At 48.5% G+C, this 142,385-nt stretch overlaps 2 protein-coding genes, 1 long non-coding RNA gene and 1 other non-coding gene across 16 annotated transcripts; 2 read left to right on the top strand and 2 right to left on the bottom strand.

Annotated features, from left to right (window-relative positions):
- Window positions 1–33,628: 33,628 nt before the first annotated feature.
- On the bottom strand, window positions 33,629–38,465 carry ACKR1 (atypical chemokine receptor 1 (Duffy blood group)). The gene is made up of 2 exons (XM_045876692.3): window positions 35,053–38,465; window positions 33,629–34,650 (listed from the first exon to the last, which is right to left on the bottom strand). Exons 1-2 carry the CDS (start codon window positions 35,074–35,076, stop codon window positions 33,679–33,681), a joined length of 996 nt encoding a protein of 331 aa, XP_045732648.1. The 5' UTR covers window positions 35,077–38,465; the 3' UTR covers window positions 33,629–33,678.
- Window positions 38,466–38,616: 151 nt separating this feature from the next.
- Window positions 38,617–67,770, bottom strand: CADM3 (cell adhesion molecule 3). 2 transcript variants are annotated; one of them, XM_045876690.3, is made up of 10 exons: window positions 67,532–67,770; window positions 50,376–50,477; window positions 48,184–48,324; window positions 47,527–47,679; window positions 46,727–46,864; window positions 46,280–46,450; window positions 44,039–44,129; window positions 43,449–43,618; window positions 40,430–40,555; window positions 38,617–38,876 (listed from the first exon to the last, which is right to left on the bottom strand). In XM_045876690.3, exons 1-10 carry the CDS (start codon window positions 67,611–67,613, stop codon window positions 38,758–38,760), a joined length of 1,293 nt encoding a protein of 430 aa, XP_045732646.1. In that variant the 5' UTR covers window positions 67,614–67,770; the 3' UTR covers window positions 38,617–38,757. The 2 variants fall into 2 exon arrangements, with proteins under 2 accessions (XP_045732646.1, XP_045732647.1); XM_045876691.3 differs by lacking the exon at window positions 50,376–50,477 and having other exon boundaries at window positions 67,532–67,769.
- LOC123845838 (uncharacterized) lies at window positions 51,648–130,008 on the top strand. 12 transcript variants are annotated; one of them, XR_010412152.1, is made up of 8 exons: window positions 51,651–52,086; window positions 91,476–91,606; window positions 91,992–92,137; window positions 111,363–111,623; window positions 113,941–114,245; window positions 115,375–116,443; window positions 120,256–120,415; window positions 121,147–126,165. It is a non-coding gene; the product is annotated as an uncharacterized LOC123845838 (long non-coding RNA). The 12 variants fall into 12 exon arrangements; XR_010412150.1 differs by lacking the exons at window positions 120,256–120,415; window positions 121,147–126,165 and adding an exon at window positions 93,668–93,956 and having other exon boundaries at window positions 51,648–52,086; window positions 115,375–120,245; XR_010412151.1 differs by lacking the exons at window positions 120,256–120,415; window positions 121,147–126,165 and adding an exon at window positions 110,166–110,272 and having other exon boundaries at window positions 51,649–52,086; window positions 115,375–120,245.
- On the top strand, window positions 91,653–91,726 carry TRNAR-UCU (transfer RNA arginine (anticodon UCU)). The gene has a single exon. It is a non-coding gene; the product is annotated as a tRNA-Arg (tRNA).
- Window positions 130,009–142,385: the final 12,377 nt, after the last annotated feature.

The following is a 142,385-nucleotide window of genomic DNA, read 5'->3' as shown; positions in this document are numbered from 1 at the left end:
GAATGAGATTCATCCTGCATTAAGACAGGCTCTAAATCTAAAGACAAATGTCCTTACAAGAGACAGAAAAGGAAAAGATGTAGGCATAGAAGAAGGCCATATGAAAACAAAAGTGAGACTAGATTTATGCTGCCACAAATCAAGGAATACCCAGAGCCATGAAGCAGAGCTAAAGGAGTCTCCTCCAGAGCCTTCTGTGGGAGTGTGGTATTGAAGGCACCTTGATTTCGGACTCCTAGCCCCCACAACTGTAAGAGGTTCATCTCTGTTGCTTTAAGCCACCAAGATTGTGGTAATTTATTACAACAGATTTAGAAAACTAATATAATTACCTTGCTGGAATATTCTAGCAAGAGCTTTGGAAGGTAGGGAATGGGCAAAGAAAAATGACTAAAGGATCCAGAACTTCATGGATGAGTTGAGGTTGGCTGGGAGTGATTCTAAACATAAAGGATCAGGAGAGGGTTTCTTCTTGGATTGGGATGCATGGGGTGGGGTGCGGGGGAGTTGGGTGAGACCATTCTTTTCTGGTCATGACTCTCCCCATACTTGGCTCAGCACAGCTGAGAGACACCAGCCAAACTTAAAGGGTCCCCTGCAGAGATTTCTGAGAAAATTAGGACCAAAATAGTAACAATCATGAGATTTCAGTAAGATAGGTATTTCCAGAGAGAGTTGTCCAAGATGAGCCTCAAATGGGGCGTGATCTTATCCAAAGGTTTGGCTGCTTAGGCTATTGATGTTCCCACTTCTCAACAAGAATGCCAGGCCCTGAGCCCTGGTGCAACCCAGAAACTTCCCTGTGATAGGCACACCATGAAGTTAATTCTATGGAATTAGTGCTATGGTGAATTTCACCCTAATGAAATCCCAGCCTCAATGCCACTCTGGTTTTTCTGGGGTTTTTTTGTTTGTTTGTTTTGTTTTTTTCTATTTTTTCCCCAGTAACTTAAAATTTGGGGGACAGTTTTATATTTACAAAAAAATTGGAAAGATAGTGCAAAGTGTTTCCATATACCCTGAATCCAGTTTGCCCTATTATTAACATCATACATTGGTATGGTATATTTGTCACAATTGATGGGCCAATATCAATACAGTGTTATTAACGAAGGCCATAGTTCACTCATATTTCCTTGGATTTTACCTACTGTCCTTTTTCTTTTCCAGGATCCCATACAGCACACCTCATGGTATTTAGTTGTCATGCCTGCTTAGGTTCCTCTTGGCTATGACATTTTCTCAGATTCTTCTTTTTGGTGACCTTGACAGTTGTGAGAACCATTGGTCATGAATTTTGCAAACTGTCTCTCAATTTGGCTTTGTCTGATGTTTTTCTCATGTTTAGACTGGGGTTGTGAATTGTAGAGAGGAAGACCTCAGAGGAAAAGTGCCCTTCACATCCCATTATATCAAGGGTAAACACTGTTACTGCTGATGTTGACCTTCACCATGGGGATGAAGTAGTGTTTGTCAGATTGCTCCACTGCAAAGTTCCCCTTCTCCCTGTCATGACATATACCAGTCTTTGGAAGGAAGTCACCATGCATCGCCCATATTTAACAAGTGGGGAATTATGTTCCACCTGTTTTGGTGAAGAGTATGTTCAGATATTTTGTCCATTTTGTAACTGGGTTTTTTTTTTTTTTTTATTGTTGAGTTTTAAGGATTCTTTGTGTATTTTGCATACAATTTCTTTATCAGATATGTGCTTCACAAATATTTTCTCCCAGTCTATGACTTTCCCCCCAGTCTCTTAATAAAGGCTTTCAAAGAACAGTTTTTTTAAAAAAAAATTAATAAAGTCCAATTTATTTTTTTCTTTCAATAATCGTGCTTTTGGTGTTGTATCTATAAACCCATCACCAAACCCAAGGTCATGTCAGTTTTCCCCTGTGTTTTCTTCTAGAATTTTTATAGTTTTGCATTTTACATTGGAGTCATGATCCCCTTTGAATTACTTTTGATGAAAGATGCAACATCTTGGCCTAGGTTCATTTTGTCATTATGGACATCCAAGATTCCCAGCACCATTTGTTGAAAAGACTATCCTCTCTCTTTGATTTACCTTTCCTCCTTGTCAAAAGTCAGTTTGCTACAAAATACCTTGCTGGAACTTTGACTGGGATTGAAATGAATCTGTAGAGTAAGGTGGGAAGAATTAATATCTTATCAATATTGAAAGACAATCTTTGTCTTTTCATTGATGTATTTAGACCATTCACAATTAAAGTGATGAATGATAAAGTTAAGTTCACTACTACCATGTTTGTATCTGTTTTCTACTCACTGCATTTGTTTTGTTTCTATTTTTCCCCCATATTTCTAGCTTCTCTTGTTTAACTGAACATTTTATGTGATTCTATTTTATCTCCTCTCTTAGCATATCAATTATGTTTCTTTTAAAAAATATTAAAAAGAAGGGCAACTGGATGCCTCAGTCAGTTAAGTGTCCAACTCTTGATTTCAGCTCAGTGCTGATCTCAGGGTGGTGAGATCAAACCCCACTTCAGGCTCCCTCTGCCCCTCCCCCCATGTGCACACACACTCTCTCTCTCAAATAAGTAAATAAGTAAATAAAATATAAAAAGAGAGTTTGCCAATAAAGTTTGCATCATACATTTTTACCCAATCGAAGTCCACCAGCAAATAACATTATACCGCTTCACGTGTAGTACAGTACCCCATAACTGAGTGTTCTTAATTTCCCTTTCCCATCTCTTATGATCTTGAGTCATTTATTTCAGTTTTTTATATACTAGAATCACCCAATGCATTGTGACTATTATTACTTTAAACAGCTATTTTTAGATCACTTAATAAAATAAAGGTGTTTGTTTTTTTTTTAAGATTTTATTTATTTATTTGACAGAGAGAGAGACAGCGAAGAGAGGGAACACAAGCAGGGGGAGTGGGAGAGGGAGAAGCAGGCTTCCCGCCAAGCAGGGAGCCCGACCTGGGGCTCGATCTCAGGACCCTGGGATCATGACCTGAGCCGAAGGCAGACGCTCAACGACTGAGCCACCCAGGCGCCCCTAAAATAAAGATTTTATTTTAGCTTTATTTACTCCTTCTCTGATGCTCTTCCTTTCTTTATGTAGATTCCAATTCTGACCTATACCATTTTTCTTATGCCTGAAAAACATCTTTTAAAATTACTTGCAAGGCCAATCTCTTGGCAATGAATTCCTTCAGTTATCATTTGTTTGAAAAAGTAGTTCGTCTTCATCTTTGAAGAGAATTTTCTGACTACAGAATTCTAAGTAGGTAGCTTTTTTTCTTTCAAAGCTTTAAATATTTCACTTTATTCTTGCTTGCATGGTTTCTGATGAGAAGTTCTGATCAGTGTTCCTCTATAGATGAGGTGCTTTTTCTCCCCTCTATATTTTTTTCAAGATTTTGTCTTTGTCTTTGGTTTTCTCCAGTTCAAATGATATGCCTGGTTATAGACTTTTTTGATATTTGTTTTTTTGGTGTTCACTGATCTTAATGAATCTGTCTGTGGTTTGTGGTCTATCATGAAATTTGGAAAATTCTCTCTATTCTAATTTCAAATATTTCTTCTGTCTCTGTCGTCTTCTTCTTCTGGTGTTCCAATTAAACTTTTTGAAATTGTCCCACAGTTCTTGGATGTTCTGTTCTGTTTGTTTCTTCATTCTTTGTCTTTTCAGATTGTACTTTTTTCTTGCCGTATAGTGTATTTTGTAAGTTTTGTTAAAAGTTGGGCATCATGTATTAGAATAAAAACTGAGGCAAATGGGCATTTAAGGTGAGGCTTTATGTTAATCTGGCTAGGAGTTGGGCTGTGTTTAATATTTGCTGTAGCTGCAGCTACCAGAGACTTCAAATTCCTCTTGGGTCCTTGTTTCTGTCTTCTCTATTGACTTGGGGATTCCCTCCTCTTACAAGTCCTCTAACTGTGAATCATGGTTATTATGCTGGAGTCCTATTGATGTGGTGGTAAGGTACGGAGCAGGGGTTCACTCTATAATTTTATGATTAATTCTCAGTCTTTTAATGGGCTGGTGTCCATGGGAAGTGACCTTCATGAGTGTATCTTATCCTCCCTCCCCACTTCTGGGTGAGAGAGCCATGCCAGAATGGTGGGAGTGAGAGAAATATTCTTCCCCAGATGGGATAAAGCTCTTGGTAAATCTTTACCCTGTGAGAAGAGGTCTTTTTATGGAGGATATTCACACTGTACTTCATTACAGCAATTCTTCCCTGCCTCGGCCAGAGCCCTGCTGTTCTTTCTTAGTTCTTCCCCATGAGAGTCCTGCGGGGCATCTGGAGGCAAGACTCATGAAGGTATGGGGGGTCCCTTAAGACAATATCCCCCAGGTATTTCTCACTCTCAGGACACTCCATGCTCAGCCTAAAGCAATTCATCAAAGTCATCTTGTAAGGGCTCCAGTTTATGGCTCCAGCAGCTTCTCTAGGAATAAGCAGATCTCCCTGTGGCTCTCTGGATTCACCTGTGTGTCCAGTTTGGCAGGGACAGTTCGCTCCGCAACTTCAATTTCTGAGGTTGATTTTGTTTGTCTCTTGTTTTGTTGTTATTGTAAGAATGGGAGTGACTTCCACGTTCTTTACATGTTGGAACTGAGAAGCATCTAATCTAATTTTAAAGACCAGATTTTTTTTTTCTTTTTTTTTTTTTTAAGGGAACCCTCTGTAGGTCAGTACAGCCTGGCTTATTCTCAGGCTGAACACCAGGTGGAAATATTAGGTCTACACAAATAATACAATTATTTTGGAGTTTCCTCTTAATATCACCTCTTCCTTGAAGCATTCTGTGAAGCCTTCATCTTGCACTGAACTCACCTTCATCTGAGCTTACATCCCTTTCTTTGTTGTCTTTTTATCTTGATTTGCACTGAATTAAATACTACTTAGTAACACTTAATTTTAGATGATGAACTGCCTCTTCAACTACAAGCTCTCTTATGGGAGGAACAATCTTTCATGCAACTATTATACTCCTCGTTGTGCTGCCAGAAGCATACATTAGGCATATAGGAAATACTGAATTAAGTGTTTAGGGCAGTATAGCTGTTGCTCACTTTTCTTTGATTTTGGTGTTAGTGAGGCTTCCTCAGACTTTCAGAACAGAAATATGCTCAGGTTGCTCCAGCTAATAGCGGCTTATTGTCAGGATAGATGGGAAGGTAAGGAGGAGAGGACAAAACAGCCAAACAACAAGACCCCACAAGTGACTAGCACATCGTTCATTACTAGTTCAAGATACAACAATAAATCCTTTCATTTCAGGGCAGGGGCAATGACCCCAGAGCAGTCATCCGTGTGGGGACAGCTCCTGCACCTCTACTTCCCTGACTGCCTACGTCGTGGGTGACAGCCCTTTCTCTTAACTCTATCCATATGTGTCACTGATTGATTTAAGGAAGACCTGCTGAGCACTCTCTGTGTGCCAGGCACTCTGCAAGGCTTTGGAAATAATAAGGAGAAGAAAGATACAGTTCATGTGCACAGAACCTGCAGCCCAGAAAGAAAGACAAGTAAGCTGGTCATTGTCGCACATGAAGACTATGATGGGGAACCTGGGTGTGTAATGGGAGCACATAGAAGGAGTGTTTCATCCAGGCAAGGGGATCAAGAAGAGCTTCTTGTAGCAAGTGTCACCCAAAGTGAGAAGTGAATGAAGAGGGGGAGTTTATCAGCCAGATGATTGTGATGAGTGTTTATTACAGGCAAAGGGGACAGTGTGTATGAAGGCCTAGGGAAATTGCAATGTGTTTGGGAAACCAAAAGCGGTTTAGCATGACTGCAGTGTAGAGGATGGGATGAGGAGCAGGGGAGGATGTGGTGGAAATATAAAAAGATAGTGTCTTAAAGATAAGCAGAGTCAGATTATTTAGACATTTTAATCATGTCAATAAGGATGAACCTTATCCTTCATGCCCCTGAAGGGAAGACACTGGTGACTTTCATACAAGAAAATGACATAGTCCAACTGGCATTTTGGAAATACCATTCTGTTAACTGTTGGAAAAAGCCAAGCAAGACTTGACACAAAGAGACTAGTTACGGAGCTTTTCCAATAATCTGAGGAAGAGATGATGGGTGTGATGAGAAAGAAGTGAACAGAAGGGAGGGAGAAATATTTAGGAAATAGAAAGGCGAGGCTCAGGACTTTGTACATGAATCCTGAGAGGGGGGCCAGCATTTTGATGCTGTGTTCACTTCAACACACCCACTTCTGGGGTCCTGTCAGCCGTACTCAGGGTGGTAGAGTCGGGGCCCACAACCCAGTGCCATTCTGAGCTCCTGCATGCACTACTGAATAGGCCCTGACTTCAGGTTCGTGAGGGGGGGAAGTAATCAGGATATTTTAGGAACAAAAAGTTTGTAGAAGCTTCTCTGCACCAAGAATAAAGGAAGACTTTAATACGAGGCCAAGTAAGAGTCTTATTGGTGATGGAAGGGGTAGCAGGAAGCCAAAGTATCTAATTCTTGCCTTTTCTAAAGATGGTATGGATGAAGGGGGAAGATCTAATGTTCCCCAAGATGCTCTTGTCCACCAGTAGGCAGGTGTTCCTTCATGGAGAACCCCTTGGTAAATTGGGGCCGTTGGCTTCCCCCGTCCCAAGTCCTAACCTCTAGCAGTTCCCTGGGAGGAAATGAGAGTCACATGGCTCTCTCCAGACCAGGCATCCTGACACATAAGTAAGGGCCCTCGTCCTGGGGCAACCCCTCATTTGGACTGACCCCTGAAAGCTCCACAGTCGCACCTACATTTTGACTTTATTCATTCTTCTGTGCAAGGGGGTTTCGCTCAAAATAAAGTTGTGCTATCCGTCTAATTATTCTGTGATTCTGAATGAATTCAATACCCACCTGCAGCAGCCATGCTGTTGTGTTTATGTCCTGATGGTTTACAGGCATATATTCTTGTGCTATTATGAAACTATTTCTGGTGAACTAAAAAAAATGGGGGGGGGGGAGAAAAGAAAGAAAGGAAAGGAAAAGAAAGAATATTCCTATTTTAAACAACGGGTGCCTTTGGGAGGGTGATAGATTTTGTTAAAAAATAATCTCAGAACTGCTGGTCTTTGTGCCCCTGATGCAGGACATGGTCCCTTTGCCAAGGACCTTCATGGGTTTTGGTACAACAAATGTGAGCCTGGAACTAAGTTTTAGAGTGAAGGTTAGAGAGAGCTTTGTTCTGCATTCTGTAGGAAAATAATTCAGAGTTCCTAGCAGGGGGGATGTGGCTGTGGGAGAAATGGCTGAGGAAAAGATGGGAAGGAAGGTGGGAGGGAGAGAGTCAGTCCTTGGTAAGAAACATGTAGATCCACACTGGAGCACTGTTTGTGGGAGTGTGGCTAATGTAAACTTCAGGGCAGGGATGACCAACGTTCACTTGTAAGTGTGCATTCTGCAGTGACTTCTGTGCCCTAGGGTCTTCCCCATCATCCTGACCTTCATCAGTAAAGCCCGATACACATCACACGTGAGATCTGTAAGCAGAAGTAAAGGGGATTCCACAGGAAGGTGAGCACATGCGTGGGGCAGGATGCTGTAGACACGAAGCCCCCTAGAGACTGAACGAATGCACTGGGGACCAGAGGTAAATGTGAGAATAGAAACCTCTGAGAAGTCAGAGAAATGATGGGGCAGGCATTGTACCTTCCATAAATGATGAAATGGCTGTTGAGAAAACGTTGAAAGCAAGGATCACCCCAGCTCAAAACTTTGTTATCCTGTCCGTGAATGAGTGCCTAATATGGGTGAACTGTGGAAAAGCACAAATGGAGGGAGGCCCACGTAATCTAACTAGGTATTTTATAAATCAAGTAGGAAAAAGGGTAAATAAAACGTTCTAAACTTTTTTCTAGACTGGCATATCTCTATAATATCAAAACTAAAAATATGGATAAAGCTGATAAGAAATAGATACAGAATTCATAAAATATATGTTTCAAGAAACTTATTTTTCTTGCCTTTATTTCAGAAAAGTCAGTAATTATGTTCTTTTATCAGTATTTCCATGTTATAGTTGTCTGGTTTTTAAAGATTTTATTTATTTGACAGAGAGAGAGATAGCAAGAGCAGAAACACAAGCAAGGGGAATGGGAGAGGGAGAAGCAGGCTTCCTGCTGATCAGGGAGCCTGATGCAGGGCTCAATCCAAGGACCCTGGGAGCATGACCTGAGCCAAAGGCAGACAGACACTTAACGCCTGAGCCACCTAGGTGCCCCTATAGTTGTCTTGTTAAAAACAATGCCAAACTAGATAATTTTCCTTGAGTTGTTCATAGATAGTTTTTATTAATTTCCATTTGCAGAAAATTTGCTTTTCTGAGGCAGTAGCAACTGGAACAAACAATAAAAAATGTGTAAAGCAATATTTCACTGGAAATGAACTATACATTTTATGTATTACGCTCAAACGTTGTGATGGGGTCAAATATAATAAATTACTACAGCGTATGTTACCAAATGTTTAGATTTCATCCTTTAAATTACCATCACTTGCATCATTTTTTTTTTTTTTGCTCTTTTAGAGCAATATCTTGAGCCATACAGTATTACTTAGTTCTTTCAAAAATGTCAACGCTAGAGGGGCGCCTGCGTGGCTCAGTCAGTTAAGCATCAGGTCATGATCCTGGGGTCCTGGGATAGAGCCCCACATTGGTCTCCCTGCTCGCTGGGGAGTCTGCTTCTCCCTCTCCCATGCCATCTGTGTGCTTACTGCCTCCCTCTCTCTCTCTCTCACAAATAAATAAATAAATAAATCTTTTTTAAAAAATGGTAATATGTAATGATTTCTCTTTAGTTGAAACTACAGCATTATCACTAACAGACTTAAAGTAGTCTGTATAGAAACTAATACTAGAATTTTTTATATATGCATCTTTTCCTTCAGAGTTATGGAAATGCTTTTATTTTCTTTTTCTGATTTCTTTTGTGTTGTTGGAAGATCACTTTTGGAACCTATTTCACATATGCAGTTTCTTTTGACTTAGAAAACCTTTTTCTCTAAAATGTTAACTATTTCTTTACTCTTTAAAAATCACTTGTTATTACTTTTTATTAAGTAATTAGTCTGTTATTTTTATTTCTTAGTTGATGTTGTTCATAAGCTTCTGGTAACATTATTGACAGCAAGCAATATTTCTTAACAAATAACTGTAGAACAGAAATTAAACTTTTTTGCGGAAGATCAAGATTTACTATTTTTTTAAAAATTCTTTTTTTAATGTTTCATTTTTCTTAAGGTTTTATTTATTAGAGGGAGAGAGAGAGAACACATAAGCAGGAGGAGTGACAGAGGGAGAGGGAGAAGTAGGCTCCCCACTGAGCAGGGAGTCTGACGCAGGGCTTGATCCCAGGACCCCAGCATCATGACTTGAGCCAAAGGCAGCTGCTTAACTGACTGAGCCACCCAGGCACCTCAAAAAATTCTTTATTTAAATTCAATTTAGTTAACATATACTGTATTATTAGTTTCAAGGGTAGAATTTAGTGATTCATCAGTTGCACATAACACCTAGTGCTCATTACATCAAATGCCCTCCTTAATGCCCATCACCCAGTTACCTCATCCCCCACCCACATCCCCTCCAGCAACCCTCAGTTTGTTTCCTAGAGTTCAGCATCTCTTACGGTTTGCCTCCCTCTCTATTTTCAACTTATTTTATTTTTCCTTCCCTTCCCATATGTTCATCTGTTTTGTTTCCTAAATTCCACATATGAGTGAAATCATATGGTATTTGCCTTTCTCTGAATGAGTTATTTTGCTTAGCATAATACCCTCTAGTTCCATCCTCATCATTGCAAATGGCAAGATTTCATTCTTTTTGATGGCTGAGTAATATTCCATTGTATATGTATATACCACATCTTTATCCATTCATCTGTCGATGGACAGCTGGGCTCTTTCCATATTTTGGCTATTGTGGACATTGCTGCTATAAACATTGGGGTGCACGTGCCCCTTCGAATCACTATGTTTGTATCCTTTGGATAAGTCTCTAGTAGTGCAATTGCTGGGTCGTAGGGTAGTTCTACTGTTAACTTTTTGAGGAACCTCCATATTGTTTTCCAGAGTGGCTGCACCAGTTTATATTTCCACCAACAGTGTAGAAGGGTTCCCCTTTCTTTGCATCCTTGCCAACATTTGTTGTTTCCAGAGTTGTTAATTTTAGCCATTCTGACTGGTGTGAGGTGGTATCTCATTGTGGTTTTGATGTACTATTTATTTTAGGATCTTCTGTTGTTTCCCTTAATTCTTCCAGTGCTTTACCTTGTTTAACCTAATGTGATTATTCTAACAGTGATTAGCAACATTCTTATCATGTATCCAACAGCAGTTTTAAGGTCAATTTATTAGGTGTTTCATCAAGATATTTCATCTGATCCAGAAAATATTGTATGTAATCTTTGATTTGTTCCAAAGAATGTCATTTCTTTTGGCACAATTGGGTACGTGTCTTCTAGTGACAATTTAAATTATGCAATTTGTATGTCACCAAAGAAAGCTTCTGAATTTTCACCTAAATTTCTGTCATAGGCACATTAACTTGAATTGGATTCTGTTTTGCTCAAAATATTCATATCATGTCAAAATAATGCAATGGCCATTTTCTAAGATTTTCATCCAATAAAGTGCAAGAGGGTTAGTCTTCCTCAGCTATGAAATTTGCCAATTTCACTAATGTGATTTTCTTCATCTTCAGATGGGCAGGTGAAAATTATATTTGCTGTTCCCAAATTGTTTGAGTAACTCTCTTTTTCATTATCATTGTGTGTATTAGTAATTCAGTTTTCATTTGGTAAGGGATAGAAAGTTGTAGGCATTTCATTTCACCTGTTCAAGTTGCAGATTTGATGAGAATAGTTTTCTTACTCACGTATATTGTTTTTGTAAATAATTAAATCTTTCACTAGAGATTGTAATATCATCATCACAAATCTTATGTTGGTCATGCACATCAGAAAGTATTCACCTTCATTGTTTACAGTTCTAAATAGTTCAGACTCTTTTTTTAGCTTTTCAAAAATTTATTACCTCAAAATTTCCTTTTTTCCTCTAGGTTTATTAAGATATAATTGACATATAACATTGTATAAATTTCAGGTGTACAACATGTTGATTTGATACACTGACATGTCACAAAATGATCACCACCATAACTTTAGCTACCAGCTCCATTATGTCAGGTAATTACCATTTCTTTTTTGTGGTGAGAACACTTAAGATCTACTCTCTAAGCAACTTGCAAATATATAATACAGTATTATTAGCTATAATCTCATGCTGTATATTAGATCCCCAGAATTTATTCACCTTATAACCAGAAGTTTGTACTGTTTGACCAATATTTCCCCATTTCCCCCACCTCTAGCCCCTGGCAACCAATAAACTGTTCTGAGTTTTTATTTTTATTCCATATATAAGTAATATCACACAGTATTTGTCTTTCTCTGTCTGACTTATTTCACTTAGCTTAATTCTCTCAAATTTCATCCATGTTGTTGCAAATAGCTGGATTCCCTTCTTTCTCATGGCTGAATAATATTCCATTATGTGTGTGTATACACAAACATCGCACATCTTTATCCATTCATCCATTGACAGATACTTGCAAATTTCTTAATTTTTATTTCTGTCATATTCTTGACTTATTCTTACTGACCTAAGAATTTTTAAAATGTCTTCCTTTAAACTGTGTAAAATTTGAACATATTTTCATTAAAAATTCAAATTAAAGTGAATGTGAGTTTACAAAATAATGTTTTCAAGAGTTATTTTTCTTCTAAAATATTTGTGTGTTAAAAAGTAAATATGAATTATAATTAAAAAATTAAAAATTATTTCAAGCTGAAAGTTTTAGTCAATATTTGAAACTTTATTAGAATCGTATTGAGTAACAGGGTGCCTGGGAGGTTCAGTTGGTTAAGTGTCTGCCTTCAGCTCAGGTCATGATCCCAGGGTCCTGGGATCAAGTCCCACGTTGGGCTTCCTGCTCAGCAGGGAGTTTCCTTGTCCCTCTCCCTCTGTCCCTCTCCCTGCTAGTGCTCTCTCTCTCTCCCAGATAGATAGATAGATAGATAGATAGATAGATAGATAGATAGATCTATCTTTAGAATTATATTGAATATCTTTATAAAAATAAAGATATTCTGGGGTGCCTGGGTGGCTCAGTCAGATGAGCGTCCAACTCTTGATGTTGGCTCAGGTTGTGATCTCAGGGTCCTGGGATTGAGTCCCGTTGTCTGGCTCGGCACTAAGCACAGAGTCTGACTGAGATTCTCTCTCTCTCCCTCTCCCTCTGCCCCTTCCCCTCCACCTGTATGCATGCTCTCTCTCTCTCAGTGAATAAATAAAATATTCAAAAAAATAAAATAAATAAAAATAATAAAGGTATTCATAATTTTAGAGTTCAATGTCTGTTTACTTGCAAATGTAAAGAATCAGTGCCGGCTTTTTGTATATTGTGTTGGCTATAAAGATCTAAACGTAAGAGGAACGTGAATTGTTTAACATTGCAAAACATTTTTCATCTGCCATGTGTAACCTGTGCTGGTTAGTGAGTCTCTGTGGAAACTTCAAATTGGAATGCAAAGAGAAGCAAGAAAATGGACAATTGGCTCTATGGGGAATGATCATCTTTTATACAAGAACTCACTGCATTCATGTTATCGAGAGCACAAATGTGACAAGTTAATTAATTTGTTTTGTTCTGTCCTAAGAGCTTCTGCCATTCAAACCTCTTTTCATGCTAGACAGTATTCATTTCATAGTGCTGCAACCTACCAACTTAACAGTATTTAGACACAATTGCTTTTTATTTTGAAGACAAAGGACAAGAGATGTGGAGAAGTGCTTCTCTGGGGGAGGTAAAGGTATTAGTTATAAAAGCAGATGTCAGGATTATCTGTCCTTTGGCCATTGCTGGACACTGGATCCCCAGGGCAGAAGCACTATTATGTTTTTTTAATAAATTTACTCTTGACTATGTTTATAATATGAATCCCTCTAGAACGTGGGACCTAGAGCAGGATCCCTTTGCCAGAATCAAAAAGTGTTACTGACACTAGCAGTTGTCTTATATAATTAGTTTAGCTTCTTTACAGGGTACTGGAGGTGAGAAACCATACTCTCCTTTTGGCTTCATGTCCACTTTCAGCTGTAACATCAACAGCCTTATATATCTTGAATTTCAATCTCCTTTACAGTTGTTTACATTGGTTGTAATTTCTTTCCCTTCATCTTTTTATTCTCCTTTGGTAATAAAATTCTGTTTTTCTAGCAACTGCATCTTCTCAACTCTGGGCTGTGTTCAGGGGGATGGAATTTTTCTGATCAGCCAACCTGGGTTATCTGCTCAGGACAGTCTTGGGGGAAGTGGGATCCCACAGTCATGCTGAACGTGTGATCCACATTGGTCCATCAGAGTTGCTTTCCATACCCCAGACATGGTGAGTAGTTCAGAGATGGGCACATGACCCCAGCAGCGACATGGATTTTCAGAAGTTGATATGATTTCTCTGCTTCAAAATTATAAGCATTAATGGCCATGTAAGCCTAGAGATGCCACCAGCTATTTTTGCTACAAACTAGAAAATGCCTACCTGGCGAAAAAAACCAACCTGGAAGAATAAGAGCCAAGAGTTTAAGAGAAAGACACCTGGTGATGTCATTTGAGCCCCTGGATCCTGCCCCACCTACTGGGGATTTTGGGCTATATGATCAATTACATTCTTTTATTCTTGTCCTTTTCCTTATCTAATTCAGGTTAAATTTTTGCATTTATAACCGAAGTGTTCCAAATAATACACAACTGTCCTCCCACCTGGCTTCTGGATTTTTTTTTCTTTTATGTACTTCACTGTAGCATTTTCTGTATGACTTCCCCATTCAAATCTCTGACATCGAATAAAAGAGTGAATGAAGCTAACGAAGACTTACTGTTTTTTCCCATATATGGAAGCACTTTTCAGATCCTACACTGTTTAATTAATTTCTTTGAGATGTGTGTTATTCTCATGGTTATGAAATATCAGCTCACAAAGTTTAAGCCTTTTGCCCAAGATCATATAGCTAGTGGGCAACAGAAGCAAGATTCAAAACCTAGAAACACTGTCTGCAAAACCTAAACTTTCCATCCTCCTCTCAGTCTCCAAACAAACATTAAAACAGAAACAAACAAACAAAAAAACGTTTGTTTGTTTCAGATGCCTTGGATCCAGTGATTTCTCAGTGGCCTTTCTCTTCATGGTTCCAGGACCTGGTTCACCATGTCTCCCCACTTACTTCTCTCAAAGAGATCATTGATCTTTTCCTAGTTGGTTTAATAACGAACAGCTCTTACATTTGCCTTTCATACCTCTTAGTGTTTTTAGATCAAATTAGATAATCCATAGAAAGTGTTAGGTGTAATGACTAGTATACACTAAACACTCAAAAATGCCTCTTGCTGTTGTTATTAATATAGAAGTACTCAGTACGTATTTTTAAATGAATTAGTTATGTGGCCCCAGACCCTCACTAATCCTGTCCCAAACCTCTCCCTACACACCAGGTCCCGGCAATTAACATTGTAGGTGTGATGTGACCAGTGAAATGTTGTGAAGATTGGCCACCTCCCTTTTGCATGGTTATCTCTCTTGTCTAGGCAGGAGTTGACTGATAACCGTGCTTGTCAGACAGCTTAAGCTTTCTCAAACACGTGCCATTTATCAGCATCTCCAGGGAAATCTGGGGGTAGAAATGATGGACTCGCCATGTTGGAATCTAACAGGGTGATGGCTTGGGCTTCAGAATGAGGTGTGGACCTGAGGACAAGAGAGGAGAGACATCACCTCAGTGACCCAGGGAAGCAAAGAAAATAGCTCTGGATTTGGAGCTGTGGGGTGGGAGGGAGAACAAAAGTTAACACTAGGAAGCAGGATGGAGATGACTGTAGAGACCAGCTCTTTGTGTCAGCAAATGCCAAACTGAAGGAACAAAACTGTGTTTAAAAATTATTCACCTAGATACAGTTTGTATCCTGAGAGCTTTGCATATTGTGGTAAAACGTCCTTGTCCTCTGAAACAGCTGTGGGGGAGAGGCGGAGCAGAAGTGAAGGGGAAAGGATGTGGGTTCTGGGGCATGATCTTTGGAGGAGCGATCCCTTTCCCCTCATGTGGTGGCGGCGGAAACTGGCTCAGTGGCAAACGTGGCCACAGAGCCTGCTGTTTGGGGCCTGCTCTGGGCACCTGCTTTATCACATGTTCATGAAAGATCATGTGCTCTCTCCAGCCCAGTTTCTGTGCCAACATCCTGAACTTGTGGGCACTGAGCAGTAGCCAAAGGGTTATGTCCTGACTAAATCGGAGCTGTGGGCCTGAACCCTGCCATTGTACTGACAGCATTTCTCCGTGGCCTCCATTCTACTGTCTGTGTGGAAAGCCACCACCCTCCCCCCCTTGCCCGAGCCCAGACACTCGAGCAAAACCAGTGCTCCCTGATCTGCAGCGTTCCCGGGAGGGAGTCAGGAAGGGTGCAGAAAGGGGCTCCGTCTGTCTCTGAATAAATCCTTCTCAGGGCATGGTATCTTGAAAATGTGCAGTAATTCCTTGTATAAAGAGTTGGTTCTTTCATTAATTAATTAACTAAAACATGGCTTCTAAACTTAACTTCTGGCTTCTGTAAGAGAGATTTAGGACTGTGTTTACCCTGGCCCACCCAAAGATAAAATTCTCCTTTCTCCCAAACTCAAGCTCCTTGAGAAAATAGAATATAATATACAGAAAACTCAGAGCCTTATGTCATTCAGTCCTGTCTCCAGGTTGTATCTAAGGATGCCCTAAAAACAGTAAATGAAGTCAAAAAAAAAAAAAAAAATCATCGGATCTTTAACTGATTCTCTCAAAGTACATTGAAGGAAATCGCATTCAGAATCCACAGATCAAGCACTCCATAAAGAACAGTTTTGCTTATGTTTTTATTACTAGTTTTCATTTATTGTTTTTTTTTTTTTTATTTTACAGCCCCCATCCCACACTCCCACCTCTACTGGGGCACTGTCCTGGGACCCTAAAGTCCTTTTGTGGGACTGTCTGTTGAGGTACACATCAGAATTGCACAGAAAGCAGTTATCAGCCAGGAACACAGCTTAAATTAGTTCCTCAGATTGGCTTCAATCACTTAACAGAAACCTAAGTCAGAGAGCCTTGGAACCCCGTCACGAAAGATGGTTTCCCTCGCCTCCAAAGTGAAGAGCACTCAAAGCAAAAGCTTGGAAGACGCTCCGACTCCCTAATCCAAGACAGAAGACAAATCCCTTGAATGATGGTAACCGGAAAACAGCAATCCACCCACAGTGGATGAAGCTTCTTCTATACTTGGAGGACGTAGCCAACTTTAAATTCTGTCAATGCCAAAGGTCAATTCATAGACTCTCAATGCCATAATCAAGTAATCTAATACAAAGAGAGCAATCAGCCTCTACTTTAAGTTATCTTTTACAAGAAGGATTACACATGAAGAATGTATGCCTTCAGCATTGACTTAGAGAAGCAGTTCAGTAATTCAGTTATTGAGAAATACACCTTGACGAAAGGATGTCAGTTCACCAATCCACAGACACTTGATAGCATTAATTCTGGGAAGCATCTCACTGTTTTATTTCTGAATTCTACAATCACCAAATAGTTTTGTGTTCTCTGTTTTGCCAACTGTGTGGCCTTAGTCAAGTCACTTAAATTCCTGGGTCTAACTTTAAATAATCAATGAAAAGCCTGGGTTAGATCATCCCTGGGTGATTTTCAAGTGTTAAGAGTTTGAATTCATATCATTTGTAATTTTACCTCCTGAGGAAAGCAACCCACCAAAAAGCTAGTATAAGAGGACTTGTTGTAATGCCTAAGATTTACGTAATGTGCATCTTTTCCTATTTAACTATGTTGCTACCTCTATTTACTTTAGTCAGGACTGGTTAGCCTACTGCATTAGGACAGTATGATGGCTCCCATTGATATCATCTACAGCTTGCAAAGTGCCTTTACGCTGGAAGAGAAGTTAATAGGGCATAAGGATCAAACGGTGTGAGCTCAGGAGGCAAATTGCCTGGATTTGATACATTCACCACATCTTAGTTGCATGATCTGGGGACAGTTGGCGTGCCCCTGTGGTGTCACTTACATAAAAGGGAATACCAGAGGACCTCCTTGGTGTGTCACTGTGAGGATTAAATAAATTAATACACTGAAGTGCTCTGGACATCCATACAGCACACGGCAAACATTCAGTGGCCATCAGCTACAATGTTAATTGTGACCATTGTGTCCATCGATCTTCACGAGACTGAAGAGGCATTCCCGGGGACCCTTCAGATGCCGCAACTGGAGGAGAAGACAAGTCGGACTAATTGCCAAACATCACCCAACTCAGAAGTGTCTACTGGTGAGTGTGGACCCCAGGCATGCTAGTTTCCAGTGGTGATCTCTCTACACCCGGGGCTTCCCCTGTGAAACCCACACCTGGACTTCGGCCGTTGACTCTTCTGATGAGCTTCACTCCAGCAGAATCTGCCCCCAGGTGAGCCGGGGCACCCCGGTGTCCCATCAATTATCTTGTTCACCTGTATCACAGCTATCTTGTGAACCTGCCAGCAGGGCTAATAGCTCTATGGCTGTGGGGCAAGGGGAGGGGGGCACAAACCAAGACAGCCGCCTGTATCCCTTTTCACCGGAAGTAATGATTCTCTTACTGTAAATGCCACAGCACTTCATCGGTATTCTTCCACAGGGCATCACGCACTTCCCAGCACACGGTGCGGAACCCCGCACTCCAATCCAGCCTGCCCTGCCACACTGCTCACTCCCTGAATGAACTGTTGCTGTCTTACTCCCTTTGTACCTCGTCATGTACTGTAAGATATTTGTTGATTGGGTGGACGGATGGATGAATGCCATACTTGAAGTGCTGATGTATTTAAGGTCAGAATCAGGCCCCTGCAGAGAGACCTAATTTAGTTCAGCTCAAGTAAATTTGGAGTGGTGGAAATATACCTGGCACTCTGCCAGATATTATAAGGGATCCAAAGCATATGTCATCGTCTCTGAAGATTTTTTTGGACAGGCAAGACTTCTATTCATGAAGAAACTATACCTGAGGGGGAAAAAGGAAATGATATAAGGGAATGCTGGCAGTCTTTGAATTAGAAGCCTCTTCCAAAAATTCATTTTAAGTTAGTTGTTTGAAATTTGGAGAACATTTACCTATGGAAACATTGTCATAAATTATGCTCTGTTCCCAATATTCACCCACGGTATTTTGCCAGAGAAGTCAAAGATGAAAAGGACTTCAGAATTTATCTGGTCAAACCCTCTCATTTTATGGAAGATACGGTGCGACTTTCTCAAGCTCACACAGCGAGTGACCTGAAGCTAGAATCTGAATCTCTCGACTTCCTATGAAGTGTTCACTTTAGTAATAGTACTAATGACAGAAAAGTCAATCATTACGACAGTGAACTGTGTTTACATAAATGTTGATCCAACACCCATCACAAGGCAGATTCTTGTGAAAACGCCTTTTCGTGCAAGCTACAGACCCAGGCATCCTCCTTGACTGGCCCATCTCCTCCACTGCCCCCTGTTCCCATCATGTCCTGCTGGTTTCCCTGCCTAGGTGGTCCTCAGATCTGCTCCTCTTCCCCGCCCCTGCCCATTCAGGCTGTCTCTTCCTCATCTGGCCCATGGAGCAGCTTCCTATACAGCCTCCAAAGTGATTTATCTACAACTTCTAAAAAACAAGCCAGATCATCTCACTTTTCTGCTTAAAATCTTCCCATGAGTCTATCCGGTCACCTCCTGGATAAAATGCATGCTCCCTAACTTATTCTGCAGACCTCCCCAGGGTCTAACTCCTCCCCTCATCCACGTCATTTCCCGCCTGCCCCTCTGTGTTACCAGGGGTGCACCCGCTTCTCACACGGCGCTCAGACTATGATGCCTCACGTCCTCCCCTCTGCCCAGAGCGCCTCCCCTTGCCTGGCTAGTCCGCGTCTGCCCTTCATAACAGAGGTATCCATTTTGCTCTGCCTCCAGCTTGCTTCAGTCCATCCCCTGAGTGCGGGTTCCTGAGCCCCTTACCCCCGGGGTGGTGATAGAAGAAAATTCAAAGCAATCCCTCCATCACCTTATTAGGTGACCAGGAGCATTTGCTGGGTGAGTTGAATTAGGGAATCTGCCATGTTGCTGGATCCATTGCACTGACTGAAAAATTGCGGGTGGTGTCTCTGAGGCAGAGGCCAGATTGCACACGGTGACTCTGAGTCCCCAGATAACAAGAATGGTCAGGGTTGCGGGTGTGGTCTGGCTTGCTGGCCTTTGGGAGGATTGTCCCAAGCAGGCACTGCTGGAATGACCCTCCTACACAGATCCTACTTGCAGGCAGCCTACACTCTTGTTCCTCAGCCCTGGCCTTTCCCAGCCCCGTACCCTGGCTCTGCTTTCCCAGGAACTCAGGGTCCTGACACTCTTCCCTCTCTCTCGTGTCTCCCTTGGGCCCTCGCCTTTCTCCACATCTCCTCCAGCAAGGACTGATTCCATCCTCCTTACACAGTAGGGGTGTTGGCCCCTCAGGGATTCACCTAAAAGCCTATTAAGGAGGTTCTGGTCTGGGCCATCCGCAGCTACTGGGCAATTTCTCCTGTCCAGCCTTTAAACCCAAAGATCGATCATTTTCCCAGTGAGGGGAAGAAGTGGTTAGTTTTGTGCCACAAGGTATCTCTCTAATTAAAAAGGAGTTGATGATACTTATTTACGATAGGGCATTGTGCTGAGCTTGAGGACTCGGTTGGGCATCACCACTGACCAGAAGCCACTCTGACCAGGCCACTCCGGGCCGGGCGCCACTCCTCTGTGCCCTGTAACAAGTGGGGAGACCACTCTGACCCTGCACTCACTGCACTGAACTGCAAGGTCTGTTCATAGGCCTATCTCCAACATGCCTGAGTCTTGGAGAGCAGGGGCTAGGCCTCATTCACCTTTGTGATCTTTATCCCAAGAACAGTGCCCGACACATAGTAGGTGCTCAAGAAATGATGGTTGTGGTTTTGCTGCATTTCACTGACCTCCTTTGATATCTGGAATTCGTGAGAGCGCTGACCCATGCCCTCAAGGATCTTACAACCAATTTAACATTAATTATTACTACTATAAATAATGATCCTTTCCTGATATGAGACACCAAGAATTACTATGCAGATGGGAGACACATAGAAATATATTTAGCTAACCAACAACTAATAGCTCAGATCAGCTGAATGGCCAGCTGTGATGATTCAGCATCAGTCGGGGTTTATAATAAGTCCAGCAGGAGCCCAGGTGATCTCCCTTCTCTCCAGGGTTCTGGATGAGGTCCACACTTTGTGGAGGGGTGGTAAGTACTCTGACCCACAGAGCAGAGTCAGATACCAAAGTGATATCTAACAGATGCTCCTTTCAAATCAGCTCCGCGTCAAGGAAGAATCCTCAAGTCTAGATGAGAATTGATTTAAAAAACAAAATAAATCTAGCAGAGTCTAAGGGATGCACGAAAGTTGGTTAGAAAAGGGAGTCTTTCGGGAACTTTCATTCTTACGGAGGAGATGAGGCAGGCGTATGTGCAACTGGCATATAGATATCGCTCTAATCTCTTTTCTCCGAATTGCAAAAATTGGCAGAGAGGCAAGATCTAGTGGTGATGAGGGACTTCAACTAGCAGGACATCTGCTGGAAGTCTCTTGCAGAACATCTGATGAATTCGTGCTTTGCCCTGCTGACAACTTAATCTCTCTGTAGGTAGAAAAAGCAATGACGGGGAAACTGGTACTCAGGACTTAATTATGACCAGTAAAGAAGACCTGGGTCATGATGTGCCTGTTGTAGGAAAGTGACTGGCATTTCCAAAAACTAATAATAAAGAGTAGGGTGGCCTCTTATAACAAAATATGACAACCACCTCAATTCCTTTTGGGAAACAGGGAATGTATGAATGAATTAATTAAAATATTCAGATCAGTGTATCCCAGACACCAGGAGAGCAGATTTCTAAAAGTTCAGAGCAAGGGATTATGATCTTGTGACCCACGATGCAAAAAGAGTAATGGAACTCCGCTCTTTAATGGGATGGGCACTTCTGAGACATGAAACCCAAATAAAATAATCATGAGTCATCCTGATAAAAAGAGAAGGCAGCTAACAAAACCCACGTGGCTCCATAAAGAGCTCTTTGATGAGCTCAGATTGAATAAAGACCTGCACAAAATATGTAAGGAGGAAAGTGTAACTCAGCAAATCCGCAAGTTCAGACAGTCCTATAAGCACAGGAAGAACGTTAATGCCCAATATTTACTGAGGATTTACTGGGTGCCTGGTACCGTTCTCAGCACTTTACGAATATTAACTCATGGATTCCTCAGAAGAACGTGATGAAGTAGGTGTACATTTTATCTTGTTTTCACAGATGAAGAATCTAAAAAACAAAGTGGTTAAGTCACTGGCCCAAGGTCAAAAACCAACACAGAGCAGAGTGAACCCTAGCAAGCTGGCTCCAGGGCCCACACTCTTGACGGGCACTTCTCAGGACACTCTGAGCAGGTGAAAGAGCAGATGCGTCGGTCTCTGGCAAAATAGTCGCTTCATATGGCAGGGTCGGTACGTTTTTTATTTCTGAGTTCCACGCTTGTAGTCAATGTACCACTTCTATCGCACTCAAAAAAGTCAGCCAGCATTTACTGAATGGGTCGGCCAGTAAGCTCAGGACTTACAGAAGATACCCAACAGATACTTGTTGATGGGGTGATCAGCAAATTTGTGTAGGAGAATGATGCATCTCTGCAATCGGTACAACTGTACCCTTGTTTAATTTGTATGCTGAATCTTGAAACTCACAGGAATCATCAGCAGAGACCGTCTTTTCTCCAACTTCACAACCCGAAGAAGGGAAGTCCTGACGTTTTATTGCTTCTCAGACTCCTCTCGGTGCCAGGGAGAACAGCAAGGACCCAGCCTGCCCTCTCTTTCTTGCATTCTCCAACCACCCAGCCAGGCCTGCCGACTGTTTTACAACCTGGAAGACCAAACGGGCTCCCCTCGGGGTCTTGTCGGGCCTTGGCACCATTAAAAATAGTTGGGAATTGGGGCGCCTGGGTGGCTCAGTTGGTTAAGCGACTGCCTTTGGCTCAGGTCATGATCCTGGAGTCCCGGGATCGAGTCCCGCATCGGGCTCCCTGCTCGGCAGGGAGTCTGCTTCTCCCTCTGACCCTCCTCCCTCTCATGCTCTCTGTCTCTCATTCTCTCTGTCTCAAATAAATAAATAAAATCTTTAAAAAAAAAATAGTTGGGAATTAACGCCGTGTGAGCAAACGGTATGAAAGGTGGTTCTGAGAAGGGTGAGAATGTAAGATTCGGGGGATGGACAGCCTGCTGCCTGACTTCCCAGCTTCTGTGCACACAGTGCGCATCCCGGGCCACTGTCCCACGTGTCGGGGGCGCTGAGGTCCTGCACGGGGGAAGAGAGAGCCACTCGCCCAGGGTCCAAGCAGCAAGGCTGTCCCCTTCATGTGAGCACAGCAGATGTGACCGAGCGGCGTGTTCCGAGGCTCGTGAGCTGCCCTGGCCGCCTCGCCTGCCACTCACCCCTGTGCCCTGCTGCACCCCTTCAGCCCCGTCCTTCCCACCACACCACACGCATCCAGTGCCGGGGCTCGGCGCCTGTGGGCGGCGGGTGAGAAGGAAAGTGAGAAGAGCAAAATCTATCCCCGACAACCTGAAGGTGGCAATAATCACATCTACTTGAAAACTGCCTGAGAGTGAACTGCATGTTCTTGTGTGGGTATGCAAACACATGCAAATGTATGTAAATGTTCGACCCTCTTACTATTTTCTCCATCTGATTGTGGCCCCTTGTGGTGAGGCCAGAAGGAAGGGGTTCCAAGGGATGGGTTCTGTCCAGTCCTCCCCCTGGGCCGTGGGCGTGGTTGGAGAAACAGATCCTCTGTTCTGCAGGCCACCTTTGCCCCCTCCCGGCGGTCTGGGGAGGGGGTGGGGCACCTGGGGAGGCCCCTGTCCAAGAAACATCTCTTGCTTTGATTCAGCCTGATCTGGGCCCGGAGAAGCGGGCCTTCTGGCCTCTGGCCCCTTCCTCATCCCCAGCCCCTCCATCCCGGCCGGCCCAGTCCGTGATGCGCTATGGCCTTGCTGGGAGTGTCACCAGGATGGGGGAAGCCCCCACATCCCTGAGGCTCAGCCACCAGCTGGAGAACAAGAGGGCTGAGCTCGATTCACTTCTAGGTCCCTCCCAGAAGCTCAGATCTGAATGTCTGGGATCTATGATGGAAAATATAGCAACAGGGCTGCGCTGATATGACTCACCACCAGCTGGAGGCAAGAGAGGAAGGAGCACACTTGAAAGTCATCCTGGAACACAGGCCTGGGTTCAGATCTTCGATTTTTCTGGTTCCTAACAATTCATACGTGACAAATTGCATAATTTCTGATTTAAGGGCCCCATTTTTCCCCTTTACTACTTAACCTCTGTCCTGCATACATGCGTCAGTATATACAACAGACTTTTAAAATGTATACTTTGTGTCCAGCCCTGGGCAAGGTTCTAGCAAGGTTGAAAGATAAGGAAACCATAGATTCTGTCCTTCAGACATCTCACCTAGGGGGGCCAACACCCAAGGACAGAGGTAAAATAACACCGGGTGCTAACTATGATCCCAAGATGCTTTGGGAGCACAGAGCAGGTACATCTAACTCCCCATCCCAGTCTGCAGGGACAGAGGATGGCTGCAGGTAAGGGGACACCTGAGGCAGGTCTTGGAGGACAAGTAGTCATTGGCCAGACAAAGGGGGGGTGTGTAGAGAGCTTTCCAGTCCAATGGAACAGCCCCACGCAGAGACACAAAGTACGACAGAAGGCCTTACCTTGGGGAGCAGCTTGTCACACATCATGTCTGGAACTTGGCGTGACTGGCAAGGCCGGGGAGGCAGGTTCCGGGGAAGGTAGGGAGGGCCGCACGTGCCATGCTGAGGCCTGGATTTCTTCTAGGATGACAGGAAGCCAGTGACTGCCAGAGGACTGATTGGTGTGTTTTTAGAATTTTTCTTGCTGCAGGTGGAGTGGTCTCGGGATGAGCCAGGCTGGAGCCTGAGGGGCCCATCAGGAGGCTGGAAAGCCTAGTTCCTCCGCTTGCCCTGGAGAAGGTGGATCTGTGCCAACATCTTGCCCTGTGAACCAGACCTGCTCCTTGGCACGACCGTGAGGCAGGGAAAGATGAGCTTGGGGCCCCCATCTCTGCTCCTTCCTCCCTTTGGTTCCCGATCCACCTCAGCTGCCTGATTGTCTCCTATCAGCAACTTGACCTTTGACCTCCTTGTAGCAACATTTCTAAGTGAACTTGCACTTATGGTCTATTATTTAATTCATGGACCGTCTTAGAGGAATTCTGTGTTGAAAGGGAACCCTGGGGCGCGGGGTGGTGTGTGCCAATGAGAGGCAGAGGTCCAACAGCAGGCCTTTCAGGGATCTGCGAGGACTTCCACCGCCCCCACCCACGCTCCCATCACAGGCTGCCTCCTGCTGCCCGGGGACAGCCTGCTGGGGTCAGGTCTGTGCCACCAAATGCAGACGAAGCTTGGCCTCTGCTTAAGGACATGGTGCCGAGACTCAGGGTCTAGAAGCTGAAGACCGTGTGGGGCTGCCTGCCTGCCCCAGGTCTGTGGTGCGTGGTGTGAGACCCTGGGTCCCACATGATGCTCTGTGGTCCCTTTGCTACCTAGAGGGAGTGATGCTTTTCCTTCCTGCGTCTCACAGCCAGCTCCTTGGCAACGCCTAGATGCTCAGTCATGCCTGATCTTGCACTCACCTCACCGCTGATCTACTGACAGTTTCCCACAATCGCCCTTCCTGGGGACCCCTCGCAGCCTGAGCACGGGAAGGACAGAAAGGCAAGAAGGTTGCATTCTCCATCAACCTGACCTCCGACTGGTGCCCCCTGGGGGAAGATGTGAGGAACCTCTCTACTTTTGGGGCCGAGGGGGCCGGGGAAGGAACTGGAATGTGGTGTTTTGTTTTGTTTTTCTCACTTTATGTAAAGCATGGGAACTAAGCATGTGCAGGGCCTGCCCCCAGTGCATGGTAATGCCTGAATTTTGAAGTCAAGTCTGGAAGGCAAGGAGACCAGAGAAGGGAAAGGTTCCAGGAACCAGGCCTTCACCTGCTAGGGGAGGGGTGCGGGCAGGGGCTCTGGATGAAGACAGCCTGGGTGAATAATCACCGAAGTGTGCGGTGTCCCTCACACTCCAGCTTTCAAATGAATTGCCCGGGATCCTGTTAAACTGCAGATTCTGATTCAGCCCCGGGTCTGGGGCAGGGCCTGAGAGTCCGTATTTCCTCCAAGCTCCCAGGTCATGCCAATACTGTGATCCATAGCCCATATTTTGAATGGCAAGTGTGTAGAGTATGTGCCATTAATCTATGCCAGAGAGCTGGGGGCATCTCAGCATCTGCTGAGCAGACAGGTTCTCCCCACTGCACCACCTCCCACAGCAAGGAGCCTCCGAAGGACCCCATGTGCCAAGGGACAGAAACCACAGGCGACCATGTAGGAAGAGCTGGAATGTGGTCATTTTGGGGTCCCTGGGGCAAGGTTCAGTATCATAAACAGCAGAGGGTAGGGATTGCTGCTTTTTGGCAGTCCAAGAACATTTTATGCTGTGCCCTAAATAATACTGTAATGCAGCCAAAGCCAGCCCAAATGCCAGGAAAATGCCTGCCACAGCCCCATTATCGCCCTCACCGGGCCAGCCTCTCTTTTAAAGGAACGCTTCCTTGGCGCTTCTTGTTAAGCTGTCTCGGGCACATTGTGTTAGCCTTTTGGTCCCTGGGCCAAGTGGAGACACAGGAACGGAGGTAAGCAGGGCACATCCAGCATTCCTGCTCCTTCTGGCGGAGTTTACGTGCAGGTGGAGTGAACGGCCCAGAAGGCAATGGATGCTTCCCCAGTTGCCTGCAAGGCAGACTCTTCTTTGATACTAATTGTGATGTATGTCCTCTTAGCTGTAACTCATTTGACAGCTTCCACATCTGTCAGTTCATTTAATCTTCAGGTCAGATCTGTGAGGGAGGTGGGACTGGCATCATTACCTGCTCTTTCTCAAGTGGGAAAACTGAAGCTGGGAGAGCTAAGTCACAGAGCTCAGAACGCCTCGACCCAGCCGTCCAAACACCCTGCCTTCACACACTGTGTCCTTTCCCAGGGAACAGAGACGATCTTGGAATCCCTGGCTGGTGGCTGCGCATCCTGAAGAGCTGTCTACTCTGATTAGGGGAAGGTATCTAAATTAACATCCTCCAAGGCTTGGCAATGAGGGGCAGGGGGGGTGTAATTGGTAAGCAGGGCCTTAGTTCTACCACCTCTATTTCTTAACGCTGATTCTAGTGAAGAGATTTCTAAAATACATATTTCAGCTTCTCTGCGTTCCCTTCATAGTGCCCCTTCATCCTCTTAGAGCCAATATCCGCTAATAATCTCGGCCAAACCTGGGTCTGGAGAGAAGGGGAGCCGAAGTGACCACTTTTGGCCACTAGAGGGACCCCAGGCACCAGCTACAGTTTTTTTTTTTTTGCAGCAATTGGTGCCTGGTATGGTACCCACCTCTTGGAAAGATTCAGGTCAGGGGCGTATCTGGCTAGGAATCCCTTCATTGTTCCACAGACCAGGTTTGGAAGAGACCAGAGTATCCTGGCTCTGAACCAGAGGACTTTAATTCAAGGATCCAAGCAAAGAGACTAAAATCATCACAAGTGGGACCCGGACACCAGAATCAAGGAATTATGCATTTTGGTCTAGCTCTTTCATTTAACATATCATCACAGGGGTTTCAGAGTCTTCTGGCCCCAAATATTCTCATTCAGAATATCTTGAATGGAGTCAAGGACTATTGAAAGCCTCTCTCCAGGCGATTCTGATGCACTGCCAACTCAGGGAAAAGCTGCTGGACTAGTCCTGGCTCTGTCCCAGTGCATGGGACATCCCTCCACTGTGTCTGATGATTTGCTATGGTTCCGCCTCTGCTTGAGTCCTTTCTGTAACTGTGAGCTCATAACTCAAATCAGATCTGTCCTCTTATTCTCTTGCAAGACACCAGTTCTGTTTTCCTGTAACAGCATTTAAAAAGCACGTGCAATTTATCTGTGTGTTTAGTGTCTAATCTCTGCCTCTCACATTTGTCTCTAAACTCCACAAGAGCGAGGCCATCCTCGGATATGTTCACTGCAGTAAAACAAGAGCACAGAGTAGCGCAGAGCTCGGTGTGTGTGCGTGCACGTGCGGGTGCGTGCCTGTGAGCATGTGTCTATTTTTTATAGTAACAAGAATGCCATAGCCCATCCCTGTCATCTGTAATCCAATTGTGGAAAGACTTTCTTAACATTCAGCCAAAATCAATCTGTTACTTCTCCCCCATCCATGTCCCTAGTTCTAAGGCCACAGCCGACATTTCTCTAATGCTCCCTTCAGAGGACAGCCATTCAGCGAACTGAAGATGGCTGTGTGTTTTCTACATTTTCCTAGAATTGGGGTCCTACTCGCCTCCCCTGCTCCTTCAGCCCCTCTGTCGGGGTTGGGGGACTGTCATTTCGGCCACTCGCCTTTAAAGAGCTCTAATTTGTTAGTGTGGTCCCCAGAGCTGAGCCTTTGGTTCCCAGACTGGCCTGTGCAGGGCGGGAAGGAGCGGTGGAGCGTCCTGCCTTGTCTCTTACTGCAGCTTGAGTCTGCATTCGCTTCTTGGCTGCCACACACACTGCGGAATCATCTGTAGCCTGTGGCCGAGTGAAACCTCTAAGTTGTTTGTTTGTTTGTTTTTTGGTAAGAACTTCTGTCGAGCCAGGTCTCTTCCATCTTGTTTTTGTGCAATTGATTTTTTAAAACACAGGTCTTGCCTTAATTTCTATTAAATTGTATTTAATTTCTGCAATTCTTGCTATCCCATTGGCCTTCCCTCCAACTCTGTGCTCCCAGAGATTTCCATGGGTTGCTCTCTTGTCACCCAAGAACATGGCGGGAGCAGCCCCATCCTGGAGACTGAAGGAGTGGCCATAGAGGAGAGACATGGACATGCTTTTGGAGATTCCAGGTTGCTGGCAGAGACGGTCCACTTCTTCCTCACCTTTTCCTTGGGGGTCACAGACAGACAGGGGCCAACTGATTTGTAAAGCGCTTTCCACCACACCCACCTTGGAAGAGTGTGGAGGGGAAAATGCCCTCCATTCTTCTATCTTCTCTGCATCTGTACATAAAGAACGTTCCTGGCCACCGCGGGGAGGCAGGGCCACCACGGGGAGGCAGGACCACCTGCTGATGAGGGGCTTTGTGATTTGCTAATGGTCTTTGGGTGTGAAATAGAAGCCCGGACTGAAGCATCAAGGTGACCAAGGACCTTGTGGGGTTTCTGTATGTCCTGGGACCCAAACATGTGTAAGGTTATTAAGGAGAAAGCTGGGAAGTCCTGAGAACCTAGGAAGGAAGGGGACAGGAAGGGACGAAGTGGGTCCAGGGAGATGCTGATGTCTAGAATTGTGTCTGAGTCTTTTCTGTGTCTTCTGGGACCTCTCCCAATGTCCTGAACTTAGGAGGCACTCAATACATCCTTTAAGTGAAATGAGTTACACACCCTTAAGTGCCTTCAAGGGTTAACCTGACCAAGTGCCCAGAACTGCGTAAGGAATGGACTGCTGCAGTGGGTGGGGGTGGGCTCCAGAAGGCTAGAAAAGGAGCCAGAGCTCCGAGGTCTCAAAGGGGTGGTGGCAACGGGCAGTGGGGGCGCTGAGCTGAGCTGGGACTGAAGGAAGGAGAAGAAACAAGCAGTAGGGAGGCCAAAACGTCTCTTAGGTCCACAAAGAGTGTGGGCTCCCTCCCCGAGTGTGATCAAATCTGAGGAAGTGGCTGGACTCCAAATTTGATTCTGAGCCAGTGGAAGACCGTCTCCTTGAACTCGGGGGCATCCCCGGGGAATCACTTTTCCTCAAGTAAAGATGAAGGATGGCAGGCCTTCCAGTCTCCCCCGATGCCCGGAGCTGTACCGTCCCGAAGGAAAGCGAGCATCACTCCTCCCACCTGTGACTCGGGGACTGTGGTGAGTCCCCCCGGCAGCAGCTGCCCAAGAGTGGACACAGAAAACAGGTTCCCCGGCCAGAAATCTTTTATTTTTTTTTCTTCTGAGACATTATTTAAATTCAAGTTAGTTAACAAGGAGTGTAGTACTGGTTTCAGGAGTAGAATTCAGTCATTCATCGCTTCCGTACAACACCGAATGCTCATCGCAACAAGTGCCCGTTTAATGCCCATCCCCCAGTTAGCCCATCCCCCCACCTCCCTCCACCCAGGCCAGAAATCTTGTGCTGACAGTCCTCCAGTCTTTTCAGCCCCCAAACGACTGAATAGCTGGGAGAGATGCCCTGGAGGACTTCGGGAGGAGGAGCTCTGGGCCCTGACATTTGTTCTGGGGGAATTCTGTGTTTACTTGTCCCAGGGGCCTGCAAACCCTCCAGGTTGGGACACCACGCTTTATTCATAGGAAATTAATTAATTCACATATTTGGCACCTATTTCCTGAGCTCTATGTTCCAGTCACAACAGAGTAAAAGCTCCTGCATTCTTGACACTTGCTTTGTTGTGGTGGGGGAGGGGCAGATGAGCAGGAAACTGGTCCGCAAACCAATGAAGAAAGGAGACAATTTCAGTTTATGATACACACCACACTGGAAACATCTCAGGTGAATTGGCGGAGAATAACTGGGTGCATGGAGTGGCCAGGGGCTCCATCTCATTTGATGTCAGGAAAGGTGAGTCTTGGAAGAGGCGATATTTGTATTGAGGCCCCGAGGATGAAAAGGAGCCAGGCATGGAAACTGCACAGGGAAGAGTGTTCCAGGCAGAAGAGATGTCAAGTGCAAAGCCCAGAGTACAAACAGGGTTTTCCCATTCAGAGAACAGAAAGTTCTTTAGGTCCCTGGGCCTCAAGCTTCCTGAGCAAGGAGGAGACAAAGCCACCATCGGATCACAGAAATTCCTGCGTTGAGTTTAACTCCAAGGGCGGTGGGGAAGAACTCAATGCCAAATTGTGGGTGTAATATTCTATTTTCCTAAAGAGAGATTTCGTCACTTTCACTGGATTTTCCAAGAGACCTAGGACTCCCCCTTCCCCAAGCATTAGTAATACCCGACTTCGAGGGAGAAGAGCAGGCTCAGGTCCTTCAGAAAGAGGCAGTTTGCAGCTGTAGACAGTGTATTATTCTTTCAGGATAGAGGGAAAGACTCAGGAAAAAAGTTCAAACCATAAGCCTTGAGCAGGACAAGGCTGGGACTTGGAACATTGTCTGGGAATCTTAGGGAGTAGGCAACTTTAAGTGCCCCCAAAACATGGTACAAGGAAAGGCAGAGAGACATAGCAGTGTTGGGGCAGTTGGGGTTCTCATGCTGGAAACCCAGTTCCCAAACACATGGACAGGGAATTAAACACATTTGAAAAATTGCAAAGACTTCTTCCTCTCGTTTATACAACTGCGTCGGAAAGATTTCCTAAATGTAAGTGTGACATAAAGATGGCTGAAATCCCCTACAGCTATGCCCCCCTCCCAGTTCCCCTAAACCAGTTTTTCAAGGGGGTCTCTGGAGATCCTGCAGCAGGTAGTCATGGGAGAGATGAAAGCTGACGCCCACTTTTGCTGAACTCATTTCTCAGCTGGCCCCACCCCCTGCGTGCCCCATATCCCTCCTGCCCAAATCACCCAGAAGATGTGTGGATTCGATTTGGAAGGACTTGGACTTGTTAATTAACCTAAACAGTCACATTCGTCTGCAAGGTGCATTATTGTTAATTAAAGCTGTGATTCTCCTTGTGCCCAGACGGCGGGCTGCTCTTGTCAGAATAATTAGATAGCATACGACGGTTTTCAGGCAAATCCCTGGCAATTAGAGCTGGTGAAGAATTGGGTTTGAAATCCCAGTGACGTTTTCAATCAGAATTCCTCAGAGGGCCACCTCTGGGGGAAGGTGATGATGGGGCTGTGGGGTTCGGACATGGGGGTGGGAAAAAGGGTGTGAGGACAGGTATCTGTTTCCTGCAACCTCTGGGAAGGGACCCCAGCCTGGAATAAATGAACTGTGGGCATCGCTGTGATCATCAGTCTTCCCCGAAGAAATAAGTCTCCCCCTGGAAGCAGTGTGGATGGACCTTCCCCAGGGCAAGGTGAGCTCCCCACGCTTGCTTGCTCCCTGCTCTCATCTTTCAGAGAGGATTGTTCCTCTAGCCGGGAGGCCCACTAACTCAGACACAGCTAATGTCCCTGCCAACCCTAAGATGAAATTCTGAAGGGTTCTAAGGAAACAGGAGCTGGGTTCCTGAGGGGTTGCTGAAAAGATGCCAGGTTCAGATCAGTTTAGGGGAGGCCGGTGGCATGCGGTGGGTGGGTTAGATGGCTTGGGGTGACAACTTGGGGTGGGAGGACCCCAGGAAAGTCTGATGGATGAAGAAACATCCAAAGTCAGGTTGAGGCTCACAGAAGAAGCATCCCTGTGCAGTAGACAGTGCAGGAAAGGGTCGCGGGGAAGGACTGGGGCAAAACAGCAGGGCAGGGGTGGGATGGGCTGGAGATAAGCGTGGAGAGCCCGCCCCAGCCTCCCGGACCTCTTATCAGCCACCAGCTTCTGCCTCGGCCTTGGCTTCGTGAGAGATGTGATAGGGGCTCTCTGGGCTTCTCTCCAGCGAGACCCTGCAGACGCGGTTTGTGTCTAGGGGCTGGGGCCCGGGCTGGGGCGGGGGTGCAGAGCCCCGGGGGCTTGCGTACAGCCTCCCGAGTATCAGGCTGACCCTGGAGGTTTCAGGACGGAGAGCACCCTCCACTGCCCGCTGCCCCGAGAGGGGGTCGGGGGATGTCAGGTAGGATGGAGAGGGGGCGGGGCTGGCGGGTTCCGAGGAGGAGTCTCTGGAAAGAGGATGAGAGAGAAATCCCTGTGCCGCCTTCGCGAACTGTGGTTGGAGGCCTCAGCATAAATTAGGTTTGTAAATTCTCTCTTTTTTCATTTTCCCTTCTCTTCTTTCTGTCTCAGAATGCCTCCCGCGGCTCCATGGGCCCTAAGTCCCGCCTTTCAATTTAGGATGAACCAATCAGCAGCTCCCCCGATGGTTGCTAAGAGACAGGAGGTGGGGGGGGGGATTTGGAGGCTTTGTCACGCACCCACCCAGGAAAATTCCTGAGCCTCTCCGCCGCCTGCCCAGGATGTTCTAGCTCGTGCCTGCTCCTCTCCTGCACTCTCCTAGCTGTCTCCAAGCCCAGAGGCGAGCAGGAACGGTGTAGGGGAAAGCCAGGTTAGATCACGTCTTTACAAAACAGGACAGGCTGTGTCCCGATTCAGACAATGGAAGGTATCCTTCAAGTTTCCCCAGCCTTCAACTGGGTTGGAGGGAGAAACTCATTTTTGGGTGTGTGGCATCTTGGGTCGAGGGTGAATTTGCTGGTGGTGGTAGAAGTTGCGTCCCTTACAGAGAGGGCTTATCCACTGTCCTTCCAACCATTACCCAAACCTGGAGAAAAAGCCTCCAGGACCATGACTATGCAACCAGGGCATCAGGGGGATAGCTGGGTTCAAAGGGGAAATTTGGGGGATTCTAAGCAGAAGATGAGTCAGGTCAGGCCCCTCCCCTTGAAGTGCCTCAACCTTCTCGACTTCTTGATTTTTGGTCCCCTGTATGCATCTCACACAGACACACAGAGAAAACTTGGCATAGATGCCAGGGGAAAGAAAACACATTTGGGTAGGGAGTGAGTCGTTAATCCTGATTCCACATTCTGAAAACAAGGATGGAGAGTGGAGCAAAGTGGAGGGAGGGTCTGAGAGAGCGCAGGGCGGGCACACAGGTGTGTGTGGTCGGACACTGAGGGAGAGGCACCCACACGCGGACCGGTGGTATTACATGCATGCACCCAGCATGGACGTAGGTGCCAACAGATGGAGACAGACAAATGCACGCACACACACACACACACAAGTGTGCACGCTCACACACACACGGGGATTAAGGTCCTGCCGAGAAATGAACCTCGGGGAGATGACTCCTAGGAAGTGGCTTTTCGAATTATCTTGATATGTTCCCTGGACTAAGGGAGCCCCCCGGGATGCTTCTCTCCCTGATCTCTAAGCAAAGCCAACAGGTGTCAGGGACATAGAAGGCAGAGAGGAAGGCTGGACAAGACAGACAGGGTGGGGAGACATGCTCTGAGTCCTTCTCTTTTTTCTGTTTTCTCTCTCCGGTTTCTATTCCTGTTTCATTTGCTTTCCGGAGCAGCTTCTCTTCCTCCTTCGTGTCTTCTAGTTTTTCAAGTGTCCGGCTCCCCTCATACTCTGGCATCTCTTCTCCAACCCCCTTTGAGACGGCAGTAACCCCACACCTCTAGAGAACATCTGTGCGCCCTGAGGAAGTTTGTACATGGTTCACTCTCTCCCCAGGCCGGCTAGAGAAACAGACGCCGCCGGCAGGAAGGTCTGGCATGAAATGCCTCTCTCTCCATGCTCCTTCCTCTCCTCTATGTCCCTGGATAAAATAAGAAACCATCAGCTTCATAAAAGCAGTGCAGACTTTAATTCAGGTGGACAGGTGGGAAAAGAGCTAAGACTTTGCTCCCTCGGTGTCCAGATGAGAAGGCTGTCTGAGCGGGAGGGGCAGGGAGGACCGGGAGGTGCGCGCCGTCTGGTGGTAGGACAGGGCTAGGAGCAGGGGTGTGGCCACGCAGTGCAGAATGGCCATGGCCTCTGCCAGGTGCTGTAGCAAGTCCAGGGCCTGCTGGGCCAGACATGTCGACAGGACCAAGGTCTTGGACCTCACGAGAAAGTCCAGGCCCACAACCACCCCATAGGGCCACCAGAACACAAACCAGGCCCACAGGACGTTGACCCAGGGACACGGCCACCTGCCCAGTATTTTCATCAGCGCCTTGGCTCCCAGCAAACCCAGCGGCAACAAGGTGAAGATGGTGAAACAGGCCATGATGTGTGACAGCTGCAGAAACCAGTGGCTCTTGCTGAATGTCACGGAGCAGAATCCACGGGAAGTGTCAGTGGCCAGGGTGACTGGCAGCCCCAATAAGATAGCCATTCCCCAGAGTCCCACACCGAGCCCCAGGTTGATGTTGGGGACCTGACCTGTGCTCATTTTGGGGCCCAGGCAGGCATGGCAGCCTATCAGCAGAGCCTGGGCAAAGGCTGAGCCATACCAGACCATGTGGGCCAGATGGCACAGCGCTGTGCCCTGGACACCGTTCAGCCCTGGTGCCAGGATGGGCACCGCAGTACTGAAGAGGGTGCTGCCCACGGCCAGCTGTATCAGGAAAGGCCGTTCGGGGCACACCTGCCAGTGGGAGAGAGGTCTGAGGAGCGCGAAGAGGACCGCCCCACCGGCAAGGATGCCCAGGACGCTGGTGAGGATGAAGAAGGGCAACGAGGAGCCGTCCAGCAGGCTGCACGAGCGGCAGGGGGCAGCTGCGTCCACATTGCTGTAGTTATAGTTCAGGTCATAGGAATCATTAAACTCGTCCCAAATATCGTCTCCAAAGGGGAACTTAGTAGAGTCCTCATCCGCCACCTGGAGGACAGCCCCAGAGGGGGCAGACAGTCAGATCATCTGTTTACCCCACTGAAGAGTCCCTGGGAATGAGGGCGCGGGAGGGGGAGATGGGGAGGCTAGCCTGGAGGAGGGGACACAGGGGGACAGTGGGAGAGGATGGAACAGGGAGCCTGGGAACCTGGGCAGAAGAGCAGGGGAGGGCACCGGACAGGAAGCAAGAGCCGGACAAGGTCAGGGCCAGGGCACCAGGGACCCAGATGGATGGGGGACCCAGGAGACCAGAGTAAGAAGGAGAAAAAGGAAACAGAGGGAAGGGTGAGAGAGGAGCGGAGAAGAGAAGAGGTGCAAAGGCCCCCGGGCAGACCGAAAGAGGTGGTGAGGTAAAGAGATGGGGGACTATGGGCTTGGCCCCACACTCACCTGGTACTGCAGACAGTTCCCCATGGCACTGCTGGACTCAGGGCAGGCAGAGAGAAGGGCTGGGAACGTCCTATGGGCAGCTGCAGCTCCAAGATAAGTGCCAGGGGCTAATGAAGGCCATCAGTTCTGGGCAGGGCCATGGGATAGGCGGCGGGGGGGAGCTGGGCATTCAGGAAGACTTCGTCCCACGCCCATGGCCTGCCTAAGCCTCAGGAGCAGAAGGGGCACTAGCCCGGGGCTTCCTGTTTTGAGGTTGGATTCCATCGGTGGGGACCTGCGCTCGGGAAAGGAAAAAGGCGGCCAGCAGATAGTGGGTATTTTCCCGAAGGTGGAAAGCGGAGCTGAGAAGCCAGGGGGTTTTCCAGCAAGGACGGAGTCTTCGAGCACCAGGAAGGAAGAGGGGCCAGGGGTGACTTGTGAGACAGAGATAAGAGACCTGCTGGGAAGGCGGAGGGAAGGGGCAGTTGATGACTCTCACTGAGTCTCCACCCCCTTGAACTGGATCCAGGGAAAGCTGGCTCCAGGGCGACATTTGTGGGAGGGGGTGTGAGTGGTGCCTGGGGTTGATCCGCGGGTGGCTGATGGCCCCAGCGCCCCGCCCGTGTGCACCCCAGTCTGTGTGTGTGGCTGTGTGTTGTATGTTGAATGCACATATCTGAGCGCTAGGTGGTAGGCAGGTGTCTGGGTGTTTCCGTGCGAGGACGGGAGGGGCTGGGGGGCAGCTTTCCAGGCTGCATAATGAAGCTACTTCGGGGAGCGATGGGGCGTTCGTCTAGCCACCTATGGGCGCAATGAATGCGTTTTCCATACCCAGCACAGTACCCGGCCTGATGAGTTAAAGCAGGCTCTGGGGGACAATGGGGCAACATGTTTTAAAATGGGACGGTTGCCTATGGGGTAATCTCTATTCATATTTCTGTTGGGGGACATAAAGTTTCTGGAACGGCTGCACTGGCTGGCATCTCAGCAACATGCACAGTCCCTTACTGGGGTGGGGTCCTCTACTTCTCTCTGGCTGGCGAGCGAAAGCATGGACTCTGCAGACGCAGGCCCCTGAGCCAACACCTCTGCTCTTCTGCAGCAGCTCCCACCCGGCTTCTGCACCATCTCTGACGTTTCCCTGTATTTTACTCTCTCGGGTGGGGAAACAGCCGGGACTTTGGGAGGGGTAAGTCATGGAGTCTCAGGAGCTGGTTAGGTGACACTATTTCACTCCAAGAAAGCATGGCATGTTTCAACTCCAATCTCACCAAGAAGCTCTTTTGCATTTAGGTAGGGGTGCATGGAGCCAGAGTAGGGAAGCCAAGACACAAAAGGTGGGCGCCTTACGCAGATCTTCACCCCCTTTCTTCCCAGGATGCCAACTCCAGTTTCAGGTTCAACGTGAGCGGGTTAGACAGTGGTCCCTGGGGAGGGTCTGACCTGCAGTGGGGCTGGTGGAGCCTCTGCCTTCATTTTAACCTTCTCCAGCACCGCCTGGCGATGCGCCATGGGGAGCAGTCAGGCACCCCTCCCCAAACACTCTGGAAAGCAAGCACCGGCCAGGACCCCCAAGGGGGCTAAACACCCTTCTCTCCCTTGGAGAGTTCTGTGGTCTCCATACAGGGATGCCCTTGGGAGGGGGCATGGCAAGGCACACGGCCACCCCCAGAGGCGCCGGATGCAGGGGACACCAGCAGGACCACCCTCACACGCACACGTCCCAACTGGAGCAAGAAGGAGGCAGCCGGACGACACGGATAATCCAGATATATTGAGGGTGGCCCCTCTGAGATTAGCACAGGAGAGTTAGAAAGATTATAAAGATACACGATCCCCTCCCTGCTCCCCTCCCCCCCACCCACAGACAGACACACACAGCACAACGGCCCCTCCCCCCCGCCCCCCGTACAAATATGGCTTCTGTGTAATATGGACAGAGTGGTTCAGCTCAAAGAGGAAAGGTGCTGGGAGACAGGGAGCCGACAGGCCTGGGGCCCTAGGCTGCCTTGCTGCTGTGGGGGGGGGGCCCTGGCTGAAGTGGGGGGTGCCTGCGGTGCCCAAGGGCCCTAACCAGCGGCTGGAAGATTCACGAGGCTATGACCTGAACTGAGGGGGTGGGCGAGCCTGCCGGACGCGGCAGGGAGGATGTGCCGGAGCGGGTGAGCGGGGCCGAGGGGCACCCTGGCTCAGGGAGTGTGGGCAACCTCATCTCCACGGCAATGAAGGAAGACAGAAAATCAAAAGCAGGGGTGGAAATGGGAAGGAGACCGAGGTCTCAGCCCCAGCCCTCGCCGCGCAGGGGACAGACTGTAGGGGAAAGAAGTGACAGCGGTCCTCCCAGGGTCGGTGCCAGGGAGCGGCCTGAGGGGTGCATAGCAAAGCTGTGGCACTGGCTCCGTGCCTCTGAGAAGGGAAATTGAGGCAGGGTTTGAATGCTCTGTGTTTTAGGGAGAGGCGAGATGGACAACTGAGCGAAACACATCCTGGGACTGTTTTCTCCATGACCGATGGGCACTGAGGGTGGCCTGGGACACATGGGGGCGGAACCACAGCCCAGGTGAGGTCCACAGCCTGATTAGGAGCCCGGCCCGCCCGAAGCCCTCCTGGCGGCGTCCCAGCCCCCCCCCCCCGCCCGGGAGCCCCCCTCCGGCTCTGTCTCACACACATGTGCATGTACACACGGACACCGTAACCACACACTCACAGGGTTCACATTACGCCCCTCGTCTGGGCAGGACACAGCTCAGTGCAGCGAAGCGCCTTTTAGTATTTTTGTTGTTATGTCTGCCTGGCTGCTGTGGGAACGGGAAGGGGCACAGGCGGCACAAGACGGGAGGAGTGGTTGCCGAGCGATGCCGGAGAGAAGTGGTGGCCCAGCGACAGCGGGGCTCGGGGCAGAGCCAGGGGCCGGGAGCAGCGCCTCTCCCACAGCTGCTGGAGCTTCCCCCCCACCACCACCCCGGGGCCTGGCTTCCTTCGCCCCAGGGGCGAGGGGTAACACGGCCCTCTCCGCCATCCTCCCCCCGCAGATCTACCCCCTCCGGGCAGGGACCTGCGTCCTCCCCATGCGGAAGCCCTGGGTCCCTGCGTGGCTGCCTTCCACCTGCGGGTCACACCTCCTCGGGGGCCCCCACTCACCCCTCTCCCGTTGTGCTGGAGGAGGGGTGACCGGGTGGTACCTGCTTCCCTGTCTGTAGCTTGAGGTGCGTGACTAGCAGAGGAAAAGCCCCCTCCAGCTTCTGCTCACCACCTCCCCATTGCCCCCCCCGGAGGCCAGGAAGCTGCTCCATGGTGGAGGACGGAGGGTGGAGGGCCGGGGAGGGCCCCCCACACCAGCCCGGCTTGGCTCCCTGTCCTCACCCCTCCGCCTTCGCTCTCCTCCTAACACTCCAGGGTTGTTCTTTTCCTCACCCAGGGCCCCTGCCCCTCCAGCCTGGAGACGGATTTGATTTGGGATTGTTATAAAAATAATAATAACCCAAACGCAGAGAAGCCACGGAAAGGGCTGAGGGCAACCCTCCCTCCCCCCCGCCCTCCTCCCTCCCCATTCCAAACCGAGTACAAAACCGCACCCAAAGCAGACATTCTGTACAGGGGGGTGGGGAGGGCTGGGGAGCAAGCGGGAGGGGCGGCCCTGGGGTCGCTCTGTACAAGTCCAGGTTGGTGATGGCCCCAGCAGTCCCCGTGGGGCCCCTGGGGGGCGCAGGAGGTGGCTGGGCGCCTCTAGATGAAATACTCCTTCTTGTCGTCCCCGCCCGACTGCCCGCCTTCTGCATTGATGATGGCCGTGTCTGCGTCCGGGGCGTCGTCCGAGCCTTTGGCCTCATGTGTCAGGTAGGTTCCTGCAGAGAGGGAGAAGCTCCTCCTGTCAGTTTCAGGAGCAGTTTCCACACCTCTGAAGCCCACCCCCCACCCCTGTCCTGCCCTGCCCGCCCACCACAGCTGTTCCTGCAATGCTTCTCCTGCTTAGAGCTTTCTACCTCCCCACCTGACCCAATTTGTATCTTGCTGCCAACATCCATCACCTGACTGCACCTCATGAATTAATGAATGAATGCAGTCCTTAATTAGAATCTTATTTATAAAACAAGAAAAAAAGCCCCATGTGTGTGTGTGTATAGATGCATGGGTGTGTATATGTGTGTATACATACACAGGTACGTGTGTATGGGTGTATGCATGGGTATGCATGCCTACACGTGTGTAAGTGTGCGTGCGTGTGAGCACACGCATGTACATGTGTGCTCCTACGGGTGTGTATGTGTCTCTGTGTGTACCTGCATGTATGCATGTGCATGTGTGTCTGCACATGTGTAAGTGTGTGCACGCATGTGAGCACACACATGTACATGTGTGCTCCTCTAGCTGTGTGTGTCTGTGTACCTGTATGTGTGCACGTGTGTCTGCACATGTGTGTGCATGTGAGTACACACATGTACATGTGTGCTCCTACAGGTGTGTATGTGTCTCTGTGTACCTGTATGTGTGCACGTATGCATGTGCATGTGTCTGCACATGTGTGCATAAGCATGTGCGCGCCTCTGTGTATATGCATACATGTGAGTATGTACATGTACCTGTGTGTGTACCTGTGTGTGCAGGTATGCATGTATGTGTGCATCTGCACATGTGTGCATAAGCATGTATGTGCGCCCGTGTGTATATGTGTACGTGTGAATGTGTGCATGTACATGTGCGCACCTCTAGGTGTGTGTGTGTCTACGTGTACACCCGTGGGTATGTGTGCACGTGTGTGCATGTGTGAGTATATGCGTGTACGTGTGTGTATGCATACATGTGTACCTCCATATGTGCATATGTGTGCACCTGTGTGCACATGCATGTGTGTACACGTGAGCAGGTGTGTAGCGAGCATGCATGCCCACCCTAGGTTGGGGACAGGGAAACTGCAGGTCAGCCCCGAGCAGGTAGCTGAGATCTGGGTCAGCCCATGCAGTTGGACTGCTGGCTAAAGTAGGTACAGAGGGAAAGTCTGTGAGGAGTCAGCAGGCTTGGATACAGGAGAGGAGAGGAGAGATGGTGTGGGGACAAGGCGCCGGGGGACCAAAGGACAAAGAGATGAGAAAGGAAGCCAGCGCAGGAAGAGATGGGACGGAGTGGCAGAGTCGGCAGGTCTCTGCCTGAAAGCACGAGACCCTGGGGGCAGAGCAGTGTGGGAGCAGCCGCCGACTGAGTGGGAAGGCTCCATTTTACTTGGGTGATCACCGAGGGATCGGGCTCTACTGCGGGTTGGTGGTGCTCAGTCAACACAGGGCTGGCTGTCTTCTTTCTTCCTCTCACACTCCAAGGGGCCAGCAGAGTCCCCAAAGGCCCATCCTGCAGCCGGCTCCCGGCTGCCTCCCTACCTGCCCTCAGGCTCCCCGCTGCCTCTGACCTTTGTGCCGGATCAAGTAGTGGCCGAGGAAGATGAGCAGGATGAGCAGCAGGAAGACGATGAATGCCACGATCCCACCAATGACGGCGTGGTAAGTGCTGGAGGACGAGGGTACCGGGCTGGGGTCTGCGGGGAGGGATGCACACAGTCAGACCTGGGGAGAGCCCTGGTCTTAGAGCGTCTCTGGTCTGGCCGTGGGCAATCGGACTCAGCACAGAACACGGGCTGACGCCAGCAGAACGGACTGGATCATACGGCAGGGGGGATATGCCTTGTTTTGTACCCTTTTTTCTTACACAGTGTCTGGAACGCAATAATTGTTTAAAACAATTATGTATTCCTGAATAAATGGACAAATCTGCTCACACTCAACCCTTTAAATTGTTTCTGGCACGGAAGCTTTGGTCAAAGTTCACTGCTTTAACGCCTACATGGTCTCTTGTTCTCGCTCTTGCTTTTACTTTTGGGATATCAGACTATATTCCTTCTATCCCCTCCAGGCCCTCTTACCTCCTGTCTGTTTGCCATTCAGAGCTGGCCTCTCTAGTGGGGCCCCCAACCTATTCCCTGTCCCCCGGAGACCAGACAGAGCAGGGGCAGTGAAACACCGACGAAGCTGGGAAAGGGGACTCTGACAGCACCTCCCAGAGTGCCACGGACTACAGCTGCTGTGTAAAGAGCAGTTCTGAGATGCAACGAAATCCCAGTCCTCCAGCACGCCTCCTCCGGGAGGTCTGGGACTCCAGCATCACATTCCACCATCCAGAGGTTTGTGGGGAAGGCAAAGACTTCCTTCATGGATGCAACCCCCCCCCGCCCCCACCCCAAGCTTCCTCCCATGGTGGCTAATGTCTCTGCCCTCCACTGCAGCATCTACGGGGTTGGGGGGGGGGGGGCGTGTAGATCCTCAGAGCACACACTGGGCCAGGCATGCCACGGACAGCACCAGCCTAGTCTGGGCCCCAAATATCCAAGACAGTGCCCAGGCCCAGGACACAGTTCTGATGTGTCCAAAACTACATTAGCCGTAGATACAACTCTCCCACCCATGGGAGTGCTACTGTTTTCCCACAGACTCAGCTTGAGTCTTGATGCCCCACTGACTCCTTGCAGATTTTGTCTTTCCTATGTTACGTCTCCTCAAGCTCGACTGGGCCAGCTTTTTGGTTCCTTGACTGTTGCTATGCCTAATTTGACAAGAAAACATTTATGTTTTGGTTTTTTTATGCTCTGCTTGGGGGTGGGGGGAGGATTGGCCTGGAGGCTCCATGATATGATGAGGTGGGTGTGAGGGTGTTGAGTGGGAAGAAGCAGAGGGACGTCGCCCCTGTCTTTCTCCCAGGCAGCAGGTGACACACAGTCCACGCTAAAAAAAAAAAAAAAAAAAAAAAAAAAATTAATGCTGGATAATTGTTCCGAGGCTATGGAAACGGAAATGCCTTAGAAAAACAGAGCTTTCCATGGCCAAAATGACGTGTGGGGTCATCAGTTACAGATCCCTGTCTCTGCTGGAACTCCTTTATTCCTTCCAGGCTGGTGGGGCCAAGACTGCTCAGGAGACGCCTGGAAGGAGATGCAGAACCTCCTCCTACCGCCGGGTGTCAGCACTGGAAGTGGACGCTGTGAGACAGGACTGGGTGGGGGAGGGCGGGCCCGCAGGAGACCAACCACCAACCACAGGGGCCAAGAACTTTCAGCGCCCTGCCGGTCAGCCTTGGAATTGGCAGGGGGAGATCTGGGGGCTGACACTGGTCCTCGATGCTGGCATCCTATGCTAGCTTTGCTTGTGGTGCTGAGGCAGTTCCCACATACCCAGGCCTGTCCTGGAGTCAGATTCACCCCATCTACACAAACACCACGCTCCCACGGGTCTCAGGTCTCTTATCCATGGGAGGCCCGACGGCCATCACCTCACTGACCGAACGGGCATTTCCAGCAAGGGAGCCTCTGGTGTTCCCCCGACAATGTATTTCCCCTATTTTGAGCTTATAAGGTTTTCTGGCAGGACCCCACTGCCACTGGGATCTTCAAAAATTCTGCCCACTTAATTGTGCAAGACTGTTGAATCTCAGATCTGTACCTCTGAAACAAATAATGCAATATATGTTAGAAAAAAAAAGAAGAAGAAGAAGAATGTAGCAGGAGGGGAGGAATGAAGGGGGGGAAATCGGGGGGGTAGACGAACCATGAGAGACGATGGACTCTGAAAAACAAACTGAGGGTTCTAGAGGGGAGGGGGGTGGGAGGATGGGTTAGCCTGGTGGTGGGTATTGAGGAGGGCACGTTCTGCATGGAGCACTGGGTGTTGTGCACAAACAATGAATCATGGAACACTTCATCTAAAACTAATGATGTAATGTATGGGAATTAACATAAGAATAAAAAAATTAAAAAAAAAATTCTGCCCACTCTCCAATAAGGGGACCTCTGTGCCAGCCTGTCACGGCTCCTGGGTTTTGTGGTCACACCTTTGGGAAGAGCTTCAGAGAAGAAGCATCACTAGTGTCTCTGGGAGATAAGGCATCGGAGAAAATGCCCTGTGTCTCAGCGTCGTACCAGCAGACCTCTGTGTTCTGCCTGGACCCACCCTACCCTGTCCAAGGTCTGCAGCAAGGACATGGTGGTGGTGGCTCCACGCGTCCCCTGTGGGTCACAGGAGTGGCAGCCTTGGGACAGCCCACTGGAAAGGGGAACTCCCACGCTGGCCCCGGTGAGACTCTGGGGCCTCTCCACATAGAACTGTAGTTGTTGCTGCCTGGGGAGCGCAGGCAGGGGAGGACGGTGTCCGGTGGGCCACCAGTGCTAACCAGGCAGTCGAGAGCCTGACATCCTGCTGATTGCTTCCGTGTTACACGTTCCAGAGCGGACCTAGAGCCCAAGTCCCAGGCCCTTCCGCGGTGGGCTCTTGCCCCTCCCTTGCCCCTAGGGCACAGCAAGGGGTGCTCTCAGGAGCCGAGACACAGGGCGTGGCTGGGCAGACAGGGCGAGGGGGATGCGGCGGAGGGCTGGGACGGCTCACCGTTCACATTGAGCGTGTAGTAGGCCTTGTAGCTGCCCATGTTGCTGGTGGCCGTGCAGCCGTATGTCCCACTGTCGCTCTTGTTGAGGAAGGGGAAGATCAGGGCACTCTCCTGGGTCATCTTTAGCGGGGGCACACTGCCCTCCTTCTCCCACAGGTACTGCTGGGGTCTGTGGAGGCAGAGAAATCTCACGTGTTTGGGAGAGAGCAGGCCAGGGGGCTGAAGGGAGACAGAAAAACACCTGGGTGGAGGAAGTCAAGGACGGTTTGACGCAGGCTGAAGGACTTACAGGGGCCACAGGCACGAGGTGCTGAAGGGAGGGGTGACCCCTTGGGGTTTGACCTGAGGATGAGGGTGATTTCCTAACTCGTATCTGACTGTGACTTGGTTGGTCCTACGGGGACCATGGGGGCAGCCAGAGAGTGCCCCCCTTCTGCGGCTTTGCAGGAGAAACAGGTGGGGGATGGACGGCGCAGGGCAGGGACAGGGAAGGCAAGAGGCTGACAGTAGGGGGCGATGGGGAGACTCTAAGGGAAGACCACAGTCTGAGGTGCGGAGGTGCGCTGGGGCGGGAAGCGGATCCTCTTACACGGGATTGCCACGGCCCTCACAGTGGAGTAGCAGTTTCTGGCCCTCGCGGGGGTGTGGGGGGTCTGGCCTAATCTTCGCCGTCGGTGTGTCTGTGGAGAAGGAAAGGGCGTCAGCGCACAATGGCCACACCGTCCAGGAGGGGACCGCCATCCCGCCATCATCCAGTTGCGCATTACGGCTTCCATCCCGAGAAGTCTCAAGCGCTGGCGGGGCCCGGGACAGAGGCCTCCACCCCCCGCCTGCCGCGAGCCCAGTCCACGGTTGCTACTGAACGCGCGTGGGATTCGCACTGCAACCCCGTAGAGGTAGGATTTCTGAAGATCTGTCGTGGTGGGGACCGAAAGGACGTCCTAACAGAGAGCTGAGAAAGGGTCGACTTAATGCACATTTTTGGTAACCAGTGAACGTGAACGGGATCGTTTATTGAGCTCACACTCTCTCCATCCTCTCTGTTCTGCTGGGAGTTTAAACTGAAAGCAACAAGGGAACACAAAATATCATTTTCCACCGTCAGTCCAACAGTGAAGTAAGAGCTTCCCAACAACAAGAGATGGGGGTCATATTTGGGCGGCAGAAAGGCACTGACATGGTATAGATGAGCTCTGTGAAGGCATAATGGCATCTGCCATGGCGCCAAAGGGCTGCTGGGAGGCTAGGTCCAGATGGCCGCACGAACAATACAGCCAGATGCTGGTTTAGAACAACAGATAAAGAGGCCGAGCTTCCCCCAAGGACAGAGCCAACCTTAACAACCAGTTAATGAACGTGTTTCTGTCAGATCAAACAGGACAAAGAGCATCAGGCCAGGTGAGAAGATGGGTGCTCCAGGGCCCCACAGCCATAGAAACCTCTAGCACAGTGCCTGGAGTCTAGCACTTGTTGACTGACTGCTGATCACAGTTGGGCCTAGAGAGTCAGCGCCAGATGGTCTGGTACCTGACAGAGAAGTCTGTGGGGTTCGGACATGGGAGGGCCCTCCTGAGCCCTAGACAGGGACCCGGGCCTGGGGCCCCACACTTCTAACTAATCAGCAGAGAAACACCTTACAGCAATAGACAACTCTGAAGTCTGCACAGTTCTTTCACAGATATTTTCCCCTTGACCCTCACGCTAACTCCGGGAAGTAAGCAGCCCCTGGGAGATGGCAAGTTTGGTGAAAGAGGCACAGCTAGTCGGTAGTGGCCCCGCGGCTGGATTCGGGGCCGTCTGCCGCCAGCTTGAGAGTATGCCAAATGGGAAGTGACACCGCCCCAAACCTGCCTCACATTCAGGTTTCAGCAATGGGTCTAGCAATTTTGAAGAGTGCCAAGTTCAGTCCTGGGTCTTCCATAAGAAAGAAGATGAAGCAGCTGAGTTATTTCAGGAAAATGCCCGCCTCTAGATAAATTAGGATAAGAAATGCATTATTTTATAACTCTCTGTCTTCTGCCTCGGTACTTTCTTTTCTTTTTTCTTGGTTCCCCGACTCAGAAAATTTACAAATTTCCTCAGGTGAGGGTGGAAGTCTCCTGTCCACACCCAAGGCAGATTCCACAGAGAAACAAAGACCCTTGGAAAGGTTCCAAGTAGGGACTATGACAGTGGCCATTGTAAGTCAGAGAGCCAAGAACACTTGCAGAGCTGGGGCAGACGAGGAGGACCACAGGGAAAATCTGGGATCCTGAAATCACAGTATGTTGGTCTAGGAAAAAGCCTTAGTGGTCACCAGGTTCATCTTCTTATAGAGCAAATAAAGAGTCAAGCTCAGTGGGTAAAGCCCTTTCCTTAACCTCAGAGAGCCTGGAGCGGTGGGGGGCGGGGGGAAGACTAGCACCTGCATCTTCTGACTCCTGGTTTGCTACAGTTACCACTAGAGCTTACAATCTAGCTGCATAACCCTGGCCTAGCTCAGGGCTTAGTAAACTTGCTCTGGGGCCAAATCCTCCCAGCTCTGTGTCTTTGTAAATAAAGTTTTATTGGAATGCGGCCACACTAATGTGTTGACATACTGTTTATGGCTATTTTCCTGCAGCAACAGCAGAGTTAAGTAGTTGAGACAGAGACCATGTGACCCCCAAAGCCTCAAATACTTGCTATTGAGCCCTTTACTGAAAAGCTTGCTGACTCTTGGCCTGGTGCTGTCACCCCTCAACTCATCACTTATCTGTGCACAGTGCTTCGCATATATAGTCACGAGCACTTTCTCCCCCCGCCACCATCTCATACCTGATCCTTCTTCACCCAGAAGCCCACCACATACATAGAACTTCGATGCGTTGAGAGGTGGATCTGTCAGCTCCCTTTAGAGATTCATGGTTCACAGAGCATACGATGTCAGCCCCATCATCCTCACGGGAAACCTGGAATGTCACTGAGCTGCTCACGGTGAAGGTTTTACCATTGGGATCTTCCTGAACGCGGGTTGGTTCTCCTGGAGTACAGAACAGACACACACACACGCATACACACAGACAGAGTGAGCCCTAACATACAGATACAGTGTGGGCCCCACGGCAGACATACAGATGGCGAGTCTCAACTTAGACAAACTTAGAAAGTTGTGAAATGGTTATGTACACACAGGGAGAATGTAGGCCCTAGCACACACACACACACACACACGAGTGTGCACATACACAGACATGTGCCCCTCTCTTCCTCACCCACCCCACCACCTCCTTCTGAACCCCAAAGCAGGGGGACGTACCGTGGAGCTCTTGGTCGCCCTTCCGCCAGGTGAGCTGGGCTGCAGGTTTGCTTCCAGAAGACTGACAGTTTAGGGTGGTTGTCTCCTTTTCCCGTAATGAGGACTTGTAGCCAGTAATTATGGGCTTCTGTGGGATTCCTGCCATGGACGGGGGATGGCCAAGATAGGAAGGACAGGCACCATGAGGTGACCTCAGCTGTCCCTGCAGAGATGGCCCCTCAGTGCCGGGGGCCGGGGGGGAGGAGTCAGGATGCATGAGTCCTACTTTGGTTTAGAATGGGTAGAAGACTAGAGAAATCATCTTTCTCTTCAATCTCTTCCGTAAGGACACACAGGGAAGATCTGATACATGACCTGACACCCCACAGCAAAACTGTCTGGCTAAAGAAATGGTGTGAAGCCCAGGGGAGCAAGGAAGAAAACTGAAATGTAGGACCCAGGTAAGAGCATGTAAGCAGCTGGGGTACTTGGACAATAGAATCATACACTACAAGTACTTCTCGTTTTCCTCATATAATCTTGGGAGGTTCGTGGAATAGACGTGAGCATCTTTCTATCATAGGTTAGGAAATTCAGGCTCAGAGAGAATAAGAGATTCCTCCCAGAGCACACAGTAAGTAGAGGAGAAAAGATCAGAACCCAGTGCTATTTGCACTTGGTTCCATTGTGAAGGAAGCACAGACTGAAGTTTTCCTAAATGCTGGGAGACTTGCCTGGCCTCTGGCTGCCTCGGGGGCTCACCTAGGAGCTGTGTTTGCAAGGAAGCCCACTGTGGAGCCCCTGGGGTTGGGGAGCCTCACCGAGCACAGTGACGAGGGACTTGGCGGTCCTCACGGGCATGGTGAAGATGGAGCAGGTGTACTCGCCCTCATCCGCCAGGGCTACGTTGCTGATGCTGATGCTGAGCTCATGGGGTGTGGATCTAACCAGCTGGATCCGATTATCACGAAGGGCTGGGGACATCGGGAGAACGGGAAGCAGGGCTTTCACTGGCACTGTTCATCTTCCAGTCCCAGGCCAGAGTCTTTGGGAGAAGGGGTCTAGCATGGTTTGGGGCAGGGAAAACTGCTTCTGAGTTTGAGCAGTCTTCATGCGGTCAGTCACTTTCCTGAGCCACTGGGCAGGCACAGCAGCCTCAGGGACGCTCAGAGAAGTAGGCTTGAATCTCGTGGGCTGCCGTGTGAAGCACACGGGGCAACATTGACACCAGCTACATCTCAGGGCTGCTTTGGGGTGTCGCCAGGGAGGACCCTGTGGGACCGTGCATGGTTCAGGTCAGAGCTGTGACACTACAGTTTTTCTGGAGCCAGGGGAGGAGCCCCTGGCGTGGCTGCCTCCTCCAACAGCATGTCTTCCCTGTGCCCAGCCTCCGCACCCCAGGCACATATAGCCCCGGGCCCTGCGGACCCCTGCCCCCGCCCACAGTGCCCCCGGAGAGAGGACACCTGGGACAGTACCTCTCTTCTCGCCAAAGTAGAGAGTCTGCTGGGCAGGGTTAGACCACTGCAGAGACGAGTCCTCGTGATCTTTCACGTGGCACTTGAGCACCACAGTGCCTCCAGCCACCACCGTCTCGTCCGATGTCCAGGGCTGGCTATCTGCAGGAGTACAAGAGGGTCAGCTTCCTGAGGAAGCCCCAGCCCCTCCACCCACTTCTGGGCCAAAGCGTGCCTCGTCTAACCCCGGCGGTCCAAGGCCCGGGGGTCTGTGTTCTCGCAAGGCATCGTGGGAGAAGGAAGAGAGGTGGTGGGGAAGGGGAGACAGACCTTATTTCCTCTTGCTTGGAATACACAGAAAAACAGTCACTTGTTGAATGTTTGCTGAGTGAACTGACAGGGCCGCAAACATTTAGGGGAATAAAGGCGCCCACATCTACACAGAGCACCGCACATGCATCTTTCCTGAGAGGCTCTGCCGTTCACTTTGAAAGCACGCACACGCATCTGTCATTCTACACTCTGCCTTCCTGCCTGTGCCTGCCTATTCGAGCAAGGACAGGAAAGGCGCTTGAGACCAATAATCCCAAAACTAAAAGCGAGGAGAAGGCCGAGCCAGCTTTGGGTCCCACATTCGTTTACATAAGAGGTAGCTGATAAAACTGTGGAATAAGCAACCAAAAAGATTAAAAAAAAAGAAAGAAAGAAAAGAAAAGCTGAAACATATTGGCACAGACTTTTGAATTCCTCCCACAATAACTTCCCTTCATCGTCAGCTCACACTCTTTCAGTCCCCGGACAACCGGCCTCTCCACACACCAACCCAAATCACCCCCCTCCTGTTATTTTAGAGTAAAGGATTAAAGTTTTCCCTGCCATGTGATGGAAATACTTTCCCACCCCTCTCTCCTTAGTCAAATTAATTAAAAAAAAAAAAAAAGGACGAATAAGGTATCATATGGATGAGCCATTTGACTCCCAAATGGGCCCTCAAGATGGCCTAGCCAGGAGCCAGCCCTCAGGGCGTGACCCTCGTTTCTGCCTCCACCCAACGTTGTTCCGTGTTCCCCGCGGCTTGGCTTCTGCTCCCCATGCTGACTCCCTCATCTCCAGGACTGACTTTCTGTGACCCCAGAGCAGCGACCTCCACAGGACGAAAATGCACAACACCTTCCAGCTCTGATTCTGAAGCAACCGCACCATCCCTTCGGTGGCATGAAACCAGTTAAGCAGCATTATTCTTCTCTGAATAGGAAGCCAAGGAACTTACTTCCTGCGTTTCCTAATTGAGTAATTTTAAACAATGCCCATCCTCCCCCTGGCACTAACCTTACCCCTGCCCTGTCTGTTATTCCTTTCCTCCTTGGTCACCAGAGCTCCATTTCCAAGAAATACATAATGGATGCTCCTAGCAGAGAAGGGGCCCTGAGGAGAGAAGGTGGCGTGTGCTGGACTTGATAACGAGCACGCGCGCTTCGGGGTGTCCATCTTCACGATGGTGCACAAAGTCTGGCCGCTGGTTTCAGTGTTTAGAATCATAACAGAACTGAGGGGGATCTTAGGGATTACGGAATCCAATTCCCTCATTTTACAGATGTAGACAATGAGGCCATGGAGGTGGAGTGATTGCCTATGATCATTCTACTAACCAGGGACTCCAGTGGGGACTATGATTCTGTTCTTCGACTCTCAATGCAGGGGCCTTTTCATGGGAATGCTCCTCAAGTAACCGTCTAACTTGAACATTTAAACGATGATTTTAAGATTAGTGAGCCAGAGACAGAGCTGGCTGAGTACACTGGGACATGATTTATCCCTTGAGCATCTGAACTAAAGGTTTGGGAAACCTGTCATTTACTGCTCGCCATATACCAAGTTTTGACCAGTAATCCTGTTATCCCTGGGTCCCTTTGAAGAATTCTACTTCGATTGTGTCTTTCAGAACCTCTTTATTCTGAGTAATACCCTCCTCCTGGAATCATTTTATTTTGGGAAAAAGGTGTAGGGGATACAGAGGTCTCTGCACTGGAGTAAGGGAAGAGGCGTGGGTGCAAGAGAAGTTGGTGGTGTGGAACTAAGAACTAAAATGTCGGATGGAGCTGTGTGGTAATGAAGGGGGTGAGAACATAGGGCAGAGGCAACATGAGTGGGAGATGATGTGAGGATGGCGGAAGGAACTGAGGGACATTGAGATGAGGGTCCTGGATTCTCACCTTGACTGGCCAGCATGTCAGAGCTGCTCCAGACTGTGGAGCTGATGGCCTCGCCGAGTGGAGCCAGAGTTCCCAGCTCCAAATCCTGCTCCTGCCAGTAGCCTGGGGAGAGAATCTCCATCAAGGATGAGCCCTACGTATTTGCTGCTACCATTTGGGATACGTTGGTTGTTGAGGGTGGGGAGAGGGCAGGCCCTTAATGAAAAGCGGGTTCTCCAGGATCCCTAAGAGAAGGTGGGTTTCTCACAAAGGGGAGAGATTAACTAGAGTCCTGAAAAGGAAAGTGAGCTCTTCCTCTGAAGGAGAGATAAAAGGAGGATGCTGAGTTTTACCAGTCAGAGCCAGAAGAGACCTTAAAGATCCTCTGGTCTAGTTCTCCCACTTTACAGATAAGGACAATGGAGCCTACAGAGGTTAAAAGTCACTTGGTGAAGGTCATCCCAGAAAGTGAAAGATAAGCGAAGAGTTTTCATTCCTTATCCAGGATTCTTTCTGCTACACCATATTATCTACTAAAATAACAACAGATTTAATAATTACAAAATCCGTTCACTCTTAATCCTTTTAGTAGACCCGTGAAATAAACACGCTGGTTCCTGTTTTGCAGCGTGGAAACAGGATGCAGTGACTTGCCCAAGGTCATACAAACAGAAGAACAAAGATCGGAAACTGAATGCCTGATCCCAAGTCCAGAGCTGTTACTTTCCAGTTGGGGCCCCCACCACTGCGGACAGACGGCGGCGGGCCGGCGACGGCCACCTGCTGGGGGACGCGCAGTCTGGACCCACTGCCCACTTGATTCCCCTGGCTCTGCTCCCTGCCGCCACAACTAACCCCAGGACCTGAGTCACCGCCTGTCTTCGCGGCCGGTGGCTCCTGCACCCGCCGGGGAAGCACTGCGCGGAGCCCCGGGCCTGGGTCCCCAGCTCCACCTGCAGAGGCGGAGGGACAAAGAAAGCCGCCGCGCAAATCTGCCGAGTCTCCCGCCGCACACCCAGAAATAGCCAATCACTGGCGCAGCGCTCCGTGACGTCATCGGCTGCTGAGCAGAGTCCGGAGCGGCCGCGCGTCCCGGGCCGGGAGTCGCGGGAACTTGGCGGGCGGGGCGGGGCGGGCGCGCGGGAGCCTGACCGGCCGGCGCGGCCCCGGCGGTGCTAGGGCGGTCGGGGGTGCGGGTCGGGGGTGCGAGACCAGACTGAGACGGGGGCCTGAAGAAGGGGGACGGGACGAGGGGGGGCATTGCGGAATCTGAAGGAAAGGGGAGAAGGGACAGGTTGCGGGGGGGGAGAGCAGGGAGGAGAGGGGAGGGAGGGGGTGGCCGGGGTGGCGGGGGCGGGCGAGGCGGAGGGAGCGGGCTGGGGCCCCGAGAGAGCGCCTCAGGGGTCACCGGCCTCCACTGGTCCTCGCACACATCCTCCAGGAAATTCGAGAAAACGTTCTTCTCCGGGAGCCTTAGCACCAATGTCCAAATGGGGAGGGAAAGTAGAGACGGCAGAAAACCCGGAGCCCGCGGAGAGAAGTAGGCAGCAAAGGGGACAGGGAAAGTGTTGGTGAAGGGAGGCAAGAAGACTGAGGCCGCCAGGAGAGGTGGCCAGTGCTAACACAGGGGCTCTCAGACCCAGCAGTGCCCGCCCCCCTAGCCCCCACCGGGGGCCAGGCCCTGGCCCTGCTGCCTTCTGCGGACTTCAAGGCTGGAGGCAACCTGACGCTGGTGAGTGTTTCATTTTCTTTTCCAGGTTTTGTATTTGTGGGTGCTTGGACACACGGTGGAAAGCCAGATTGGGGTGGTAGAGGGTCAGAGAGAAGCCAGAGAGGGGTCCATGCTTAACCCCCAGCTCCCAGTCCTGGTTCTAGGTGCCCTCCGTAAGCACCAAATAGGAGCGGAGGGAATAGCGATCTCAGACTTCGGCACAGGACTTCTCAGTTTGCAGGGTGGATCTTCAGCCACCAGTTCATTTAATGACAAAACCATCTTGAGAGATAGGCAGCCAACAGAATCGCTTTTTAGAGATGAGGTTGAGAGAGGTCCAGTGACTTACCTAAAGGCACACAAATACACCTCTCAAGAATCCTCTTTCTCTCTCCCTTGGGGCTCTCAGAGCTTTTTCAACAGCTCTTTTTTCGTGTGGCATTTCTGCTCATTGTATTGCAGTACACTTGTTTACTTATCAGTTTCCCCATCTAAACTTTGAGCTGGTTAAGAACAGGGGCCTGACCTTACTCATTTTGTATCCTCAGCTCTCAGTGCAGAGCAGGTTCTTGGTGCATTAAATTGGCTCTGGTCATTCATTCAGACACACCTGGCGCTCTGCTCTGTTCCCAGTCAGGCAGAGGATGTATCTGCCCAACAGTGTGGATTTCGTCCCACTCTCCTGCGCCTTCTTTCCTCTGTGCTTTTTTGCTGCATTCCCTCAGTTGCTTTTCCCTCCTGTTTCTATTTCTTTCATCTCTCCCCTCCTGCATTTTGCTGGCATTTTCTCCCCCTGTATAGGATGAATATGTGAAATGGTAAGGTAGGGCATTCAAACCACACTGAATTGTTCAGATGAGGGGACAGATAATTAAAATGAATAGCCTCCAATAAATGACATATATTGTGTTTGTAGATTTCCAGGGAACTCACTCTGGTTTGTAGCGTTTTAAGAAGCTGGTGAACAGATAACTGTGTGTGTGTTTCTTTCCCTGCTGCGGTGATATTTCTCCCTCTAGTTCTGAAGAGTACTTATGATCGCATGTCTTCTCTTGAGAACTGTCTGTTAGTATGCCTGAAAGTTTTCTCGCTGTTCTTATAACACTGTGCACCTGTAATGATAAATGCAGAATGGCCATTCCCCCAGCAGCGGATGAGTGATTATAATGCTATTAACAGAAACATGGATAAGTAGCAGAAATTATGACTGGGGCAGCAAAAGCCTTGTGCCTTTGGGTTCAGATTGTGCTCATCATTTATGACATCAGCATAAATTCCTTCTGTGGACTCCAGTTGGAAGAGAAAACTCAGGAGCGCTCTGAAAGGGCGGCATGGACTTTGCAGTGGACACAGTGGATCTTCTGCTCAGGCAGGGACACTGGAGGGAAATGCAGACTTTGGACCACAGAGCCACTTGTTGCGGGGCGGGGGGTGGGGGAGCAGGCTACTCATAGGGAAAAGCAATGAAGAGATTCTATTCAAATGCGCCTTACTGTCTTCCTGCTTGTGAGCCTTCACTGACTTCCCATGGTCTGCAGATAATATCCAGATGTGTTAGGCTGGCCTTCAAGATCCTGGGCAGTCTGACGCCACTGTGCCTTCCAGCTTTGTCTTTCCTTTATCCTACCCATATCCCAGACATGATGCCAGTCTGAGTTTTCTATAAACCCTTGGCTTTCTTGCCTACATTCCCTTTCCTACCATAGCCCTGCTGATAATGCCCTCCACCCATCTTCATACATCTAAGCCCTACCAGTGCTTAAAGCCTACTTTCTGTGGCATTTGCTCTGGTAAGTCTTCCTTAATTGTCTCGGATGGAAATGGCTTCTGGTTTCTCTGAGTTGCAACACTTGATCTACTTTTCTTAAGTTGTGCATCACTCTGTGTTGTACTGAAAGTTTGGCTTCCCTCCTAAATTATAAAGATTCCACAGGTGGGGATATCTGATTCATCTCTGTATCCAGCACGGGCTCTAATGCAGCATACTGCACATGGAAGGGGCTTGATAAACAAATATTTAATAAATGAATCCAAGATGCTGGGCATCTTCTGTTGTGAGAACCAGGCTCAGCATCTGCCAGGGAAGAGGAAAAAGCAAACCAAAGAGGAGGAGGAAGAAACAGGACAAAGGAGAAGGTAGACCATCGCAAGGCTGAAGCTCTAGAACCTACAATATGGTGGGAATCGATATTTATTGATCACCTTGTATGTGTCAAAGTCCAAGTTAGGTGCTCTATAGTCATTATCCAGAACAGCCCTTTTTGATAGGTATTAGTATGCATACGTTAAGGATGAGTTGGCTGCGACTCAGAAAAGTTAAGTAACTCATCTACACGATGGAGCCAGTAAGTGTTGGGACGGGACAGCCGTCAAACTTAGACCCCTCTGACCGCAGAGCCCAGGCTTTGTGCACTTCTCCGCTGCACTGCCTCCCTCTGCAGAAGTATGCATTTTGTGTGTGTGGTGGGGGGGTGGGGGCAGGAGTTCTAGGGGTCAAGGTTCCTTCCTGCATCGCTCACTAAACAACATTCACACTGCTCATCTGTAAGATGATCAAGATAACAGTGTAGCAAGTTGGGAATGGGGGCTTGTGGTGGTAATGGGATGGCTTATACCCACTGAATTTCCTTGTTAATTGGATTTCTTCATGTGGCATCATCTATACCTCTGGGGGATACTTCATTTACCCCCAAGAGCCTTACAATGCGAGACTTTTCAGTTAACCCAGCAGCAGATGTGTCTAGTTAAAACTAACAGAATCCCGTCACGTTTTCACAAGACTCTAGTGTCTGGGCTGAAAACAAAAAGAGTGTCTTGTTTGCCCTCAGTTGCCTTGGGGGTTTCTTAATTCTTGGTTTATTTACCCGTGGGTTCCAATATCTTAAGGACTCCCAGCATTTTAAAGGACAAAGTAGCCCTTTCACCCACCAATGTCCTCCTGATCGATTGTTCACACTGAGAGGAGCAGAAGTGGGAATTGGAGACTTACCGTGTCCCTTGAAAGAGCAGTGGCACCTGGGACTCGTTTTCCACTCATAAGACATGTCCTCACATATAGTACGTGCTCAATAAATATTTATTGAATAAACATATGAGCGACCCAAATGAATGAAAATGTAGGATGTCTGAGTGAGGCTAGGAGGGAAGTCTAAGAGAATGTGCCAGCATAAGCTCCAGTTGCTTGGTTCATGCCTCCCCTGCCCTGTCTGTTCTGGGAATCTACAGGGCATTCCCCCGGGCCTGTGAACATGGTCACCGATGCATAGGTGGGATGGTGGGACAGGGACGGAGAGCTCCCGTGTTACCATTGCTGGCCTTGCCAGCGCCTGGGTCCAGAGCTTTACCTCCCTGACTAGAGAAAACCAGCTCCCTGAGTAGGAGTTGATGATGATGGTGATGGTGATGATGATGATGAGTCAGCATTTCTAACTCCAGAGTTAAAAATATTCTTCATCCCAGCCTACTTGTTATTCCTCACGACTACCATGACAGGTGGGTGGAGGAGTGTTATCTCCAAGGGAAAAACACACTGGGGGCTGTGGCCCAAAATACTGAAGGGACCCACTTTTAGGATCGTTTACCCACACCCTCTGCTAGGCTCCCCGGCCAGGGGATCTCGCTCGGATTCTTCCCTGACCTAAGCTACTAGTGAATTCTTGTGTATGTTTGGATCACACACAGAAGAGAATGGGCCTGGCAAAATCAGATTTAGAACTCAGCCCCTGGAGCTTTGCTGTGTGCCCAGAGCCACACGTTTCTTTATCAGCGAATGTCTGATTCTGCGTCTGGAGGAAGGTAGGCCTTGTAGTCCCATGTAGTCCTGATTTAGATGATAACTCTGAGATCTGGGGAGAGTCACTTTGACCTGAGAGACTTTAGAGCTCAACACCCTGATCAAAAAAGGACTCCTTTCATACTTTTATACTTGCTTGCGTGCTGCCAGGAATTACTCTACTTCTGCTGAGGTCACCGTGTTGCTCCCTCATCTAAGGCATGGAGGGCCTGAGTGTCGAAAAACTCTTACTTCCACCTTCTGTCCCTTTCTAACTCCATCCTCCCCCGGGTTCTCAATCCCTCCTTCTCTCTGTACTAGAGTGCAGTCACACAAAAGCTGGGGCCGTGAGAGGTGGGAGTTGTTCTGACATTTGGGATTGTCTGTCTTTCCAGGTGTATTTCCTGCTTTCTCTGTTGCTCCACAGGGATGGGCCTCTGTCCCCTCACAGGCTGCAGGATCACCTAAAGGATGCCCTGGCTCGGTTCAGATATGTTCCAGCTCACAGTTCCTGCAGGACTTCTGAGCTCAGTCTCGCCCCAGAGGCCTGCCTCCCTCACCCAGGCCTCCCCTCCGCCCTCTCTGTTGCGGGGCCCCTGGGACCTCGCTCTTTGTTCCCTCGCTCCGTTCTTTCTGTTGCTGTCTGGCTTTTCCTCCTGGAGTCTTGTTTATCTCCTTTCCCTCTGGCTCCCAGCAGCCGCTTGGGCCCAGAAGGCACTACTCTCTGAGCTTTGCTGTACTATCCCAGGAGGCACACAGGATATAAGGGAAAATAGACGGTAAATAGGGTGGGAAACAGAACCTTCACTAGAAGAAGTGCCTGTTGTGTTGATTTGTCCCATGGCTTGGTGAAGCGTGGCCAAGAGGTTCAGATTTGCAGAACCAGGGATCCTACACTATTAGATAATCCAAGAGATTTAGGTTTGGAAGGGGCTGATCCAGGCTCCAACAGGTTTATTACTGAACATTGGCAGATGCCTTTTGGTTCCATCCTAAGCAGGTCATTGAAAATGAAAGGCTTTTGTTTCCTGGGCTTGGAATGGTGTGTGGCTAAGCTTTTCCAGGCTGAATGAGGAGGAGGGAATCTTTGGGTTAGTTGGCTAGCTCGCCTGTGGTGGGCGTGAGGGTGGGGTTAAAACAAAAAGCTTATCTGTGTGTTAACCCTCTTTTCACTAAACAACAACAACAACAAAAAACCCCAAACCCCCCAAAACACCAAAAGCAAACCTCGTTATCCCAAATGTTTTGAATTACCCAAATATCAGAAAAAAGTACCAAACTACAATATATCATGAATAAATATATTTTGTATATTTCCTAAAACCCAGCCATCGATTTGCATGTCTGGTCATTTTCTACTGACCCCTAATGGCCAGAGGTGGTTAATCCTAAGATCTTTTTGATTCTACCACACAGAGTATGGAATTGATGTCCTTTCTGACCCCCTCTTACCTAAGTTCAGTAATTCCTCTCTTCCTTCTGTTATGCCTGATCCTCCCCAAAATACTTTCCCCTCTATCATTCTTAGAAGCATAGACTTTGAGACTTGACAAGAATCCGAAGTAGCACCTAGTGCAAATCTCATTTTAAAGAAGAAAAACCAGGGCTCAGAGAGGTTGAGACCCTTGAGCAAGGTCACACAGGCAGTCTGTGGAACCCGTGGTTAGAAGCCCGTCTCCTGTGGTCACTGTCATTTGATAGCAGTCCTGGGGGCCAAGGGATTCAGAGGTTAAGTTGCCAGCTGGTGAGATTTTACTTTCAGTGACATCTACCCTCCCTGCTCCCCATCTCTGTGGATGGTAGTGAGGCCCCCCAGGACCCCGGACCTCAAAGGAGGTAAGGCTCCTAAATGCCAGGCAGGTTAGAGGTGGTGTGAGGTGAGCTGTGAGCTCCTGCAGCCGTGAAGAATGGCGTCTTCACAGACTCAGGGCCTTACTGGCCTCTTCCAGGCCTCCCCAGAGAGGACACCAAGGGGCAGAGGTGCTTCCATGCCCGTAGATGTGAAAAGGCTGACTGAGGACAGGCTGTGGGCGCGCACCCGTGTGCTGGCCTCTGGTGGTGGAGAGCCTTGGGATGCAGGGCTGACCGTGAGGAGGGGGATGGCTACAAGAGCGGAGAGAGCAGAGGAGCATGTCCTCTTCTCGAGCTCCGAAGAGAGAAGAATCTGGAGGCAGTAGTGGGCTTGTGGTAGGCTGAGGGGGCCCCTCAGAGACTTAGTTAAGATTCCGAGGAGCGGAGACTGGGAAGTGGGTGGCGGAGAAGGAGGTGGGGACAGCTGTTGCTTTGATTTGCTATTGAGTCAGTGTTCTCAGTGCATTGGCACTGGGAGGGAGCCCTGGGCTGGCCCCCAACAGAAGCAAGCCCCTCTGTAGCCAATACTGCCTTGTAGCAAGAACTGCAGTTGGGAGACAAAGAGGAAGGGGGTCTGATCCCAAAAGAGCCCCTTCCCAGGCTTAGCTCTTTCCTCGCAGCACTGGGCTGTGTTCTGTGGACAAGCATCTAGTGTTCTGGACTAAGAGGCTGGGAGGGGATGAGGCAGAGCAAAGAGGATGGCTCAGGAGGAGCTGCTGGGAGAGCGGCCCGGGGTCTATGCAGGGGGCTGTCTCATCCGCTGTTGCTCAGGTAAGCCCACAAGGCTGGGCATGACATCACTCCCTTGATGGTAGCTCTGAGCCACCTCCTCATTCCCTTCCCACACACGCTCACACACGCAGAAATCAGGACAGGTGGGACCCGGGGTCTGCATGCTGATGCAGGAGTCAGGAAGCCAGACTTCATCTGAACTCTGAGATGCTCCCCGGAACCAGGTGCAGGCACTTCATACCCCTCCCCTAAATTTTTACCTTGCTGCTTTCACACGTGTGGAATAGAACTGGGGGAAAATCTCCCATCTTAGAAAATACTTGGGAAAGGAAACATAACAGAGGCAGTGTGGAGTAAGTGAACAGAGAATTCCACCTAGCTCATTGGACAGTATGTTTGTGGTAAAGGAGGGACTGGGAATGGGCAAGGCAGCCCAGGGGCATGGAGGAGAAATGAAGAGTGGGTTCCCCAAGGCTGAGAAACCCCAGTCCAGTTTGCACAGCCTGAGTGCCCGCTTGAGTGCACGGATGGCCTCCCTTTCTCAACAGGCTCTGTCTTACTCTCCTTGGCTCTTAAGTCCTACTTTAGATATCTCAGCCCGATGGCTTGGTGTGGGGGGATAACAATGCTGGGAAAAAAGTTTAATTTGTTAGAAGCCAGGCAAGAAAGCATTCATCTCTGCTGGTTCTGATTTCACTGACTTGTTTTTACTGTTTCCCTTCACTGGGTGATGAGAGTCAAGGTGTGGATGGCAGGTTCAGGGCACTGCTGAGGAGCATTACATGAAGACAAATGTGTTCCGCTCTGCACACCTACACTGCTCCAGGCCCCCTCCCTCAGTCGTAACAGTCTCTTCCTTTCACTTTTTTCACTTAAAAATGTATTTTCCAGAGGGTGGCACATTGTTCAGTTAGCCTTACTTTGTGCCTTCCAGGGGGACTTGAGCGCTTTGGTGAAACAGACACATTCTTCCAAGCCTACAGACTTCTTGGTCCTCACAATGGGGACCCACAGATCTCCTGTTCTTTTCTTAAACCTTCATTGAGTACCTTCTCTGAGGAGGGTATATACTCAATTTTTGTTCTCCACGATACATATATATTCCAACCTAGTCACCCTCTTTCTCTCATTTAGCATGTGTCCCTCAACACACATGACACACTACAGTTTTCACTATTCATATCTCTGTTTTTATTCTTTTCTGACACAAACACACAGCTTTTCTTATGACCCAGATACAGAGCCCTTTTCCCCAGCCCATTATTAGTCAGAACCCCTTACTTCCAGAAAACCATATGGCTTAAACTCAGAGATTTTCCCCAAAGCAGAATTTAGGTTCTCTCTTCTGCTCAGACTCCCCAGGAGAGGGACAGAATCCTCTCCCCTCCCAAGGGCTGAGGCTCAGGCCATCTGTCACTGACACTGGACTCCAGGGCTTGGAAACCAGGAGAGAGTTGGCATGAAGTAGCAGTTGAGGATAAATGAGAATATGTGAGGCCCAGGGGCTTAGTGGTGGTAATTTTTATATTTGTTTGAGATGATAGGATAGAGATTAGAGGAGAAAACACATAATACGTGTTTAGAAAGATTTCATCCTTAGTAATTAGAGTAAGAGTTAGTAAGAATGAGTACAATTGTCCTACTGTCATTTTTGCATTTGCTGAGGGACAAATGATTAGGAGCAGATGGCAAAACTGGCCTTTCGTTTCATAATAAGGGAAGAACTTGGCTCTAGGCTCTTCAGAGGTTGACCTAAGCCATGCTAAGTCTCAAGTTACTTGTCATCAATGTATTTATTAGAGTCTTGCTGGGTTTCTAAGAAGTATCAGGTATTTAAGTCAAAGACTCCAGAAACCAGTTCACCCTCCGGAGCTTTTTACCCCAAGGTTTTGGCTGGAATTCTAGAATCAGGATTGGAAGCAAAGAATCGGGGCAACAGAAGAAGACAAGTAAATGTAGGAAGCCAGGATTTGCATAATCACAATGAAATCTGGTATTGGAAGTACTGGTTCCCCACTCTGCCTGGCTAATATCTGGGATTATATGAAGGAAGTGCAGAGCTAAGTAGTGGTTAGGTTAGAGATGAATGGCTGAGATAGCAGCCTTCATTTCTTGTTCTTTTTTTCCCCTAGGGCAAGGTGGTGCATCTGACCTTCCTGACCCTGAACTGGAAGTAAATGAGTCAAAGGTGCTTATAATTAGCAATCAATACACAATTAGTGCAGGTCTATCTGGGGTAAGGAAAAATAAATCCTTAGAGAAGACTACATTTTAGTTCTTTATATTATTTAGCTTTCTTATCATTCTCCTGGAGATTTCTAGGAGACAGAGAGAGAGAGAGGTTTAAGGAATCCCAGAGGGAAGAACTCAACTCAGAATAATGATACAATTTTGAAAAAAAAAAAATGTTGGAAACTCTGCATTAGAATCCTTTCTGAAACATGTCTGCTGTCCGTGAGAACAGGGGGCTCAGGGAGATGAGTAGATAGGAGATACTCCAGCTGTTACTGTAACCTAAATTCTGTCTTCCTGAAGGCTCACTCATGGAGATAAATCACTTCCATTACCTGTCCTTGAGGAATGAAGTTTCTCCTTGTTTCACATGAGGAGATGGAAGAGGGGCCCTGAAAATTCATCCTGGAAGCTCGCCTCCCCAACTAGATTCTGCTGTAGGTCATTCACCAGTGTAAACCATTATAAGAATGATTACTAAGAAATTGATACGAAATCAGCACTTAGGGGAAATCAGGATTTAGGGGAAGATAAGCTTGTGTGGTTTTGATTTGATGGGAGGAACAGGCTGTCTAGTCTCAGACTGGCAGGGGCTGAGCATTCTCGGCTCCTTGCTGCATTTGACGTCATCAGTATTGGCAGATACCCCAAAAGAGTAGCAGAGTCCAGTTTAAAGATGCGCCTCTTGAGATTTGGCCAAGGACTTGGACTCTGGGATAAGATGGTTGTATTTAGTTCTGTACAAGATGGTTGTAAAGATGGGGGACGTGAGTCAGGGTTTTGATATTTGTTTTTGGTGTCTCTCATATATATTAAATTCCTCCCTTACCTATTCGGATAACCCATCTGTATATAGTCTCTTTGTATTTACTTCTAAGGTTGAGGGAAAAGAGAAAATAAGCACCATGACAGGACAGTTTGAGTTGGTTGTCAGGCTCAGAGTGGTGTTAAGAGGGGGGTACTTAGCAAACTGAGGAGGGCACATTTTTGTATTCCACATTTACAGGGCAGATGCGGTACTACTGTATATGAGCAATACTGTCTTAATCGAAAACAGGACCATTTGTAGTTCTGTTTATCGTTTATGACTCCACATATGGCAAAACATCCAGTTCTTCTGAGGCCATCTGAGGTCACTGAGCATTTCAAACAGCTCATCTTCTCAACCTCAGTTTCACCTGCTCGTTCTGTCCCCTTCCTACAGTTGTTTAGATGGTCGTGACGACCTTTTGTATCTATATCTCAAAGTTTGTTCCCCTCTTCCTGGTGGAGCAGGTCAGGGATCATAGCCAAGATCATGCGTGTTTGTGGTGAGGGGAAGGAGATGCACCTTAGGAGAGGTGGAGACTTGGAAGTTTGGAGGGAGAGCAGGACCACGGAGAGCAGCAAAGAGAGCCTGGAGTGGCACGTGGGGGCTAGCACCATGGAGAGCTCAGGGCTTCAGTTCCTTCCTCAAAAAGCAGAGAGGAACAGGGATGATGGGTTAAGGCATCCAGCTCTCCAGAACTCATACTGAAGGCAGACATCAGGACTTCTGTTAAGATCATGCTATACCCATCACTTGCTCTAAAAGGCCTCCTGAAGTCCTTTGTTTGAACCTGCCATATATACACCCAAGATCATATAAAAAGTGAGGACCGTCACCAGACTGAGTTTGTCAACGTGAGCCTTAGTAATTAAGACAATTACCTAGGTATTAGGGGTGGTGGAAGGGGTTTTAATTTGCCACAATCAATTATGAATAAAAGTATCTTCTAATGAGGGAAATAGTGCCTGTGTCCCCTCAGAGACACTAAGGCATGAGAAAGCCAAAGTGTCTTACCATCAGATAGGGTATGAGATGTATCAGAGTCAGGGTGCCCAGAGGCACCCCAAATTGCCATGAACAGTCCAGTCTTCATCATGTATGGGAAAGAGGAATGGATCATGCCTCTTAAGAAGGCATTTGTCTTCAGGACATTAGTTGGGACATTTGGTCGGTCTCTTTACACTTAGAGAAATTTTGGTAAAGGGACAAATCTAGTTCTCTCTCTAGTACTTGTTGCTTCAGTGAAGAATATGTAGCTTTGCTAAGCCTCTATTTTGCAAAAGTCCCAACAACTTCATGTGTTCAAGACTCTTGAAAGCTAGGCTTCTCAGTGTTAGAAGGGATGGATCTCCTTGTTATAACAGGGTTGGATTGGGTTTTTACTTGGGTTATAGGAACCCTGAGCACCAGCTGCTTCTGACCTTGTAAAGAATCATCACTACTGCTGATCCTAGAGGAAGAGGCAGGTCTTTGGCCCCAGAGACTTATTCTTCTCCATTTTATACTTGCATGGAGTGTTTGTTCTTAATTTGACTGAGTTTTTAGGGACCTGAATCTTTATCAGATGGCTTGTTTCTCCGGGCTCTTTTTCTGATGGTTTGTTTCTCTCTATCTCTTATAAGCATTCCCGTGGGGATTGCTGTTCTCAGAGTTTATGGATAGACCTCTAGGACATGACCTCATCCAGGAAACAGAATGTTCCAGTATATGGGCCTATAGCCAATGGTTAAACAGGAAATGTTAAATTTTAACATGAAAAATGAGAGGTGGAGATATAATTACCAAAACTTTCTAATGCCTTGGGGATGTTTCATTCAGTGGTCAGTAAGGAGGTAGTCCAGGCCACCAGTTGCTTTCATGGAAAATCTGGAACCTAGGTTACCAGCCTTAGGTGACATTCTGTCACTGAGAAGCAGATGACAAAGCAGGGATCATAGAGCCAGTGTGCAGTTACTGGAGTAGGAAATGACAAAGACTGTGACGCCTCACAGCCACCCCCCCCCCCCGGGGGGTTATCTCTCTGGTGATAACTGTGAAGATATCAGTCCTAGCATGTGACTTAAGGACAAGCAGCTTTTGATCCCCTTCTGCATATTATGTGGACCTCAAGGGAGTAGTATCAGCGAGGAGTACCGACATCAAATCTCAGGATTCACAGACCAATGGCACAACTCCCCGATCGCCTGTTTCAAAGTGACCAGCGCACCAAAAAAGATGCCATCTGTGGAATTTTATGGCTGCAGAACTGTGAGTCACTCTCCAAGTGAAGAGGGAATGTCTCCAACAAGGCACTCTTGAAATTAGACTTGGGTCTCCAGTCTTCCTCAGTTGGAAGAGGAAGGAAAGAGAGCATCTGAGGGCAGCGGCCTAGCTCCCTTGCTGTCGGGTGAGACCAGAGGACCTCAAGCTGCATGTAGCAGAGGGCCCAGGCGTCAAGATTGTTTGGGGGGGGCGGGAAGAAGGGTGAAAGAGCCACAGGTCTGTCTTCTCTCTTTCAAGCAGGTAATTCTCCTTTGATCTGTTTTACTTATGTGATAAAGGAATTTCACATTTTCAACACTAAAAGTGAGAAAACCACCATCCTGGTCCTGAAAGAAACTCCTTCGCCCAGCAGTGCTGCCTAGCCCCGGGGAGAGCTTGGGGCAGAGGCTGTGGTGGGACTCTGATGGCCAGGGGACGTGCCACAGCTCGGGCCCCTCATCAGACAGACTGGTTCTGCATGGAGTTCACGAAGCTCTGCCATACCAGCGTCGCTCTGAAGGCCTCAAGTCCTCGGTGCCAGGAAACACACGTCTATCCTTCCCAAGGGCTACAGCTGCACTGGGGAGAGCACGGTTACAGGGACAGAACGGTTACAGCTGCAGGGAGGAAGAAACGGGATGGAGGAGGCCTGCCAAGCAGACCCGTGGGCAGCTCTGGAGTGAATGCTTTCTGGACTTCTCCGGCACATTGGGCATGAGCTCTACACTGGGCACCTGGCCAAGGGGCTGAAGAATGGACGACAGTGGACAGAAGGTCATTGGAAAGGGAAAGATATTCATGTGTCGGGCAGTGCGGTACAAGGTTAAATTGCTACAGGCTGAAGCAGAGTCAGGCTGTCCACCCATCCTCTACACTTGGTCAGCTCACAGGGTGCGGGAAACAACTTGAGAAGCAGAAGAAAGAGCCCAAGGAAGGCTGGTCACAGTGTTGAATGCCGAGCTGCTTACCAGAGATTACCAGAGAACACATTAAGTTCATAGGCCTTGTATCTGCCAAACCTGGAGTTGCCAGCTTCCGCCAGGATCAGTGGAGAAATGTGAGAGGGAAGGAGCAGGTGGCAAACTGAATGTGCAGACGGGTCCCGGGCCTCCAGCCACAGCATGAACGGTTGGTTCTCATAGCGTTTCCCGCGCTTCTGCAGCCTCTCAGTCCCTCTTCAGCCTTATGAACCCTCCAAACGTGCTCTACTCTGGGGAGCTCTATGTCCCAGCAGCACATGCTGTTTGTTTCCCTCCCTCTGCCTGGAAGTCTACCACACTCTACCACACACCATAGACCACTCAGGCATCCCTGTGTTAGGGAATGTTGTCCTCACGCTTTCACACCACATCTCCTTGTTTTGGACAAACATCACCAGGTAGGCTCTGCACTGCCTCGCTCCCTGCTGGGGGACCCAGGCCACATCAGGGGCACCAGACCCACCTTCTGCATGATCCTGGTCAGAATGGTCATCAAGACCACCATCCATGAGCCTCAGATCTATGCGACTACCTCCCGCATCAGAGCTGGCCCTCTTAGGTCCAGAAACTAAGAGGTGGAATTAATTTAGAGAAAGACTGTGTGGGGCTGTATGTCTTGTACATCAGTAAGTCCCAGGACATTGCACATCAGACGTATGTCTACTATCTAGACAGATAATACTCTACAAGGAAAATGAGGCTTCATTTGACTCTTCCTTGGGAACAGACCTCCCTCCCCATCCTTGACTTCCTGACCTCTCCTCTGGAAATTCTCCATTCCAAAGTTAGTGCCTTGTACTCTTTCCCCCCAGCACTGCTGGGATGTGTTTATAAATGTGAGGGCAGAGGGTTTCTCTTCCTCTCAACCTGACACCTGAGGAAGGGCTGGGCCCCCAGATTGAGGGCCAAGACAAAATACTGTGTTTGGTGAAGAAAGACTTGGCTAGTATACAGATTTACTCTGTTCTCCAATGTTTATGTCCTAGGGCTGAAGAGCTCCCAGCTTTCTGGGGTGACTTCCTTCTGTGTAGGTCCCAGCCTGGGGCTGTCTGTCCCCACTCCTGAACAGGTGCAGTTTGGGTCACACTGTCTATGCTGAATACAGCTAGTGGGATGAGAAAGCCAGGGGCTGCGGATGAAAGTCAAGGCCTGGTAGAGGGTCATTACTGAGACACATAGAGCCAGCAGTCTCTCCTTGCCACATACCTAGCTGGCCCTCGGGACTCTCCTCACCTCCTCAGTGAGCAGGGTCATGAGTGTAATCCTCTGGGGAAGGGGGATTCCACGGAGGGGAGGGGCCGCTGTCTCTGTGGTGACTTGGGCGGGGACTCCCTTTGGGGTGCTGATGGGTACAGCGTGGAAGGAGTCAGCCAGCCAGCTATAGGGAGGGGATCCCCAGCGTCCTCATACCAACTGAAGCTCCTTTATCATGATGGAAACAGGGCTGGGGGGGAGGAGGTCAGGGGAGATGGAGCAGTGATTCCTCCAGCACCCTGACTCTTCGCCTGTTTTCTTCCAATGAAATTCTTTACATCATCCTCCCCAGTTTCAACCCCTCCCCTCTCCACCCCCGCCCCGCCCTGGCCCTGTGCCCATCCCTGCTGGCCACTGGGTCCATAGCCCAGGAGCCGCCTCCCCTTTCTCCTCCCCTGCGGTTCTTTCTGTTTTTCGTTGGCATCTGTCCGGGCATAGCCACCACCCTCCCTCTCACTCTCCCCACATCCCTTTGCTCCGCAGAGGTCCTGTCCCCTCTCCCCCTAACGCCGCCCAGCCCTCCTCTGACTGGGCGGAGAAGACTGAGGATGCATTCCGTTAGTCCCTCCACTGCCTGCCCTCCCGCCTCAGGGGACCTGAGGCTCTGAGCCGTGGCTCTCTTCCTGGGCTCCCTACAAACTGTCCCCCGCCACCCCATGAACCGTCAGCAGCCTTTAAGAAAACCGAGGGGCCCCCACAGCGCTGACCTACATAGCTGGGTCCAGGGCGGGAGGGGCTCTTCCCCAAGTCCCCTCGCCCTGGCCCCGCCTCCCTGCTCCCCCCCACTCTCTTCCTTGTCTCTTCGCTTACAGACCCAAGAAGGCTTGAGTTCCCACCTGGGGCAAAGGGGACCAGGCGAGCTACCCCACCCCTAACCTGGCAAAATCAGTGCTTAGCCCAAGACAGCTTTGGGTTTTCTGGGCATCCTCCTTCCCAAATATCTTGATCCTTCCTTTTGCCCAACCTTCCCCCACCTCCTCCGCTCCTGTCTGGGCTTCTTTTCCCAGCTGCTGCCACCGCTAGGGATACTGCCATCCTGGGGCCCCCCGCCCTGTGTTGTTGTTTTGCTCCAAGGAGAAGCCCCCCCCTTGCCCACGCCCCCCTCGGCAGCCTCACCCAGGCCCCCTTCCCTGCCCACTCGGAGCTGCGCCGCGGGTGGGGGCGGGCGGGGGGTGGGCAGCGGTGTTTGCATGCAGCAGTTTGGGGGGTTGCACTGGCTATCCAACCCCTCAGACACATACACGAACCCCCGACACACGCCCTTACTGAAGCGGCGACAGATCTCACTCCGCCCCCGACACACACTGACACAGACACACACACAGATCCTGACACAGACGCGCACACCCAGACACGCACCCGGACAGCGGCACGGCCGAGCGAGCCCGGCGCACACGCACACAGCGCGGCGTTCAGCGGGCGCGCCGCCGGCCACCCCGGCCCCGCACCGCCGCGGATGCCCGGGCAGCGCCGCCCGGTGCAGCGGCCGCGGCGACCGAACCCCGCTCCCGGACAACGCCCGCGGGCTGCCCGCCCCGCTGCGGTCGGAGCCCCCGCCCCGGCCCCCACCTCCGGCGCCGCCCCCCCCCCACTCACCGTCCTGGGAGAGGTTGGCCCCGCCGGGCGCCCCGCAGCAGGCCAGGAGCAGCAGCAGGGGCAGGGCGGAGGGGCCCCCCATGGCGCGTCCCGGCCGGCTCCCCGCTGCGCGCCGGCGAGCCTGGGTCCCCGGGGGCGGGGGCTGGGCGGGGGGTGGGCGACGACGCCGACCGACAGGGCGCCCCGAGCCGCTTCGGAGCCCGGGGCCGAGGCGGGAGCGGGAGGGAGCCGGCGCCGCTGCAGTCGCGGGGATTAAATAGGGCGCTCGGAGCAAACCATTCGGTTGGAGGTGGAGGGGGGCGACGGGGGGCTGGGCCGGTCGCGGGGGGCCGAGCTGCCGCATTCCCCACGCCCCCCGCCTCCCACACCCCCTCCGCGCCCTCGTGGCGCCTTCCAGCTTCTCCCCCGGGAGCTCCGCCAGCCGGGCGCGGGTGTGGAGCCGAGGGAGGGAGCTGGCTCAGCAGCGGGGCCCGGCGCGCACCCCTCTTAGGCTTGGGTGGAGGGAGGGGACCCGGGCAGGGCCTTGGGCCAGCTGGCGGGAGCGGCCGCTGCAGGCCTGGGCAAGGGCGTGCCCACTAGCCCGAGGCCCTCCAGCCCCGCCCTCCCTCCTTTGGCAACTGGGGAACCCCATGAGCCCCGGGCCCCCTATCAAGAGTGTTGCCCAGCGACATCTCCCCATGGGTAGCCAGTTACCCTGAGCGGTTCTCCTAAACACACACATCCCTAGCTCCTCTGACCCAAGAGCCCCGGGTTATCTGTCCAGCAACAATGTGTGGCCCCAGGCAACTTCCCTTGAAAGGCTTCTTTCAGCAAACCCCCAGGCCGTGGGAATCAATGTTTTCCTCAATCCCTTGTTTAAGAAATGACTCCCCTTCTAAAACCTGATTCCACTTCAGACTCTTGCCCAACCAAACAGCCTACAAAGCAACTCTGTAGTTTTCCCCCTTAATCCTCCTTATCCTCCCTTTGCTCACAGCCCTTCCCCCCAGTATTTTTTCTTCTTTCTTAATCTTCCAGAGGAACTTGTTCTTTCTTCTCAAGTTCTAGTAAGTAAGACTCTTGGGTGAATGGTCTGATCTGCAGACCCAATGGTCTGATCTGCAGACCCGCGAGAAGATGCCGTCTTTAAGGAGCCATGCCTCTGTGGCTAAAGCAGCGCTTGTCCCTGAGGCCGGATATAAGATGAATGAGAGAAGCAGGGCCTTTGCACTTGCTTTTAGATCAAGAGTCCCAAGTCCCCGGGGTTTGCTGTTCTGTGTGATCTGTGTATTCCTGGAAGACTCTTGGTACATCTCAGAAAGGGAGCCCTTGAAGTCAGTTTTGCTCAACCTTAGCTTTTGGGTATACATTCCTAAATCTTAGGCTCTCTGAATCAAAGAATTTTAGGTATATAAGGATTCTTTACAAACATTTGGTACAACCCCTTATTATACAGGTGGCAGCTGAGGTGATAGGGGCTTAACTGCCCATCTAAGGTTACACTGACAGTTAATAGTAGAAAACGCAAGTGGTGGTTAGGACGTGGGGCAATATGATCTCTGAAGTATCTTCCAGTCCTGTGAGCCCATGCTTTGTCCCTGCATGATGGATTTGGGTGCATGTCTTCTAACCTCTACACCAGTCCCCTTTCTGCAGTGAGACTGTGCCTCACCATGAGAATCCTTCATGTTTGGTTCATCTTTCCCCTTCTCTGACAGGCTTTCTCGGCCCTCTGTGATGGACTTAACTGTCTGCCACCTCGTAGTTCAAGGACAAGGATGTGGGAAGTACTCTGTAATCGGGAAAGCTCTGTATCAGTGTTAGTCACTGATGGAGAGGCCAACGAATATTCTCTGGGAGGTTCCTTCAGGATGGTCAGAATGCTGCCCCACTGTTTTCTCTGTTTCTAGAATCTGTCTGTGGTCTCTGGGGGAAGAGCTCTGCCTGCCTCTTGCGTGTTTTCTGAGCGTCTGGGTAGTTATTTAGAATTACTTGCAGAAGTTTTTGGCCACCTTGGGCTGTCTGACCTGCTTGCTTTCCTATATTTCAGTGACTCCAAAACATTCTCTTCCCTGGGGCTCCCTGATGTCTTAAAATCTCTGAGAGATTAAAATGGAGGGGGGAGTGTGGTTGAAGGCTGTACAGACCAGGATGCAAGAGAGAGAGGCCAGAGAGGAAGATCAGGCTTTCTAACAGTGGTGGGACCAGGTGGTATGAATTTAGTCCTACAGAGAGAAAGAAGGAGTGGGTGTGTTTTCAGAGAGAATGGGGCTTCAGAAGGGAAGGATCAGGCTCTCCTAGCTAAAGGGTCTTGATGGCTAAAGAGTATTACCTTAGGAGGTAGAAGAAGCCTTAGAGATCATCGGAGCAGGCTTAAGAGAGGACAGGTCACTGTTGCAGGAGTGAGAGGAGCTGGGCGGGATGGGACAGCAGGATAGGGGATTAGGTCCCGAGCTCCTCTAACTAATCATCTTTTCTGTCTGCTGCTCTGCCGTGATCCCCTTCTGCCTGTCCTCACGTAATGCTGTAAGGCCTGCTGGTCGCGCCCCACCCTCTACTGTAACCGCACAGGAGGAGGATCAAGGGTGGGAGGAGAGGGAGAGCTGTTTTGGAGAGACTATTAAGAGCTAGCAAATGAGACTCTGGAATGCTCTTTTCCTACTGGCTCCTTTTCCCTTTTCTGCATCATCAGCATCAGTTTGACAGCACTTTAGGCCCTGGGAATAGGAAGCAGACATTGGCTTTTAGAATTATAGAATGAAAGAGTATTAGAGTCGTAAGCAACCTTCAAGATTACCTAATCAATGCCCCTTGTTGAATGGATGAAGAAGATGAGGCTCGGAGAAGTTGACTTCCTACGATCACACAGGTGCACAGTAAAGGGGTTACCCACGCTGGATAGGGAGGCAGATAATCCCCTCGGGAGCAGGAGGAATAAGGAGAATCATTGTCAGTACTTCTGAGCAGTGTACAGATTGAGGAATTGCTCACTCCTGCGTGTCTCTGAGTGAAAGGGTAGCTTCTCCTGCAGATGTGGATGTCTCTATTGGGAATAACTCCTTGCCTGTAATCATTCTAATGCCCTTTGTACATGCATGAACACCCGGCATCTCACTCCTATTCACTACGAGTAGAGTTTTTGCAAAGCAAGACTGACCTACAAGGATTATCCCCATCATTTAAATAGGTAAGATAGAAGTATCCATGTTGGATTGTGATCTCTGTGGTTACTTTCCACTCTAAAATGCTGTGACACACAATACGCCTTTCCAAGAGACTTGCACAAAGTGTGGAGTAGGTTGTCTGTGGGATTAAAGAGCTGGTGGCTACAGTGGAGGCTGGGTGTCGGGGGGAAGCCGAGAAGGAGATTGGAGAGAAGGCGGGTTTTGGCTCCTGGATGCTCCTGTCCACTCAGCAACAGCCTAGGGAGCTGGGGGTGTGGAATGCGGTGCTGGGCTGGATGCAGCTGTGTGGGCCCTGGGCATTCCTTTCCCCGTGCTGGTCCTGCTCCTGCTCAGGATGGGAGGGGGCCTCAGCCGAGCCCGGTGAATACTAGGTATCATTCATCCAGGAGGGGGATGACTGCACCTGTAGGAAACAGCTCGGAAGACTGGGCTCAGTTCTGCTCTGGGCTCTAGTCCTTCTCGTCTCTATGACTTTTCCTTTATCAGTGAATTCTACATGGGTTTCCACATTGCTTTTCTCTTTAATTTTCCAACCCAACTAAACCAGTACTCCTCATACTGCTTCCTTCTTCCATTATCCAGTTTTAATTAACCCCATCCTTAATAATCACCTCTGTGTGCATTTTAATTCTAACCTTAATTGAATTCTAATTTCAATCCTAACCCTAATCTATTACAGACTCTAACTATTAATCCTAATACCAACCCCAATTTAATTGTCAATTTGAGCCAGCATCTTCATTCTAACCTGCTATGAGCTAGCAACTAGGACAGCAACATACATATGATAAATATGATCACAGGTACCATTTGAGAATCCGACGTTTGCCACATTTGGCACTGGGTACTATACGTGCAGAGCATCTCATTGAGGGACTGGAAAGTACTTGAAGGTGGTTGGAATTATTAGCTGCCTTACAAATATGAGGAAACAAAGGCTTAACGACATTATGTCATTTGTCAGTAGTGGGTCTGAATCTACTAGTTAAGGCCCCCTTGAGCTTAAAGCCTGTGCTCATTCCTCTTTCTGCCAACAAATACTTTCTGATCAACACTTTCCTAAAATCCTAACTAAATCTGACTGGAATGACTTCTAAAATACTGAGTTTCCCAAGAGTGTATTATTAGTTTAGGGTTTTTGTTTGTTTACTAAATAGTGGTACAAAATAGAAACCAAACAAATACACCAACAAAAAAGCCCAAATCTCCCCACCCAGAAACCCCACTGACACTTTAAAAACATGAATGTATTTAAAAGTTAAAATAATCAAACTATAGAAAGAAACAAACTGAAAAGCCTCCTCTTCCTTCCCAGACTTACTGAATTCCAACCCCCCCACCTCGGGCAGGGGGGACATTGTTGGCATTAAATTTGCCCAGCAACCATGTCTCCCACAACATATCAGAACAGCAGATAAAGTCAAGGTCAGTACCTGTCCATGAAATCACCCTAGGTATATATATGACTTAGGCATGAAAATCGCTAGACAATTTGAATTTATGATTAACAGTAACTGTTAAAGGCCAACGATATGCTAGATGTTACACAAAGTTCTTTCCAGTTAGTATTCCTTGGGGTGCTCCCAAGCTTTCTGGACAGCGTGCCTTATGCCTGCTGTACAGACAAGTGTGATCGTGTCTGAGCCTCAGGTGGAGATAAAGCCTGGAGACGCCAAATGACTGGCCCAAGAGCACAGAGGTGTGGCAGAGAGATCCAGATTTCAGATACACCAGATCTGTCTTAGCCCAGAGCCTAAGTGTTCAGCGCCTGGGTTGAGCCAGGAGACTTGTTAGATAGAAGAGGTCATTTGAGCTTTGTTCTGCAGGAGGGAAGAGGCATTGCTTGACATTAGAGAGGAGGATGACCTGAGAGACTGTGGGAGGACGCAGATCAATCTGGGAGGAGGCAGTGCAAGGGGAAATGGAGCAGGACAACCCAAGCACAGAGGGGAATGAGCGCAAGGTGCAAGTCATCGGGGATGGAACAAATATGAGCTGAGACTGGGGATAGTCTTTGTGATAAATTCAGGCAAATATAAAATCATGCAATAAGTGTGTGTGCCACTTTGTTTCAGCGACAGGCTGATTGATGTATTTCGGAAAGACAGTAGACACACATAATCACCTGCGAACAAAAATATCCATTTTCGGTTACATGGGTATTTACAGCCTCTCCAACGAATATCCCGGCTTCCTTCTCCTTGCATTCTGTGCTCCACAATATTAAATGGCTTGTAATTCCCCAAACACACTGTGTTGTTTCATGCCTCAGTGTCTTTGCACATACTGTTTCCTATACCTGGATTGCCCATCTCATTAAGCCTGATGAAACTGGCGCTTGTGTTTATCTATCCAAACTTTGATTAGGTGCCGCTGACTCTGTGAAGTTTTCTAGTCAGAGATAATCACTCCTTGCTAGGAGCTACCACTATAGGAAATATAACCTCCCCCTGTTATCCTTCTTTCGTGGTGGCGCAAGGGTTTGTCTGTGTTTCTCTTCGCTAACTGTGAGCTCTTTGAGGGTAGCAGTGATATTTCACGAATCTTGTTATTCCCAGTGCTTAGTGTCGAAACAGAAAATTAGTAGATTCTCAGTTAATTCTACTGCATTTAGCTGAAACAGCATATTTATAAACACAGAGGCTTGACGAACCATTTTTCTTCAGAAGTACATACATGTATATAACCAACCACATTTCACTGGCATATTCCCTGCAGTTATGTATGCGTTCAAGTAGATACAATGTGTCCAAAATAAGTTGAATGATTCTAATACACGTGTACACGTATTTCCAACCACTTATTCAAGATACATTTTTGTCATTCTTGGAATTGACTTGAGAGCTTGCCACATCCTTTTGCATATCTTCAGTTGTGGAAATTTTCATCCTTTGAGGATGGCTTTTAATTTTGAAAATAGCCGATTGCCCTTAGGATCCAAGCCTTATGGATAAGTGGTGGCTCGTGTTGGGTAATACAAAAACAGGATTTGGCTGTGGGGTGATAGTAGATGACTTACAGTTTGACAAATATGGTGGTTCTTAAGGCAGTTCCCGAAGAGGAGTTCTAGAAAATTTCTGAGCAACGGCATTCTGGTCTATTTGTTAATACAAACAAAATTAAGATAGCGTGCTGTCATTTTGTACTCACACCTGGTGGACATACTTGCGTGGATATAAGAACACAAGAGATCGTATGTCCAAGAATAGAACTCTCTGGTCATTCTTTCATTCGTTCATTTGTAGCTATGGAGTTTTTATGTGCCATGCACAATGCTAGTTGAAATTGGGTGTTTTGACCCAGCTGTTTTGTTGCAATCTATAAAAAAAAAAAAAAATCTGTAAACCCCCAGGTTTTATTTTTTTCAATTACAAAATAAAATGATCAGTGGATGTTCTTAACCCCATCTCCAATCTCCAGCCCAGTTTTGAGCCTTATTTTATCTGTAAGGAAATATACAAAAGTCAGGGATAGAATAATATTCAGGGATGTGAAATACTTGGTAATTAAGACTAGCCTGGCAGTAATGGTTTGCTTTTTAGAATCATAAGATAGGAGTGAATGTTAAAAAATGCTACAACAAAATGTCAGTGTCTGGTGCTGGGCTCTTGAGATGAGCAAGTCTGAAACTAACCTTTAAGGAGCTCAGAGTCCAGTAGGGAAAATAGGCATGTAAGCACATAATTGCTACACCATGTGATAAATACTGTGGTGCAATTCCAAATATGGCCTGTAGACTCACGGAAGAGGCAGAGATTACATTTGTGGGAAACGTTAAGGAATAACTGGGAGTCAACCAGGTACAAAAAGGATGAAGGCATTAACAAAAGAGGGGAGAGTGTATGCAAAAGCAGGAAAGCTAGAAGCAGCCCCGCCGGTTGTCACTAGATTGTGAAAGGAATTTATGCCAGAGATAGCTCCTAATTCTGCAGACCAGGAGCCAATGGAGGGTTTTAAACAGGGAAATGTCAGTGCTGGATTTGCATTTTAGAGCGATAACTGTGACAGTAGTGGATGGATGGACTGGCGGACACATGTCATTTGATTCAGAAGGCTGACCCTTCTGGAGACCACAGATCCAGTACCGTGACATTGAGTAGGACCCACTGAGTGTGGGCTTGTCTGATCCCGTGGGCAGAGTAGAGATAACACCCAGAACACAGCTTTAGGACCCAGCCAGCCATCAGTAGCCCCCCCCCTCCCCCCACAGCAGACAGTGCTTCGGAGACAAGAACTTGTGTAGAGGAAGGGGGTAGGTACCATGACCAGCTGTCCTGGCTTTCCAGGGACTGAGGCCCTTTCCAGAACTTTCAGTGCTAAGATTGGGAAAGTCCTGGATACACTGGGATGGTTGGTCAACAGATAGTTGCCTCCTGGCACCTGTTACTCAGAGCATCTCCCTGGCAACCAGCTGGGGGTCATCTCCAGGGCAGACTGGAGGGGAAGGAAAGCGGAGTTATTTTATGGTTTAGGGGGAGGGGAGAGGTGGGAAGGGGTGGGGGGTAGTGTGATTCAGAAGGGCTAGGCCAGATGAACAGAAAAGACAGAAGAAAGGCTAAGTAGGAGACAGTGTGGAGGTTGGTTTCTGCCCAGGACCCCACCTCCGCTCTCTGAGATGCTGGGCTCTCTGCTGGTGGTAGGGAACATTGCAGACTCAAAAGAGCAGGCATTGCCAAGAGTGAACGTGTTTATTTAGCTTTTCCTTCATGCATAGGGTTCATATATTCATGCATACATTTATTCATTCAACATTCATAGAGGGCTTACTGTGCAGATGCTCTATCATTTAGTCTTCGCATATGACTTGTAGGTAGAATTATTCCCATATTTCAGATGAGAAAAATGAGTCTCAGGAAATGTGATAACTTCCTTTGAGTCACACATTACCTGGCAGAGCTGAGATCCTAATTTAGCTGTGTCTCCAAAATGCCCAGTCATTCCAGCAAACCAGCATATCCACCTGTTACAAATAACACAGATACTCAGGAGATTCTGGTTCTGTAAACTCATAATAAAGATTCCCAGCCTCACTGTTAGCAAGTGCCCCCAGATGATGCCCAGACCCCGACAGTCCTGAGAAACAACACGCCGCAGTCCGTGTCTCCTCACAGAGACCCCGCTGACTCGTTAGAGAACCCCATGTGTAAGTAGCTCAGTAGAATACTGTTGGGTTAAGTTTTAAAAGCAAAATACAACCGAATCCTTCAGTAAGTAGTTTTCTTGACTTTTTCTCTGCAATGATTGCTAAATGTTTATTATTTATAAAGCCCTGCGCAGTCTGGCCCTTTCTTAGCTCTGACACCCTGTAACCTGATGGCCACAGGATTCCCCCTTGAGTATCTGTCCCTAACACACCCAAGCCTTCTAGCTAGCTGGCTGGCCCTCCTGAGCCAGAACCTTCCCCCTCTGCTCTGTAGGAAGCTGCTCTTGCATGCACATCTTTGCTTCAGTGTCACCTCTCCTGGGAGGCCTTCCCACTGCCTTGCAAACACCTCTCATTTTCGGCTACAATCTTAATCATGTGTCTTTGGTTTGTGTACTCGTTATCTGTGCCGCTTCTCCTGGTAGACAGAAGCTCCACAAGATAGGGAAGATCTGTCAACCTGGATCAAAGCTATTGCCAGTAGCCTAAGGATATCGTGCATAATAACGTCTGGCACGCAGTAGGTGCTTATTAAATGTTTGCATAAATGCATGAAAGAGAACACTCTCTAGGGGTGCCCAGGTGGCTCAGTCGGTTAAGTGGCTACCTTGGCTCAGGTCATGATCCCAGAGTCCTGGGATCTAGGGGTCCTGGGATGGAGCCTCTTGGCAGGGCCCCCACTCAGCAGGGAGTCTGCTTCTCCCTCCCCCTCTGCCCCTCTCTGCTACTTGTGCTCCCGTGCTCTCTCTCTCTCTCAAATGAATAAATTTTTTTAAAAATCTTAAAAAAAAAATTCTCACTCATTGCACGAGAGAGAGTGCCCACATTCTTTGACTTTACAATCAAGAACTTTTTTCTTGTGCCCCAAGCAATCTCCCTCTGTCATTTAACCTGTTTCCCGCTGGTTCATGAAAGAAAATGTCTCTTTCTCTTCACCAGCCTCGATGTAGTATCTTCTGGAGGCTCTGAGACTGTTAGTAACTTGCCCCTCAACCTCCCAGGTGTCAGGTGAATGTGTCCTAACTCCTAACTTCCTGCCCATTCTTTTCTCAATGGAACCTCTTCTCTGATCCTCTTTACTTAGAGGATCCTCTTTACTTAGGTTCAGAACAGGTGCTGGTAGGTGAGTAAGGCCTTGTCTGATGGTTACGAGATCTCATGCTCCTGCTGGCTCTCTTGTATGTTTTTCTGCTGTTCTTTTTTTTTTTCCAAGAGGCTTGACCATTTTTATTTTATTTTATTATTTTTTTAAGATTTTATTTATTAGAGAGAGCGAGCAGAGCACAAGCAGGGGGGATGGCAGGCAGAGGGAGAGGGAGAAGCAGGCTTCCCGCCGAGCAGGGAGCCCGATACGGGGCTCGATCCCAGGACCCTGGGATCATGACCTGAGCTGAAGGTGGACGCTTCACCGACTGAGCCACCCAGGCGCCCTGTTTTTCTGCTGTTCTTGATTTAAACTGTCTCTTTGGCTAATTCATGGTCACTTCTGGTCCATTTTGGTTCTAATACCTTCGTAAGCCCTAAAATTCCAGAGCTTGCTACCATTAAGAGTAGTATTCCCTCGCCGGTGACACCTGCTGAGATTTGCCACCAGATCGCACCCCAGGGCTTCCTCGTGTTCCTGTGGGTGAGCCAGAAACGGAGGCAGACGCACTTGGGTGTTTTCACCCCACTCATGTGAGCCCTGGCTAGCACTGGGCAGAGTGCCTGTGTGTCCTGCTCTAAGAAGGTTAAGCAAGTTTCAGGAACCATTCCTGACTCACTGAAGACGCAGCGTGTGAGGGAGAAAGTGTGGATTTTGAAGTTGGGCTCCCCTGTGCTTGAAGATGGACCAGCTGGGCCACTGCCTTTGAGATCAGTCTTTTCACTTGTTAGAGGTTAGACGTTACCATGGACTGTCCCCGTTGGCTTGTGGTGAAGAGTGAGGATGTTCATATTCATGTGAAACACCGATCGGATCTAAGAACTCAGCACATGTTAGTTCTCTCTCTCTGTGCCCCCTTCACCTGGAGCAGAGGTGTGGGGGATTGTCTCTGGCTGCCTGGGTGGACCGTAGACTCTTGCTTGGTGCCCATTGTCTGAACAGAAAGTGCTACCTGGGTCTGGAGTTTCGGTTCCAAGGTTCCAACTCCTTGATCACTCCTACCCCGAGCGCCGCGTTCAGCCTGCTCTCTGCTACCCTCGTGCGGCCGCCCCGACCCCGCGCCATTCCCGGTCCTCTGCCTCCTCGGTGTGGTGGCTTTGCTGAAATGCAGCCCCTCGCAGCTTCTTGGCCAAACTGGCTCCTGACTCCTCCGTGTCTCAAACACACACGTAAAACAGAGTTCAGTTTAATTTCAGTCTTGCGTCGTCAGGTGATATTATACAGGTTCTTCTGACCGTTCCTCATCCCCTCTAATATGCATCTCGTCTGTAAGAGACGCTGCAGGAAACAGTGGAGAGTTTGGGCGCCAGTAAGGTCCCTTCGGGTTTCAAATCCCATGATCTGTTGCTTTGTTCGACACAAAGTTCTCTGACATATGAGTGCTGAGACAACAGTATGTTGCCATAGGTTATTTATTTTTTTAAGATTTTATTTATTTATTTGGGAGAGAGAGAGAGAGAGAGAGAGCGCACACAAGCAGGAGGAGTGGCAGGGAGAGGGAGCAGCAGCTCCGCACTGAGCAGGGAGCCCGATGTGGGACTCGATCCCAGGACCCTGGGATCATGACCTGAGCCGAAGGCAGACGCTTAACTGACTGAGCCCCCCGGGTGCCCCGCCATAGGTTACTTAGGCATAGAAATCCTCTCGTTTTGCCCTTAAGTTCAGATCTCTGCTACCACTTCTCCTACTTGCATGGCTGTCTAGCAAGAGTGACAAAGGGTTATTTGGGATTCAGTAAATACACTATTCTGTTTGAAAAACTTTAAGGATGAGAATAAAGGGAAATTCACTTGGTGAGGTGGTTTTAAACTAAATTTGAGAGGGTAGGACTTGAATACCAGACACTGAAGAAGTTTTTGGTTTTTGTTTTTGTTTTTTTAAGAGAGAGAGAGAGAGTGGGGAGGGGCAGAGGGACAAAGGGAGAGGGGAGAGAGAATCTTAAGCAGGTTCCACACCCAGTACGGAGCCTGATGCCGGTCTCAATCTCACAACCCTGAGATCATGTCTTGAGCCAAAATCAGGAGTCGCATGCTTAACTGACTGAGCCACCCAGAGTAGCTCAGCACCTCTGCAGAGTTTTATCTTTAACCCAATGTCAGTGAGAAAAATTTTGTAACAGGATGTTATGTGATTGAATTATTGTTTAAAGATTAACCATCAGATTCACAATGACAAAGGTGTTAATTCTTTCTCCCACTTAATCTGTACATTCAGTGCAATCCCATGCTAAATCCCAATATTTTATTTATTTTTGTTTTTGAAGATTTATTTATTTATTTATTTATTTGAGAGAGAGAGAGAGAGAGAACAAGAGAAAGCACAAGCAGTGGGAGGAGCAGAAGCAGACTCCATGCTGAGTGGAGCCCACTGTGAGATCATGACCAGAGCTGAAGTTAAGAGTCAAATGCCTAACTGACTGCACCACCCAGGTCCCCCCAATATTTTATTTTTATGGAACTTGATCCATTGATCCTAACATTCCCTTAGAAGAGAAAGTCAAGAATAGCCATATATATATATTTATTTTTTATTTTTTATTTATTCTTAACACACAGGGTTGGGGAGGTTGGGGAGATGGTACTCCAGCTATCCTAAGTTACTTTAAAATTATAGCAATGAAAACATTGAAGTGTTGTCCAGGATTACACAAACAGTTCAATGGAATAGGAGAGAGACCATGGTCACAAACCGATGTGGAAATTTAGTGTATGAATTTGGTGTATGAATATAGTGTATGAAGAATCATACACTATATCGTATACTATGTTACTAATCACTGACTGAGGCCTGGACTGTTTAATGCATGGTATTAAAATAATAGATTATCTATTTGCCAGTTGGCATGGGATAGGTTGAGCCCTCCCTCATACCATAGGCAAAAATAAATTTCAGCTGGACTGAAGTACTACATTTTATAAACAAAACAGAACAAAAGAAATTGTTCAACACTATAGAAAAATAATGTTTAATAATATTTACATTTAATATGTAAAAATATGTTTAACCTTCCTAAGCCAGACACAAAACCCAGAATCCATGAAAGAAAGGACTGACAAGTTTTACTGCTTGAATTTTTTTAAATGATATAAATGTAAATACCATAGACAAAATATAAAAGTAAGTTACAGTCTGGGGACAATTTATTTACAACATATATAGCTAAGTATTACATGGGTAACATGCAAAATACCTAATAAATACACATAAAAAGCTAAACAATCCAAAAGAAAAGTAGACAAAGTATATAAGTAGGAATTCTCAGAAGAAACACAGTTATCTATTAAACATCTGAAAACATGGTCAATGGCATTTGGATTTGGAGAAATACAAGTTAAAGCAACAAAGAGACCTGAGATCGTTAAAAAGTATCAAAGACTCGGGGCGCCTGGGTGGCCCAGTTGGTTAAGCATCTGACTCTTTGCTTCAGCTCAGGTCATGATCTCAGGGTCCTGAGATCGAGCCCCGTGCCTGGCTCCGCACTGAGCGTGGAGTCTGCTTGAGATTCTCTCTCCTTCTCCCTCTGCCCCTCCCGCTTGTATGCGTTCACACATATGCGTGCGCTCTCTCTCTCTCAAAATAAATAATTTTTTAAAAATATCAAAGATTGTTAAAATTTTTTAAAATTTTTAAAAAGTATCAGATTGTTAAAAATTAAAATGATGGATCACATCCAGTGTTGGCAAGTGTTTGGGGAAATAGGCACCTTCATTTATTGTTAGTGAAAATGTAAATTGGGGCAGCCGTCTTGCAGATATTTTGGCAGAATGTATCAAAATTAAAAATTGAAACACCAGTGGTGCTATTTCCATAAACCCATGCTATATGTCTAGTCACACATGAGCACCCTAATTTATGTGCATAGATGTGAATCAAGTCATTGTTTCCAGTAGAGAAAAATGGCAAGCAACCTAAATATCCATCAATAGGGAATTTGTTAAATAAATTATACTATATCTGTACTTTGTGATAACATGTAACAATTAAAAAGAATGAGGTAAATTTATATATACCAACTTGGAAAGATAACCAAGATGTATTGTTAAATGAAAATACAAAGAAAGTACACATGCTATTATCCTTTTTGTATAAAATAGGAAAGAAACCTAAAACAATATATGTGCCTAGGTTATGTTTCATCTACATGTAAATGTGTGTTTAAGTATATGAACTGCTACTTACTGGCTGTGTGACTTTGGACAAAGTGCTTAACCTCTCAGTATTTTATTCTCCCTGTGTGGAGAATAAAGATAATAATAATCATACATATCCCCTAGGGTTGTATAACATAAGGAAATAAATCAATCTATTTAAGGTTCTTTGAATAGTGCGTGGCGCATGGTGGACACTTGATGAGTGCTCCTGTTATTCAGATCCATGTTCAGCTTGGAAAATTACGAGTTCCGGGGTGGGAGTGAGAATTAAGTCATAAAGGAGGGGGACTCTAATTGTTTATATAATATACTTAATTTGTTTTTACAGTGATCATGTGCTTCTGTGCTGAGCAATTAAAAAATAATTTTAAAAGCTTATTCTAAGGAGATCTATTAAAAGATAATTATAGAAATGCAGGAATGAAGTCAAGCAGTTCTGAGCTGGGGTGGCGGCATTGGGAACAGAAAGGGGGTGCTCTGGTTGGTGGTGGCTGTGGGAGGTGAAAGGGAGAAAGGGTAGACGTTGCTCTCAGTTTGAGAGATTGATCTGGAAAATGCTGAACCATGGAATCTTTTCGTGAGGTGTAGTATTTTGAGACAGAGGAAGATTAGTTTTGTTTAAACTGGGTTGAGGGTAAGCTTCTGGGACCCTTCTAACAGGACCCATTCAGTAGACAGCACGTAGAGACTGGAGCCCTGGACAAAGCTGACTGTTTCGATACCACTTTGAGGTAGAACAGCAGGAAAAGTCTCAAGTTCTCAGGTCTCATTTTAAGGGTTCCCGTGTAATATTTCCATTATAAAAATAAACAAGTGTGGCATTCTGGAACAGTCCCTAGGCTAGGGAGACAGAGACCTGTTCTAGCCCATTGTTTATCCATTCCCCCCCCAGCAAACATATATTGAGTAACTACCACCTGCCGGGTCCTGTACAGACTGACAAGATACAAGGGGCTCCCGGTGCTTGCGGTCCAGCAGGACACGGACATGCACACAGCGAGGGCAGCGCCGTGTGCTCTGTGCTCTAAAGGGGTGTGTGCAGGCGCAGTCACTGTCTGAGGCTGGTGGGCTCCAGTCTGCGGGGGTTGAGGTGGATGTTGGGGAAGATCTTACAGAAAAGGAGGTGAAGGGCCTAAGTCTTTAAGGAGGAGGAGCAGTTTCCAGGCAGATGTGGGAGCGGGAGAAGGGAAGGGCGTTCCAGAAAGATGGAACAGCGCACACCAAGGCATAACCAGAACAGTTTTTGGGTTTATGTGTGTGTGTGTGTGTGTGTGTTTAGGGAATTATAAGTATTTTGGCATTGTGCAACATAAGGCCGGAAGTGGGTGGAGAATGAGAGTAAATGAAGCTGAAAAGAGGGGAGGAATCACATTGTAGATGGCCTTTAGGCTCTTCTCTGGGCTACGGGTTTTCCTTCCAGAAAAATCACCACTGCTCTGTCGGCCGTGTGGCAGATGGTGGAAGGGAAAGGGCCAGGTGCAGATAGACAAGTGAGGGATTATGAAAATATTCCAATAGGCCTGCCCACGAGCCAGGACTCACACAGCACAGCAGCTGATGGGACACCGAGCACATGCTGAGGGAAGGCATCACGGCGGAATCCAGGCTTCTAGAGCAGGTGACCCGATGGCCAGCCCTGTCTCCCTCGTGCTGTTTTCTATCAAATCAGTCTTGTCCTTTCAATTTACTGTGTGTAGCCAGTTCTATGACTGGGGTGCGGACCTCTGTTAGGACTTCCCTCGGTGAGGGCCTAAAGCCTCCGCACCGCGCCCTCTGGAAATGATCTACCGCGCGGCAGCCGGAACGATCTCTCTGAAATGTACATCAAATCACAGTTCTCCCTTACTTAAAACCCTTCCCTGCCTCGGCATCTCCTGCGGGATTAACATCGAAGGCCTTGGACATGACAGAGGAAGGTCTCCCGGATCTGGTCTTCCAGCCACAGGCTGTCACCCCCCGCCGGGACTCTGGGCGTCAGCGACCCCTCATTTCTCGTAGTTTCTCACACACGCACACGAGGGGTTTGGGTGTAACTTATGCTGGCCTCTCTTAGAGCACTGTTCTCCCCTACTTTCCCCAACACGCATGGGTGCACACACGCACACACGCATGCCCTTGCACGCACACACTCCCTTGCACACACACACATGCCCTTGCATGCACACACGCATGCCCTTGCACGCACACACTCCCTGACCCAACCTCTTCTTTCGCTCTGGTGAGCAACTGTTCCTCCTTTCTACAGCTTATTTCCGTGGCTCTAGCAAACCTCCTCACACCCTCGGAGGGGGTTAGTCTGCCCACATTCTCTATTACTGTACATGCTGCGTGTTTCTCCCCATTTGGGCCACTTTGTTTTGTGACTCTGTTTGGTTTTTGTCTCTGACTGTGACTTTACTGAGGGCAGATACGGTGTCTTCACTATCTCTCTGTTCCCAGTGCCTAGCACATCTCGTGACACGTGGTACCTCTTCATGGATTTGCAGCATAAATAAACTAATAAGTGAGTGGGTGGGTGGTGCTACCATGAAGCAGATTAGTAGATCGTGAAGAGCAGAAGTTTTACAGGGAAATTTAAGTTCAGATTTGTACATCTTATCATTGAAATGCCTGTGAGTCCTGGAGGGGTGGTTATTTCAAGGTTGCTGAATATACCAGGCTGGCTGTCAGGTGCGGATAGGGAGTGTTCAGCTCCTACTCGGTAATCTGTGCTACAGTGTCTTTTCAGATAATTTAGGGAGAAAATAGAAGAGAAGAGAAGCCATGCACACTTGAGGGCAGTGTGTTTGACCACAACCCACAGAGGAAATCAATTTATTTTTTCTTACAACGGAGAACACACATGTCTACACAAATACCTGTACGTTTAACTGGAACAACATTTCAGGAAATGATACAGGGTCTTATTAGAGGCTGATGCCTTCTGGTGTTTTCTGCTTTATTGTGTTCTGCCCCATCCTGTCTTACCCTATGCTACCATTTCTCTTCTCTTCTATTTAATGGTATGAAATGCTGCTGACATTTTGACTGGTGGCCTGATAACCACTGCTTTTTGGGACCCTGATATGTGGGAAGGAGGCCCGGCAAAGGGGGCAGAGAAGGAGGGACGAGAAATAGGAGGAGAGGCCCGTGCGCCATGGAAAGCAGGGGAGTGAACGTTCTAGAGAACGAAGATGGGTTTGGTGTGAAATGCTGCAGAAAGGTGAAGTGAGCCTCTTGAATCTGATGATGAGGAAGCCGTTAGTGACTTGAGCAAGAACCTTCTGTAGAAACAGATGGTTTTCACCTCCTTTGTCTCATTTACTCCTTGTAATGGCCCCACAAGGCAGGTGTTCTTACTTGTGTGAATTCTGAAAGGAACAGGCAATCTGAGCCTCAGAGAGGTTCGTTTAGGTGCTCAGCATCACACAGTAAGTTGCAGAGCTGGGATTCAAACCTTGGTCAATCCTGACTTTAAAGTCTGTATTTTTCCAATCGGACCACAGCAGTTAGTCTATTTTTGTAATATTGGATAAGTAATTTAATTTTTATGGGCATGAGTTTACTAATCTATGTAATTACAGATGAGAGGGTTGACAAAAATTATAGACTACAGAAATATACAAAATAAAGAGCAAACATTCACCCACTTAGCATTATCAATTTAATCTTCAGACTAGTTTTTTTTTAATTTATAAAAGTAATAAGATTATATTGTAAAAATTCTACTAATGCAATAAGATTAAAAATGAAACTTAATTATTTGAAAATCTCTTTCCATTTTGAGCATTCAGTGATTCCAGGACGAAGCTACTTGATCCTTTTGATTTTCTCATTTTCAGTGATGACTGAAGACTAAGCATACCGTCCCCTTCCCCACACTCTGCATGGAGACCCCACTGGGGTGACCCCATAGTCGCATAAAAAGAGCCCTCAAGTGGCAGTCAGAGAGCCCGGGACTGGGCGCAGCTCTGTGAATGACTGGCTGACTGACCCGGAGTGAAGCATCTTATTTATCTGGACATTGGTTTCCTCTGCTTTGACCTTTGGTGACTAAAGGGAGAATGAGCCACTGAGGGGAGACCACGGGGTGGGGGGCTCCCCCACCCTCACCAGGCGCCACTCTCCATCTTCTTAGCCTGCAGCGCTGCCCTCCACCCGTGGCCATTCCACACCCTCCTGTCCTGCCCTTGGGGCACCACCCCTCGATCACAAGGGCAGGGAAGAGACTTGTGGGGAAGGTCTCAGACCAGTGTCACGGGATGCCCTGCTCTCAGTGCACACCATCTGTGGACGCCTGCCCACGGAGGCGGCAGAAGTCAAGCAGCCCGCTGCTTCCCAGCTGATGACTTTGGGCAAGCCGTTGACTGTCCTTGATCAAGGTTTTCCTTTTGTAAAAGGCGGAGGATGATCATCACTCTTTCCACAATCTAGGAGAGTTCTGATGATAAAATGACATAAAGAATTAAAAATATTTTTATCATCATGATGCCTCCTGTTAATGCTGTTTCTTAGACTCTTTGATGGATAGCATGAGGGAGAACTGTGGAAATCCAGCTACTTCCTGTTACTCAAAGTAAAATGCTTCCCCTGGAGCCTGTGTTCAGTGTAGGGACTGAATGCTAGCTAGGATGGCCTTGAGAAGGGCCAGTCCTATGTTGATAAGGACAACGGCGCACACTTCGTCAGACAGAGGCCCCCTGTCCCTGGGATGGAGATGCTCCTGGTCACAATTTCTGTGTAAACTGATGCTTTGTAAAAGATGAAGACTGTTCTTCTCTTGCTGTTACAGAGTCTACCTACGATGTTTACCTCTAGGCTTCTTTCAGGCTGAGTGGGAAGTGGAGCTGAGGTAGTTAAAGGACAAAGAAATCCCCTTTACTCCTAATATTAGGCACAATCGACGTTCTCGAGCCCCTGGACCTGTGACCAGAATCATTGATGCTTGAAGGGTCTGTCTTCTAACTCTTTGGCCTCTGGCCTAGAGTATCTGCTCTTTTATGGACCAGGTTCTCTGTGGTGTCTGTGAAGATTAGGGAGCCTGGTTGCCAGGCCATCCCCATGTCCCTCAGTGCCAGGGGATCAGCAGGGCCCAATTGGGGCCCCCCAGCTTTAAAGTCAGTGGTGCATGCATGGAGCCCCAGGCCTGGAAGTGAAGCAGATATAGGTATGTGGTAGAGCAGGAAGCTCCTCAGATGTCTGGAGGTGAACATGGCAAAGGGAAGGACCAGCAGGTCATTCCGGACAGGAATCTGGCTCTGCATGGATGGGGTGGGAGGAGATTCAGAAGAACAGGTCCTATGGACTGAAGATTTGGGAAGCAGGAGAGATCTGGACTAAAGGGCTGGGGTGGGGGGAAGTAAAGAGATCTGGAGAATGAAATCTAGAGGAAGGGAAGAGAGGGCCTGATGGCGAAGGAGCGAACATACCAAGATTTTGGAGTGAGTGGCAGAGCACAGAAATCACAGGCAAGGGCGGAGGAGCTGGGAGGCCTGGGAGATCAAAGAGCCTTACACCCCACAGTGCTGGGGGCCGAGACAGGTGCAGCGGGCTCAGTGTGCCCGAGACCAGGAACGGCGCGTGTGGATCGTAGTGTTTGGAATAGACAGACCCTAGATGAGAATAGATGGGAGTGTCGCCAAGAAATTGGGCATGTCAGATGATAGATCTTGTGAGGAAGGATTAGGGAATGCCAACGACATGTGGAAAGTGAGGAGATGGACAGGAGTATGGAGAGGTGAGGATGGCGGGGTTGGGGGGGCGTCCAAGTCAGGACGTGACCACAGGTGATGTGCCTGCTCTGTAGGAGAAGGAGAGATTGAGGGGGTGGCGAGAAGACACAGGAAGAAGATGGGACTGGGGAGTTAGTGCTGAACACAAACGAGGATGGTGGCTTGGGGTCAGGACTACAGGCATAGAGACAGAGCCTGGATTCTAAAGAAGAAAAGTGGGGGTTGAGCTGGAGGGGTAGCACCAGGAATTAACTCACTTGTTGGGAAATTGGAGTGAAGCAGAGAGAACATCTCCCTCCAATTTCCCAGAAAGATCTGGTGGGACGTGCTAACCCACTGCCTGTCCTTTCATTAAACATTAAAGCAGTCTTCCTCACACTTCTTGACCAAAGAGAATTTACATCCTTGGAGCATATTCTCTAGAATTCTCTAGATAGTCTCCTAGAGGAGGCCAAGAGAGGAGAAACAGAGAGGCAAACGGGAAGATTCCATCCCCAGATCCTTCACCATTCCTCAGACTCCCTTGGGGGTGGACCTCTGCATGGACTCTGCCCGTTGTGACCTTGGCGAGTGCCTGGAGGTGCAGCCCATTATCAGGACAGATTGAGTCCAGGTCTACCTTTGGGGAGACTTGTGAGTAACCCATGGCGCTGGGCTAGACCTGGGATGGAGGATGTGATGACTCAGGAAGACTTTGCCCTCCTTTGTCCTCCTTTGTCTTGACTCTGAGGCCCAATTACCTGGATCATCTCACTTCTTCCCTCTTAGAGGATAGGAAAAGGGATCAGGAAGGAATAAACAATCTTCAGCCAGGTTCTTCAGCTGAGGAAGGAAGGAAACAAAAGGCTTTAGGAATATTAATGCTTCGTTATGATGGGTTAGAAAAATGCATGAGAAGAAGAGACAAATGAGCACAGGGCAAGACCCCATGAGGACGAAAAGTCTGGAAAAGAACGGAGGGACCTTTGTTTTAGAGGGATGTCCATCCTGCCCTTCTTTAAGGGATGGGAGTTATGAGCTGAACATCTGTTAGGTGTGCAGAGTGGGCCTTTCTCCATAGGCCTGACTTCACAGAGCTCCTTTTCAGCCTCCCTGAGAGGTGCTTAGCAGAGGGGTAAAGGGGTGCCGAAAAAGTGATAGGAAGTTGCTGGTGGTTGGGGACACAGAAAATGGTGTATGGAAATCACTTCTAGAGGATGTGCCCACAGTGGATGTGAATGAATAAGGTTGGGACATGGCAGGCCCTGGAAGATGAGACCATCATGTATTGTCCAAGGCTGTGTTGTCCAAATGTCTAGTTCATGGTCTTACTCCATCTAAATCCCTTAGCATTTACAATATATGTTAAGGAAAAAAAAAAAAAAAGAAGAAGATAGTAGGAGGGGAAGAATGAAGGGGGGAAATCGGAGGGGGAGACGAACCACGAGAGACGATGGACTCTGAAAAACAAACTGAGGGTTTTAGAGGGGAGGGGGTGGGAGGATGGGTTAGCCTGGTGATGGGTATTAAAGAGGGCACGTTCTGCATGGAGCACTGGGTGTTATGCACAAACAATGAATCACGGAACACTACATCAAAAACTAATGATGTAATGTATGGTGATTAACATAACAATAAAAAAGTAAAAAAAAAATCCCTTAGCATTTAAAACACAGGCTGGTAGGGATAGGCCCCCTAGGGAAACTGTGAATAGGGTTTAACTGTATTTGTTCCTGGGCCAACAGGAGATATTTTTTTGGCATTTATCATATGTATTCCAGCAACACTTTATGAATGAAATAATGTATGAGCATCACCAGTTTGTCTGTGGGGTCAAAGAATGGATTCAGTTAGAGGCATGAGTAACGCTTGAGTCACAGATCTTTGGAGAATTAAATCAGTACAAAAAATTTTTGGAAGGGGAATATACTCATCTTAGGGTTTGCATAAACAGAAATAGCATACCTAGTTTCAAAGAAGAAAAAGAGGTGCTGTTTTCAGTCATTTTGAATGGCTTACCCTCACTTTTCCTGCCTCGTTAAAGCTACCACTTTCTTCGATGATTTCCCTCCTTATTTTTAAATTAAAAACCAAGTTTAGAGACATTATTCACACCTATCAAGAAGCTTTAGCTGGTTCATGGATGATAAAGTGAAACAAGATACGTCAGAGACATCGCTTATTTGAAAAAATCCCTTGGGCAGTCCGGAGGATTTTTGTTGATATAGATTATGAGTATAAGGGGTCCCAGAAAGGGTTTTTTTTTTTTTTTTGCTAGAATGGGGAGATTGCTGTGGGGATGAGGGAAAGATAAAGGGAGGTTATTCAAGAGGAAGGAGGTGACTCAGGCAACAGAGTCAAGACTCGTAACTCAAGGGGCAGAGGCAGAAAGGGGATGACTGACTATACCTGCACCACCAAGGCTTGGCTCATCTTTATCCATAGCATTTATTATTGCCCCTAATTTGTAATGGGGAAGTGAAAGGCTGAGAAGTTAATTTTCACAGGGTTTTGAGGCAAGTGAGCTGCAGTTGGCTATTGCAGCTGGATCTTTCTGCTTTGAGAGTTAAGGTCTTTGTGTGCACTTGGAAACTTGACACCTTATTTGGTGTGCAATAAGATTGATTCTGTCTTTTCTCCCATACATCTTTCAGAGTAGTTCCTATGTTGGGATTTGCCTACAGGATCCTGGAGGGTGGGACCGTGTAGTTATTTTCCCTCATCGTTGTATCCCCAGCGCTAAGAGAGAACGTTGTGAGCAGTGAATGAGTCTCTTGGAAGGCACTGGGGAACTGGGACTCTTCCTTCAGGGTGTGGAGAACACGTGATCTCTTCAGATGCAATGAAGCTTTGGGCAAAGCTCAGGACAGATAGATTTCTTGGATATAGGACAACATCTTTAGAGCAGGGGTGTGTGTCTGTGTCTAAGATAACTTTGAGCCTGGTGGGATGTGTCCTGAGAACCTGTTTTGCATCCACATGGATCCTGGCTGGCATGTGGGGTTGAACTTCCCTTTACAGGCACATGGACCTCCTGACTCGTCCCTTGACCAGCATCTTGTTACTAGTCACCCCATGTAATGCAATATCTGGCCAGCACTGGGTTTCGAGTGTCAGGTTCTTGGAGTGGTCCAGGGTAGATGTATTAAGAAAGGCCTGTTCTATGCCCTTTTGCTTTATGTTTAGTGTAGATGCACCATCGGCTTCCCTATTCTGAGCTCCTGGCTCTGGGTCCCAGGGGGAAGACACGCTTGGTTGGCGTGGCTGCTTTTCCCTGGGTGTTAGTCTTCTCCTTGCCCCCTGACCTGATCGAAGCACCTTGGTCCTGTTCTTGCCCAGATCTCATTCTTGGGGCTGTATGAACTGAATGGGCAGGGAAGTGTGAGTCTTAGAGTTCTAAGGGCCCTTCAAGACCTTCCGGTTGTCATGTTGTTCTTCACTTGGCCATCAGCTGGTCTCACGGGTTAGAAGGAACTGTCTTGAATTGTGATCGGAGTCAGTTGGCAGGGGCCAGGGTGGTGGGCCACAGAAGCACATGCTGAGAGGGGAGAGGAGGAAGCGTGCATCAGCTCTCTGCTTTTACTGTAACCTTGTAAGTGGGAGTGGGCTGGCGAACACTGAATCAGTCTTTAAATCAGTGCATTGTCCTTGGGAGCACAGAGGCCAATTTTCCCCTGATGCGTGTGGCAATCAAACAGGAGAGAAAGAGCTGAAGGTGAGGCAGGAAGGACTTGGATTAGACATTCAGGAGAACCAGCACAGGGGAAATTATAACCAACAGAGATTAGGGATTGCATCTTCTCAAGGAGGCTTTTAAAAATAGGAACTGTTTTCTTGGATCTGGGTGGCGGGGTGGGGGGGGTCTGGAGGTCTTTATATATGGTTATGGAGGGCTGGCCGATTTGATTGCCTTGGGATTCCTCTGGCAAGCCCAGCAGCTGAGAAACCCTCATTCTTTAAATTAGGCAGTCCTGGGAAGAAAGAATGGCAGCCTTGGAGCTAGGGAGGGTGGGGGAAGGGGAGCAGGTAGGTTTCCCGGAGGGCTTTGTGAGGACCACCTGTATTTCATTAGGGAGCTTACCCTCCTCCCTGTATGTTCTCCCTCCCTCTCTCCCTCTCTCCCTCTCTCCCTCTCTCCCTCTCTCCCTCTCTCACACACACTCACCACTCTTCCATCTCCTCCCCATCCGTGATTCCAGTGAAGATGCTGAAGGCACATCACATTAGACTCGGTATCGCTTCCCCGGGCTTGACAGATGCAGCTCTTACAGCTGAGAGCTGGACCAGTCTCCCGGAGCCCGGCTTCCCCGCCTGGCTGTGCCGCCACGAGGTTTACACAGCTTCTTTATGGGAACGGCTCCTTTGTCTCAGGGAAGGAGGGCTTTCCTAAATCCCCCAGCTCTGCCCAGCCCCTATCTGAGAGTAGCGGGACTGGGATGAAACCACAGTGAGGGAGAGGGGTGGAGGTAGAGCCTGCTCGGTTTGCTCACTGGGCAGGGTGCGCGCTGCTTAATTAGCATGAGAATAGACAGACTTTCCTGCATCCTCCCTCAGGGATGGAGAGGAAGGCGCCAAGGCTCTAGCTCCATCCTACCCCATCAGAGCTCCTGGGACTGAAAATGACTCTGGCCCCATTCCTCTGATCCCCCAAGGACCCAGGACCCACAGTGTTGAGAAAAGCTTTGATGGAGCCGGCGGGTGGATCTCCACTCCAGATTTTCCAGCTGTCCCTGCCCCCCCACCGCTCGGGAGCAGGATGCCGAGATGGCTGGTGATGCAGAAGGTATGTGCTTTTTCAGTTCTGGTGCTGATGCTGTGTGTGTGGTGAGGTCTCTGTGGCGCAATGGACGAGCGCGCTGGACTTCTAATCCAGAGGTTCCGGGTTCGAGTCCCGGCAGAGATGGTCACCTGGCAGGTGCCTCTTTTATTTTGTGTGCTGTCATGCTAGGTTGATAATTGTATTTATCTGTCCCCGGAGGTTCTGGGGAAGAGAAAGGAAACCCCTTTCCTTGGGAATCCTGGACCTCCTCTCCTTTTCCCTTCCCTCCCCCTTCATTCTTTCTCTGTTCCCCCTTTATGGATTTTCATTGTCTCGGGAAGGCTCAGATGTCAGCTGCCTGTCTCTGCTCAGCCGGACTGACACAGCCTTTGAATCCTTTGCTTCCTAGGGGAATCACTGGCACACAGGGACCGAGGTGCCAGGCCACGGGTTCTGGGACCACGGTGGTTGGTTCCCTCTTTCTCCTCTGAGAACACAAAAAGGCAGACTGACCCACATGCATGCCCATGAGGAAATGTCCAGCTGTCCTCTAAGGTAAGGGCCCCCTTGACCGGGGTGGGTCAGGAGGCGGATGGGGTTGTGCAGAGGACATTTATTCACCGTCTTTGTCATTGCTGGGGCTTTTTGTGCTAGAGCTCTTCACTCGCTTCCTCATCTACACGGTGAGAGGTGCTCATTGCTCTCGGCGGAATAAACTGCACAGAAGTACACAAATTATGGGGCAGATGAACTTGTCCCGGGAAACTCAAAGGTCTCACGCTCCTTTGGAAAGTTGGTAGCCTTTCCTCTTTGCAGGGCAAGCTCAGAGGGCGGTGTGTGTGGGGAGGTTATTTCTATCATTCCCTTTTTCCATCAAGACATCTCCTCACCCCTCTCTCGTGCTGCATTCCCTTCTGCTCTTCTTCCCTGCCTCATCCAGTGGCCACATTCAGCAAGATTGGGACCTTGGGTTTCTATTCTGGGCTGGTCTGGCTCTCTCTCTCCCTCGAATATTGAGGCCTCCAGTCTATTAGCTAGAGGGACGCATGCCAGGAAGTGACCTCCACCCCAGGTGAACCCAGGAAACCTGAGACACACACCTCTCCTCCGGCTGCGGGGGAGTCAGCATCTCTCCCACGGGGGGCTCTGCTCGGACATCCAGCAGACACAGTCCTGCACTCAGGCTCTGGGAAGCTGGTGTGGGGTGAGGGGGCCAATCCATACTGGGTTCCGCCAAACCCTGCCAAGAGGTGGGAACTGACAGGGCAGTTAGGGTGGGAAACTGATGGTGGGAGACGGATGTTTTCTGCCTTTAGGGCACCTGCACATCTGTAGCAAATTGAAACTCCTCAACTTCTTTTGAAGTACTTTGGTGCTTTAAAGGGACTTAAAATTCTTGCAGTTAAGAGCCCACAGATATTAACTCTCCCCCACCAGCCCTGTGGATGTGCCCTTTGGAAGATACCGGGGGGGGGCCAGAAATTCCTAGGCAGACCCTTCTGGAGTCTTTCTTTTATTGTTAGCTCTGCCTGTGCTGGGTATTTTTGCTTTAAGCCCTGGCCTGAGAGGAAAAATTGGTGTCTGTGGGGTGGGGTGGGGAGGGAGTTTGGCCAAGTGGCATGTCATCTTTTTCAACCATGCCCAGAATGCTACTTCATCCTGGTTCTCCTTCATCATTCTATTGGAACAGGGCTGCTCACAGTGAGAAGTAGGAGGTTGTTCACAGTCGGGGCAAGGGTACAAATTCATTATGGCCTGTTCCAAGGTTTGCTCAACTCTAGAAGCTTTCTAGGAATAAAGCCTCCCTGACATTGTGGGGGTGGGAGGTTGGGGGTGAAGCTGGGAGGGATGTGTGCCCACGTGGGCACTGAATTGAGATTTGTGGAAATGTTTGTTGAGGATGCAGTGTAGCCGGCTCCTCGGCTCGCTACCAGCGAGGACTGAAGCCGTGGACAACCCCCAAACCTGATTTCAGCCAATCATGTCCATTGTAGACCTGGGAATTTGAAGACCATGGTTTAAGAAAACCTCTCTGAACTTGAACTGCTTACTTATAGTGACAAGGTTGTTTTGTGTGTCCTCCAGACGGGAAAATGATGAGAGAGTCCGTGATGCGGCTCCATAGGCTGGTCAGCTCTGCGTTCTGTGTCCTCCGTGGGCAGGAGGGGTGCCTGGCTGCCAAGTGGGGAAAGGGAAGGGTGCGGATGGTCAGCCCCTGCCCAGCACACCCAGGGCAGCTGTGGGCCATCAGCTGGGGCTGATACTGACTCGTGCTGCCCCAGGGAAGAGGAGGGGCTGAACTTGCCAGCTGGTGGAATCCTTCAGAGAGCAGATGCTTCCTCTGTGTCTTAGCTGGGAGCCTCGCCTCAGCCAGGTGGGTAGAGGTCCCTGCAAGCTCTACCACTCAAGGGAACTAGAAGCTTCCACGTGCTCACACGTCAGCCAGCCTCCGGCTACCCCAGTCTCGGGGGGGGTGGTGTCCTGGGGACTTGAAGAAGGGTATCACAAGCACTGGGGGCAAGATTTCTCACACTGGTAAAAATTTCTTTATATGAGATAATAGCTTTCTTCTTAATACATGAGAGCTAACTTCTGATTTATGAATATCATAATTTCTGTATTGTAATGATGCTCAGAACGTACAATAGAAATCGGCGCTTTTTTTTTTTTATAAAGTCACTTCACTGGAGGACTCAAATGCTTCAGCGGCGCTAGAGCTGGTCATTAATTACAAGGTATGCGGGCAAGATGTGCCTTATTTATTACTGTATTCTCAGTGCCTGAAATATGGTAGGCACTTGATGGATATATTTAAAGAATTAACGCTGACTTAGATTGGCTATAATTTATGTAGATGGAAGAGGAAGGAATGTGGCTTCTAGAGATCAGGAACACAGGTGGTATCTTCAGGCATTAGTTCGTTTACTTTACAAATATTCATCGGGCTCCCGCTTCCTGCCACCTGCCACGTCCTAGGTCCCAGGATCCACAATAGCGTCGCCTGCGTGTTCCCGCCGCAGAGATAAAAGACAGATGGGCAAATGCCATTATGATAGCATTGTAGGGAGAGGTACCTCCGGGAGGGACTTAACTGAGGAGAAGAGGTAGACTGATGTGAGGCGTGGCGATCACGGGAGACTTTCACAGGAGGAGACATTTGGGCGAAGAATGAGTGAAACCAGAGAGATCAATTAGACCCAGAGGGTGGGCGTTTCAAACAGAGAAAGAGCCAGAGCAGAGACCCTCAGCTGGGCACGAGGTAGATGGCTTTGGAGGACAGCACCGAGGTCAGTGTGGTTGGTGTGGAGGGAGGCGTGGGGAGATGGGTTCAGACATTCATATGGGGCACGTCCCAGAGGGTGACGCTCCCGTCACGCCCAGCTCGGCCTTGGAAAGTCAAGCCAGTGTTTGCTCGCTTCTCCTTTACTTCTCCAGCAATGAAATTCATAGGTCATGTAGGCTTCCTGTGCACAAAATTTAAAAAGTTGTAATATCCTCATTGTAATATAAGACAAAGGAAGTAAGTGTGTAATAATTGATTTGTATGTTACACTAGCACTCTTATACTTGAAGAATCACCTTCAGTTCAGTGCCTGTGGATATGTAAGTGCAGAAAAACGCAGGCTTGCCTCCCGGCCGACTTAAAACTCATGAGGGATGTACTGTGTAAACTGTACCAGCAGGTTGTGACTCCCCAGACTGGTGAACACTGTTGATAAATTTGTAATCCAGACAAATTCGATCTTCTTGCAAAGATTGCAGCATTTTGCATTCACGGATATTTTGGGACGTTTTCAATCATGCAGAAAGCTCTGTATTTATACGTAAAAACAAGTTAGATCCGAGGCCCAGACACCAACAGCTAGCTTTTCAGTAGGTCATTCAAAAGAAGTACGCAACAGGAGGCGAGTCTGCATTGTGTGAGAGGCACCTGCCCCTTGGGGGACAGGGCACGCAAGCCCCAGGTACCCTTTCTCTCTACAACTGGTTGTGGTGCCCAGTCTTTACCAAAACAAGAAATTACACCAGATTTTCAAAACACCTCCTCCCGGCAATTCCAGACCCACCGGCCAGCGCTGACTTAAGGCTTGCAGGTCAGGCTTTCCTTCATGCTAATGAAAATCATCAGTGGGTTTGAGCAGAGGAGGGATGGAATCTCATTTACATGTTACAAGGCTAATTTTGGCTGTGGGTGAGGACTCGTGTGGTTGGGAACAGGGGCATGTTTGCAGGTCTGCCGGACGCAAAGCCTTCTAGAAGCAGCGAGGTGTGGCCCTGTGGTTCCCAAGTGTGGATGCCAGTACCACCAGCCGCGGAGGGTTTTATAACAATATCCACCCAGAAAAGTGATTAAGCATCTGTGGACAGCTGAGCTGGCATGGATCACTTACATTTTGTCTGAGAACTAACTACTTGTATTTATTGCTATTACAATGGTTGTCACCTACTAGCAAAAATGTGCATTTTGTTTGTGTTTAAAAGCCACAGCAAATGGAACTTACTCCCCCAAACGTTATTTTGGTGTTTATGTCCTCAGTAATTTCCACAAATTATAATGGAACAGGATGTCTGTAAACTTCTCTGTGTCCTCCCTCGGAGTTGGATCTTTCTGCTTCGGTGGGGGTGATGTTGTTCCACCGGGAACTCTAAGGAGGGGTCCCTTGACGGAGCGGTGGTGGGACATTGATATGATGCGAGGTGCTGGGAGCAGGAGGTCAGCAGAGGAGGTGACAGCCCGGGGACAGCGGACCTGGGACTTAGTCTGAGGTCTTGCTGTTTGCTGGTTCCCGGGCATGCAATAGGCCTCTCGAGCCCTGATTTCCTCATCTAGAGACGAGCCAAATAATACCTAGAATTAAATAAGGTAAAATGTCCAAGTGTCTGGAGAGTCAGATGCACAGTAGGGGCCCAAACACATACCAGCTTCCTTTGTTTGTGGACAGTGTTCCAGCCATCAGGCTGGTTTCCTGGAGACCATGGTGAGGATGTGGGGGACTTGGCCACGGGCCACATGTCACTGTCCCTTGGAAATGCCTGGGCATCATGGAGTGCCGGGGGGAGTAGAAAGGCACAGAGTTACCCTCCGAGGGCATGTCCTCTCCCTGCAGTCACTGTGGGGGCCCTGCCTTTCTCTCTGGGGCTGAGCACTGAGGTCGTGCAGGGATCCTTTGCAGCCTGGGGAACAAGCCTCCACAGGCCTGTGGAGAGGCCCCTGTAAGCCTCTTAGGCGAGCAGTGCAGGGCTTTAAAGCCAGGGATGAGGCAAGTCCATCCCCACGGTGTGGGGGAGAGGAGCCCAGAGCGAGGCTCCTGACTCCTGGCCAGGGCCCTTCCTGGGAGCATTCCCTGCCGCAGACCCGCCTCCGTCCGGAGTCTGGGAGGAGTGTCACCTGGAAGTCACTAACAGCCCCTCATCATCTTTTCTTTTGCTACATCTATAGGCCACTTTTGAGGAGAGAAATGGCAGCATCCAGAATAGCAGACAATTTAGAACCAATTATATTTATTTTGGAGGAATACAAAACCTTTTTTCTTTTCTAATTATGCACAAACTTTCTAACAGTGTTTTCAAAATTTTTATACTTGAGCATGCTCCTAACAGCAGAGGAGAGTGATTGCCGACCCCCAGGTGTCAGGAGCGAAGGCTAAGTGGCTTTCGCCAAGCACAGCATTTCCTTGAAGTCTTACACTTTTTGCTACACTCTAGTACAAATTTTGGGTTTTAATTCCTTATAGCTACACTTTCTAAATACAAAAGTAACTAGCTGGCCTTAAATCTGATAATAAAGGTGGTGCCTGGCATACCCTAGTTACAAAAGAAAAGAAATAAATTAATATTAAACACGAGCTTGTGACCCCAGAGCATCCACTCAGAGATGAAGGGGGAGATACTCCGGAGACAGGTTAAGGAGCTGGAAACCTGGCAGGGAATGCACATGAATTCATTACTCATTCAACAAACATTTGTTCAGTTCCTACTCTGTGCCAAGCATTGAGCTAGGTCCTGGGACACACTGACCAGCAGAAGACACAGATGATCACACATAAAATCGGGGCTGTGAGTGAAGGGGCGATCCACGGGGCGGGGAAGTCTGAGGTGGGGGAGCTGAGCTCTTCAGAGAGGCCGGGGAAGCTTCCTCCAGGCAGTGGCCCTGGAGTTGAGTCAGAAAGATCAGTGGGAAACGGCAAAGCAGAGAAAGAAGGAAGGAAGGAGCTTCCCAGACTGAGGTGTAGAGGTGGCAGAGAGAACAGAGGAGGAGAGGCGAGGGGGGTGGCCCCACCAGGGAGAGGGAGGCGGAAGGTGGCGGCAAAGCGGAGTCAGAGAGAGACGTGGGGGGCTGACCCCACACAGCTGCATTGGAACTGCAGCGGGTCGTGTCCTTTTCCGAAAAACGAAGGGAAACCCCTGGAGATTTTAAGCCAGAGGCTGCATGATTAGATTTGCATTTTAGGAAGATTGCTCCCACTGCAGCTCAGGGAACAGCATGGAAGGTGCCTGGGTAGCTGCCGAGCTGAAGGAGAGTTCCACCTGTGGGGCGTGGCGCAGCTGGGGGAAGGGGGTGGTGGCCGTGGCTGTGGTGGTGGAGACAGAGTGGAGAAGCTGGGTTGTAGGGATATGCAGGAGCCGAAATGTGCAGGATTTGGTTACAGAATGGAAATGGTAGAAAGAAGAAGGAGTTGCCCAGGACGGCTCCACGATTTCTGGCTCGCATCCCATGGACCAAGGCAAGAAACACTGTAAGAAGAAGAGCAGGTGCAGGGCAGAAAATGGTGAGCCCAGCTTTGGGCTTCTCATTTTGAGGTGCTCTGAGATCTTCAAGAGATGTCGGGTCAGGTGTGTGTGAGGTCGGGAGCTGGGCCCGGGTCTGAACTGGTGATCTGATTTGGGGAGTCCTCTGCATGTTGGGAGCCAGACGTTTGCGTGAGGTCACCTGGCGGAAGGTGCAGAGTGAGAGGGTCCAGGGACAAGCTCAGATGACTCCAACATCGAGGAGAGAAAGAGAAGTTGTACCCGGAGTGTCCACAGAGGGCTGTGGTGTTACTGACATGTCCAGAATGGTCATAACCCAAGTTACCGTTAGATTAAGTGCATGGAAGTCACTGGCGGGAGCTGTCTCGGCGTCTGTGGAGGGTCAGGGCAAGAAACCGGACGGGAGCGGACAGCGTGCGGGAGGGAAGTGAGCAGGTTGAGGCAACTGTCAGGAGTTTGGCTGAGAAGCTGGTGAGCAGGAAGGCAGGGGGCGCCAAGCAAGAAGAAAGACATTTTTTGTTTTCTTGCTTTAAAATGTCCGATTATGGTCACTTTCACACATAAATAAACTAGATGGGGTGGTACTGTGATCCCTCGTGGAGCCATCACTCAGTCTGGACGGTGATCAGCTCATGGCCATCCCGTATCTGCACCTCTACCCACTGAGTTTGTTTTAGCGGCAGAGACTTGAGCCCCTTGAAATCCATGGGGAAGGAAATCATTGCGAAGGGGAGTGTGAATAGTCAAGAGAGAGAGAAGCCAAGCACAGATGATAGCCGGGGTCGGTGCGAAGGTGGGGGGACTAAGATGCCGTGAACCTGAGAAGGATTTTTGGGAAGCCGGTGGGTGCTCCTTCCTCACTGCAGCGCGGACAGCGTGGAGTGCAGGTGCATGCAGGTGCATGCAGGTGTGTGCAGGTATGTGCAGGTGCGTGCAGGTGCATGCTGGTGTGTGCAGGTGTGTGCAGGTGTGTGCAGGTGCGTGCAGGTGTGTGCAGGTGCGTGCAGGTATGTGCAGGTGCGTGCAGGTGCATGCAGGTGTGTGCAGGTGCATGCAGGTGCGTGCAGGTATGTGCAGGTGTGTGCAGGTGCATGCAGGTGTGTAAAGATGCATGCAGGTATGCGCAGATGCGTGCAGGTGTGTGCTGGTGTGTGCAGGTGCGTGCAGGTGCAGGCTTGAACGGCTGACGTCAGGAAGATAAGAGATTTCATCTGATGATGGAGGGAGGTAGCTCCTCCTCATCCTCCAAGGCCTCCTCCTTCTTTTAAATTAAGTAGTCATGTCATGACATCTTCAGAGAAGGGGGAGGGTGGGCATTTGAAGAGAGCGCGGATCGTCGGGTTAGTCATTGTGGAGACAGGCGGAATATTTACTGGACGGGGTTCCAGGCCCATTTGGAGGAGATGGATTGGCCCCGAGAACCAGACTCAGCTCGCACACATCTATGTGCGTATTCGTACACCCGGCTTGTGAATGTTTGCTTTCGTAATATACTGCTGTCGGCACTCTGCTCCCTAGCAAAGGAATGTGCGTCCGAACATGTGTGTGTGTGTTTTACGGGGGACATGGATTCCACAGGCTCCTGAGTGTGTGAGCAGAATGTCTAGATCCCAAGAGGGAGAGGATTTCAGTTCTTCAAATGTAGGTGTGACTTAGGGACCTGGCGCCTGTGTTTTGCATTAGCTGTTGCAGGGCGCCACCTGCTGGAAAGCCCGCGCAACGTCGCCAGCCGGGTTTTCCCAGCGCGCACTCTAAGTAAAACCTTCCTTCTGGGCCAGGTCCGCGTTCTTGCACATGGCACTTCCCCCTGGCCTGTGAGTTCCACTCCTTAGAGGCTCCTTTACTTTCCTTGTGTATTAAAGCAGGAACACGAAAATGCGTTCTCTTCTGACTCGGTTTTGGCCCGAGACCACATCCGCCCTGTCACAGTACATTTCTCGTCTGTAAGGCTCATCCGTGTCCGTGTATCAAAGAAGAAGAAGGAAAGGTTAGACTCACCTGGAACAGCATTAGTAAGAAGTAGATTGTCGGTTAAAGGCATGGGGAGTATAGTTGCTATGGAAACCAACTTTGTCCAGATTATGAGGTGTCTTGTTCAGCAAATCTGCATTTAGTCCCCCAGCACTTCCTGTTCCAAATCCTCCTCCTCCTGGTTCCGTAACTAAAATATGCGTTTCCGGGCGCCTGGGTGGCTCAGTCGTTAGGCGTCTGCCTTCGGCTCAGGTCATGGTCCCAGGGTCCTGGGATCGAGCCCTGCATCGGGCATCGGGCTCCCTGCCTGGTGGGGAGTCTGCTTCTCCCTCTCCCACTCCCCCTGCTTGTGTTCCCGCTCTCGCGCTCCCTCTCTCTGTCAAATACATAAATAAAACATCTTTAAAAAAATAAAAAATAAATAAATAAAATATGCGTTTCTTCATAGTTTCCAAGTTGACCACTCGGGACCCTTCTGGTCTGCCATAAGTGATCTTTTTTATAGTCAAACTGGCCCAGAGCACCATGTCCATTAAAGCTCGTTCTCCATGAGACGCTCAGGTCACACCACGAAACTGCTCTCGGTTTCTAGGTTTTCATTCAGTAATTCCTTTCCTTCAAATTAACTTATGCTATGGGAGAATTCAGGGATAAATCACTCTAATTGCTTCCTCTCCTTTAATTCAGTCAATAAGTCTTAATTATGGTCATTTTACATATACAAATTGTCATGATTCACAGAGAATTCAGAGAAACGCCAGGCTGAAGTACTGAGTCATTCACAAGAAAAGCAGTGTTCGCTCATTTACTTAGGCGGTCTTCAGGAAGCACCTACTCTGTGTCAGAAGTTTTGGAAGCCCGTGGGGATATCGGGGAGCAAGACAGTCATGACTGGTCTCTGCAGAGCTTTCTCTCCAGTGTGGAAAACACTGATGAGGTCATCACAGAAGACTTCTGGTGAGGTCTCTGGTAGGGGAAGTCCAGAGAATGTTGTGGAATACCTGGAAGCTAGAGAGTTATGGAGGGCTTCCTGGAAGAAGGGGTATTAACCCATGATGGAAGGGAAGAACAAAATGATGCCAGGAGGGCTATGGGGCTGAAACCTAATGGTGAGAGCCAGATGATGGAGAGGGTGATAAACCTTTTTAAGGTGTTTAGATTTTTTTTAACAATAAGTCTAGTTGATATCCATCCCCACGCATAGTTATAATTTTTTATTTTCTTGTGATGAGAACTTTTAAGATCCACTCTTTTAGCAACTTCTAAATATATGGTACAATATTATTGACTATACTCACCATACTGTACATTACATCCCCAGGATTTATTTATTTATTTTATAACTGGAAGTTTGTCACCTTTTGACTGCCTCTACCCATTTCGCCCACCCTGGCCCCTACCTCTGGATTTTATTCCAAGATTTTATTTTAGGAGCAAATACCAGCCAGTGAAAGATTTTAAGTATGTATGTGTAAGAGGGTGGTGACCACACTCAGATTTATATGTTAGAAAGGTTATTCTAGCTGAAATTTGGAGCAGGACTGAGGGGGAGCCAGACTGGACATGAGGGCAAAGGTATGTGCGATGTGGCCCTGGCTTCTATTACGGGAGCCGGAGAGAAGTGAATGGATCCGAGAGAGATTATTGCATGGATAGGACTTGTTGGAAATTGGTTGTAGGAGGTAAGGGAAGGAGAAGAGCCTAGCTTTCTGTCTTGAGCAGAGGGGTACTTGGAGGTTTCATTTAGTGAAACAGGGAGTACCGGATGAGAAGTGGATTCTCAGAATGGCCAGGGGAGATGAGTGTTTCCCCTTGGGATGTGCTGAATTTGAGACATCTAATGCGTGGGGCAGATATGTCAGTGAGCGTCTGGAGGTAGGAGCCTGGTGCTCTGAAGACAAATCTGGGCCGGAGATACAAGTTAGGAGTCACCCTCCTGTTGAGGGTAAACTGATGCTTGGGCTATGGTCAACAGCTCCCAGAATGCAGGGTGAGCAAGCAAGAGTGGCCAGGAAGAAGCCCCGAGGCCCCCATCGTTGAAGGAATTGTTAGAGGAGGCAGAAGCCAGCAAGTGAGACCAGTCACAGGGGGAGAGAACCAGGCGGGCTGCTGTAGAGCTGGTTAGGAGAAGCTTCTGGAAAGGCTGCATGCGGCACAGCATGCACGTTCCTGAGAAGGACTGATGTTTTCTTTGGGATTTAGTAATGGGTGGCCTTGTCAGGTGGGGTCCTGGGGGGGTGATCATGGGCTTCAGGGAGTTCGCAGTGAGGAGAGGGGAGGAAGGGGAGACAGTGAGCTTATTAAGTCAATCTGCGCCTTGTGAATTGGAAGCTAAGGGTGAGGCGGGAGATTGGAAGCTAGGGGTGAAGCGGGAGCTGGAGGGGCAGGTGTGATGAGGGAGGGATGTTCTGTTTTTGGAAAGGGGGTGGTTGAGAGTGTTTCAGTACTCCCAGAAGTTATCATGCAAAGAACGGAAGGCCGAGGGGTCAAGAGGGAGCACTCAGTAGGGAGTGAGGTCCCTAAGAAGGCAGCCGGAGTTAATCAGTTATTGTGTCTGTCCTTATGAAGGAACAGTTCTAAGAGCATTGTCTCATTACACAGCCTCTCCGAGAGAGGTTCTGCTGTTAGGATCCCATTTTTTGAGTTGGGGAAACTGAGGCACAGTTGGGCACTGGGAGGAACCAAGGCCACATGGAAAGTGGTGGAGCTGGGACTCGTACCCAGGCGTCTATCTCGAGACTCACAGCGCTAACCCCGAGGCCTCGTCATGGGAGCCACAGTCCAGGGGGAGATGTAAGTAGGAGGTGTTCAGCCTTACCCTGGGACTGAGCAGGGTGGAGACAGACGCAGGTGTCAATGTGAGGGCTGTTATTGGTGTCCTAGAAATGCTGTAACAGGTTACCCCAATCTGGGTGGTTTACAAACCACAGGGATTTATTCTCCTGCCGTTTAGGAGGCTGGAAGTCTAAAATTAATGGGCCATCAAGGTCTGACGTCTTGAGAAAGGGCTCCCTGGTGTGGGGCTGCATGCCTCCACCGTCAGCCTCTGTCCTCATGCAGATGGCTTCTCGGTGTCCCAAACCTCTCCGCCTTTCTCTGAGAGAGACACCTGCCATGGGATCTAAGGCTCACCCTACATCCAGGACGATCTCATCTTGAGATCCTCAATTACACCTGCAAAGATGCTTTTTCCAAATAAGGTCATGACCACGGGTTTGAAGATCTGGGCACGTCTTGTGGGGTCACAACGTGACCTGCTGTGGCTAGAAAATTGAGGGAGTCCTGCCTAATGGATTCCATATCTTCTGTGAAGGAGGAACATGAATAATTTCTGAGAGTGAACTCAGATGTAGAGGGATCAGGTTTCTGAGGAGAGTGAAGAAATCTTGCAGTAATTATTATTGGCATCTGGAGTCAGCTGACTAGGAAACACTGCATGTTTGTGCAGAACGAGTCTGCTCGCATTCACTTAGAGTTGTGTGATCTCCCCTGGCAGCCATGAGCCACCTGGGCAAACAGGCGGAGAGCTGACCATGGACACGACTGAGTCACAGTCTGTGGGGAGGGGGCGTGAATGCCGGGGAAGGGCAGAGACAGAGGAGGCTTAGGATGTTGGCAAGTGGTGGTTTTCTAGAGAAGGCCGTAGACGTGAAGCCAGATGTGCATGGAAGTGCAGTCAGAAGGGGCGAATGGATGAGTCATGGCAGACAGGACCCTGGGAGGAATTCGGTGAACCGGCCGTCTTAATACAAGGTTATTCTCAGAGCATGGGGTATTGGGTTGTATTGTTTCACATGAAGAAAAGAATCTGGTTGCAGCAGAAGTAAAGAGAAGATTGAGAGAGATGGAAAAGTCAAAGAAGAGAGAAGGCAGGAGTCTGGACAGGCCACCCATGCGGACACAGAGCCCACGGGACAGTGGCAGGGCCAGGGTGGAGGAGGCTGCTAAGGGCACGGTGTTGGACCCAGCTCCAGGACCACTGGCGGCTGGAGAAGGTGTTGAGCTGGGTGTGGTGATTGCCTTGGTCTGCCGTTCATCACTATAGATTGTTCAGAGAGACAGAACCAACGGGGTGTGTGTGTGTGTCTGAGAGAGAGAGAGAGAGAGAGAGAGAGGGAGACAAAGATGGAGACAGACAGAGAGAAGAGGGAAGGAAGAGAGGGGAGGGGAGGGAGAGGGAAGAAGAGAGATTTATTATAAGGAATTGGCTCCCACATGATGGAGGCTGAGTTCAGACCAAGGAGAGCTGATTGTGTAATTCTAGTCTGAGTCCGAAGGTCTGAGAATCGGGAATCAGTGATGTAAGTTCCAGTCCAAGTACAAATTCAAAAGGCAGGAGGCTGATGTCTCCGCTCAAAGGCAGTCGGGAGAGAAGAATAATTCTGCCTTCCTCTGCCTATTCTACTTAGACCTTTGACTGATTGGATGAGTCTCACCCACACTGGGGGAGGGCGGTCTGCTTTACTCAGCCCACGCATTCACATGTTAGTCTCATCCACACACACCAGAATAGTATCTGACTAAATATCTGGGCACCCATGACTCAGTCAAGTTGACCCAGGGAGAAATTAACCATCACAAGTGTCTTGATTACATGTAGTGCCTTAATATATTGGTCTTCGTCTCCTCAATATAAAATGAAGGATGAACAAGATTATTTCTAAAGGCCCTTCTAATTATAACTTTTGTGTTTTAAAGCAGAATCCCAAGTGCTTGGTGTGGTGTTTCTTCTTAATGGAGTATAATTCAGAAATGGCACCTATGAATCCACAGATCTTAGAAACTGATGATTATACTCAGGGTCTAGCTGTTACTCTCTCCTTACCTGCCTTTTTTTTCCTAATCATAAAGTTTTGGATAGAACACCTTTAAGAGTACAGCTCTAGGAGCCTCTCATTAACACACAGTTCCAGAAGGTTCCCGGACGGCGGGCCCAGCTCTCGTTGTAGAAGCTCTGCTTTCACTGAACACGAGGGATGCTGGAGCACTAACCTCTCAGGTGAGTTCCTCGTACGGACTTCCTCAGGGAATGCACTCCTCTGTGTGGCCTTCCTTGACTTCCCTCCCCGCCTGCGCCGTCGGGACCAGGGGCCCTGCTGCTGTCCCCTCCCTAGCGCTCCTGCCATGGCGCTCTATACACGGGATTGCTTGTCCTTTATTTCTGTCTCCCCCACACAATGACTAACACAGAAGACACGGTGAATTAATTGAGACTGATGTCATTTTATTGTGGGCTTAAGATGAATCTGTCCTTCTCTTGCTTGTCGCCACATCGAGCAGCTATTTGATACAGGTCACCGTGCTGGCAGCCGGGAGAGTCATGATAAACACGACCCAGGAGGTCCTGACCCTCGGGAGGCATGTGTGCAAGTAGTAGAGACTGACGAGACCAAAGGGAAAGCCGCGGGAAACAAGATGTGGAGTGGCTGCCATTTGTAATTCATTTGTCATGGCGGGAATAAGTAAGAGACTGACAGGTATCCCTACTTTGGTGAAGAGGAACACGACGTCTTTGTCAGTTGGTGACATGGGAGGGAACTGGGGAATTCTCCAGCAGAGGCTTGGGGTGGAGAAACGGGAGGCACGTGGGGTTGTGCAGGGACCTGCGCTGGTCCCCGTCCTGAGCGTGCTGGGGGCGGGGGTGGGGAGGAGATGTAGCAGGAGCATCATGGGTGGAGGGGACCCTACCGTCCGGGGATAACGTAATGGCAGGAAAGACCCCAGGATGTAGGTTTGAGGTGTTCTAAAGATAAACATTGATTTAGATTTGCTGATGTGATCAGATTTGTGGGCGTGGATGATGAAAACAGGAGGCAGGCATGTCTCTGACATAATGGATCGCCGTGCACTGGTTTGGGGAGATCTGGAAGAAGAGAGGCTTCGGTGGGGGGGGGGTATAGGTAGGATGGGGGGCTGAGCACCCAGCGGTTCTACTTTCTCACCAAACGATGAGGTGACATCCTTAACTGAGCGAGCCTCTGTTCTCCTGGTGACATGGAAGCTAACTTGCTGGTGAGAGATAATCGACTCTCTGGTCGGCTTGGATTTCTGCTTTTTGGCATCTGTTCATCTGTGCTTTTTGTTTTCTGAAAGTTGTTGGTTGTGATAATTACTGTTTGGGTTTGTGTTGTTGTTGTTGTTGTTTGATGAGATTTAAAATTCTGTGTCAGGGCGCCTGGGTGGCTCAGTTGGTTAAGCGACTGCCTTCGGCTCAGGTCACGATCCTGGAGTCCCGGGATCGAGTCCCGCATCGGGCTCCCTGCTCGGCAGGGAGTCTGCTTCTCCCTCTGACCCTCCCCCCTCTCATGTGCTCTCTCTCACTCTCTCTCTCAAATAAATAAATCAAATCTTTAAATAAATAAATAAATAAATAAAATAAAATTCTGTGTCAGCACCCGGTCAGCATATCATGCTTTGGGGGCAATGGCCGGCAGGGCGGCGGGCCGTGTGAAGTGGGAGAATTGATCTGATCATCACGTTGACAGAGGGGTTTCTTGAAGGTTCAGAGGAGACAGGTGTTGGAGAAAGAGCACATTAGGCATTGTAGAGAAAAGGAGGGATGGAGGTGCACAGCTTTGCCGTGCCCTGCACAAAAAGTGACACTCATTTCCACCCTACAGACTTTTAGTCCAGTTGCTGCGACTCCCCGGGCCACTCGGGCGCCCTTGCTGGGCTCAGGACAGCGTGCACGAGAGTGGGGGCTGCCCAAGGGGCCCGTGCTCATCTGAGTTACATTAATTCTTTATTGTGAAATAAATTATTCATACCCAACGATGTATATAAATTATATACACAGTTTAAAGCATGTAATTACAATCATAAAATAAACACTCAAGTCTCAGCCAGTCAGCTGAAAATGAGGACACTGCCTGTTCCTTTGACAATTCTTGGGTTTTCGCCCCCAGCACCTATGGGCGACCCTCACCCCCTTAGCTTTCTGTATGCTTAGATCTCAAATGCAGCTATCCTGAAATAATATGTTAGCTAGTTTTGCTTATTTTTAAACTTCTTATAAATGGACATATATTCTTTTTGTTCCCTCATGACTATATTTTCTGAGATTTTTCCATGCTTTTAGAGGCACAACAGTTAACTTACATTCATCAATAGATACTGCTCCATGGTAGGAAGATGCGACAGTTTATTAATATATCCTGCCTTCGATGGACATGTAGTTTATTTCCACCCTATTTCCACGTTTTTCGGATTATATACTTGGGAATGAAATTGCCGAATCTTAGTTGATAGTCCTATCACCAGGGTATGCTTCATTGCTTTCAAAGTGATTCTCCCAATTTTGGATTGCATTTTCATAACCGGTAATCCCAGAGACTTTGCAAATGTGGAAACAGAGCTCCTGCCTGGTCACCCTCGCAGAGACAGCCATGCTGCAGGAATGGGGGGACACTCCAGGCCAGTGAGGCTCTGGCAGCGCATTTTCCTCGTTCCATTTCTTCCTTCACTCACTCCTGTTCTCGGACAGGAGTATCTCTTACCACATGGAGGTGTCTGGGGGGCTTCCCGGAGGCTAAGAATGTCCAAAATCAGGAGATGTGAGGTTAGAGGCAGAAAAGGCAGAGGGCGCTGGGGAGTCTGGAATGCCTGTCAAGCCATGGACGGGAGGAGGTTGACTTGCACACGTTTGGCCATAATTCCTGAACCAGAGTGGAAGGCTTCTGCAGCTGGGAGCTCCCAGAGTCCCCGTGGGACTGCTGTGAGAATCTCTTATCCCGCACGGACACAGAAGTGTGGGATCACCGCCGGACGTTGCGCTGTCCTGACGCTCTGGCCGCCGTCTTCCTGGAACACCGGGCTGGCACCTACACACCCTCCCTTTCCCCAGAGGCTCAGCCCCGAGCCAGTCACATTAGAAAAAGAGCCTCTAATCCTCACAAGGCTCCTGAAGAGCAGGGATTGTGCTAACTTCGGGGATGAGAAAACTGAGGTTCGGGGGGTCACTGGCTTCTAGGTGGCCGAAGCAAGGTGTCCCCGCCGTCTAATTTCACCTGGGCTCTTTCTCCCGGTATCTGCCCCGCTCTTCTGTCTCTGGTCCTTTCTCACCCTGTGACCCTCAACAAGGGCTTTAGATGAAAAAGTCACCGTTCACATAAGCACTCATGTAACAGGGAAAATCACTGTGCGGACCTCATCCATTCTAGGAAGAGCAGCGTTCCAGACCACACAGGGTCTGTCTCCCTTGACGTTATTATTGTCTTTGTGTTTATATCGGTCTCCTAAGTCAAGTCGTGCCGCCTGTGGGTTTAGTCGGCCCCGTAGCTCGCATGTGCCTACAATAGGTAGGTCTTGTCTGTAGATCTTGCTTCGGTGTCTTGTGGGTCCTGCGTGATTTTGCTTGCGTCCTGGCAGAGAGCATATTCCCCCCCAACACTCGGGGCTCTTAGCAGAGGCTTTCCTGGGATGAGCAAACTCAGACACTCGTCCCCTAGCTCTGACGATTGTCTTGGAGAAGCAGTCAGGCTTAGCAGCATACCCAACCTGCCGATGTCCCGATCCCTGGGGACACTGCCGTCACGGCCTCTCAGGCCCTTCCCTTGTCCAAGGACACCTCAGCCTGCTGATAGGGGGTCGGGGCAGAGCGAGGCCATATCACTCAAATGAGGGGAAAATCGGAACATTGGTCTCCCTCCTGGTGAGGCTCGGGACATCCTGTTGCCACCACGTGGGAGGCACCAGGGGGAAAAGTGATTCAGATCACCCCCCTCCCTGCACAACCTTCCTGCCGCCTCCCACACCAGGGCCACCTCCCCTGGTTCTCCGGTGGACCCCGCAGATGTTGGGAATGTCAAGGCCATGATCTGTGGAGTTGTTCTCTAGGGCCAACCCCCAGACAGTAAGTTGAAATGAAAAGAAATCCTAAACTCTTCTCATAATGGTCATGCCACAGGAAGACAAATATGAGGGGCTTTTGTTTCCAGCTCCTATGGGCAACTGGTTGCCCTGGAATCCTGGATCCTCTGCTTTCAAATTAGGGAGAGAATCTCCGAAAATAACAAAGTTTTCTGAGGATAGCAATAGACAAGACACCAGAGGTTTTGTGGGGTCTAGAACAGGGCCTGGCAAACGTTTCCGGCAGAGGGTCAGAGAGTGAATGTTTTAGGTTTTGTGGGCCCTTCTGTCTCTGTGGAACATAAATCTTTGAGTGGATTTACAATCCTTTAGAAAATACAAACACCGTTCTTAGCTTGGGATCCTTACAAAGCTGGACCACAGGCTGGATTTGGCCTGTAGCTTGCTAACCCCAGTCCTACGAGGATGCCTTCAACTTTAGAGCCACGAAATATCAGAGAAAACACTGCTAGAATCTCAATGTGGTAAATTCTGAGAGGAAGCCATGAGCAGAAACAGCAGGAGCAAGCATGACTACTTAGGAAATAGTTTCTGGAGAAGAGCATGAACGAGGGAAGGGAAAGGAAGAACAGAGTGTCCAGAGCACAGGTGAGAATCTGGGGAAGCGGCGTGAATGAGGCAGAGTCTCTCCTGAGCACGTACACGCATGCCCTGTTGTGTGGCCGACCGGATTTGTGTGGGGACTTGAGAAGGAATGTGCTCCCTTCTTGTGGTCCTAGCTGCAGTCCTCTTTCAACCGTGTCCGGTCACAGTCCTTCACTCACCTTCCTGCCGCGTTCCAACACCATTGGTTTAGTGCTCCTTCTATTAGTTATCAGGGTAAAAAACAGAGAGAGAGAGAGAGAAGGAGGGCATCATTGTGGTGGGGCATTGGTTGGCGGGGGTGGGGAGGAAGACAGCAGGAGCTGTGGGAAGCTCTCTGTGGATTGAGAAGTAAATGCAGGAGTACCAGCCTTGTAACTTTAATCAAAATACAAACCATTTTCTCCCCCAGATCATCAGAAAATATTCAAGGCAGAGAAGGAGAAAAATTCAAACATGAGCTGAGAGATAATACGTGTCCAAGAGAAACTGAGGAAGGGAGCTCATGTGCTAGCCCAGGTGGGAACACAGGTGAACAGGCTACTCTTTGCTAGAAGATAATATGAAAGACAGATTTCTAAATACCCTAGAAATAGTGGCCCTTCCAGGAAAGACCCATTTCCCCAGCATTCTGCAAGAGCCCTGAACCAAGAGTTAAAGTATCTTGGCTTTTGTCTCAGCCGACTCCTTCCCAGCTGAGACCTCCAGCTCATCTGAGTCTGTTTCCTCATCAATGAAATGGAGACTATCTGGGTTTTTTTCCTATTTCATTCCATTGTTTGGATTTGTACATGGATACTAAAGGGCTTTATAAAGTATTAAGAACTATGATTATGAAAGAGATATTATTAGTTTCTATATTTAATTCCTATTTATTAGTGTTTCAGTAGTGGGTTGCCTTTACTCATACATGGCTGGCTGTGTACTGGGATTGACCGGTATCCCAGGGACGACCTGCCTCTCAAATTTCTGCTGAATCAGACTGTGACAACATGATTAAATCATTTCAGAGGGATCCAAAGTCTCTACAGTCCTCAGGTTATGAAAATAAGAAACATTAAAACCAAATGTATCAAGGATGGGACCCAATTCACCTGTGGGCATCCTCGTTCCTGATTAGCTGGTCCCCTAGCTGTGTCTTCAGGGAGAACAGCAGGGTTACCTCTGGAGGCATCCGAGAGCTCGGGGTCACCATGAAAGCAGCAAATGCCTGCCAGGAGAACACCGGAGGGGAGCAAGGCATTCAGGAAGAGAGGAAAGGTCTCCTGCACCTGGCTTCACAGTTGTGATGGATGCTGATTTGTTCTGCCCAGACATAGGGTGTTTGAGAGATGGCAGCCTGTGACCTTTCTTCCTTTGCCTTCCTCCCTGGTGCCATGTTTCCCCAAACACGTATTCTTAGAACAGGACCCTGACAAACCCTCTTGAGGCTATGATGATGTAGACTGATAAGTTTCCACCAAAAATTCATGCTCCCCTTCCAAGGGCCACCTTTCCTGATCGCCTTGCATCTGGATGGGGCTGGTGAGTAGATTGATGTGTGTCTCTTACAGGCTGAGGTGGTTAAAAAGCATTTTGTCCGCTTCCTGTTTTCTTGTCTGCTTACTAGATATTGATGTCAGCAGCGATGCTGGAAACCGAGTCTTGAAGATGAAATGGTCACAAAAATGGAAGGAAATGGGGCCTCTGGGTCATCTGTGTCACTGCTTGAAGGAGAGCTGCCCGGTTGGGAACACTTACACGAGACTGGAATGTGAGCAACAAGCCCACGTTCCAGTGGGATTTGGGGTCTTCTGGGGCAGCAGCTATTATGACATGGATTAATATGGCCACTGATCTTCTCAAACCTTGCCAGACTCTTCTGTTCTCTGTAAGTGGGATCGGCTAGACATTTCTGTTGAGCTTGTCCTCTCCCTTCTCTCCTCGGATTCTTTCTACCCTCCCTGCTGTCATGTCCTCGGATGAATAATGACCGCAACAGAGAGCAGAGGGAACAGGGCAACAATGGTTGTTTCATTCATGAATTCCTTTATTCACCCATTCACTTCTTTCCCTCTGCATGACTTGACTACATGGCCATAGCCCAGGAGTTGGATGGGAGCCAGGGATGGACATTGGCGGGCACCTGGTCTAAGCTCTTAGGGTGGCAGTAAAGACCGTAAGTTTCCACGGTGGGACTTCATGTTGAGAGCCGAGGGGAAGAGGGTTTGTCACCACTTTATACCCTGGGAATTTGTTTCTTTTTCATTTCTTACGTTCCATTTGGCAGATACTTTTGAAATGTAGGATTTGTTGGTGGAGTACCCTAAGGTCATTACCTGGTTTATCAAACTGGCCCCGGAAGACCAGAGAGTTGTTCCCACCTAAAGTCCTGCTGTGTGCCTGGAGCCCACGTTTTAAATACTTGGATAGAAGAGAAACCAAGAGCCCAAGCGTTGAAGAGGCTGAAGTCACCCATACATGGCAAATAAATAAAAATCTAGAAAAGAAGACCAAACAAAAATAGCCGCTTACTAAAGCACACCAAACTTGTCCCTGAGATCTCATAATTTCCCCACTTAGGTGGATTGTGCTCACAGGTACACTCACAATATCAAGTTTCTAAGCAAGAAAACCCCTCCACAGTCACGTAGGCGATTAAGTGGCTTAACTTGTAACTTGAATGGTAGAGTTTGGTAAGCCTGGTTTCTAAGCAAGAAAACCCCTCCACAGTCACGTAGGCGATTAAGTGGCTTAACTTGTAACTTGAATGGTAGAGTTTGGTAAGCCTGGTTTCTAAGCAAGAAAACCCCTCCACAGTCACGTAGGCGATTAAGTGGCTTAACTTGTAACTTGAATGGTAGAGTTTGGTAAGCCTGGTTTCTAAGCAAGAAAACCCCTCCACAGTCACGTAGGCGATTAAGTGGCTTAACTTGTAACTTGAGTGGTAGAGTTTGGTACGCCTGGTTTCTAAGCAAGAGAACCCCTCTACGGTCACGTAGCTGATTAAGTGGCTTAACTGGAATGGGAAACGGGACGTGAGGGCTTCCTCAACAGCTCCTATCACTCATTTGTACAGGAAATAGAGAATCCCACCTGTTGAATAAGACTTTAACTTTTCCACCGCCGCCAAACACATGGTTCTTGGGGGAAGAGCTTGAGGTGCTGGATTCTGACAAGACTCTGGTTGGAATCCTGACTCGGCCACTTACTGTCTCTGGGACTTGGGGCAAGTTACTTCAGTTTTCCCATCAGTCATGGGGATAATCATATGACCTACCTCAGAGAGTAGGTACTGGAAACCTGGACCTCCCACTCCCCTCCACCGTTTTGCCCATCACTTCACCCCCTCTCTGGCAACCATCAGCTTGCCCTCTATCTGATTCTGCTTTTTCCTTGTTTATTCATTTTTTTCGTTTTTTAGATTCTACATGTAAATGAAATCATATGGTATTTGTGTTCTCCATCAGACTTATTTCACTTAGCCTAATACCTTCAAGGTCCACCTGTGTTGTTGCAAGTGCTGTGCCCTCAGAGGCTTTAAGGTTCTGGCGCAGAGCATGTGCCCAGCACTGGCTGTCCATAACTAGCCTTTGCCTCCATCAGCCACAGCCAGGTTCCTATCTTTCCTCCTGAGAGGCAGCTCTTTACCTTCACCTTGTCTCCAGGGATTCTGCCAAAAGTTTTATTGTTTCCATTTGGTCCACAGCTTGGGAGAGGGGTGGAATTTGAGAAACAAGACAGAGGATCATAGGGGAAGGGAGGGAAAAATGAAACAAGACGAAACCAGAGAGGGAGACAAACCAAAACAAATATTTTTTCTTGTGATGAAAACTTTTAAGATCTACTCTCTTAGTGCTTTCAAATATACAATCCCGCACTATTAACTGGAGTCCATACATGGTATACATTGTTGTAACTCTTGAGCCAGACCTCCAAGCTTGCACTAGCATGTGGATAATTGCCAGCAGGGTGGGGCCAGGATCCCAGGGAAGATGGAAAGAATGTACATCACAGCACTCACCATAGCACATACCCTCCCCAGTGTCTATCACCCAGCCACCCCATCCCTCCCACCCCAACCCCAATTCCAGCAACCCTCAGTTTGTTTCCTGAGATTAAGAATTCCTCATATCAGTGAGGTCATACGATACATGTCTTTCTCTGATGGTCACCACCATCTTGATGAATTTCACCTCCTCATCTAGGAAGTGGCTCCAGGAAGTCACAGAGGTGGGGTCTGCGTGGGCAGAACCCAGGGCATGCAGCTCCAGAAGGGTCTGGTTCAGGCTCTGCTCCAGAGACAGGGCGGCTTCCATGGTGTCCACGGTTTCACCCCCCTCATCCTAGGATGGTTTGTGCGCAAGCGTGCGAAGAGGGCGTGGCCGCTGCACTGGTTTTGCATCTTTAAGAGATATTCAGCACCCTCACACTTCTCCTCAGCCAACTCACAGAAGTGGCCAAGACCCTCCAGAGCCACACCCTCCTGGTGGAAATAGAAGCCCAGAGAGAGGTAGGTGTAGGATGCTCACAGATGCATGTTGACCAGGTGGTTGATGGCGGCCTCCACCTTGGTGGAATAATTCTGGTGAATCTGGGAGCTCATGGTGGATTGGTAATAAGTTGCTAAGCTCCAAATAGGGTGTTGGCTGGTCCCGAAGGCAGATTGTGGCCAAGGAGATGGCTCTGAAGGTTGGGACTGGAAGAAAGGTTGTGGTTGAAGGCTGGTAGAAAGGGCATCCCTGTGTCTGTTCCATCCATCCATACACTGCTGAAGCGAGAGACAGATCCACAGGACCACCAGGCGCATTGTTCAAGGTTTTCATTATATGAGAAAAGAGAAAATATGGAAACAAAGAAGTTTAATGGGGGGGGGGGGCTATAATATCAAATCTGAGTTACTATCAATACAAGCACAAAGTTAATGTAATACAATCTGCACATAATCCATATAAACTATAGCAGTATTATATACAACCTAATCCATGTGAACTGTTAATCTATATTATGCATCCATACATATGGGGGAGGTGGGGAGAAGGGACAGAGAGAGAAAATGCAGGAGTTTGCTCTGTCCAGTGAAAGGGCTTGGAATCCATTATGTCCAGGAGCAATGAACACACCTGACCTTCAGGTGCTGTCTTCTAAAATACCATTCTCACTAGAAGAATCAGGACTCCTTCGAGGAATGGCGAGTTCTAGGTTTAAGGCAAGGGATATTGAAGGCGAGCTTAAGATCTCTCACAGTATCAGAATGAGAGGAAATGCCAAAGACTGACTGGGTCCTGTCAAAAGAACCCAGATGAAGGGCTCTCACCAGCCAAATTTGGGACAATATGAGCATCAAAAAGAAGAAGGTTTGTGATTGATCGTATGAATAAAAATGTCAGCCTTTAATGATAAAAAAAAAAGTAAGAGAAAAGGAAAAACAAGAGAAAGGGGAAATAAAAGTGTCTTTGCTACCATGGGGATTCTTAGTACACAACTTAGTACACAACTCTTACTCTGAAAATTCGTAGTTAAGAGGAAATAAGTAAGCTTTACCTTGTTTATTATTCGTCTGGATAGGTAGGTTTTATGCTGCAGTAATGAACAACCTTAAAGTCTCTCACCTTCACTATGTATCACTCTTGGGTTTGCAGGTGTTCTGATCCGCATCATCCTCCACAGGGACTCGGTCATTTAGGATGCTGCTGGTCTCTGAGGAAGTGGAAGGAAGGTGCTGGAAAGTACATCAACACGCCTGCTCATATTTCATTGGCCCAAGCAAGTTACACGGCCGTGTCCAAATTCAGGAGAGTGGAAAGTTCAATCCCATGATGGCAGATTCGGTAACTTTTGTAGGAAATAACCTCCTCTCCTCTGCCCCAGGAGCAGAGGGGCTGACTGTGTGACTTGCTGTGGCTGATGAGGGTGGGGGTCAGTGACGGCATGCTGGCCCAAAGCAGAGGCTCTGGGAGGCACGTACCACTTTCCCTTTCTCCTTCGCACTCAGCTCATCCCGCGGAAGGAGAGCAGGCCCCCGGGGGCCATGGCTTCCTCGTTTGGACGCCTGGTGACCCTGACCCATCACCTGGAGCCACACCCAACACAGCTGCAGCTGAGCCAGCACCAAATCACAGCTCTGGGAGCAAGCAGTGTTTGTTGCGATAAGCCACCATGATTTGGGGCTGTTTGTTACGAAGCTGGAGCTGACTGATACACCCATCCAGGACCCAGAGGGAAGAAGAAAATGGCGTGTTGGTGAACAGCTGCCTCTCAACGAAGGAGCCCTCGTGAGTCCCGCGGGAGATGGCACCAGCCAACCCTGTGGGCGGAAGGTGGTTAGGAACAGAGTGCTTGGATGGGGCCTCAGTATCACCCTACGGACTCCTTGCTCTTTGCCAAGGGTTAAGGGTACCTTTGAAACAGAGAGTGCTAATGTCAAGTCGGCCCCACGGCTTGCGCCGCCCGCCCCCTGCTGAGTCAATGTAAGTGTTAGCACTCTCTTTGCAACGGTTTGCCTAAAATGTTCATCGGTGTTTACGCAGGGCTTCAGTCCAGAGCACGTACAGGAGACTCGGGAGTCCCGCGAACACCAGCCCGAGAACCAGCACACGAGGAACGTGATAACTTTATAAGGCGATTGTCCGAGACGCCTCAAAGTGTCAGTCCATGGGGATCAAACAGCCACCTGTGTGGGGGGCTGTTCTGGTTTCAAAGTGACAAAAGGTATAAAACAAACGTTGCGCTTACTCCCTGATACGATTCTAGGTCATATCAGTTGAAAAAAAACTGGGAAAGTGCCGGTTGCTCAGTTTGGGAAATCTGACTCCAATGTGGACATTGGGAGCTAACAGGGTATTTTTGATAATATTCCTAGACATGATAGAGGTATCAAGGCTATTTGGAGGTTTTTTTTCTTATTATAGGAGATGCAGGCTAAAGTGTTTAGTGGCTAAATATCATGAGATCTAACCCAGTTTCAAGTGGTTCAGCAATAAATTTATACAGGTAAACACATATCCATATAATGTTTGCAATTAAGGAATAATGTTAACATTTCTTGAGTCTAAGTGTTGGGTATACAAGTATCTTATTCTGTCAAATTTATATTTGAAATTTTTCATAATAAAAAAAGCTAGAAACAAAACAAAGCAAGATATGGCAGCGGGGAGGGTGTGAAATTCAGATCTGTGCCCAAAATGTTGCCCTCATCCCGAGGTGCACGAGGTAAGTGTGGCCGTGATTTGTTTTCTCGTCCCTGCTTCTGGGCCATTTCATTTCAGGGATTCTGAGCTTGAACGGTTGCTCTTGGCCTTCTGCATCCTGAATCTTTTTCTCTTTACAAAGAACCATCCATTGATTAGGGAGAGAGATCAATAATCACACTTTACTTGACTTATGGCCCCTCTGGAGAAACCATATCTTACTTGATGGCCTGGTGCTTCTTAGTTTTAGAAAGAATAACATTATATATATATTATAGATGCATGTACTTGACTTTGATGTGTTAATATTTTTCCCGTATTCCAACCTATTCTGCCTCATTGGACAAGGCGTTTCTCTTCTTTAAGGTTAATTTCACCTTTGCTCCAGAACATGTCCTTTCCTGATGCCTTCAGGGTCTGATCTGGTCTGTGATCCCCTCTCTTCACGGCCTCTTGACTCTTGGCCTTCAGCTTAACACACACACAATTTGTAGAGCCCATTTGTAGGTCTTATATTTCTGCTGGACATCAGCCTGGTGAGCTACTAGCATGAATTTACTATTTCTAATACGGTCTGTCAGATCATCTCGTACCTTTGGTGTGTTGAGGGGGTGGTTCCAGGAGAATCAAGGCTCTATGTGCCCCTGCCTTAGGGCTGGGAAATCATCTCGATTTCCTAGTGGACCTGCGCATGCCAGCTCGAAGACCTCAGCGTTGTACTAATGTGGTAACTGGTGTTACCAGCCACTTCACTGCCCCGTTTCTCTGGTGGGGCTTCCCAGCTCACTCACCACTCTGCCTGGCTACACGGGTAACCACGACTGCAACCTGGACCTCACTCGAAGCTACAGGGATGCATTGGCTCACACGGCAGACAGACTGGAATGTTCTCAGTGGTGGTTTTCAAACCTTACAAATGGTGACAGCTTGCTGCGGCCAGGAGCTTTGGATTTATTTGGTCTGGGATGTTGCATTTCTGGTAAGTTTCTAGGTGAGGCTGACATTGCTGGTCCAGGGACCACACTTTGAAAACCACGACTCTAAGCATGAACTCCCTTGAAAATGGGGAAAGGAGATGAAGCAAGAGCTCTTTGTTTTCATTTCCCTATACCTAAAATATCTTTGGCTGAGGTCTCAAGTTAATAGGAGAAAAGCTTGAGTGAAAAAGGGAACAGAAGGCTAAGAACTTGATGGGAGGAACCCTAAAGCCCTTCGTTAACCAGAGACCCTTTCTTCTGGGGCTTAGCACTCAGTGACCCTGCAGGAGGGCCAAGTTTGCAAGGGAAGCGAGCAGGTGGTGCCTTGTCCTTGTCTTTCAAAGCCTTCTTTTTATCATGTCCCATTGCTAATAAATGCACAGCTTTACCTAGTATGTTTTTCCACCCTACCAAGACAAATAGTCCTGAAGCTTTGGCTCAAGGACTAGTCTGCCACAGAACAAGATCCAAGTGAGTTAAGGCCTGTGCGCAGTTTTCTGGAAAAAGCTCTGGGAAGCCAGTTGCTGATCAGAAAATTAGTTACAGGTTTGTGTGGTGGGAGGAAGATCTGGTATTGACTATATTCCAGAAAAGGAAAAGCCGTGGGTAGTCTGACTTTAAACCTTCAGTTGACTGGGGGGGATAGATGTCACCTTTTATTTTACCATAACAGAGACCTTAACAAAGGAAATGCATTTGGCTGAGGTGGGAATTAGAATATGCTGTGTAGGGGGTTGACCCAGATGGAGCCTAAAAGGAATTCTGATTTTTCTGGGTGTCTTGGTCTGCAGGTGTCTTATTGACATGAGTTTATATTTAGAGGCTTTTGATTTCTGGCTGAAGGAGGGAGAAGCTTAAGGGCTGGGGAGCAGTTCCTAGGAAAAAGACAACAGTGACGTGACAAAATTATTATAAGGTTAACGTCAGAGCACAAAACTGTATTCCGCATTATTCCCGCAATTAAAAAAATACCTAGCAGATGAACTCTCACTTCACAAACTCAGATAGGCAAGAAGTATGTCTTTTTATTTTTTATTTTATTTTTTAAAAGATTTTATTTATTTATTTGAGAGAGAGAGAGAGAGAGAACGAACAGGGTGGGAAGGGGCACAGGGAGAAGCAGACTCCCTGCCGAGCTGGGAGCCCGAAGAAGTATGACTTTTTAAATGCTTTCTATTACACATTTTCATTTCCATTTTTTGTAGTCTATTCGATGGCAGAAATTTTACTTCAGTCCACTTAAGATTGGACCCCATTTTTTGCCACAGTCACAGCTGAATCCCTAGAGTTTGGGGAACGAATTAGATTCATGTGATAACTTTCCTTTAAAATTTGCTGAGACATCTTTAAAGCCCTATTGAAAATATAATAAATATTTCTGAATGTGCCGTCAGATGAAAGTTGTTAATTGTGTCATTCGACTCTCCTGTATCTTGGCTGAATGCTTGTGGCTGTTTGAAGTATAATTTATGGAAAGCAGTATGCTATATTCTCCCACTTTCACAGTGATTTATCGGTTTATTCCTGCAGGTCCATCACTTTCGGTGTAGATCCAGAGTCTATTTAATAACGTGCATCCGTGTTTAGAATGGTTATATTGCTTTGGTAACTTTAATCATCGCGCAGAAACTCTGTCTTTAATGAAGCTATTTGCCTTAAAGTCTTCTGTGGCTGACATTAACGTGGCCAGACTGGCTGTGTCTGGTTGTTACTGGGCTGATGGATCTCTTCCCATTCTCTGCCTTCCCCACGGTTCAGTGCTTTCATGCATTAGGTGTGTCTTTTTGCAAACAGCCTCAGAGCTGCATTGTGTTGCAATCCACTCTGACATTCTCATTTAGCTGGCAGGTTCAGTGTATATGTATGGGAATAATTGATATATTTGGATTTGGTGTTACTATTTGTTTTCATATTATACTTTCCGGTCTAGGTTTGTGTCCCTCTCTTTAAAAACCCTTTCCTAGGAACAATATTCATATATCTCCCTTGATCCCTGTTTCCCACATCTGCGGGCACATGTCATTTTCTTAAAGTCCAATTAAGTTGCTTCCTGGTGCAGCCTTTTTGTCTGAATATTTAGCAACAAGTTCTTTCTCATTTGTAAATCGAGGTGAAATTCACACGCTATAAAATTAACCATTTTACAGTGAATAATTCTACGGCATGTCGTATACTCTTAACGTCTAGCCGCCACCGCTGGCCCGTTCCAAAACTGGACAAGTTCCCTCTTGCCATGTGCAGGCGGTCCCCAACTTACAGTGGTTTGACTTACAATTCTTTTTTGACGTCATGATGGTGCAGAAGCATTGCACAGGGGAAACTGTGCCTTGAGTCTTGAATTGGGGTCTTTTCCCAGGTTACTGATGTGCCGGAGACCCCCTCTCGTGATGCTGGGCTGTGGGCAGGGGCCGTGGCTCCCAAGCAGCCGTGGGGTCACCAGGGTCAACAACCAACGCGCTGACCACCATCCCGGCCCCGTGCAACCGTTCCGTTTTTCACTTTCAGCACAGCATTCAGTAAGTTACATGAGCTATTCAACACTTTATTATGAAGCAGGCTTTGTGGTGGATGATTCTGCCCCACCGCAGGCTCCTGTAAGCATTCTGAGCGCTTGTCAGGGAGGCACGGCTGAGCTGTGATGTTCGGCAGGTTAGGTGCGGGAAATGCAATTTCAGCTGATGATGCTTTCAATTTCCAGTGGGTTTTTCAGGATGTAACACCACTGTAAGTCAAGGAAGAACTGCATTTTACTAGGCCTCGTGCTGGTGGTTTTAATTTTGTTAAAAAAGGGGGGGCGCCTGGGTGGCTCAGTCGTTAAGCGTCTGCCTTCGGCTCGGGTCATGATCCCAGGGTCCTGGGGTCGAGCCCCGCGTCGGGCTCCCTGCTCGGCGGGAAGCCTGCTTCTCCCTCTCCCTCTACGGTTCCCCCTGCTTGTGCTCTCTCGCTCTCTCTGTCAAATAAATAAATAAAATCTTAAAAAAAAAAAAAAGAGCTCTATAACCCGGGAGGAGGTGTGGCCTGCCCTTGTCCTCACTCCCTCTCCACTCTGCTGTTAGAATAATCATACGTCTGATCTGAGGTCAAAAAGCAGATGGATGTGTCAGTCCTCCATCATCTGGCTGGGGTTGTCGTTGTGACCTAGTGTTCGCTAGGGCGGCTGCTTCTAACTCAGTCTTGTCCTACTGACTTTATTTTTTAATTTTTGAAGCTGAGCTGTGATTGACGTATGACATTGTACTGGTTTCAGATGTCCTGTGTGTCACAGATGCTGAACGCTGGGTCCCAGGAAAATGCCCAGCAAGGGCTGTGGCTGGAGTGCTGACGGGCTCTCCCCATCTGCGTGCGTTAGGGTGAGGGTGTGTAACCCCCACGTGTGGGATGGGACGCTGCTGGGACCCGGCGCCCTCACCCTCACCCCACATTCTCCCGTTGCTTTCCGGACACGGCCATTCCTGAGCGTACGTAGAAAGGAGGAGGATGTGAACAGATGACATCTCGGCCGCTAAAATATCGACCCACACGCCGTGAAGGATTTGATTTCAGTTTTCTCTGTGGTGTAGACCCCACTTCTGGAATCTGAAGGGGCAGGAATTGGGGGAGGGACAAAGTGTCTTCCAGACATTTTGCTTGTAGGTTTGGGTGGGGGACACTAGGGCTTCTGCCTGCTCTCATCGAGGTGTTTCAGTCAGGCTCCCACACTCTGGGCTGACTGGTGGTGTAAGAGTTGTGTGTTTGTGTTTGTTTCTCGCCAAGTTTTACATTTGTCTTTCTCTTCATAAATAATTTACCGGAAAGTGGGGAACGGTTGTGTCAGGAACTCTGCATAGTCGTCGTTGTTTTTTTTTAATGATACTTCGAGGCCCTTAGACCCTGGTACCAAGGGCACAGTGGAAGAGTCTGGATTGTAGTGTTGGGGTCTTTTGTGAATAAATGGTGACCGAACGTTTTTGGCAGCTCAGACTCTTGTTCCCAAAGCCCTCATTGGAGAAGGTGTCATAGGCTGACCCTGAAGGCATCCTTCCTGTGGAGGAAGGGCCACGGTCTTGGTCTCAGCCACCTGCTCAGACATCAGGGAGAGACTGAAGGGAGAACTGCCTTGTCCTGTGACCGCCGAAGCCTCTGTCCTGTGGGCCGGTCACTGCACAGCCGTGTCCCATGACTTAGCAAGGTCACTGCCGTCCTGGGATGACAAACACCGTGGGGTCTGGAAATTCTCTCTTCTTCACAGCTTCTGCGATACAGTTTCCTTCCTTCTTCCCCATGGGGGAATCTCCAGCAGATGTCCATGTATTTGGAGGTCTGTTTGGGGTAGGTGGGCAGAGCCCCGAGAGGAGCGGCGGCTCCAGTGACCTGAGTTTAATTTATAAGTCCAGTCATTTTACTTCACGTCATTTGTTTTTGTCATTGATCTTATCACCCCTTGACACATTTTTTTGTTTGTTTCTCACGTTAAAAGATAAGTTTGCCTTTTCTGAATTGCATCACCATTATAAATTAATAATGAAAAAATAAATTAATAATGAAAAAATTAATATTCCTTGCGTTGAGGTAGCTCTTTGGGTGGATGAATGGGCAGTAGCAGCAGAACTCGCTGAGGGAGCTGTAAGCCGAGACTCCCTGGGTCCACCCGCGGCCAACCTCCCGCTCCTCTTCGAAGGATTGAGGAGCACTCTCTTCTTGGACGTTGGCGGTCCGGTGGGTTCGCCCTCCTGCTCTGCGAGCCATCGCGCCAGGCATGTCGGGCAGAGTCTGCCCAGCCCACGCCACCAGGACCCCGGCACACGGTCTGCACATACCTTCCCGAGGAGCCTCTGACCACCGGGATGGTTTCTGAGCACAGGGAGAAATGGCTCTGCATGGGATTTCCCCTTCGCTTTAAAGTAAAAGCCAGAGGCCGGACTGTAGCTTTTCAGTAGGGCCACCCATCATCCCCGTTTATGGCTGTTGTCCCGGTGGTGTTATTAATGTCCCAGCTTTACTCGTAAGTGGGTCCAGTTTGGACGCTGCACTATGTCCCTTCTTCCCCCACCCCTCCCCCGATGTACTTCTCTGACCTCGTACCGCCCATGCTCGCTCTCCTGTGGCCACCGTCAGCTCCCCACTGTCCCTTGAGCTCATGGGTGTGCTCCTGCCCCCAGAGCCTTCCCGTGAGCGGTTTCTGTTTCTGGAACACTCTTCCATGGGTGATCTGCATAATCAATTCCTTCAAGTCTTTGCTTGAATTTGCCTTCTCAGTGAGACATAGGTTGACCGTAGGCCTTGTTGTTTCTGTTCCCTGCTGTAGCAGAAGAGCCTAGAATGCCTTGCACTATAAGCACCAGTACACATTTGTTGAGTGAAGGCGTGAAAGAATGAATGAAAACTTACGTTATTTTCTATTTACCCCGAAGACTTGCCAGGTGACTGGCTAGCTGTAAAGATCCAAGTTGTTACTAGCTGACGATGACTTACTAGTTTATCCCTAAAGTGGGCATCTTTTTCATTTTTATTTCCAATAAATTGGACCTTTTTACGGCATAGGACTTGACCATTTTGTCACAGACCAGTTTGAGGGAAACTTGGAAGAGAGGCAGGTCTTTAGAATCCCTAGAAATAATCCCACAGAAGCATCTCTCTATTTTATCTAAAAGACAGGCTAACCCAGCAGAAATGGTTCTAAAAGTAAAAGAGTATCAATGTTGGCATCATGCTCTGTGGTTTATGGAGCTCTCTCAATCCCACTATCTTATTTAATCCTTATAATAGCACTTTCTATTATCCCTATTTAGTTTATGAGGAAACATAACCCAGAGAGAATGATGATTTCCTGCAAGATCTATGGCTGGTTGTGTGGCCGAGTGTTTAAGTGGCAAAGTGACTTCCCACGCCTGGGTTAGTGCCACACTATGTCTGATGTCCCTTTCTAGATTATATCAGGACACGCTTTCATTAGTTGTGCCTTCTGGGGTCTCTGGGAGAGTATACAGGAGACAGAGAATGTCATGACCCACAGCACGTGAGAGGATGTTGTCCCAGTCCTATTGTGCAGCTCGATGGACACTAAGGGAGCAAGGCCAGGGACATTTGCCACCCAGGTCCAAATGGACACTTTATGCAAGGCTTTCATAAGAGACAGAGAAAGACTCTTTCTTAGGATATTTCACAGTCCCCTCCCAGTGTCCTCTTACAATCCTGACAACTATACCCATTAGTAATAATAGTTACCCTGTACTAAGCACACTGTATGTCATGAACTATTCTAAGTATGGGTGTTAATTCACTTACATCTCATATCAACTCTTTGTAGCAGGCATTATGATTAACCTATTTCCACAAAAGGTCCTAAAAGCACATTTGAGCCCATCTCACAGCTAGAAATTGGTAGAAAGGCGGTTTGAACTCATATGGCTCAAGAAAGTGCTCCAGAAAAGTGCTGTCCAATAGAAATATAAGCCACATGTGGTTTTAAATCTTCTAGCAGTTACATTAAAAAGTGCAAAGAAACATCCGTGCATACCCAGAGGGTATTACGCTAAGTGAAATAAGTCAGACGGAGAAAGACAAATACCATATGATTTCACTTATATGTAGAGCCTAAAAAACAAAAAACAAAAGTAGAAACAAACCCATTAATACAGAGGGCAAACTGGTGGCTGCCAGAGGAGAGGGGAGTGGGAAGAGGGACAAAATGGGTGAAGGGGAGTGGGAGGTACAGGCTTCTAGTTCTGGAATGACTAGGTCCCGGGGTGGAAGGGCACAGCGTATGGAACACAGCTGGTGATGCTGTAATAGCCCCGTCTGGTGACAGATGGCAGCTACAGTTACGGTGAGCACCACATAAAGTACAGAGATACGCACTCACGCTGTTGTACCCCTGAGACTAATGTAACATTGTGCATCGGCTATACTTCAATAATAAATGTGAAAAGAAACAGATGAAGTCAATTTTTTTTTAATTTTTTTATTCTTATGTTAATCCCCATACATTACATCATTAGTTCTAGATGAAGTGTTCCATGATTCATTGTTTGTGCATAACACCCAGTGCTCCATGCAGAATGTGCCCTCCTCAATACCCACCACCAGGCTAACCCGTCCTCCCACCCCCCTCCCCTCTAGAACCCTCAGTTTGTTTTTCAGAGTCCAAGATGAAGTCAATTTTAATAATGTGTTTGATTTAACCCAATGTATCAAAAACTTAATACTTCAACATGTAACCATATAAAAATTATTAATGTGATAGTTCACAGTTTGGCACTAAGTCTTCTAAGTGTGGTATGCATTTTACTCTTAGAGCACGTCTCAACTTGGAGTCTAAATTTTCATCAGAAATACTTAAACTATATTTAGATTTCATTAAATGTATAATTGAAAAAATAGATTTCCATATTCAAGTTATTTCAGTCATGCCTAAAGTTTTTCAGTAACTGAATCAAGTATGAGTTTTTAAATTAAAATTAAATACAGTGTAAAATTCAGTCCCCCTGTGGTACATTCTGAGTGCCCTAGAGCCCTCTGTGGCCAGTGACCACTGTGCAGGGGGCTCTGATGCCCATGTCCATGCCCGAGACGCCAGACTGCTCTAGTTTCTGGGAGAGGCCCCACTGCCATTTTGGCTCAGCCCCAACTGCCCCATCCCTGCGTGGTTCTTTTGATCTTCTTCTGAGCTTTTCAGATCTTCGGACGTTCAGCCCATAATTCCCATCTTCATCTTCAGCATCAACATCAAATGTCCTGAATTACACAGATCCCACATCATGCTTGGAGAAAGGTGAACGACATCATGAAACTAATAAAAAACTATGCCGGTTTTCCTTACTAGCTCTGCTTAACGTACAAGAGAGTTCAGGATAAGTTAGGACTATCTCTCAGCCATCCGGGATAGAAATAATAGCCAGATTAGATCAGAGCCTTTGCTTAGTGAGGCTACAAAATCGCTCCTTTGATTATGACCCAAAGCCCTGCGCATTCCCCTTGAGTCGCTGTGGGTGAATTTGGGAGAAGGAGAGGGCTGGTAAGAAACTGAAGAGAGGAAGCTCCGCCTAGAATCCCCTTTCGTGTTTCCGACCGGGCGTTCAGGGAGGGAGTCCTTGTCCCCTCTGCAGCCAACAGGGCAGAAGATGGGAGATCTGTCCAGCACTTGAAGTATGGCTGGCGTAAAACCAAGGAAGTCGATTTACTTTTGTTTGATTTTACTCAATTTTAAATTTACCCAGCCACACGTGGTGGGGGCATCCATGCTGGAGAGCACACAGGCTCTGCGAGGCGAGGGACCGTGGCCCCCCTCCTAGCATAGTTCCCAGCACATGTGCCTGGGAGAACTGTAGGTGGTGTGTCTCTTACAGGTTGATCCTTCTGTGCTGAGATGGAGAGGAACTTCGGTTTTACAGGACGTGGGTGTCTGTGCTGAGGAGCTCAAGAGATTGAGGTTTGCACCGTGTGTGCAAAAGGTCTTCAGACATGAGCCAGCAACCCTGTGAGGCTCAAGGGAGGTGAATTCCTGATAGAAAATGCTTCTTCTGCCTCTGCTCTGAACTGTATGAGACACTCTTTAAAATGCACGTTCATGAATTGTCTGAAGGTCTACAAAATAAGAAGAACGAAGGCTATCCCTCCTGGGCATGGAATACTACTTCAGACGGAGTGGGCAATCTTCTGTTTGTCTTTCGTGTCTGGGCGGCAGTGGTGGAAAATGACCTGAGATGGAAAATGTGGCCTGAGATGGAAAATGGATTTGCCGATTTAGGGATGTGAGCAAACTGGGTTTGAGCCCCACAACGAGCATTAATCTAAGTGGTTTATGTGCACTGATTTACATGACCCTCAAGTTCCACCATCTCTCCATTTTACAGATAAGAAAATTAAAACATGGGATAAGTGACTTGCTCGAGGTCACTCAGCTGACTCAGTGAAATGCGGGAACGGGGTTTGAACCCACGCATCGAGGTTCTGCTCTCCCTGTGTTGCCTTGACAATCACTAGCTCACTCTCGCTATACTTACCCTTCCCGTAGCAAGTTTGCTGTGGGCTGTGACATGGTGTGTGCGCATGCAGGGTGAGCTTCCCCAAGATGATGGTTTTGTGCTCAGCCTGGCAGGTGAGGGGCTGGATGAACAAGGCGTGGGGTGACACGCAGTCTGGGGGGAAAGAATTCACCTTGGAATTAGAACCTCTGGTTTCTTACTGATGAAATTTGGGGAAATATTACTTATTTCATGTGGTTATTACAATTACGTAATGTGATGTAGGTGGAAGGGCTCTAGGTATCGAAGAATCTAAAATACTGGCACATTGGCCATTAAGCGATGCCAGATCTCAGAGATTACGCAGTTACAGGACTTAGTGTTTTACCTAAGATTTGGGGGAATTCTGGCTTTTTTCTACCGGCAGTTCAAGGATTCATCTTCCTCGAGCGTGAAAGAGAGGCCTGAGGGCTTCCTTGCAATTTCAGATTTTCTGCATCTTAGAGTCGCCTTAATATCAAAGCAACAAAATATCTAGGAATTAACCCAGATCGCAAGCACGCAAGAGATTAAAGGATGAAGGGATACCTTTGTTCATGTCACTAAAGGCCAGTGCAGCCCCTCAGAGCCCCTTCCAGGAGATGAAAGTCACCTGCAGCCCACGGAAGCATCCCGTGGCGCCCGGCTGCCAATACCCCCAAGGCTCCAAGCCTCGTCGTGGCCGCCTCCAGCTCTGACGTGCGTGAGGAGCCGGGCACCTGTCCCCCTGAGGTACCGCTGGCTGTTCTGGTTATGTCCGCCCCTCAAGGAAGAGCCGGAAGGCCGTGGGCATTATGCAAAGTGTGGAGACACTTCCCTGCAAAGCAATAATTTAAAAACATCTCTTAAAGCTGGGAAAAGAAACTATGGATTAGTAGCTTTAAAATCCATAAAGCACTTGCAGTGAAAATAAATGGTCATTTATTTGTTAAAGCCTAGGTGATTCTTCCCCGGCTGTATATACATGGCCCAGCGAACAACCACTGAGCTATGAGCTAGCCTTGGGTGCCAGGTGATGTTGGCACATCAACCTATTCCTCTTCACAACATTTCTGCAGGGTGGACGTTCTATCTTTCTTTTCCAGATAAGACTCAGAGAGGCTAAGCCGTATGCCCGGAGCCGAGAGCTGGTACCTGGAAGGATGTGAAGATGTGTCGACGCTGCCTGGTCCCTGCTCCTGGCACTGCCCCAGCTCGCCTGCCTTGAGTCTCAAGAGAGACGTCTTGGGTAACCAGCTGAAGGGGGTGTCCCCAGCGTGCGGTAACTCGGTGGGTGGACAGCAGGGAGTGGCACACCAGCTTCAAAAGACAGGGTGTCCCAGGAACCACCACCCTCTCTTTCCATAGTAGAGCCTTCTTACAGCCAAGACCTGCTCCACCAGGATGAGTTACAACCTTGTTTATGGTACCGGGGGAGAGTTTATAAAAATGCACGGGTGTGATGTGATGGCTCAAATTTTACTGAGATTTAATATGTGAAACCCACACTGTCTGCAGTTTCTTCTCTGCTTGGCCCCTCCATCACCGGGATAGCCTCGACTCGAACAGGAGCTTCTGTGATCATCATTATAAAGGACAAATCCAGGCTGGGATGTTTTCTTTTCAATGTTTTTACTTCCTCCTTGGGGAATTCTTGCTAGGATACAAATGTACAATGTTGCCAGTTAAGTTCTTAAAATTTTAAATGCTTCTAGCCACTGCAGATTTCCAGGCATCCATTATGATGTTTCGAGAGTGGGTCTTTCCACCTCAAGGCGAGTGTGGTACTTAGAGAGCTCAAGTTACAGACACTTTGGCTCTCAGACGAACGAGGTTCCTTTCAATACAGGCCATGAACGAGGAAGAAGAACAAGGTGAGGGGATAGAGTCTTCTAGAGCACTTAGCTGGGAAGATAGAGACAGCAGAGGGAGCTCTCGTGTGAACAGAGGGCTGCAGGCTGGGGTGGCACCGCCGGGCATGAGCCCCCTTGCCTGCCTGTCTCTGCCCTGGGCACAGACAGAGCCCGCGGCTCAGCTGCATCCCCACCGAGTGAGTCAGAGCGCAGGCGTCCACACGGCGCAAACTACTCTCCATCCCAGCTCCACCGTGTCCCACCCTGGGGAGAGGATGCAGTCCCTTAGGGTGTGGAGGGAAAAGAGAGAGGGCAATGCAGAGTTGTGTGCACTTCGAATTAGATTGAATTACGTTAGATTATAACACCTGTGTAACAGAACACCACTCTTCCCATAACTACACTGACTCGTAGCCAGTGAGGAAAATGGTCCGAAAGGCTCGTCACAGAAGGGTCAGAGTGCTTGTCTCTCTGGATGGTGGGTTATGAGTGTTGGCTTTTTTCTACATTTGTTTGGCTACATTTTCTGATTTTCAGTCATGATTTTAATTGCTTTTGTAACAACAACAAAAAGAAAAAGGCATGAGCTTAATGAAAGAAATAATAAAATAATTTTTTTATATTCAGGTTGTTTTACTTTTTTTTTCTAGCATAAACAGGCTAGAACAAGAATAACTGGCTGAAAATAAATTGAACATATGAAACAAAAAGGTAGAACAAAATCCTTAATTTTGGAGACATTATTTGTAAAAATGAAAATCTTTAGAAATAGTTGCAGAAGAGTTTTATGGTCTGCCAAGCTGCCAATACTTAAAAAAATCATTGAGAACATTTGATTCTTCAACATTATTAAATACAGCATAGATACACAGAGCACCTGTTTAAGATGCAAACAGTATAACACAGCACAACAAATATCTTCGTGCCTGTCACCTGATTTATAAAATATACTATTGCTGTTATTTTGGAAACTCCCCGGCTGCCCTCCAGTCCCACCCACTTCCTGCCCCCCCAAAATAACTATTATCCTGAATTTTGTGGGTCTTTATCCCTCTGATTTTCTTTCAAGTTTTGTATCAATAACAATATATTATTTAAGTTGTTCATTTTTATATGTTAAATAAATGGAATCATATGTATATTCTGCAACTCACTAAGATTCATTCATGTTATTATTGTGACTATTGTCACAATTCACAGTTGTGTAATATTCCACTACACGAATCTATGAATATACCACAATTTATTTGTCCATTTGACAGTTGGTTACTATTTTTTTTTTTTTGCTTTAATAAACTGCTTCTAAAAATCCTCTAGGACTTGGAGTGCTGTGTCATAGGATAGGTATATCTTTAAAATTAATAAGCAGTATATATTTGTAAACCACACATCTGATAAGGGTTAATATCCAAAATAAATAAGAAGCTCATACAACTCAATAGCAAAAAAGCAAACACTCCAATTTCAAAATGGGCAAAGAACCTGAATTGGTACTTTTCCTAAAAAGATATTCAGATAGCCAACAGGTATATGAAAAGATGCTCAACATCAGTAATTATTAGGAAAATGCAAATTAAAACCATGGTGAGATATCACCTCACACCTGTTAGAATGATCATCATCAAAAAGACAAGAAATAACAGGTGTTGTCAAGGATGTGGAGGAAAGGGAGCCTAAGTGCACTGTTGGTGGGAAGGTAGACTGGCGCGGCCACTCTGGAAAATAGTATGGAGGTTCCTCAAAAAATTAAAAATAGAACCACGTCTGATCCAGCGATTCTACTTCTGGGTATAAATCTGAAGGAAATGAAATCACTGTCCTGAACAGGCGTGTGCACCCTTGTGTTCATTGCAGCATTATTCACAGTAGCTAAGACGTGAGAACAACCCAAGTGTCCGTCAGTAGATGAATGGACAAAGAAGATGTGGTATATCTGCAATGGAATATTATTCAGCCATCAAAAAGAAGGGCATTCTACTCTTTGAGGATGTACCTGGAGAGCATTATGCTAAGTGAATTAAGTTAAAGAAAGACAAATACGATATGACCTCACTTACAAGTAGAATCAGAACAAAGCCAAACCCATAGCAACCGAGGTAAGATCTGTGGTTGCCAGCATGGGGAGTCAGGGCTGGGGGACTCGGGTGAAGGTGGTCAAAAGGTACAAACTTAGAAGATAAAAACATTCTGGGGATGTGATGTCCAGCATGGTGACTACAGTTAACAATACTGTATTATATAGTTGAAAGTTGCTAAGAGAGTAGATCTTAAAAGTTCTCATCACAAGGAAAAGAATTGTAACTACGCATATTGGTGGACGTTAACTAGATTTATTGTGGTGATCCTTTCACAATATATACAAATATCGAATCATTATGTCATACGCATTAGACTTATAAACACGTCAATTGTATCTCAATAAAACTGGAAAAAAAACCCCAGTGTACTAGATAACACCACGTTATGCTCCACACACGGATACCTCCCACACCTCCGCCTGCAGTGGTAAGATGTTCTGTCTGGCCACATGCTCACCAGCGTTGTTCTTCCCTGTGGATGGAGAAATACCGTCGCACTGGGGTCTCCGCATTCCTTCCCTTGATGTCCTGTGATGAGGTTAAGCAGCTTCTTCCGTGTTTGTCCTGCAGCTGTGTTTTCCTCCGTGCTAAGTGTCGCCCACGACCATTGCTCATCTGTCTACTGCGGCACTTTGCCTCCTTCTTGCAGATTTACTGCTCGGTGTGTTCTGCACACGGATCCTTTATCAGTTATGGGCATGCACACGCCTTCTCCCAGGTTCTGGCACGTTCTTTACACTTTCTCTGATACATTTTAATTAACAGACAGTCTCAATTTTAATGTAATATAATTTATCAACTTTTTTTCCCCGTGGTTTTCATTCTGGATCCTTTAGAGCTTCACAGCCATGAAGCTGTTGTTTTATGTTTTCACCTAAAAGTGTTATGATTTTGTCTTTCTCACTTCAGTTTTCAATTGACTTGAAACGGATTTATGTGTATCGTTTCCTTTTTATTTCGTATGGAAATATGCAAAGTGCTATCAACACAGTTCTTCCTGGTCAAATATGCACTGACACATTTCGTGTTTTCTCTGTTCCATAACTTGATGAAAATTAATTCTGCCAATTTTTGGTGCATATTTTTTCCAGTCCTTTTAGGTTATCTGAGATATCTATTGTGCTGACCGACATCTGCAAGCTTCCCCTTCCGTCTCTGGGTTTTCAAGACACCAGCCCAGGGTTCTCTGTGGCTCTGAGTGAATGATCCACAGCTGGATCACGACAGAATCCTGTGACACACCTCCACATATTGTTCTTCCAGGCTGAATTCTATCCACAAATCAAAACTCTAGAGGTGCACGTTTCAAAGCACCTGCAGATTCACTAATCGGTATCATGAATTTATTTTTTTCCTAGGTTATCTGTTGCAAAGATTAAATCCATTTTCCCCCCAGAAATCTAACGTGCCTGACTACATCACTCCACTGACCCGCAGGAAATGCAGATGCCTTTGAATATTCTAGAGCCAGGGAGGAGAGCTGAAGGAACCCTCTGTGCCTTGTGGAATTATGCAAGCTGCCACCGATACATTTTTCCATTTGTAAATGTCATGGAAGGGTGTGAGTGTGTGTATGTGTGTGTGCATCTCTGCAATATTTAATTTATGCAGAAACAGATTGGCATTTGGTTAAGATTTTAGGCTCTGGAGAAAAACTACCTGGGATCAAATTCTGACTCCTCGACTGTGTTTTTGTGACCTTGGGCAGGTAACCTATCCTCTTCGCACCTTTGTTTCTCTAGCTGAACATGGACAGCAGAATTGTTTCCATCCGTAGGGTTGTGGTTGGGCCTGGAGAATCCCCGAAATGGCATGAGGATGCTCCCTCGCCCTCTCAGCTTCCCGACATGGGCTGTCTGTGTCCGTGGCCCCCACGTGCTCCCCTCCCCCGGAAGAGAACGTCGGCCTGTTCCCGTCTGATGCTGTGTGGCTGTCGGAGTCCCTAACCCGTGTGGTGGTGGAGCGTGCTGGTGGAGTTTAACTTCTGCCCAGTTAGGACGGAGGCTGTTCTCTGCTGTCAAACCTTGCAGCAGATACATGCCCGGCACGTAGGTCATCTCGGGTACGGTAGGTAGCAGCGGACTGTTTTCAGATAACGCCACATGGTACATTGGATCCTGTTTCACGTTCCTCTTCAATGACATTTTGGTGGCTGGGCTCTTAGTTCTGCAGGTAATGTTTTCCTTTTTAACTGTTCAACTTGGGTTAGGATGAATAGCCACTTATGTAAGTCTGAGTTCACACGTGTGCTTCCTAAGTTACATACTGAATGTATGTGCATTGCCAGGTTTTGACCATTTTCTCTCCCTTTTTGAGAATCTTTAATTCACTGTAAGAGCCACACTAATGGAAGGATTTCACGTCGATCATTTCCTTCCTTGGTTTGTGAATTAGAAACAGGGCTCTCTTGAGGGCGTGTGTGTCTTTGGACAAAGCTCCTTCTTTGCTTCCTCTGCCCCTGTTACCTTGCAAAACTCCAAGGACACCATTCGCTTTCTGTTCCGTGTCTCAGGCGTCCTCGAAGCCCCCTTCGTGACAGAACATTTTTATAGATGAGATGGGTTTAAATGTCCACCTCTTTAAGACGAACTTTTCAATGGAGAGGGACAAAGCCACTTCTTCTGGTTTGGAAATCACAGGTATTTTGATGAACACACACACACACACACACACACACACCATTTGTGAACACGTCCTTGACATTGCAGCCCTCCTAAATTACTTTCCAAATGAAAAAGGTATCTGGAGAGGAAATCCTTGAGCTGATTGCCTTGATTCAGGCTTTCCTCCAGATTGCTCCCTGGAAAGAGATAATGAGGATGCATGTGATGCTGGTATCTTGTATGTATATCCTTTTCTTCATTGTCCTCAGCGACATGCTGTCTGCCCTCAAGCATAAAGGGTGGTCTTGCGACTGTGAGTCTTCAGGGGTCACGGGAGCTCCTCCTCCCGTCCCCCAGAGGGAACAGTGGGAAGGAGCCCAGCCTATAATATGAGAATGGAAAGACAGGGTCCCCCCAGGCCTGTGTGACAAGTGTGTCACTGGGGGCTGACTCTGCCCCGCTCTGTTCAGGGTCCTGAAGCTACACACAGTAAAAATCCCACTGAAGTCCTGTCCTCCATGCTTGTGAGACCAACAATGGCTGAACGTGGAAAACTTACACATTTTTTCAACTGTATTATTTACATTACTTTTATCTTTTCCTGATTTTTTTTTTCTGCCCTCCTAGGGCAGAGGAGGACCTCATGAGCCGAATTCTATAAAGCTTTGGACTGAGATTTCTCACTCAGCTGATTCATCTTTCCTACTCTCACAGCCTGTGTTTGCACTTGAAGAAGAAACTAGAGGGAAGGAAGGTCATGGGAGGTTACTCCAGAAGAGCTTGAGTCTTTGAGGCTGAGACCCTTCACGCTAACATCGTTAAGCAGAGCATTTCCTAATGAACATTTTCAGCATCCACTGAAGAGACAGCTTTACCCCAAAAGGGGATCAAAACTCACCGACCCAGGGGTTTCCTCGGGGCGCACCATGACTTACCCGTGTCAGATGCTTACACTGGTGGGAAGACCCCAGCCTCGTCATACCTGAGAACACCAGATACTCAGCTCACAGCAAAAACAAAATGAACAAGTAACCTCCACACGACCTTGTAGGAAAGACAATGAGAGTTTTCACTATGAAGATTTAAGGTAAAGTTTTGGACTCGGCCTAGAGTGCTCATAGAGCATCCTTAAGGAAAGCTTTTTATTTGGATATGAAATAACTGGAGGTCAGAGAATTCAAGGGGCACAACGGCCACGACAAAGTACTGAAGTGCGAGGCCACGGCACCCTCCCGGGGGCGCAGGGGAAGGGCTCCTTGCCTGACTTCCAGTTGGTGAGTTCTTTCTACCTTCTGGCAGGTGCTCTTCTGGCAAACACCTTCCCGCGGCGCTCCTGGGCTCCATTTAAAGGGGCAGCATTTGTAAACACGCCTGATGTGGGGGCTAAGTGTTATCTTAGGTTGCCCCCCAAGAAGCAGACGAGGTTGGCCTATGGGGGGGGGCTCGGGAGCCCCTGAAAGGAGATGCGCGCCAGACCCAGCAGAGGGTGAAGGTGGACATGGGAGCGGGGGGCCTCAGCCAATCTCCTGAGGTCCCAGGGGTGGCCTGCAATTGTCCCCAGCCAAGTGAGGGGACTGGGACCGTGAGGCTCTGCTGGACCCCTGGCTGCAGGCTGTCTCCAGGGAAGATGCACCCTTGAGCTGGCAGCCTCCTTCTGCTCTCCAGGCGGCAGCCAGACTGAGGGCTGCAGCTGGGGGCTCTGGCACCCGGCTGGTGCTCTGCAGCCTCCAGCCAGTCGCAGTTGGGATCTTGGGATTTGGGGGATCAGGGAAATGCCTTTGTTTGGGCTGCTACAGAATGTAAAGGACCAAGCTGAGGGGCCCTTTGTTTTGTGTTGCATTTCAGCTGTCCTGACAGCAAAGGGATGAAACTAGGAAATGCCTTCTTAAGGAAGGACCAGATAGACTGAGTAGGGAAGCCAGGCTGTAGGGGGGCTGGACAAACAACCCAAAATAGGAGCCTCGGGAAGCAAGACATGCCTGTGTGTCTCCTACCTCCTCTTAGCGGCCGGCTCTTGTCGGTTAGAGGTGTAGTTCTGCACATTGCCACCGGGCGGCAGCGTTGTGTCACCTTTAGGGGCCGGGCTTGGCTTCGCAGGCTGGAGATCAGACCCTGTTTGCACCACCCTTCGCAGAACACCCCTAAGCCTCTCCTCCCTCATCTGTAAGACGGGGACGGTTCTACTGCTTACTTTATGGCAATCTTTATGGCAAGCGTGCTTGTAAGCACCTGCGTGAGTGGCTCAGAAACAGCGGGTCACCCCAGCTGGGAGCTGGGGCACAGACCTTGGGCGCCTGGAACACGGGACGGTCCTCCGCAGACTTTCTTAACAAGGACACTGTGTTTTCTTTGACTAAAAGACGGAGGAGGAAAGGGAGACAGAGTGGGTCGGATGACGGACTAAGGCCCAGCTCGAGAATGGAGATAGACTTAAGAACAGCTACTTTGAGGGGCTCCTGGGTGGCTCAGCCGTTAAGCGTCTGCCTTCAGCTCAGGTCATGATCCCAGGGTCCTGGGATCCAGCCCCGCATCAGGCTCCCTGCTCGGCGGGAAGCCTGCTTCTCCCTCTCCCACTCCCCCTGCTTGTGTTCCCTCTCTAGCTGTGTCTCTCTCTCTGTCAAATAAATAAATAAAATCTAAAAAAAAAAAAAAAAAAAAAGAACAGCTACTTTGAGCCATCCATACGTAGGGAAATGCGGACAGCACCGTGTCTCGGACGTCGGGGCTTGGTGGAAGAACACCCTCTGCCTCCTCGGGGGCGTGTGCTTTGGGATTTAATTGGGAAAACCAGGCCGAAGCTGTAGGTCATGCCCAGACCCAGGCCCAAGTGACTCACGAGGCTCCTGGAGCCTGCACGCCTCCACCCATGAAGGAAGGTGCTGGCCACGTGCGAGGGCCAGGCGATGACGGGCGATCCAGGCCTCAGAGACACAACTTCTGGGTCTCCCGTACACAGACCCGACGCCATTCAGCCAATGCCATCACCCCCCGTCGGTCGGTCGAAGTGACCCTGGGCTGTTCTGTCCCCTCCCCCTTCCTGCCCGCCTGGTGTCCCCGTGTCCCGCTCTCCCGGCTCATCGCAGGCTGCCCTCCTGCTTTGCACCATTTGTATTTTCCCTCAGCTGCCCTGGGAAATGAGAAATAGGGGAAATTTCTGATGATGCAGAAAATCTGAGGGATCAAAGAGCTGTTCGGCACTGCAGAAATCTCCCTGACGGTGCAACTTGTCACGGTTAAATTCAAAACTGGGCTCTCCAGAAGGAAGGAGAAGCTGGGGTTGCCTTTCATAACACACATGGTGTGACAGATGATCATCATTAAAAATCCATTAACACACGATTAATACAAATGTTGGGATTTAAATACCCAAATTGCCGTTCTGCCCCCCCCCACCCCTGTTCTTATGTCAGGGCCCCTCCCGCAGCTCAGCGCGAGTTTGCTGCCTTCCGGGAGTGGGAGGGGGCCTTCCCAGTGGGGGCATTTAAAGGGTAACTTAGCGTCAGGTATGTTGATCATCTCGATTTTTCATCACAGCGTCGCCTGGCTGCCGTCATCCCTCCCCTCCCCCCATCTCAGTGACGTCGGCCAGCTGTGGGGGCCCAGGAGGTGGGAGGCTGTGGGGCTGGAGGCTTGCTCCCCTTGAGAATGGAGGCTCCACCTGCAGGGTCAGGAGGCGAAGGTACGGAGAGGCTCGGTCATCGCTGATTCAGGATACGCTGAGGTTGGGTTTTTCGTCCCATGTCTGGAGGGAAATGGGCAGCGTGAACATGTGCATGCACACCCTGAGTTTTAGGCTGGCAGGGTGGTGGGAGTCTTGGTCATTTGGGTGAATTCTTTTTTATTCGCAGTACATGAGAAATGAATATTTAACAAATTTGCATTGTAGTCTTACTATATTCCAGCCCCTGTGCTGATTTTTTACTTTTGTTTTTCAACACGATAGATTTAGTTTCTGCCCCTACAGAGTTTACATTTTGGTGGGTAAGGTGGACAAGACATGGGGCCTCGTAAATCCATATGATGGCAGTGATAATGCAGATATTCACAGAAGTGGAGAGCGGTTGTGGAGTGCCTTCTCTCCGTTACTTTGCTCAGTGCTTTAAATGCATCAACTCCTGTAATACCGTGTGGATTCGACGCTCTCGGCCTTGGACGGGTTAAGAGACGGGCCCAAGGTCACACAGTGGGAGGGGCAGGGCTTTGAACCCCCACAGCGTGTGCCAGGGCCCCTGTGCTAAAGAAGCAGAGGATCGTCCTGGGTGTGATGGAATGAACCCGGACTTAGCACACAACCCAGACTGAGGCCGGCAGGATTTGAAAATACTTTTGGAGAAAGTGAACTATGAAGAAGTGATTGGGAATTTGTGCAATGCGGGAGGGTGAAGGGCCAGGGGTGCTGAGTGGCCTGGAGCTTGGTGCACCGGGGCCGAGGGACGCGGGGAAAGGCCTGACCACAGGGCAGTGAGATAAGGTGGAGACCACATACCCCCAGCAAAGGGTCCGGGCTCGTGAGGAAGAGGCACCGAGAACATATGCAAACGTGTATGTGGTCCAGGTGCTGGGAAAGCTTTAGGATCTGCTCGCAGGCCCATCATTGCCTCACCCATGCTGTCCTTGCCTGGCTCTGCGTCAGAACGTCGTGAGGTCCAGTCAACAGAGCCAACCGGACAGAATCATGGCAGGAGGGGTGACATTCGGAGGAAATGAACAATTCTCTAGTGACTCTTTCCTGGAAGGATTTGCTAGGTCTGAACCTCATCCTCTTGAAACTCTGTCTGGCCTTTTTTTTTTTATTATTATGTTATGTTAATCCCCATACATTACATCATTAGTTTTAGATGAAGTGTTCCATGATTCATTGTTTGTGCACAACACCCAGTGTTCCATGCAGAATGTGCCCTCCTCAATACCCACCACCAGGCTAACCCATCCTCCCACCCCCCTCCCCTCTAGAACCCTCAGTTTGTTTTTCAGAGTCCATGGTCTCTTGTGGTTCGTCTCCCCCTCCAATTTCCGCCCTCTTTATTTTTCCCTTCCTGTTATCTTCTTTTTTTTTTTTTTTAACATCTAATGTATTATTTGTTTCAGAGGTACAGATCTGAGATTCAACAGTCTTGCACAATTCACAGCGCTTACCAGAGCACATACCCTCCCCAGTGTCTATCACCCAGCCGCCCCATCCCTCCCACCCCACCCCCCACTCCAGCAACCCTCAGTTTGTTTCCTGCGATTAAGAATTCCTCATACCGTGAGGTCATATGATACATGTCTTTCTCTGTTTGACTTATTTCGCTCAGCATAATACCCTCCAGTTCCATCCACGTCATTGCAAATGGCAAGATCTCATTCCTTTTGATGGCTGCATAATATTCCATTGTATATATATACCACCTCTTCTTTATCCATTCATCTGTCGATGGACATCTTGGCTCTTTTCACAGTTTGGCTATTGTGGACATTGCTGCTATAAACATTGGGGTGCACGTACCCCTTCGGATCCCTACATTTGTATCTTTGGGGTAAATACCCAGTAGTGCAATTGCTGGATCCTATGGTAGCTCTATTTTCAACTTTTTGAGGAACCACCATACTGTTTTCCTTCCAGGACTCCCCCAGCCCCTGCTCCTTTTGCTGTCCGCTCTGGTGTTTCTCCGGAAGTCCCCCTGGCCGATTCTTCTTCTTAGGCCCCACAGCAAACTGTCCCAGGTCCAGTGGCTCCCAGGCCGGCCCTCCCCTCACTCGGTGAGCGCAGTCCTGGTGAGCTCACCTGGCTCTACACCACTGATGACCATCTGTATTCTGACACTGCCCATGTCATCACCTGGAGTTCCGACCTTTCATCTCAGCTCCAGGCTCGTGGATACATTGAAGCATCTCCAATTACACACCTCACAGGGCCCTTAAACCCGAGGCTTCCAGCACTGAAGCCGCTCGCTGCCCCCACCCCCAGGGACTCCTGCACACCCCCTTTCTCTGCAATGACCCCATCATTCACTGGCTTTCCTGAGCCAGAAACCTGAGAGTGATTCTTGACGCCTTATCTCTTTGAATGTGTTTATAGCAGACACGTGTCATGTTTACGGGTGGCCAATGTCTTTTAAATAATTCACATATAGAAGTTCACCTCTGCATTCAGAAGTCAAACTGGCCATTCTTCTGGCAGCCCAGAATCGCATTCACGGGGCACAGGCTTGCCCGTTCCTTCCTCCCCAGTGAGGCTGGACCTGCAAGTTATCGCCAAGACTACCAGGCTCCACATGGGGCTTCCGGCTTGTTGATGCACCTGGCTTCAGATGCGCCTGGCTTTTAGGGGACAGCAGCGATTACAAGGTCAAATCCCTGCTCTGGATGTGGCGTTAGGACTACAAGTTTCAGGTTTAAGGGCAGGCAGTTCTAGACACAAGCACGGAGCTTGTTCATCCAGCTTTGGTGCCTGGTTTGCAGCATCCTTGCGGGTCGGGGGCAGGTGAGATGATGATAGAGGCACAGTGGTAGGTGATGCGGGGAACAAAGGCAGAAGAGAAATTATTAAATTTCCTTACTCCCTACAGCCCATTGACAAGTCCTTGAAACAGGCAGAGTGGCCTTCCTCTAGGGACTCAACTGCCTCCATGTTGACACTTTGCTAAGGGCAAAAAGCAATCCTAGCCCAACCCCCGACACCCCCCCTCCCCAGGATCCTGCAAGCCTACTTTAACATATAAAAATTCTTTTGGAAATTTCCTCTATCTCTACCCCCGGAGATACATGTTGGCAATCAACCCCCAAGCATATGACCCACCGATATACATCTGAAGGGTCTCATGACTGAGTTTCTACTAAACAGTAATAAATGACCTTTCCTAACAATAGGTAGCCCCCTCAGGATCCTGGGAACCTTGTTTCCAAAATACCTGGGTGGCTTACACTATCCCTAACCCCCTTCCGACTTGAAAGTATATACTGGGCCACTCCTCATGACCCCAATGCAGTTCTTTCTGCCCACAAGTCCTGCCCCGGGCTTTAATAAAACCATCTTTTTGTACCATAGATGTCTCAAGAATTCTTTCTTGGCCGTCGGCTTTGAACCCTAACATTCTTTCCTACATCAGTGGGTTTCTCTGAGTTTGGGCTTGACTGTCCTTCAGGCGTCCCCATGATCAGAGAGGTTAATAGTTTCTAATAACGCTGCTTTGTATATGTACGTTAAATGATCACATTGTACACCCTTTAAAAAATCACATTGTGCAAAAAAAATTTTTTTTAATAAAATAAAAATTTGTCAGAGTAGATCCGTGGTTTGCAGCAGAATCTTGCACACTTTGAGACCTTTGCTGCCCCTCTGGTGGAGAGTTGAGCTGAGTGCTAGCCGATGCCCATGTCTGGTGGGCATGGGCTCGAAAGCATGGATTTACTTCCGTTTTACTGTCACTTTACGCAGTGTCTCTGAGCCTGTGTTGTCCCTCGTAAGCTTTAGCCTCCCTGGCAGTTTCCCTACGGCTGATTTGTGACATGGTTCTTTATGCCACAGTTCCCCTGGCGGGGTCCCCACCCTGCCTTATGGGGTAGTGGCCCAGTTTACGTGGCGTAAGCCCCACACAGTGATGTGGTTTTGGAATATAGATGAGGTTTGGTGGGGTGAGGTCCCGAGCCAACGGCCAAGAAAGAATTCTTGAGGCGTCTTTGGTGCAGAATGGAAGTTTTATAAAAGCCCGTGGGGACAGGTCCCGTGGGCAGAAAGAATGGCTGCCCCCCGGGGTTGTGAGGGGTGGCTGATTATATACTTGGGAGTTGGAGGTAAGGAAAAAGGGAGGTTTTCCAAAGATTTTTGTATGCTAAAGAGGACCTACAAGATATTGGAGGCCTTGTCATTGTCAAGTTGATGTTGTTTTTCCCTCTCATAAAGTATTAACATGAAGACAGTTGGGAGTTTCCTTCTGGAAATTAGGTTATTGATAAGAATGCTTTTTTCTTGTAAATCACTAAGACAGTTTGTAACTGAGGGAGACTGGTGTCTTGCTGGACTGTGATCTCTGTAAGTTAACCATTTGTTTTTCCTTCCCTTAGCAGACCTCAGGAGTGCCTGAGGAATGTCACATAGATCCCACCTGGGGGTTGGGGGGGGGGGCAGGTGTCAGCTTGTGCTTTGTCCTCAGCTTGCCTTCTGCTTCCTCATCAATAGCACTTGGGGATCTCTCGATAAAGAATGTCAGTCGGCATGCAGTGCCAGGTCTGGTCTTCCTGACCCCAGGCCCACGGCTGCTCTGGCGTGACTTAAGGGCGCACCATTTCTTTGTCGCTCGTGAGCCACATGCCCTTCCAGCCAGGAAATCCTCTCCATCCCCACCCCGCACACCCACCTCCCCATACTTCGCTTGTCTCCGTCCTTGGGAAAGCATTTTTAATGGATATCCACCCACATTCTCTTTTAAGTTTTGGGTCCAGGTTCCCACCTCCCATTCCAGGTAGATTCCATCCCAGGTAAAACTGCTATTTGCCACAAAATATTGCTGCTATGTACCTACTCCCAGAGCGCTGTGTACTGACAGCTAACCTGGAAGGGCTGTTCTTTGCAAGCCTTGAGGAGAGGCTTTTAATTTACTCACATGGATTCATCTTGTTCTAACAGTGTCCTTCAGGGCGGATTGACAGCATTTTCCCTGTTTTAGAGTTGAGGATATAGACGCTTTTCTTCGGAAGGTTGTGATTTTCCGGATGTGACACATAGATGTAAATGGCAGAACCAGGATTTGGGTCTGTGTCTGTCTGACCATAGAGCTGTCAGCCGTCGGGAGCAGGTTAACAGCCTGAGACCCTCGGGGCTCAGAAATCCCGGCGTGAGGAAGGGGGGCGCTCCTCCTTCAGAGCTGGTGCCACGCGGGAAAGGCCGGGTGGGCCTCCTTCGTTACGCAGGGCGTGTCTCCAACAGAAACCCTTCTAAGAAGGCAGCACTTCCTGAAGCAACTTGCATTTGTTCTTATGTGTCACTGATTTTCTCCCCCTGCCTGGACAT

This window comes from Mirounga angustirostris, unplaced genomic scaffold (assembly GCF_029215605.1).
Source record: "Mirounga angustirostris isolate CCGP_5_RB_7025 unplaced genomic scaffold, mMirAng1.0.hap1 SCAF_6, whole genome shotgun sequence".
NCBI classification, from domain to species: Eukaryota; Metazoa; Chordata; class Mammalia; order Carnivora; family Phocidae; genus Mirounga; species Mirounga angustirostris.
This window is presented reverse-complemented; position numbering and strand designations above follow the sequence as displayed.

Excerpts from the sequence above, each read along its gene's own strand:
- CADM3 (XM_045876690.3), bottom strand. The coding sequence starts at position 67,613 with ATGGGGGGCCCCTCCGCCCTGCCCCTGCTGCTGCTCCTGGCCTGCTGC. Across the intron at positions 50,478-67,531 it reads GGCCAACCTCTCCCAGGACG|GCTACTGGCAGGAGCAGGAT; the intron begins GTGAGTGGGGGG and ends TTCTCTCCCCAG. Across the intron at positions 46,451-46,726 it reads GGGCGACCAAGAGCTCCACG|GAGAACCAACCCGCGTTCAG; the intron begins GTACGTCCCCCT and ends TCTGTACTCCAG.
- ACKR1 (XM_045876692.3), bottom strand. The coding sequence starts at position 35,076 with ATGGGGAACTGTCTGCAGTACCAG. Across the intron at positions 34,651-35,052 it reads GGAACTGTCTGCAGTACCAG|GTGGCGGATGAGGACTCTAC; the intron begins GTGAGTGTGGGG and ends GCTGTCCTCCAG.